This window comes from Medicago truncatula, chromosome 3 (assembly GCF_003473485.1).
Source record: "Medicago truncatula cultivar Jemalong A17 chromosome 3, MtrunA17r5.0-ANR, whole genome shotgun sequence".
In the NCBI taxonomy this organism is placed as follows: domain Eukaryota; kingdom Viridiplantae; phylum Streptophyta; class Magnoliopsida; order Fabales; family Fabaceae; genus Medicago; species Medicago truncatula.
In genome coordinates this window covers 23,846,575-23,990,753 of record NC_053044.1, presented here as the reverse complement: position 1 = coordinate 23,990,753, position 144,179 = coordinate 23,846,575, and the positions used below count along the sequence as shown (strand labels likewise).

The window sequence follows — 144,179 nt, the reverse complement described above, 5'->3', positions numbered from 1 at the left end:
ACAAGTCCTTTAAGTTTCAAAAGTCTCAAACAAGTCCTTTTAGTTTTTGAATCGTTTAAAACAAATCCTTTTAGAGGATAATGGTGATGATTTAGATGATAGCAACAAAGAGTATTATCCACCATTTGTCATGCCTAAAAAGATGACTAATTTTAAGTGGATGTTAGGAGTCAGATTTGGTACCAAAGATGAGTTCAAGGAAGCAATTACCAACTATGCTATCTACAATATGACTTGTTTGAAACGATTCAAAAACTAAAAGGATTTGTTTGAGACTTTTGAAACTTAAAGGACGACTTTGGGAAAAATGAAAAACTTCAAGGACCTTTATATACATATAACCTTCATTTTACATAACAAAATTAAAAGTTTTTTAGACACAAAGCTTTTTTTACACCTGCGACACTTGGATAATCACATATAAAATTATGGTTAATTCAATCATAATTAATCATATAGTTGAATTAATCATCTACTCAAATTAAATTAACCAATATTTTAAACGTGATTAACCAAATATCGCAGGTTCGGAGAAAAAGAAAAGTGTCTTATTAATGGAACATTTTTTAAAATCTTAATATCATTCAAACCCTTGATGTGACAATTTATATTTGTCCCACCACCGTTATATATAAGAAAACACAAAACACTATAAATCATAATGGATTATTGGCAATATCTGACTAGTCTCTTTGCTCCACTATCTCAAACTCACAAAGCTGCAATCAAATTTCTTGTTTCCACACATATCTTTTACACTTGTCCACATTTTTTCATCTATAAATATCTTACCAAGCCTTCTAAACCTCCACACACTTGCAAAGAAAAAATAAATTCTAAAATGGATTCCATAGTTATGATGAGGAATTCATTTCTATTTATCTCTTGCTTTATCTTCTTCAGCTTAGGGTTCTTAAAAGCTCAAAAGACTCCAGCTATTTATGTGTTTGGAGACTCACTTGTTGATGTTGGCAATAACAATTACTTGACTCTTTCCCTTGTAAAAGCAACTCTTCCTCACTATGGCATTGATTTTCCAACTAAGAAACCAACTGGGAGGTTTAGCAATGGCAAAAATGCTGCTGATTTGATTGGTAAGTTATTCAAAAGAGGAATTAGTCGTTTTAGTCCCTGAATGAGAAAGGAGTAGTCATTTTAGTCCTTGAATGCAGAGAAATTGCAAAATAGTCCTTGAATGTAGACTTTGTTAGTCAATTTCAGGGACTAAAGTGACTAACATAGTCTATTCTCAGGGACTAAATTGACTAATAGAGTCTATATTCAGAGACTATTTTACAATTTATCTGTATTCAAGGACTAAAGTGACGACTTATTTCATATTCAGAGATTAAAGTGATTAATCTCCCCTGTTCAAAATGAACATCACACACACAACTGCGTATTAATTGCTCATTATTTGCAATCTTCTTTTGCTATAATACAATTATTAGCTTCTCTGAGTACCTATTTAAATATAGAAACTAAATTAAAGATTTTCAATGAGTAGCTTTCTTAACAAGTAAGTTAATAATCATATTTATGAATCATTAATAAAAGAAACACAATTTCTTTTTCTACATGAGCATTTTGCTAATTTTTATACATTTTTTCTTAAAATATGGTAAACATTAATTATTATTTTTCTGTTGAGGGAAACATTTAATTATTATTATTATTATTAGTAGTTATTATAATGTTTTTAAATAACTCATTTATCTATTGATTCAAAGACCAACTATACTATAACATGTGGATTTTCCACATGTACCTTAGAAGCCACTAACTTTGAGAATGGCAATTTTCTTTTTCAAACACAGACTAGAATTTAAGTAGTTTGGAATTGAGCTTAGAAACCACCAATTTGGAATTTAAAATGATTTGTTATGCTATGGTAAAAAAAAAAAACTGAAATGCATTATATTTTTGGAATTAACTCAAAGAGAACATTGGATATAAAAAAGTGGGAAAGAAAATATTGACACAATATTGTTTCATTTATTTATTGGGGCATGCATATTGATAATTGGTAGAAATAATACAGAATTTGTTTTGCTAAATTATATTAAATAGTTTTTATTAAATGATAACTCATTTTTTTATTGGGCCATTCATATTGATAATTGACACAATATTGTTTCATTTCTTTTGCAGCTGAAAAATTAGGCCTTGCTACGTCACCTCCTTACCTCTCACTAGTATCTAAGATCAATTTCAACAAGAAGAATGTATCATTCTTGGATGGTGTTAACTTTGCATCTGGGGGTGCTGGTATATTCAATGGCACAGATGAAAATTTTGTAAGTGTAATTCTAATTCTTTCTTTTCCTTCACCATTTCTGTTTTTACATTTTGCACAATAAGTTTGTTGTCCAAAAATGAATTTTGTACTACGATTAAAGACGAACTAAAGTGAAGATTTGGATTATATATAGTCAAGAAATTGGCACTGTTAGATCAAAGATCAGATGACTTACGTCAATTGTTCCAATCTTGATCCATCAATGTCAATCTCTTGACTAAATGATTTTAGGTTTCATTTTTTTTAGGCTAAAATATGATTTTAATCCCTGTAAATATGCATCGTTTTGGTTTTAGTCTCTGTAAAAAAAAATTTGGTCGCTGCAAAATTTTTTGTTTTTGAAAATAGTACTATTTTCAAAAACAAAAAATTTTGCAGGGACTATTTTCAAAAACAAAAAATTTTGCAGGAACCTTTTTTAAAAACAAAATATTTTGCAGGGACCAAAAACTACAAAATTGGTTCAGTTATAATGTGCCACGTATGCAAATAATCACAAAAGTGGGGTCAGGGACTATTTTCAAAAACAAAAAATTTTGCAGGGACCAAAAACAATTTTTTTTTTATAGGGACTAAAACCAAAACGAGGCATATTTGCAGGGACTAAAATCATATTTTAATTTTTTTTTATTGGAGAAACTTTTTTCATCTCAACATGATTTGAAATTTACACATCTGAAAGAATATGTGCTTGACCAAGAATGTGTTAAATAAAAATGACTAAGTAATGGGAAAAAAATATTACATTTCTTGCAGAGACAATCAATACCTTTGACAAAGCAAGTGGACTATTATTCACAAATGCATGAAAAATTGACACAACAAACAGAAGCATCTATACTTCAGAATCATCTCTCAAAATCCATATTTGCTGTTGTGATTGGAAGCAATGATATATTTGGTTACTTTAATTCAAAGGATCTTCAAAAGAAAAACACTCCACAACAATATGTGGATTCCATGGCTTCCTCACTAAAAGTGCAACTACAGGTAAACACAATGGTTTCAAATTGTAATTAAGTTACTGCATATTATTTGCATGCATTAAGAAAAATTAGTAGTGTAATTTTTGTCAAAACAAGTAGTAGTGTAATTAATGAGTATAATTTGTGTATAAATGTATTCAATATATTTTTTTTTAATAATGAATGTATTCAAAAAAAATTGTGTATAATTTGATATTGACTTACCATCTTCTAAGATAAATTAGTAGTATTAATAAGAGATAGATTTATAAAAAAACTGAATAAATAATGGAACTAGTAATTTAAAAGGAAGCTTATAAATACTTAGACCACCATATTGCGAAAGAGTTAAAATTTATGTTATTTGCATGCATTTTAATTGTTTTTTTGGGTACCTTTTTGGCAGAGATTATACAACAATGGTGCAAGGAAATTTGAAATTATTGGTGTTAGTACAATTGGATGTTGTCCTTCATTGAGGCTCAAGAACAAAACTGAATGTTTTTCAGAAGCCAATTTAATGTCAATGAAATATAATGAAGTCCTTCAATCCATGTTGAAGGAATTGAAATTGGTGAACAAGGACTTAAGTTACTCATACTTTGATACTTATGCTGCCCTCCAAGACCTAATTCAAAACCCAAAGTCTTATGGTATGATTCATAACACATAATCCTATGTCTCTTTGCATTATATATACCAAAAAATATATATATTAAAGTTGTCAAAATCGGGACTCGTAAAATCGCAATCAAAATTGAAAGATTTTACTCAAGGATTTTTGTAGAATCGATATAGGAAATTGTAAAATCGCAATCAAAATCGATGGATTTTACCCAAAAGAAATAATACTAAATATATGTTATAAATGACTTAGTTTATAAGAAATCGTAAAATTGCAATCAAAATCGATTGATTTTGCCTATTTTAAGATTCTACTATGGATTTGAGTCATTGAAGGTGAAGAAAATCGCAAAATCCTGAATTTTATAATTTAAGTCGGGATTTTGACAACAATATTTAAATGGTCAAAACAACTTCTCATTTGAAACAAATTCTATATTTTTTTTCTTAGAATTCTCATTTTGGTAAAATAATTCTTGGATTGTTGTAAGGAGGGTAAAATTTGTAAATGACATTTATATCTTTTTTTCTTTCTTTCAGGATTTGCAGATGTGAAAGATGCTTGTTGTGGACTTGGTGAATTGAATTCTCAATTTCTGTGTACACCAATTTCAATCATTTGTTCTAATAGACAAGACCATATATTTTGGGATCAATTTCATCCTACTGAGGCAGCCACACGCACTTTTGTGGATAAACTTTATAATGGACCTTCAAAATACACATCTCCTATTAATATGGAACAACTACTAGCTCTTTGAATTGTTAAATAGTATTAAACTAGTCCCTTCAATTCCTTCAATTAAGAAATATTCTTGAAGAAATTAGTCTATGTAGTTGTTTGAGGATACTCTAAAAAATATTGCTAGAAGGAGAAATGTGCAATGGTATTATGTCAATTAATTTATTAGCAATTTTATTCTTCTCTTAGTATATTTTTTTTGTTGGTGATTCTTCTCTTAGTATTTCTTTTCCTAGTTATACATTTGTGTATGTCATTACTTCTTTTATTTTTGACAAACTTGTGTTTGAGTAGTTAGGAACAAACTTGTTTTTAACAACCTTCAATTATAGAGATGGTAACATAAGTGAAGTGAATCTAAGATAAGGATCTTTTTCTATGATTCAATTTAATTTTTCCAAACAATTTTTCAAGATCTAACCCTAAAAGGAGATTCGAAAAGCCCCTTGATAAAGGTTCACATGGTTCAACCAACCAAGAACCCTAGGAGGGATGTTCTCTACCTCACAAACAAGTCTCAAACTTGTAAATTCTATTATCATCAGAAACTCCTAATTAGAAACAAACCCTAGGAGGGATTGTACCATTATCACGATAGAGATTCTTTCAATATTCCATGGAGTTAAGTTGGCTTTGGATAAAGGTTATAATCAGATTATTATTGAATCTATTTCAAAGGAGATTGTTGAGTATCCTCAACGTGGAGCTTTAATCTTGAGCTCTTTTATTACTCTCCCTGTCATATATTTTCAGATTATTGCCATATAAGACTTTTTGTAATAGAAATAGATGAAAATGATGTTGTTTGAAGTTTAATAATTTAATGAATAACTTAATATAAAAAACAACGAGTATGTCGACACACAAAAAGTTAAATAGAAGACTATTGGCGGAATTTTATCCTTCTTTCCAATAATATGTATAAATTATTTTGAGGCATATAATATATATGTCTTTTTTTTTTTATTGCATACCTCCAAGTTTTATTGGAAATTTTCTTAATAATAATTATGAGTTTGGTCCGAAAGTAAATAAAGAATGTCTAAAGATTGTTTCATGTAAGATTTGAGTTCGAGTTTCCCGAACAATTTGTCATGAAGTTCATTTATAATATGGTTTTTTCTAAATTACCTTTGAAGAATGGTGGGTAATTTACCCACCAACCAATGAAAATGAGCAATTTGTTGGTAGAGTCAAGATAGTTCATGGATATCACTTAAAAATATGTTTATGTGGCTAATGTGTATTGGTTGGGATAAATTACCCACCATTATTCCATGAGTACCCTAGTTGTCACCTTATAATATACAGTAGCTTGACATTGACTATATATATATTTTTTGTAAATTTAATATTTCCACTCATGACTAGAGTAATTGATCTCTTATATTAAATAAGACCATATAGAAGGCAAATTCTTCCTCAAAAGTTTTAGTACCTTTACATTTTCACAACTATTATTCAAACTTAAAACCAATTATTATGTTGAAAGAGTATAGTGATTTTATTTAAACGGTTAGTTTCATGGCATCACATAGACATCGTAATTTTTATTGAAGATACAAATAATGACTTTTGCCAAAATCACAATGAGTCACCGTGATTCGATCCTTCTCAGCGTCAATTCAAATATTCACCAAAATCACCATTCAAATTCTTGATGTGACAAGATATATTTGTCCCACCACCGTTATACAAGAAAACAGTTTACACAACAAATCATAATGGATTGGTGGCAATATCTGAAGAGTCTCTTTGCACCACTATCTCATACTAGCCACCAATCAAAGTTCTTCTTTCCACACATATCTTTTACAATTGTCCAATTTTTTCATATATAAATATCTTATCAAAGCCTTCATAACATCCACACACAAAGAAAAAACAAATTCCAAAATGGATATTTCCATAGTTATGATAAGGAATTCATTTCTACTTATCTCTTGCTTTGTCTTCTTCAGCTTAGGATTCTTAGAAGCTCAAAAGACTCCAGCTATTTATGTGTTTGGAGATTCACTTGTTGATGTTGGCAACAATAATCACTTGACTCTTTCTCTTGTAAAGGCAATTCTTCCTTACTATGGCATTGATTTTCCAACTAAGAAACCAACTGGGAGGTTTAGCAATGGCAAAAATGCTGCTGATTTGATTGGTAAGTTATTCAAAGTTCACTCTCTTGGGTTTTCACACATTTGTTTGTTGTTAGTATTATTGGAAGATGACATATTAACACTCTTTTTTTGAACATTGCACAACCATATACATATTGGTCCTTTGCAATCTTCTTTTGCTTTAATATTATTAGCTTCTTTGTTTGTCTATTACAAATTGAACTTTCAGAAGGCTTTGTCTTACATGCACAAGTAAAATGGTCTTCCACCGTGTACAAATGTCTTTTCCACCATTGGTTCAAAAAGTCACATTATATTTCATTTCATTTAACGATGAGATTTATTGATCCGATGATGGAAACTAGCTTATGCATCAATATTGGACTTAATCATCAAATTTATACATTTAAAAAAAAAGCATCAAATTTATAAAAGTTCATATAGTTAAAACATTTATGCATGTATATGGTTAAAAAGAAACCTTTGTAAAAAGAAAGATAAAAAAACTTAAAAGCATGTTGGCTAGCAAAGGGTATGTTGGGGCATGCATATTGATTATTGGTAATAGTAATATAAAAATTTTGTTTTGCTAATATTTGCATAAAATCAACAAATTTTGTTTGACTTGCCATGGTATATTTGGTTGCAGCTGAAAAAATAGGTCTTGCCACGTCACCACCTTACCTCTCCTTAGTATCTAAAATCAATTTCAACAAGAAGAATGTATCATTCTTGCATGGTGTTAACTTTGCATCTGGAGGTGCTGGAATATTTAATGGCACAGATCCAACTATTGTAAGTGCAGTTCTTATTTTTCTTTTGATGATTTGGATTAAATTATATATTTGATAACATTTTCAAAATATCAAAATGTTAAATAAAATGATGACTAACATTACATTTCTTGCAGAGACAGTCAATATCTTTGACAAAGCAAGTGGACTATTATTCACAAGTGCATGAAAAATTGACACAACAAACAGAAGCATCTACACTTCAGAAACACCTCTCAAAATCCATATTTGCTATAGTGATTGGAAGCAATGATATATTTGGTTACTATAACTCAATGGATCTTCAAAAGAAAAATACTCCACAACAATATGTGGATTCCATGACTTCCTCACTAAAAATACAATTACAGGTAAAGTTTTTAAATTGTTATTAAGTTACTTCTTCCTATAATTCTACATAGTGAAAATGCATACTAGGGTTAAAATTTATGTTATTTTGGATGCATTTTAATAAGTTACCTTATCCCATTTTGTCAAAATAATAATTTTGGATTTGTACCTTTTTTGGCAGAGACTATATAACAATGGTGCTAGGAAATTTGAGATTGTTGGAGTTGGTCCAATTGGATGCTGCCCAATAAGCAGGCTCAAGAACAAAACAGAATGTTTTTCACAAACCAATTTATTGTCAATTAAATATAATAAAGGGCTTCAATCCATGTTGAAGGAATGGAAATTGGAGAACAAGGACTTAATAAGTTACTCATATTTTGATAGTTTTGCTGCCCTACAAGACATCATTCAGAATTCAATTTCTTACGGTATGATTCATCATCACATAATCCTATATCTCATTGCTTTACATATATCTCTTGGAAGAAAATAGAAATGAGAAAAAATATTGTATCAAATGGAAAATTTATCTCTTTATCATCTTCTGTTATTTGAAAATAAAATATTAAAATACTTAAAAATAAATACATTTTTTCTCTTAAATACTGTCTAGGAGAGTATGCACATTTTTATTTTTATTTACTTCTGTTCAAGCAAAATATTTATTTTTATTTACTTATGTTCAAGCAAAATATAATGGGGTCGTCTAATATGGACCCGATCTAAAGGTGGATCTCCCCATTTTTAGTAAATTTTACTAAATTTTTTGCTTTATGCTTTATTAATATAATTTTTTTTTCCTAAAAATGATAAAGAGAATAGATAATTAATTAGTTTATTAGTTAGTTTATCACTTATTTTATTTTTCTTTTGGGTAGATGTAGATGAGTTTATCACTTATTTATCGTTTCTTGTCAAGTAGAGCTTTTATTTTCTTTCTATATCATCTCATTTCCTTTTTGGAATTTAAACAGACCATTAAAGAATATATGAAGTAAAATGTTTATTGGATTGTTGTGATGAGAATGACATTTTTATGACTTTAATTTTATACCCTCTTTTCAGGATTTAAAGACGTGAAAGATGCTTGTTGTGGACTTGGTGAGCTGAATGCTCAATTTTTTTGTACACCAGTTTCAAGCCTTTGTGCCAATAGACAAGACCATATTTTTTGGGATCCAGTCCATCCTACTGAGGCAGCCATGCGTATCTTTGTTGATAGACTTTACAATGGACCTTCAAAATACACATTTCCTATTAATATGGAACAACTAGTAGCTATTTGAATGGTCAAATATTAAACTAGTCTCTTCAATTTTTACTTTTTTGCTGTTATTTGTTAACAATTGAAAATAATTTGGAAAAAATTAGTTTATGCAGTTGTTTTAGGATACTCTAAGAAGAAGAAAAAACCGAAAATTGAAATAGAAAAACAAAACACAATTGTAGTGCAACCCAGTAGAAGGAGAATGTATCTTTTAAGAGTATGAAATTATGCATCTGTTTTATGTAAACTAATTAGTATGATACTCGTGTAAATTAATTCATACTCATAAAAATTTTATATAAAAAAATTATTTTAAATTGAATTGAAAGTTAATTTACTCGACCATTGTTATTGATGTAACCACGACTTTGTGGTGGTGTGATAAACTCTTAAGGTTGTGTCGCCATGAAACCAACATGGGGTCACTCAACGCCAACATCATCATTTCTTGCCATGGTAGCTCCCAAAATGCTTTTGTGTTTGTTTGATGATCAACCCTTTGTTTTTGTCTAAGCATAAACCATGTTAGTGTTCTTCAATTTGTTCATGGTGTGGTGTATATCTCATCTGGGTTCTTTGTTGCATTTCTAGATGTGCTATTTCTCACATCTGGGTTCATTATTGTTTATCCACTTAAGGGTTACTCGCCACGCTAATGCTCGTTCATCTGAGTTAATGCTCGTTCATCTGATTTGATCTACCTCTTTTTTGGTCTGACTTTTGTTTGTTGTGTGAAATTTGGTTTTGGTCGGTTCAAATTGCTTCATAACCCATTAGGGGTTTAAAGTGAAACATCTTCATCTCTGCAGCCCATGCCACCATCTTCATCGAGCTTTGTTTCTAGGGATTGTAAGCTTCCAGATCTAGGTGATTTATGACATGTTGTTTTTGTTGTTTAGTTCGTTGGTGTAATTGTTTGGTTCCTTCCTTCAAATTGACTTTAGACTCTTAGGCTCAAAAGGACTTTGGCTTCACTCTTTGTATGCTTTCTTGTGCTTTAACCCATGTAACAGTCGTTGATGCTAATTTTTTTATCTTTCTTTTTTGAAGCTGTCAATAAAGGTACAGAAGAAGATTCTGAGAATTCAAAGAGATTTTCTTCGAGGAGGCACAAAGGTGGAGAGTATAATTAATTATATGAAGTGGAATTTGGTTTGACAACCGTGAAACAAGGTTGTTTTGTGAATAAGGGATGTTAGGGTGGTAAATTTGTAGTCTTTTGACTAAATGGTGTTGGAGGTTGATACAAGGGGAAAACTACCTTTAGAGAGATGTTATTTGGATTAAATATGGTGATCAGGTGTGTCGATTGTTGGAAGATAATGGGGAATCTTGGCCTTGGTTTTCCTTCTCGTGGTGGAAGGAAATTGCTTCTTTGGAAGAGTCGGTGAGATTAAAAAAAAATTAATGGGGAGGCCTCTAAAAGGATTAGTAATGGTTTGAATACAAATTTTTGGCATTGTTGTTTTCTAGTTTTGAATAATAGGAGGAATATGAAAGAATAGAACGTAACAGAGAGAATATGGCTGCGAAACTATGTTTATTTTAATGAGAAACTGATGTTATATATTACAAATCAAAAGAAATAACTGAATGAATAAAATGCTCCTTAATTATAGCACCACTATTTACTAAGTGAAACTAACTTGTCCACAAAAACAAAATAATAGATATTTTGCTTTGACTTATTCAAACTTAAAACAAATCGAAAATATGTTAGCAACATCCAAAGACACGTTTTCAATACTCCTCCTTGCCGTGGAGGCTGCAAACTCCTAGCTTCTTCTTTAAAAATTATCCTTGGGTTGGAATTGTTCCTCTTCAAGTCACTTTTCTAAGGTTCTTCTCTCTTTCAACTCAAAAAGAGGTGAAGGTGAGGGAGTTACGGGAGTTGATTGATGGTGTTCGAGATTGGTCCCTTGGATGGGTTAGAAATCTATTTGTATGGGGATTTGACATTTTAGATCGTCTTTTGGGAGTTTTGGATGGGAAGGCACCAATGGAGGGGGAGCATATGTGGTGGTGGAATGTGGAGGATAATGGTGGATTTTTGGTGAAATCGTCTTATAACTTGGTGTATGACTTGTTGTTCCGAATGTGGCTTTGAGTAGTTCGGAAAAGCTGGTGTTTGGGTCAATTTTGAAAAGTCCGGCTTCGTCAAAGGTTGTGGCTTTCTCTTGAAAACTTCTTCTAGATCGTATTTCTACCAAGATCAACTTAGAAAGGAGAAATGTTTTACCATCGAGTGCTTCCTTAAATTGTACTCTTTGTGGGGGTGGTGATGAAATCTCCGCTCATATTTTCTTTCATTGTGATGTGGTGCTTAGAGTGTGGGATAAAGGTCTCCTAGTGGCTCACCTTTAACTTCTTAATTGAACATAATTTGTTTGTGCATTTTGAATGTTGGAGTGTGGAGGTGCAAAATAATAAGTTGAGTAAGGGTTTTTGGTTAATTTGACATGCGTCTATATGGGTAATATGGAATACTAGAAATGACAGAATCTTCATGAATAGTATTAAGGGGGTCGATGATATAGTTGATGATATCAAGGTATTGTCTTGGCAATAGAGCTTGAATAAATTGAAGAATCCATCTTGTTTGTTTTATGTGTGGTGTTGGAATCCAAGGGATTGTCTGTTGAAACAATTTTTGCTTGAAATTATACCCTGGAGCTCACCCTAAAACAGGCAGGGTGCCTGCTCTGATGCCAATTGAAATTCTAGCGCACTTGTTTTAATATGTTTTGTATGATGTTTTAACGTTTGCGATGTTACGTTCAATGTTCCAACATCACGCGATAAACAGAAATAAAAACAAGAAAATAAATGACAAGAAAGTAAAGAACATAATGAGTTTGTTAACCCAGTTCGGTGCAACATCACCTACTTTGGGGCTACCAAGCCAGGAAGGAAATCCACTAGTGTAGTCCTTATTGAAAAGCTCTCAACAAACTCATCGTTTACACTTTATGACCTAGGACCTACCAATCTAGACTTCAACCTAGAAACTCCTAGATCTGAGATCTCAACTCACTATCCTATGGTCAGTCACAACCCCTGTGATCTATCAGACCTAAACACAAACACAAAAATTGAAGTTACCTTCAAACAAACAACTAGCACATTGTTTCACAACTTCGGTGTAGTACAAAATCTACCTAGCTCCTTGCTTCACAGCTTCGGAGTAGTGAACATGAGTTTACAACTCAATAAACAGACATAGACTTGCATCACAAACGATACAAGAGAAGAACACACATGGAAGACGACTCAAAACCCTAAAAACTATTCTTTTAACAATCTATGGTTTTGATACAATACAACTCAACTAAAAGTCCAACTCAATGCATCAAGGTGATACAAAGAGAGGCTCACAATAAAGCACAAGTCGAAACCCTAAAGACTCAATTCAATAACATTGAATTCGTGAATAAAACTAGGGTACAAGTCTTCCTTATATAGTCATTCAAAGCATGGCATTTTCGTCATAGGCTAAACATATATTTGTATCAAATTCTTTTCATAAATATATTGAAACAAATATTCTTTAGAGTTATATTTCCAAGATTCCTTCTAGAAATATATTTACATATATTTGTATCAAATATTCTTTTCAGAAATATATTGAAACAAATATTCTTTAGAAATATATTTTTCAAAATTCCTTCTAGAAATATATTTACATATATTTGTATCAATATTTGTTTTAGAAATAATGAAGCCAATGAGCAAATACTCAACACAGCGGAAATACAGATCACAAAAATGAGAGAGAGAGAGAGAGAGAAAGAGAGAGACAATTTTTTATTGGTTCCTCCCATAACACAAAAGTAGTCCAGTCCCCTTGCACTTTCAAGGGATTTCACTATAACCTAAACATTACAAATGCTCAAGGACTCTTCTAAGAGACTTCTCAATGCTCAAGCACACTTACAAGAGATTTCTTTATTCAAGGTCACTACCAAGAGACTTCTAATGCTCAAGGACAACTCCAAAAGACTTCCTTTGCTCAAGCATGTAGGCAAGAGACTTCTTCTGCTCCCTAAGAGACTTCTATGCTTAATCAAAATTGATTAAGACTTCAGGTGCTCAATCACAAGGAATTACAAAGGACATATATTTTTCTCTGATACATAAAAAAGGTATGGAACAAGTATTTTTTTATTTTTTATGAAGTTTTTATCACGGATAAATATATACAAAAAAAAAACGGGACAAATATTTGTTAATAACAAACAAATGACATATATTTGGCATGATACATATAAAAAAAATAAAAATAAGACAAAAATTTATCTTCGATGCATAAAAAATTTATGGGTCAAATATTTGTCAATGATAAATATAAAAAACACTATATAAATATTAGTCATAGATATGTGAAAAAATATGGAAGAAATATATGTCATTGATAAATATAAAAAATAACAAGTGACAAATACTTGTGATTGATGAATAAAAAATATGGACAAATATCTTTCAGAAAAAGTAGTAGTTTGTCGCTCATGCATGTTACGGGTTAACACACTAGTAAGATAATATGTTTGTGAATTTGCACAACATTAAATGTATCTGTTAATAAGAGTCATATTCGTTCTTATATATAAACAAAAATGAGTCAAAGAAAGTTGATGTATCCAAATGTTAAACCAAGTATACCAATTTTCTTTGTCCAACTTTTTCTTAAAAATAAGAACCGAGAAAGTACATAAATTAAATTTTTTTGGTGGTGTGTGTATAAATTATATAAATTAATTAGACTATGAACTTTTTTAATATGTGTAATTATAAATAGGGATATATAATAATAGCTTTAATATTCAAATTTCCAACCCAATTTTATGTCCCTTGCCACCTCATATAGAAAAAACAGCCATGTCCAAACCTCTTTCAAACAAAACAGTCCAAGTTGACCAAAGTGAATATCACATTGGATTTGGATTCTTTATGATAATGGCGAATAAACTTGACCGCCAACACGGTAACAATTTTACATGCCAACAATTCATTATGACAAACAACAAATACAAGGCCATTTTGAGCCATTCAGTCCCAATTCAAGTGGATAAACACCACCCCAAATTCTCCGGCACAATGTTCACATCACCGGAAGCTTTGAACCCTACGGATTTCAACAAATCCGGATAGAAACAGGAAGACAAAGATAATTGGTAGTGACAAGCAGAGAAATTGAGGCACACGAACACAATTCAAACCCGGAATGATCCGAATTTGACTTCCAACTTCAAACCCAGCTCAGGCATGAAGCAGAACCGACCTCCCGTAATGAATCACAAACAACCCATAGAAGAGCCAACAACCACCGTGAGAAAGGCGGCACCAGACTTCCCAGGTTCAAAAACATCGTTCAGACACAAGTGTTGAGGCAAAATCCCTAATTAATTTTAAAGATAATAAACTTTAATGATTAAGGATTAAATGGACTTTCATTAATTCCTTGGTATTTAACTTGTGATCTTGAGTGTTTTCACTAAGACAGGAACAAGGTTTGAATCATACCAAGATGCATAAAATCAAAGGACATTGAATCCATGAACTAATTCTGAAGTTCAGAAAGTTAGTTCAGAATGTTGATCAGAACGTTCTGATGATAGTTCAGAAGATTGTTCATAAGCAACCCAGAGTTCATCAAGAACATGAAGAGCATGCAAGTACACTTGACATGAATAAAAGGTCCAGAAAAGTTCATCTGCATGGATCTATCAACAAATAAAGGCATGGACAAGGAACTATGTCAAAAGGATCTTTAATGTTCATCCAAGACTATGAACATTAAAGTACTAGGAATATTCCAAAGAGAATATTGTCCTAGATGATGCATTCACTGCACTTCAGTTGTATCTTACTATTAGGTTTGATTACATTAAAAGTTAAGTCTTACAAATCAACCTAAAGTAAGAACAAATGGAACATTCTGAGATCAGAATGTTCACTTCTGCACATGCTTCCAGCCATGAACAGTATAGTTGGTGGAAAGATGGAAAAGCTAGCAAAGGAGATCTTGCATCAGAGATAACGTGTACTCTGAGATGAATCAAGCAAATCTCCTTGAAGCATGGGCCTGAAGATTGCAGATCCACTATCCTCTCTCTCCTGCACCAAATCCAAGACAGATTTGATTCAACTTTATCCTAGTTTTTCAAGCAACTTTTGATGCATATGGAGAAGTAACTTTTGAAGGATAAAACTTGAACAAATCTCATGTCACGTATTGGATGGTCCCAGAAACTCATCAGACATTCATCCTTGATGAACCCAGATGAAGAACATCATGAATATCAAACATTCTGATGAAGAACACAGCAAAATTCTGATGTTCATCCTGGAAATTCAACAACATTCTGATGTTCAGAATGTTCACCCAGATTTTCAAGTAAAAGCTTGTGGGGTCCAGGACACATGGCATAACACCATTGGACACCCTACAACGGCTATATGAGCCCAAAGACTCTATAAATAGAGATCAAGGCCTTAGAAAAACTTGCACCATTGCAAAGCATACAAGAAAACAACAAAGATTGTTTGAAGCTCTTGCAAACTGAATTTGATCAATCTCTAAGGCTTTCGTTTACTTAGTGCAAATCAATACTCTTTGTTATCTCTTTCAAAGATAACTTCTTCTTCCTCCTCTGTTTGTTTATCAAACATTCAAACTCCACACAAATTGCAAAGCATACAAGAAAACAACAGAGATTGTTTGAAGCTTTTGCAAATTGAAATTGATCAATCTCTAAGGCTCTTGTTTCCTTAGTGCACATCAATACTCTTTGTTATCTCTTTAAAGATAACACTTCCTTCCTTTCTTCTCTTGTCTGATTTCAATCATTCAAGCTTCAAACATCTTGTAAAGTCTCATCTAGCTTTAGGGGTACTAAAGTGTTAGTTTGAGCTAAAGGTGCAAAAGTCTAAGTGGGTAAATTAGCAAGAAGAAAAGAAAGTCTCATCTAGCTTTAGGGGTACTAAAGTGTTAGTTTGAGCAGAAGGAGAAAAAGTCTAAGTGGGTAACTTAGCAAGAAGAAAAACAAATCTCATCTAGCTTTAGGGGTACTAAAGTGTTAGTTTGAGCTGAGTTTGTAAAAGTCTAAGTGGTTAACTTAGCAACAAGGTGCAAGACTGCTGAGGCTTAGAAAATACAGAGTTGTAAGTGTTCAGGTGAACACATATTGTAAGGTGCAGGATTTGAGAGGTTATCTCAAGCATCATAGTGAAAACTCTCACAAGATTGTGAGGAGTGGACTAACCCACATTGGGGGAACCACTATAAATTGTCTGTGTGTTGATTTTCTCTTCCCTATACTCTTTACTTACTGCATACACAACACACACAAACACATTTACTTTATTAAACTGTTTTTGCAATCAGACATCAGAACTTTCTGAAGTCTGCTTTTAACTTAACCATATTCCAAGTTTCAACTTAAGAATCAAGTTTAAGCTACAGGTTTAATTTTTAAAGGGTCACAATTCAAACCCCCCCTTCCTTGTGACTATTTTATCTACTTCAACAAGCACGAGCTGCAACACCGTCGATATGAACGGCGGCAGTGGCTAAAGATCCAACGACCGAAGCAACACAACCCTTACCTCACGCAAGGAGCCAACCATCTTTTCGGCGAACGACGACGGAATCGACGAGCATGATAGACGAAAGGAGCGCCAGAGGAAGAAGGGTGTGACGGTGGCGCGAAGAAACATTCTTCCTCACACCACCATCTCCTAGATCTACATCATGGTGTCTGAGATTGGAAAAGGAAAGAGCGACAGCTAAGGTTCAGGGGCTGCAGCTTGTTTTTTCTTTGATTTTCTTTTTTATTCTTTTTCGTGCATTTTATTTCATTTTTGCATTTTTATTTTTATTATCATATGCATTTTTTAATTTTGTCATTTATTTATTTGCATAGATTTAGAATGTATTTAGAGCAATGTAAATACAAAAAAAAAATAAAAAATCATGCATGTGTCTTTTATTTTTATTTATTTATTCCACTTTTATGTATTAAAAAAATGCAAAAAAAAATTAGGTTTGTTTTAATCCAAGGGAAAGGGGTTTAATTTTAATGCAACGTCATTATGAAAATCCGTCGCACTTTTATTTTATTGTCACGCTTTAATTTTTTTAGGCTTTATATAAATCAAAAAAATCAAAAAACATTCAAATAATAAAAAAAATAAAAAAAGATTTACTTTTTAAAATACCTTGATTTTCAATCAAGTGATTTTCCTCTTATTTTCTTAACAAAACTTTAATCCATTTTAATTATATTTGAGTCTTTTCATTTAAAAATAAAAAATACAAACCAATTTTATTTTTGCCACTTTTGTTTTTCATTTTTAAACCTTTTAAAAAATTAATAAAAAATACAAACAAGTCACTCGGCTTTTTACCCCGAACTACGTGATTTTGATCCCGCTCGGGTACGTAGGCAAAAGACTTTGTCTTTCCAAATCAACAAAATACAAAAAACATTTTCTTTCTTTCTTTATTTACATTAATATTTTCACAAGCAAATCACATTTAATTTTAGCACAAAAATAAATAAAAGCAAGAGGTTCCTATAGAGTACTATAGACGTCTAGGTTGCTAATATCTTCCTTTTACGTAATTAAACCCCGAACTTTTAATCTCTAAAAATATAGGGTTTATTCGATCTTTTCCCCTTTTCTTTGAAAAAATTAAAAGCTCGGTGGTGAATTAAAAATTACGAGTCAACGCTAACCAATAGCTTGATATCCGAAAATCATCGCGACACCAAACAAATATTTGGCAATGATAATTATTAAAATACACACCCTGTAAAAAAAATAAAAAATACAAAGGAAAAAATATGGAAGAAATATATGTCATTGATAAATCTAAAAAATAACAGGTGACAAATACTTGTGATTGATGAATAAAAAATACGGACAAATATCTTTCAAAAAAAGTAGTAGTTTGTCGCTCATTCATGTTACGGGTTAACACACTAGTAAGATAATATGCTCGTGAATTTGCACAACATTGAATGTATCTGTTAATAAGAGTTATATTCGTTCTTATATATAAACAAATATGAGTCAAAGAAAGTTGATGTATCCAAATGTTAAACCAAGTACACCAATTTTCTTTGACCAATTTTTTTGTTAAAAATAAGAATCGACGAAGTACATAAATTAATTAGACTATGAAGTTTTTTAATATGTATAATTATAAATAGGGATATATAATAATAGCTTTAATATTCAAATTTCCAACCCAATTTTATGTCGCTTGCCACCTCATATAGAAAAAACAGCTTGTACTATCGTGTGAACAAAGAAATGCATGCAAGGTATTTTATTCATATTTACATGCATAAAATAAGATACATTGCAATATAGCTGCACTCTTTGATGATGAATTTTCTATTCTTGTACACTCTGTTCTCTTTTCATTCCAAAACAAGTTTCGTTGTAGTAGCAAAAAATAATGAACACAAAAAACTGAGTTGTTATGAGTAAGAAATATAACAGACAACTACTACAAGGTTAAAAACATGTTGTACAATTTACCATCATTGACTATGAGTACTACTCGGAAGCGTTTATAACATTGCAACATAATTCAGTTTTTTTCATAACAAATTCTAGATTTTATTGCCACCTCCCAAACTCATATCACCACCACCCTTTATCAATTTCATTTTTTTACCACCCTTCACGGTCACCACCGGCACCATAATAACTTCCTAATTCCTACTCTCTTCTTTTCTCTTTAGAAGAAGTTTAAAATATAAACTTCTTTGATTTTTAGCGAAATATTGGAGGGTTATTGAGAAAAAAGAGAATAATAAAATACATAGAAGATTGAAAACTTCATATATGTAATACAAACAAGGGAGAGTATATAAACTAGCTAGCCCTCTCAAAAAAATATTGGACTAGCTAGTGTGTCACATTTTGGCAAGATGGAACACATGACAAATATTGTTGACGCAGTAAATGATGAAAATGTGTTCTTTGGTATGATAGAAAGAGGCGGTGGCGGAGAGAGTGGTAGTAGTGGTGGTGGTGATGAGGCGAATTTGAAAAAGGGTCCTTGGACAACAGGAGAGGATACAATTTTGATAGATTATGTGACAAAACATGGTGAAGGGAATTGGAATGCAGTTCAAAAAAATATAGGTTTAAATCGTTGTGGGAAAAGTTGTAGGCTTAGATGGGCTAATCATTTAAGACCCAACTTGAAGAAAGGTGCATTTTCTCATGAAGAAGAGAAAATCATTGTTGAACTCCATGCTCAATTTGGTAACAAATGGGCTCGAATGGCTGCTTTGGTATGTATGCATTTTTCTTCTTCATTTTTTTGTCTTTCCTTTAGTCCTAACCTAAACTAAAATGTTGTTATAATGCATACAAGCTATAAAACTTTAATTAAATATTAGACAATTGAGATTTCAATTTTTTATTTATTAGAGTCATGATGTAATCGATCTTTAAAAATTTATTTAGGATGATGGCAGTTAAGAAATATTCATCATACTAAACTTAGGGACCCAAGATTGCATGCAGTCACAATTGGACAAAACAAGACTATCTATTTAAGATTATACGAATCACATTGTAAATTCAATAATTTGATCTAAACAATCCAATTTCTATCAATAATCATTCATACAATCAACTTTTGTTTCTACAAAATCCAAAAATGTGCATCTTGATCACATTTGTCACATAGACTAATGCATCTTTATTAATGAAACTAATTTGATTATTAAACAATCAAATATTAATTGTTGTGTATTGTGGCAGTTACCTGGAAGAACAGACAATGAAATAAAGAACTACTGGAACACAAGAATCAAACGTCGTCAAAGACAAGGTCTTCCTCTCTATTCAGACGAACATGATCGTCCCAACACACCAACAACACCTTCACAATGTGTCACACCAACAGGAACAAACCCTAACAACATTACACCAAAGTTTGAGTTTTTCAATCAAAACCACCATCAATATCAACAACAACAACAACAACATCAACACCTTCACCCTTTATCCCCAACACCAACTCATCATCAGTCTCCTCTCTCTTCACCACTCCAACATAGACAACAACGACAACATTCTTATTCTCCTCACACATTCATAGAGACTTCACCTACACCATTGTCATCTTCACCTTCACCTCTCTCTTTCACTTTCCAAAGACCTGCACCACTCTTATCTACACCTTTTCGCTTCAAACGTTATCGTTCCAGTCCCAACTTTAGTCTTCAAGTCCCTTCTGTAACACAAAATTGTGCTTCACTCCATGATCCTTCTTTAACCTCTCATCAAGATAGTTTTAGGTTTCCAATTCAATACAACTCAAGTTTTTCTCAATACTTCCATAGTCCCATGTTCGAATCCGACCAAGGAGTTTCTTCATCGTCTTTACCTTTCTCCACAAAGTTGGAGCTACCTTCAAACCAATATTCAAGACTATCATCAGAGCAAGATGTTAATGTTAACAATATTGAATTCAATGATCCTAATTCTTTTCAGACCAATAATAGTGGCTTAATGGGAGACCTTTTAATGGAAGCACAAACACTAGCATCTGGTCAAAATTCAAAGAAAAGAAATTACTTAAGCTTAAATGAAGGAAATGATATGTTTAATGGTTTCCAAAGCCTAGATGATTTCCCACTTAGCTCTCTTTATTGGTCTTCTAATTCAGGTTAATAATGTTAAAATTTCTTATAATAATGATTTTTTTATAGAAAATTTATTTTGTATATTTTGTTTGCATTTGTATTTTGTCATTGAATTTTCATCTTAATTTATTTATTACATTAAATCTAGTTATTTTTGTTTGGCATAAAAAATTGAACTTACTTGATATGAATTGACATTTTAAGGATGGCTTGTGACTTGTGACTTGTGTGAATGTTATATTAAGTCATATTCTTTTGACATGCTTTGAATTCAATTTAGTAATGAAACAACTTGCACTAATCAACAACTTATTTGCCCTTATATCAAATATAGAATATGATTGCACTAGATTTGTCTTATTTCTATTTTTTTAATCAACAATGCTAATCGACTATCTTTTATGTGTTGTGTGATTCCATAAATTGATTTTTCATTTGGTCTGTAAATTGTAAAGGTTATTCTTAGACAAGGTCAAATTATATTTAATTACAATTAAGTTGCTTGTAATTAGCAATATTTTTTATTTGTTGTACATGCTGAAAATAGTGTGTATAGTCTTGAATATATTAAAATAAAAACACATTAATTTTTAAGGAAAAAAATAATTTACTATTTTTAAGTCATTGTAGTTACTACGTGGCCTACATAACACTAACACTTGAAATTAAAGACATGTTCGATGTCCAACACCAGCACGATACTGACACGTATATTATCTATATCTAGCTAGGATTATTGATTAGATTTGATTGATTTATATGCAGGACAAAAACCAAAGGAAGAAGCACCAGACCTAAGCAAATTTATGAATGATGACATCTCAACAATGCTAACTATGATGCCTTCTTCAACAATGCAAATTCAGGATTGGAATAATAATAACAATAACAATGCATCAGAAGTAACCAACGTTCAGTCTTCTAGTGGTGTGGTGATGGCAGATGAAAATTTTGGACTTGATATCAAGCCTATAGCTTCATTGTTTCCTCTCACAAACACAACAAATAATAGTAATGATGATAATAATAGTGAAAACAACAGTTTCTACACTTGGGGCAATTTACCTGAACTCTGTTGATTAAGGTTCATGTGTCCACATTGTAATGGTTTGAAATTTGTGTAACAATATAACTTTAGAAGGTATTGATATTTTTTAATAAAGTTTGGTGTTTGAGAGTAATTAAATTGCAATTGATATCTATTGATGTTTGAAACCGTGTGACAAGCCATCAATTATGCCTATTTTGTATAGCATATCAAAACAATTTAATGTGTAATTATAAATAAGGATTTATAATAGTGTTGACGTTTCAATTTCCAACCCAATTATATGCCACTTCATAGAAAAAAAAAATTGCTAGTACTATAATATGAACAAAGAAGTCAAAAAACATGTAACATATTTCATTCACAACAAAGATCATATATACCACAACATTATTAGGTGATGAATTTTCTTTTTTCAGCTTATTTACAAGACATGCGTCTATATGGGTGATATGGAAGACTAGAAATGACAGGATCTTCGTGAATAGTATTAAGGGGGTCGATGATATAGTTGATGATATCAAGGTATTGTCTTGGAAATAGAGCTTGAATAAATTGAAGAATCCATCTTGTTTGTTTTAGGGTTAATGGTGTTTTACCCTCCTGTAATATATACGATGCATCATGTTGTTCTCTCCTTTTTATCTTAGTGGTCCTTTTTGTATGGTGTAGCTTTTAACAATATGATAATTAAAAAAAACAAAATCTAGTCATAAAAGAATAATCTTGTAACAGTTTCCACAAGTTTGTAGACAAATGAAGCAATTTGGGCAATATATGGTTTTGCATTGCAATAGTAGCAATTTGGGCAATATAAAATTGGTTTTTGTTTGGCCTATTAGGGGGTAAATCAAAACAAAAAATAATTACAGGGGGGTAAATCAAAAAAAATATTTTACAGAGAGAAAAATCGGAAATGACCTATATTATAGGGGGTAAAAACCTATTAACCCTTCAAAAAGAATTCTAAAATACATTTTCAATGTTCAACAATTCAAAGAAAACTAAATTCCAATTTCGAATTCAGAAAGCATACACCAACAATGAGTAGAAGGCATGTTCTTTTGAATTAATTTGAACCAACCTTAAAATAATTAATAGAGGTTTGTGACATGAAAGAAAATTAGTTTTATCGTGTTTCTAATTAAAATTGGTGGCCTAACTCATCCTTAAAAACCGGTTCATAAGGTTGGGATTGTTTCCTCTATATAAACTTTTATCTCTCCGATGTGGGACATGCCCAATACACCCCCATCACGCCCAACACTCTTTGGGCTTGGTGCGTGAATCGGTAGGTGGCCCTTGAAATCGACAGGCTCTGATACCATGTTGAAATTTGGGGCCTAAATCATGCTTACTAAACCGGCTTGTAGCTTCTGACTTATGGGGAACTAAGTCTTAAGTTGAAATCCAAAAAACTACCGAGGAAGTTAAAAGGAATGCTCACATTGAGATACAGTTTCTGCAAGAAAGATTGCAAAAGGAAATGGAAGTGAAATTAAAAGGTCGGTTAGAAGCTTTTAAAGGAGAGTTATTACGCAGTTTAAACATTTTTGAAGGTGAGTAAAATACAAAAAGGGGTTGAATTGTGTTGACTTTTTCTAGTTTTCCTCTTGTAAGTGTTACGACCGTTCAGAATCTGATGGGTGCAGATTCTGATAGAGTCTGAGTGCAGCGGAAATACAGATCACAAAAATGAGAGAGAGAGAGAGAGAGAGAGAGAGAGAGAGAGAGAGAGAGAGCAGACACAAATTAAACAATTTTATATTGGCTCCTCCCATAACACATGAGTAGTCCAGTCCCCTTGCACTTTCAAGGGATTTCACTATAACCTCAAACATTACAAATGCTCAAGTTTCAAACAAAACAATCCAAGTTGACCAAACTGAATATCACATTGGATTTGGATTCTTTATGATAATGGCGAAAAAACATGACCGCCAACACGGTAACAATTTTACATGCCAACAATTCATTATGACAAACAACAAATACAAGGCCATTTTGAGCCATTCAGTCCCAATTCAAGCGGATAAACACCACCCCAAATTCTCTGGCACAATGTTCACATCACTGGAAGCTTTGAACCCTGCGGATTTCAACAAATCCGAATAAAAACAGGAAGACAAAGATAATCGGTAGTGACAAGCAGAGAGATTGAGGCACACGAACACAACTCAAACCCAGAATGATCCGAAATTTGACTTCCAACTTCAAACCTAGATCAGGAATGAAGCAGAATCGACCTCCCGTAATGATCACAAACAACCCATAGAAGAGCCAACAACCACCGTGAGAAAGGCAGCGCCGGACTTCCTAGGTTCAAAAACATCGTTCAGACACAAGCACGAGATGCAACACTTTCATTATGAACGGCAGCAGTGGCTAAAGACCCAACGACCGAAGGAACACAACCCTCACCTCTGGCAAGGAGCCAACCATCTTTTCTGTGAACGACGACAGAATCGACGAGCATGACAGACGAAAGGAGCGCCAGATGAAGAAGGGTGTGACGGTGGCGCGAAGAAACATTCTTTCTCGCACCAACATCTCCTAGATCTACATCATGGTGGTTGAGATTGGAAAAGGAAAGAGCGACATCTAAGGTTCAGGGGCAGCGGCTTGTTTTTTCTTTGATTTTCTTTTATATTCTTTTTCATGCATTTTATTTCTTTTTTGCAATTTTATTTTTATTATCATATGCATTCTTTTATTTTGTCATTTATTTATTTGCATAGATTTAAAATGTATTTAGAGCAATGTAAATATAAAAAAAAAAAATCATGCATGTGTCTTTTATTTTTATTTATATATTCTTCTTTTATGTATTAAAAAAATGCAACAAAAATTAGGTTAGTTTTAATCCAAGGGAAAGGGGTTTAATTTTGATGCAACGTCGTTATGAAAATCCCTCACGCTTTTATTTTATTGTCACGCTTTAATTTTTTTAGGCTTTATATAAATCAAAAAAATCAAAAAACATTCAAATAATAAAAAAAAACAAAAAAAAGGTTTACTTTCTAAAATACCTTGATTTTCAATCTAGTGATTTTCCTTTTATTTTCTTTACAAAACTTTAATCCATTTTAATCATATTTGAGTCTTTTCATTTAAAAGTAAAAAATACAAACCAATTTTATTTTTGCCACTTTTGTTTTTCATTTTTAAACCTTTTAAAAAAGTAATAAAAAATACAAAACAAATCAATCGGCTTTTTATCCCAAACTACGTGATTTTGATCCCACTCGGGTACGTAGGCAAAAGACTTTGTCTTTCCAAATCAACAAAATACAAAAAAACATTTTCTTTCTTTCTTTATTTACATTAATATTTTCACAAGCAAATCACATTTAATTTTAGCACAAAAATAAATAAAAGCTAGAGGTTCCTATAGAGTACTATAGACGTCTAGGTTGCTGATACCTTCCTTTTACGTAACTAAGCCCCAAACCTTTAATCTTCAAAAATATAGGGTTTATTCGATCTTTTCCCCTTTTCTTTGGAAAAAATAAAAGTTCGGTGGTGAATTAAAAATTGCGAGTCAACGCTAACCAATATCTTGATATCCGAAAATCACCGCGACACCAAACAAATATTTGGCAATGATAATTATTAAAATACACACCCTATCAAAAAAAATTAAAATACAAAGGACATATATTTTTCTCTGATACATAAAAAAGGCATGGAACAAGTATTTTATGAAGGCATGGATAAATATATACAAAAAAAACGGGACAAATATTTGTTAATAACAAACAAATGACATATATTTGTCATGATACATATAAAAAAAATAAAAATAAGACAAAAATTTATCTTCGATGCATAAAAAAATTTATGTGTCAAATATTTGTCAATGATAAATATAAAAAACACCATATAAATATTAGTCATTTTTTTAAACAATAAATATTAGTCATTGATATGTGAAAAAAATATGGAAGAAATATATGTCATTGATAAATCTAACAAATAACAAGTGACAAATACTTGTGATTGATGAATAAAAAATACGGACAAATATCTTCCAAAAAAAGTAGTAGTTTGTCGCTCATGCATGTTACGGGTTAACACACTAGTAATATAATATGCTCGTGAATTTACACAACATTGAATGTATCTGTTAATAAGAGCCATATTCGTTCTTATATATAAACAAAAATGAATCAAAGAAAGTTGATGTATCCAAATGTTAAACCAAGTACACCAATTTTCTTTGACCAATTTTTTCTTAAAAATAAGAACCGAGGAAGTACATAAATTATATTTTTTTGATGGTGTGTGTATAAATTATATAAATTAATTAGACTATTAACTTTTTTAATATGTGTAATTATAAATAGGGATATATAATAATAGCTTTAATATTCAAATTTCCAATCCAATTTTATGTCGCTTGCCACCTCATATAGAAAAAACAGCTTGTACTATCGTGTGAACAAAGAAATGCATGCCAGATATTTTATTCATATTTACATGCATAAAAATAATATACATTGCAATATAGCTGCACTCTTTGATGATAAATTTTCTATTTTCAGCTTATCCACAAGATAATTCTTGTACACTCTGTTCTCTTTTCATTCCAAATTAAGTCTCGTTGTAATAGCAAAAAATAGTGAACACAAAAACTGAGTTGTTATGAGTAAGAAATATAACAGACAACTACTACAAGGTTAAAAACATGTTGTACAATTTACCACCATTGGCTATGAGTACTACTCGGAAGCGTTTATAACATTGCAACATAATTCAATTTTTTTCATAACAAATTCTAGATTTTATTGCCACCTCCCAAACTCATATCACCACCACCCTTCACGGTCACCACCGGCACCATAATAACTTCCTAATTCCTACTCTCTTCTTTTCTCTTTAGAAGAAGTTTAAAATATAAACTTCTTTGATTTTTAGCGAAATATTGGAGGGTTATTGAGAAAAAAGAGAATAATAAAATACATAGAAGATTGAAAACTTCATATATATAATACAAATAAGGGAGAGTATTTAAACTAGCTAGCCCTCTTAAAAAAAAATTGGACTAGCTAGTGTGTCACATTTTGGCAAGATGGAACACATGACAAATATTGTTGATGCGGTAAATGATGAAAATGTATTCTTTGGTATGATGGAAAGAGGCGGTGGCGGAGAGGGTGGTGGTTGTAGTGGCGATGGTGATGAGGCGAATTTGAAAAAGGGTCCTTGGACAACAGGAGAGGATACAATTTTGATAGATTATGTAACAAAACATGGTGAAGGGAATTGGAATGCAGTTCAAAAAAATACAGGTTTGAATCGTTGTGGGAAAAGTTGTAGGCTTAGATGGGCTAATCATTTAAGACCCAATTTGAAGAAAGGTGCATTTTCTCATGAAGAAGAGAAACTCATTGTTGAACTCCATGCACAATTTGGTAACAAATGGGCTCGAATGGCTGCTTTGGTATGTATGCATTTTTCTTCTTCATTTTTTTGTCTTTCCTTTAGTCTAACATTTAGGATGATTGCATTTAAGAAATATTCATCATACTAAACTGAGGGACCAAGATTGCATGCAGTCACAATTGTACAAAACAAAACTATCTATTCAAGATTATATGAATCACATTGTAAATTCAATAATTTGATCTAAACCATCCAATTTCTATCAATAATCATTCATACAATCAACTTTTGTTTCTACAAAATCCAAAAATGTGCATCTTGATCACATTTGTCACATAGACTAATGCATCTTTATTAATGAAACTAATTTGATTATTAAACAATCAAATATTAATTGTTGTGTATTGTGGCATAGTTACCTGGAAGAACAGACAATGAAATAAAGAACTACTGGAACACAAGAATCAAACGTCGGCAAAGACAAGGTCTTCCTCTCTATTCAGACGAACATGATCTTCCCAACACACCAACCACACCAACAACACCTTCACAATGTGTCACACCAACAGGAACAAGCCCTAACAACATTACACCAAAGTTTGAGTTTTTAAATCAAAACAACCACCAATATCAACAACAACATCAACATCAACACCTTCACCCTTTATCCCCAACACCAACTCATCATCATTCTCCTCTCTCTTCACCACTCCAACATAGACAACAACGACAACATTCTTATTCTCCTCACACATTCATAGAGACTTCACCTACACCATTTTCATCTTCACCTTCACCTCTCTCTTTCACTTTCCAAAGACCTGCACCACTCTTATCTGCACCTTTTCGCTTCAAACGTTATCGTTCCAGTCCCAACTTTAGTCTTCAAGTCCCTTCTGTAATACAAAATTGTGCTTCACTCCATGATCCTTCTTTAACCTCTCATCAAGATAGTTTTAGGTTTCCAATTCAATACAACTCAAGTTTTTCTCAATACTTTCATACTCCCATGTTCGAATCCGATCGAGGAGTTTCTTCATCGTCTTTACCTTTCTCCACAAAGTTGGAGCTACCTTCAAACCAATATTCAAGACTATCATCAGAGCAAGATGTTAATGTTAACAATATTGAATTCAATGATCCTAATCCTTTTCAAACCAATAATAGTGGCTTAATGGGAGATCTTTTAATGGAAGCACAAACACTAGCATCTGGTCAAAATTCAAAGAAAAGAAGTTACTTGAGCTTAAATGAAGGAAATGATATGTTTAATGGTTGCCAAAGCCTAGATGATTTCCCACTTAGCTCTGTTTATTGGTCTTCTAATTCAGGTTAATAATGTTAAAATTGCTTATAATAATTATTTCTTTATAGAAAAATTATTTTGAATATTTTGTTTGCATTTGTATTTGGTCATTGAATTTTCATCTTAATTTATTTATTACATTAAATCTAGTTATTTTGTTTGGCATAAAAAATTGAACTTACTTGATATGAATTGACATTTTAAGGATGGCTTGTGACTTGTGACTTGTGTGAATGTTATATTAAGTCATATTCTTTTAACATGCTTTAAATTCAATTAAGTAATGAAACAACTTGCACTAATCAACAACTTATTTGCCCTGATATCAAATATAGAATATGATTGCACTAAATTTGTCTTATTTCTATTTTTCTAATCAACGATGCTAATCGACTATCTTTTATGTGTTGTGTGATTCCATAAATTGATTTTTCATTTGGTCTGTAAATTGTAAAGGTTATTCTTAGACAAGGTCAAATTATATTTAATTACAATTAAGTTGCTTGTAATTAACAATATTTTTTTAGTTGTTGTACATGTTGAAAATAGTGTATAGTCTTGAATATGTTAAAATAAAACACATTAATTTATAAGGAAAAAAATAATTTACTATTTTTAAGTCATTGTAGTTACTACATAGCCTACATAACACTAACACTTGAAATTAAAGACATGTTCGATGTCCAACACCAGCACGATACTGACACATATATTATCTATATCTAGCTAGTAATATTGATTGGATTTGATTGATTTATATGCAGGACAAAAACTAAAGGAAGAAGCACCAGACCTAAGCAAATTTATGAATGATGACATCTCAACAATGTTAACTGTGATGCCTTCTTCCACAATGCAAATTCAGGATTGGAATAATAATAACAATAACAATGCATCAGAAGTAACCAACGTTCATTCTTCTAGTGGTGTGGTGATGGCAGATGAAAATTTTGGACTTGATTTCAAGCCTATAGCTTCATTGTTTCCTCTCACAAACGCAACAAATAATAGTAATGATGATAATAATAATAATAATAATAATAATGAAAACAACGGTAGCTATACTTGGGGAAATTTACCTGAACTCTGTTGATTAAGGTTGATGTGTCCACATTGTAATGGTTTGAAATTTGTGTAACAATATAACTTTAGAAGGTATTGATATTTTTTAATAAAGTTTGGTGTTTGAGAGTAATTAAATTGCAATTGATATCTATTGATGTTTGAAACCATGTGACAAGCCATCAATTATGCCTATTTTGTATAGCCTATCAAAACAGTTTAATGTGTAATTATAAATAAGGATTTATAATAGTGTTACGTTTCAATTTCCAACCCAATTATATGGCATTTCATAGAAGAAGAAAAAATTGCTAGTACTATAATATGAACAAAGAAGTCAAAAAACATGTAACATATTTCATTCACAACAAAGATCATATATACCACAACATTATTAGGTGATGAATTTTCTTTTTTCAGCTTATTTACAAGACAATTCTTGTACACTTTAAGTTCTCTTCTCATTTCAAAATAAGTCTCAATATAGTAGCAAAAAATAGTGAACACAAAAACTGAGTTGTTTTAGTAAGAAATATCAAACACTAGCGTTCAATGAACCTAATTATTTTCAGAACAATTACAGTGGCTTTATGGGAGATCTTTTAATGGAAACTCAAACACTAGCGTCTAGTCAAAATTCAAAGAAAAGCAGATACTTGAGCATAAATGAAGGATACGATATGTTTAATGAGTATCAAAGCATGATTTTTCACATAGCTGTTTATTGGTCTTGTAATTCTGGTTAGTAATTATGTTATATTTTATATTGGTTTGTTCATGGATAATTTATTTTGCACATTTTGGTTAAATTTTGTTTGGTTTTTTAATTTTCATTTAGTCGATATATATTTATACTTGTTTTTAAAGTTTTAATTTGTGGTCGGAAATTAAGCTAATATTTTATCTTTACATCTCAATTTTATCATGTTGCATTAAACCTAGCTCTCTTTGTTTAGTATATAGATGTTATGTTTCACTATTATTATTATTATTATGGTTGTTGTTGTTGTTTATTTTTAATTTAATGAAATAATGAGACAACTTACACTAATAAACAACTCAGGGGCGATATCAAACATAAAATATAGTTGCACTAATTTTTGCTTCTTATATTTCAAGAAATAATGCTTATCTATCTACCTTTATATGTTGTGTGATCCCATAAATTGATTTTTGATTTGATCTGTATAAAAGTTAATTTTAAACACAAAGTCAAATTATATTTATTTATTGATGACAGTCAGTCATTCGCTATTTTTAGAGTTTTTTTTATGATATTTTTTAGTTCACAAGCAAGCTTAAGCAGCAAGAAAAATCGAAGAAACTGAAGAAAGTGAATCATGTCACGATAACTGAAAAACGTGTCACGATTACTTCAAGAAACTTGCATTCGACATTGGTGAAAACGTGTCACGATGGCAAAAACGTGACACGATTTACTTAAATCATGCCATGATTTTAGGAGCAGTTCTTGCCTATTTAAGCTGAAGACTATTCTGAAAACAAGGGTTACGAATTGGAGAGAGCAAAGTGCGATTTTGAGACCTAAAGACGGCTAGGAGGGCGATTTTTTCAACCTTCTATCAGTTCATGTATGTTTTGATTCCATTATTGATTATGCTATTTGTAAACTCAATTATGAGTAGCTAAATCTCTTAGAGATTAGGTCTGAGATGATTCTTTGTAACCCTAATTGAACCACGTTGCTGTGAAACTCTATTTATTGTGAATGACAATCTAGTTTTTATTCAATTCAATTGTTCTTAATGCTTTTTATATCCTTATCAAATATAAACATGATTTAGTGAGAATGAATGACTACTGACCATAGCTTTCTACTTAGACAGAATTGAATTGTTCTAATAAACAGGGTTAGTCTAGGAATGGATAATCTTTTGTTAGTGATATTAGGTTAATGTGCTTAAACCTTCAAAGATTATTAGACCACCTAAGGAATTAGAGGCTGTAGTTTGAGAAGAGGGTCCTAAGTCAAGGGATTGATTAGGGCTATTTTGTTAAATATCATCGAACTAGAAAATCATTCATAAGAATATGTGCAGTATACCAATTAGGGGAACATAGATGATTCGAAAGACCTGATCTCATCTCTCTTCATATTTTCTAATCAAATCTATATTTTCTAACCGAATCTTTATTTTATGTTATTTAATTTTATGCAATCAAATCAAATCTACAAACAAAATAATTTATACATCCTAAATATTCACTTTATTGCTAAATTGAGATTAACACAGTCCTCATGGATACGAACTTATTTTATTACTTCGATTCATTTTTAGTACACTTGTTAAAATATCTATCATTTATAATTAAGCTAGTTGTTATACAAGCTAAAAATAGATTGTTCAGTCTTAATATGTTGAAATAAAAAAATAAAAAAACAATTTTTTATAAAGGGAAGAAAGAATTTACTAATTTTTTTATTGCAATGACTACATGTGTTAGACTGTGTAAAACTGACACTTTGCATTAAAAGCATGTTTGTGTCTAACGCCTACACATATAATTACAATCAATCACTTTTATTTTTTTAATTATTATATACATATAACTGATTTCATTTGATTGATCTATGTAGGACAAAAAGCAAAGGAGGAAGCACTAGACCTGAGCAAATTTATGAATGACGACATGTCAACAATGTAATTGTGAGGCCTTCTTCCACGATGCAAAGTCAAGATTGGAACAACTACAACAATAATAATAATGCATCAGAAGTCACCAATGTTCAATCTTCTAACATTGCGATGGTTGGACTTGTTATCAAGCAATGACGGATTCAGGAATTTTGAATAGTAGGAGCATCTTATATATAAATTTGTAGCACATGTGAACATATCTTAGTTGGTAGGAACATTGTGACATGGATTTTTCATCACTAGGCTACTTGACCAGAAAGAGAAATATAAATTATAATTGTCCTTTATAATATGTTGATATTCTCAAAAACATTAAATGATTTGTGATAATTTTATTTCATAATAATAAATTATTGTTTTTTATTTTTAGAAATATGAAGGTTGTGTTGTTACTTGTTGTGTCAAGTGTGATTGTATGTGTGGGTCAAGAGAGAAAAAGATTTGTAACATGTGTAGGATATATAGTCAAAATATCAATTTTTACTATGTAAAGAAAGATACACGTGAGATAGTTATGTGTTTTTTATTATTGGGGATTGAAATATGCTTAGGCAATTTTTAGTAGATTTAATTACTATTCATCAACCTAACCCTTTGCCTTAGATAATCACTATCCTCCATCATCCAACCACCATGACAATTGAATCTTCCACCTCCAAAAAAATCATCATTCCATGACCCTTCCTATTTTCTGATTCCGATCCACCCCCCAAACCAACATCCACCCAAAATTCCAACCCTAACCATGTATATAACCAAAAAAAAACTAAAGAATTTTGCTCAGGATCTTAGTAATGTTTGTGACATACCATATAGCCAGCTCCCTCAACCCTGTTTGAAAGGGGATCGATTAGCAATCCAGATACCTGAGGTACGGTCTCGATGAATGCAAGCATAATATTGGAGGAAAAACATTATTTTTGCAATAGCAAGCAGTGTAGGCACCCCTATTTGTAAGGATTCAATCACTAGTAAACCTAGAATTGAAAGGTCATTTGGTCATTATGTGAGAGTATTGGTAGATATGAATTTGACTCAATAGATTAGAAACCGTGTTTTGGTTGAAAGGCGAGGTTATGCTTTCTTCGTTGATTTTGAATACGAAAGTCTCCCTGATTATTGTACGCATTGCAAATGTACTAGATACTATGTGGAAATTTGTAAAAGGATCAAAGAACAAAACAAAGATATGCCACAAAAAGAGCAGGTTCATCCTAAGGTCAATGTTGTTGTTCCATGGCAAGATTGGAAAGCAAAAAAACTTGTGGTGCGCAATCCGGAGGCTACTGCTCCTAAGTTGAATAATGTAAAGGATTCAACAGCTAAGAATACTCCTCAAAGAAGTAAAGAGGATTTGGCATTGGAAGAAGAAATCAATGCAGCAATTGGTGCTCATAGTGCCGCAGTTATGCAGAAAACCTTAGAGAAATGAAGTGGAATAGCTAACTCCCCACCAAGTTAGCCCTTAAGAAACTCTTAGTTTCTAGTAAACCAGATGTGTTTTTTATCTCTGAACCTTGGACTGACATTGCTAAATTTTCCTTTAATTGGCTCAATAGAATTGGTTTCAAACTTGTTTGTGTTAATAATAGAGGGAATTTACTTCCTAATGTTTGGATACAAATGATTAGCAAATTTTTGTTCAGGTGGATTTGAATGGGAAAGCATTTTGTATACAGTTGTCTATGCTTCTAATTGTCACATCAGAAGGAGGTTTATGTGGGATTCTCTGATAAGTATTCAACATTCTTCTACTTTGCCTTGGTGTTGTTTAGGAGATTTCAATGCTATCCTTCGTGTTCATGAGCAAAGAAGCAACTTTCAACCTATTAAATCTCATATGCATGATTTTCAAGCTTGGACTGATAATAACAACCTTATTCATATCCCTACCAAGGTTGCTAATTACACTTGGTCTAATGGTCGAAGAGGAAGGTTTCGCATACAAAGAAGACTTGATAGAGCCATCTGCAATCATGAATAATAGTTCACCGCTTGTAATTTGGTTAATTGATCTACCCTTACCAAACTTAGATCATACCACTTCCCCATTCTTCTTGAATTTAAAAATGATCTTGTTCTATTTGCTTCCCGATTAAAGTTCATGAAAATGTAGATTTCCTATCCTGGTTGTGTCAACATTGTCAAAAGTAGCTGGAACACTCCCTTCATAGGCTGCCCCATGTTTGTTTTTAATCAAAAGCTTAAACACTTGAAATTGACCCTTAAAATATGGAACAAAACCACTTTTGGTAACATTCATGATCGAGTGAAGATAGCCACTGAGAAAGTTCAAAATATTCAAAGGGAATTAGATAGTATTGGGGTCAATGATGTTCTTTTAAACCAAGAAAAGCTTGCCCAAATTGATCTAGAAAAAGCCTTAGACTGAGAAGAAATTTTCTGGCAACAAAAATCCAAAGTCAAATGGCACCTTGACGGTGATAAGTGTTGGAACAAAATGTGTTTAACATTACCCTTTAGAGTTTTGATGATAACAAGGTATTAAAAATTATCAATTGAATATGCTAATATTTGTTCAAGTGTGCAGGACCATAGACAAAAATTTAGTGTCTCCTTAAAGCTTAGGTTATGTAAGAACAAATGAGAGCAATGAAATCAACAAGAAGGAAGCTTGAAGCATCTGAAGAAAAGAGGTTCTAAAGTCAAGTGCTTCTGATGCTCTTGAAGTGATGATGTCATCAGAAGCAAGTTCATCATAAGCACCTCATCAAAAGAAACATCACCAGAAGCTGAAGATCATCATAAGCTGAGAGAATTAAAGCTTCAAAGGCTGTTCAAAAGATCTAATCACGTCTAGCATTGCAGAAGACCAGAAGAGTGAAGCAACGACTAATTCAAAAGGATTTGAAGACATTGGATGCTTGTTTCTTGAAGAGCGTTGAAAAAGGACAATTGTACGAAGTGTACAATAACTATCTCCACTACTCTGTTTTGTCTCTACTACAGGACAAGAATAACAATTATGCTTGCAACGATGTTCCTTCAGACTTGGAATGGATTTGAAATTGATCCTTCATAGGACAATAACCAAATCAGGCAAAAGATCATTGGTGATTTGATTAAGATTCTAACGACTCTTTTTGATGTGTTGGCAATTCAACAACGTCTCTTTCACACCTTTATATAAAGGAGTGAAGACTTAGAGAATGGCAAGACTCATACAACAATTTTCAAGTGCCAAGACTCTGTCAAAATTGTTCTGCATCAAAAGTTCACTTAGAATTTCTTATCAAAGTTTATATCTTAGAAATTCTAGAGTATTAAGAGTCTGTATCTGATTTGTATTATGAACACCACTGATTATATATCAGGCGTTCAACCTCAAACATATTTCTTTGTAATTCTGTTTGAATAGAAGTATCTTGCTTGTGTGCTTGAGCATAGGAAGTCTCTTGATTTAGTTATTTAGCATAGGAAATCTCTTGCAATTGTGCTTGAGTAGTTTGAAGTCTCTTGCTAATTTTAGCAGTGAGCAGTTGTAATCAGATATTACATTTTTAGTAAACTCTCCTTGGAAGTGCAAGGGGGACAGGACTACTTCCGGTTTGTGGAAGGAACCTATATAATTGTTTTGTGTCTTTCTTCTCTCTCTCTCTCTCTCTCTCTCTCTCTCTCTCTCTCTCTCTCTCTCTCTCTCTCTCTCTCTCTGTTTTTATCTGCTGCATTTAGATTCTGAACATCACTTCAGAAGCTGAAATCTATCTGCTTCTGATCAGTGACTTCAGTAAAACGAGAAAAAGCTAACACAATTCAATCCCCCCCTGTAACGCCCACTTTCGTTTAATTGTTTAATTAATTGAGTTTAGGCGATTATATTATATTTATATAATATATGCATGATTTTGGTATGTTTTGATGATTTGCGATGATTTAGATGATTTGATTGATAATGTGATAAGTTATGAGTTGAAGGTTTTGATAAGGATATGAGACTTTGTTAAATAAAATAAAGATTTGAAAATAATATAAAATATTTAGTTAAGGGTTGTTTTGAGATTTTAGAGAGTTTTGGGGGAGAAAGTGAGATAAGATAAGATATTAGGAAGAGATATAAATAGAGGAAGACCTAATTGTTAGAAAAACTATTGTACGTGAAAACTTTTGGAAAAGGGAGAAAAAGCTTAGAAGAGAGAGCTGCGATTTCTTCATAACCAGGTAAGGGTGAGACTAATAACTCAGTAATGTTAATTGATTGTAATTCTGATGATTAGTTAGCAAGCTTTAGGATTGAATTGGAGAAAACGAAAACTAGGTCAAATCCCTAGAATTGATGATCAAACGGTAGGAATTGGTTAAATTGATGTAGAAAGTGCTCATAGACCTTAGATAATGTTTAGGACGAACTTTGGAATCATTGATAGGCTTAGAACCATGTGAATCGTTGAATTTTTGCGAAAATAGCAAGTCTGGCCGTAGCGACATTCATCGCTCGCCACAGCGAGCTATGAGTCTCGCCTCGCGAGTGATAAACATTCACCGCTCGCCTCGCGAGTTGCACAATGCAGCTCGCCACAACGAGCAACCTTACTCGCCATAGCGAGCTAGGGCAGAGAGCATGTAAGATTTTGCAATTTCGACTTTTTAGTTGGACCTTGAGTGCCATTGAGTGCTTGAACATACCTAGTAATGATTAGGAATGAATGTAGGACAAGATTGAACCTAGAACAACATTAGTTGGGAAGCTGGCTTGTACTCGCCATGGCGAGTAGATGCTCTCGCCTCGCGAGCACTTCCAGATTGGAGTGCATTGAGTGTTTGTGCGATCTGTGTCGCATGTTTTGATCAAGAGTGAACCCCTAATTGGTAATGAAACCTAATGATGACGTTTAATGCAATCTGTAAGGCCGTTTAAGATATGTTGTTATTAATTGAGTATGAGTTAATGTATTATGCATTATGTAAGATATGAATGAATAATTATGATGCTATTGAATTGCAATTGATATATTGATATCATCTGTTATTGTGACCTGACTATGCTGCTGTTGTTATTTAAATAAGTGCATAATGTCTATATATGATGAATAAGATGACGTTTAGCTCCAAATTATTGGATGCATATTGATATGATGATTACGATGTTTTGTTGATAGAGTCCATGCATTAGCATTCATTGAGCTTAGTCCTCACCATGATAGGAGCTTTGTCCTCCGCACGATTATTAGGAGCTTTGTCCTCCACACATTTAAAGTATATTAATACTTATGATGACGATTGGTACCACATGCATATAAGGAGTCTAAGAGCATTGTCGTGTCTAAGATGTTATGTTGTTGATGATGATTGAATATGTGATTACGTGATAATTGTTTATCAAATATGCAAAGTTGTTTAAGATTGATATGATGTTAATTATGATTCAAATTACTTTGATTAATATTATTTTGTTATGAAATCTCACCCCTTCTGCTTGAAAATGTTGCCCTTCGTATGGGTAACTTGCAGGTGATCGTGCTTAGTGTGCAGTTGCCGTCGTGAGTGGCCTTGCCTTCACTGTGTCGTCTAGGTCGCTCTGATACGTAACGGGATGGGGCTATATGTTATGCATGCTTCGTTCTATTACGTGAATAATATGCTATTTGTGATATTGAACTAACTCTTTTGAGATTATATTGATGGGGCTTGCGTGCCAAAACGTTTTATGGATTATAATATCCCGTTGTTTATGATGTTTACTCTGATAAATGTGTTGGAACAAAATGTGTTTCACAATGAACCTTATTAAGTTTTGATGATAACAAGGTATTAAAAATTGTCAATTGGTTATTACTAATAATTGTTCAAGTGTACAGGACCAAAGGCTACTCAAGTTATTTCAATAGGTCTTGGAAGAACAATGGAAAGAAAAAGAAATTCTGAGCATCTGAAGAAAACTGCTCCTGAAGCTAAACTGCTCCTGAAGAGATGACGTCATCAGAAGCAGAAAGTCATCAGAAGCAAAAGTTTTCATCAGAAGCAATATCTTCACCAGAAGCTACTTTTGATCCTTTAATCAAACTGAAGATTCAAAGTTGCTGATTCTCAATTCAGTCTTATCAAAGAAGAACGAAGAATTGAAAGGGAGGTATCAACGGATATATGGATAGCACTGAGCTCTTGTCTCTCGTTAATAGAGTTGACAAAGTACAAGTGTACAACCACTACCTCCACTACTCTGTTTTCTGTCTACGCTACAAGACAAAACAACAGCCATGCCTGCAGAATTTGTACACTCAAGATGGGAATGAATTTGAAGTTTATTCTTCAAAGGACTACACCCAAATCAGGCAAAGGATCACTGGTGGATAATCAAAGGATTTCAAACGACTCTTTAGACGTGCTGATTATCTCAACGTCTCTTTCACACCTCTATATAAAGGAGTGAAGACTTGAAGATTTAAGATAGAGATACACAAGTTTAAAAGCGCCAAAACTCTGTCAAATTGATTCTACAAAGCACACTGAATTTCTGCACTGATTTGATACATCTTAGAAATTCAAAGTCTAGAGTCTTTTCTGTATTGTATTGTGAACACCACTGATTGTATATCAAGTGTTCAATTCAAACTCAATTCTCTGTATTTTTGTTTGATTAGAAGTCTCTTGCCTGCGTGCTTGAGCATTAGAAGTCTCTTGCTTAGTGCTTGAGCATTGGAAGACTCTTGCTTGTGTGCTTGAGCATTGTTTTGTGAAGTCTCATACTTTGAAAGTATTGAGCAGTTGTAATCTTTGTGATTATAGTGAAATCTCCTTGGAAGTGCAAGGGGGACTGGACTACTTCCGTGTTGTGGAAGGAACCAGGATAACTGCTTGTGTCTTTGTCTTTCTTTTCTCTGCTCTGTTCTTTTCCGCTGCAATCTGACTCTGATCATTTCATCAGAAGCAATCAAACTGCTTCTGAAGTTTTATCAGAAGAAGTATTTTTTTTTAAGAGAAAAAGAAAACACAATTCAACCCCCCCTTCTTGTGTTTTTCACCTTCAATTGGTATCAGAGCTTGCTCTGTTATCACAGCACTTAACCGTGTTACAGTTCAAGATCTTTTAGAAAAACATGTCTGGAGATGAGGAATCAGTTACTCCAAAATACACAAGTGTCAAGCATGACTATGATACTGCTGACAAGAAAACAGACTCTGGAAAAGCTCCAAAGTTTAATGGAGATCCAGAAGAGTTTTCATGGTGGAAAACTAATATGTACAGCTTTATCATGGGATTGGATGAAGAGCTATGGGATATACTGGAAGATGGAGTTGATGATCTGGATTTGGATGAAGAAGGAGCTGCTATAGACAGAAGAATACATACTCCTGCTCAAAAGAAGCTTTATAAGAAACATCACAAGATAAGAGGAATCATTGTGGCTTCTATACCTCGCACCGAATACATGAAAATGAGTGACAAATCTACTGCGAAGGCTATGTTTGCTTCTCTATGTGCAAACTTTGAAGGCAGCAAGAAAGTAAAAGAGGCTAAAGCTTTGATGCTAGTTCATCAGTATGAACTTTTCAGAATGAAGGATGATGAGAGTATAGAAGAAATGTACTCAAGATTTCAAACTTTAGTTTCTGGATTGCAAATACTGAAGAAAAGCTATGTTGCCTCTGATCATGTTAGTAAGATTTTGAGAAGCTTACCTTCAAGATGGAGACCCAAAGTAACTGCTATTGAGGAAGCTAAGGATCTAAATACTTTAAGTGTTGAAGATCTTGTTAGCTCACTCAAAGTGCATGAAATGAGTTTAAATGAGCATGAAACCTCTAAGAAGAGTAAATCCATTGCTTTACCATCTAAAGGAAAGACCTCAAAGTCTTCCAAAGCCTACAAAGCCAGTGAATCTGAAGAAGAATCACCTGATGGAGATTCTGATGAAGATCAATCTGTAAAGATGGCTATGCTGTCCAACAAACTTGAGTATCTGGCAAGGAAGCAGAAGAAATTTTTGAGCAAGAGAGGTAGCTACAAGAACTTCAAGAAAGAAAATCAGAAGGGATGCTTCAATTGTAAGAAGCCTGGTCATTTCATTGCTGATTGCCCTGATCTTCAGAAGGAGAAGTTTAAAGGCAAATCCAAGAAATCAAGCTTCAACTCCAGTAAATTCAGAAAGCAAATCAAAAAGAGCTTGATGGCGACCTGGGAAGATTTGGATAGTGAATCTGGTTCTGATAAAGAAGAAGCTGATGATGATGCTAAGGCAGCCGTTGGGTTAGTGGCAACAGTATCATCAGAAGCAGTATCAGAAGCTGAATCAGATTCAGAAGATGAAAATGAGGTATATTCCAAAATCCCTAGACAAGAACTTGTTGATTCTCTAAAAGAACTTTTATCACTGTTTGAACACAGAACCAATGAGTTGACAGATTTAAAAGAAAAATATGTTGATTTGATGAAACAACAAAAGTCAACTCTATTGGAACTGAAAGCTTCTGAAGAAGAACTCAAAGGGTTTAACCTCATATCAACAACATATGAAGATAGACTCAAGAGTCTTTGTCAGAAGCTACAAGAAAAATGTGATAAAGGTTCAGGCAATAAACATGAGATTGCCTTGGATGATTTTATTATGGCTGGAATAGACAGAAGCAAAGTTGCTTCTATGATCTACAGCACATACAAGAACAAAGGCAAAGGGATTGGATATTCTGAGGAGAAATCCAAAGAATACAGTCTCAAGAGCTACTGTGATTGTATCAAGGATGGATTGAAATTCACCTTTGTGCCTGAAGGTACAAATGCTATAACTGCTGTTCAGTCAAAACCTGAAGCTTCAGGTTCACAGGCTAAGATCACATCAAAGCCAGAGAATCTTAAGATCAAGGTAATGACAAAATCTGATCCTAAGAGTCAAAAGATTAAAATTCTGAAAAGATCAGAACCTGTTCATCAGAATCTGATTAAACCAGAATCTAAAATTCCAAAACAAAAGGATCAGAAGAACAAAGCAGCTACTGCTTCTGAGAAAACAATACCAAAAGGTGTCAAACCTAAAGTATTGAATGATCAGAAGCCACTCAGCATTCACCCTAAGGTACAAGGGAGGAAAAGTAAAACCTCCAAAACTAACCCAAAAGGACCCATGAAGATATGGGTACCTAAATCTGAATTGGCCAAAAATGCAGGTGTGCTTAAGGGCAAGAGAGAAACAAAGGTCATGGTACCTAGACAGCGGATGTTCAAGGCACATGACTGGAGAGAAAGCTTTGTTCCTTACCCTTACAATGAAAGATGGAGGAGAAGTGAAGTTTGGTGGCAACCAAACTGGAAAGATCATTGGTACAGGTACTATTGGTAATTCCTCCATCTCAATTAATAATGTGTGGCTAGTAGATGGTCTGAAGCATAACCTATTGAGCATTAGTCAATTTTGTGACAATGGGTATGATGTAACGTTCAGTAAGACCAACTGCACACTAGTCAACAAGGATGACAAATCCATTACATTCAAGGGAAAGAGAGTTGAGAATGTCTATAAAATAAATTTCTCTGATCTGGCTGATCAGAAGGTAGTTTGCCTTCTGTCAATGAATGATAAAAAAATGGGTATGGCATAAAAGGTTGGGACATGCTAATTGGAGATTAATTTCTAAAATTAGCAAGTTACAACTGGTCAAAGGATTGCCTAACATTGATTATCATTCAGATGCACTTTGTGGTGCATGTCAGAAAGGGAAAATTGTGAAAAGTTCGTTCAAATCTAAAGACATTGTATCAACCTCCAGACCCTTAGAATTACTCCATATTGATCTTTTTGGTCCAGTTAATACTGCATCCTTATATGGAAGTAAATATGGATTAGTCATTGTTGATGATTACAGCAGATGGACTTGGGTAAAATTCATTAAAAGTAAAGACTATGCATGTGAAGTGTTTAGCAGCTTCTGCACTCAAATACAATCTGAAAAAGAATTGAAAATTTTGAAAGTCAGAAGTGATCATGGTGGAGAATTTGAAAATGAGCCATTCGAACTTTTTTGTGAAAAACATGGGATTCTCCATGAGTTTTCTTCTCCTAGAACTCCACAACAAAATGGGGTTGTAGAGAGAAAGAACAGAACCTTACAAGAAATAGCCAGAACCATGATCCATGAAAACAACTTAGCTAAACATTTTTGGGCAGAAGCAGTCAATACTTCATGTTATATTCAAAATAGGATCTATATCAGACCTATGTTGGAGAAAACAGCATATGAACTCTTTAAAGGAAGAAGACCCAATATCTCTTACTTTCATCAGTTTGGATGTACTTGTTACATCTTAAACACTAAAGACTATCTGAAGAAATTTGATGCCAAGGCTCAAAGAGGAATCTTTTTAGGTTACTCTGAAAGGTCAAAGGCATACAGAGTGTATAATTCAGAAACACAATGTGTTGAAGAATCTATGCATGTAAAATTTGATGATAGAGAGCCTGGAAGTAAAACTTCAGAGCAAAGTGAAAGTAATGCAGGTACAACTGATTCTGAAGATGCATCAGAATCTGATCAACCTTCTGATTCTGAAAAGTATACAGAAGTTGAATCTTGTCCAAAAGCTGAAATCACTCCAGAAGCTGAGTCTAATTCAGAAGCAGAACCTAGCCCAAAAGTACAGAATGAAAGTGCTTCTGAGGACTTTCAAGATAACACTCAGCAGGTTATTCAACCTAAATTCAAGCACAAATCTTCACATCCTGAGGAGTTAATCATTGGAAGCAAAGATAGTCCTAGAAGAACAAGATCACATTTTAGACAAGAAGAGTCTTTAATAGGACTGCTTTCAATAATTGAGCCTAAAACTGTTGAAGAAGCTCTCTCAGATGATGGATGGATATTAGCTATGCAAGAAGAGCTAAATCAATTCCAAAGGAATGATGTGTGGGATCTGGTACCCAAACCTTCTCAGAAGAACATTATTGGAACAAAATGGGTATTCAGAAACAAGCTGAATGAACAAGGAGAAGTAACCAGAAACAAAGCCAGACTTGTTGCTCAAGGCTACAGTCAACAAGAAGGCATTGATTACACTGAAACATTTGCTCCAGTTGCAAGATTGGAAGCAATCAGGTTACTTCTATCCTACGCAATTAATCATGGCATAATATTATATCAAATGGATGTCAAAAGTGTTTTTCTTAATGGTGTCATTGAAGAAGAAGTGTATGTTAAACAACCTCCTGGGTTTGAGGATCTTAAGCATCCTGACCATGTTTATAAACTTAAGAAATCACTATATGGCTTGAAACAAGCTCCCAGAGCTTGGTATGATAGACTAAGTAATTTCTTAATTAAAAATGATTTTGAAAGAGGACAAGTTGACACAACACTCTTCAGAAGGACTCTTAAGAAAGATATTTTGATTGTGCAAATATATGTTGATGATATAATATTTGGTTCTACTAATGCATCTCTTTGCAAAGTATTTTCTAAGTTAATGCAGGATGAATTTGAAATGAGTATGATGGGAGAATTGAAATTCTTTCTGGGAATTCAAATCAACCAAAGTAAAGAAGGAGTATATGTTCATCAAACAAAATATACAAAAGAGCTTCTGAAGAAGTTCAAGCTAGAAGATTGTAAAGTGATGAACACTCCAATGCATCCAACCTGCACCTTAAGCAAAGAAGATACTGGAACAGTAGTAGACCAGAAGCTATACAGAGGTATGATTGGTTCTCTGTTATACCTCACTGCATCTAGACCTGATATTTTATTCAGTGTATGCTTGTGTGCAAGATTTCAATCAGATCCTAGAGAATCTCATTTAACTGCAGTTAAGAGAATCTTCAGGTATCTGAAAGGAACAACTAATCTTGGACTCCTGTATAGGAAATCCCTAGATTATAAGTTGATTGGATTCTGTGATGCTGATTATGCTGGTGATAGGATTGAAAGAAAATCAACCAGTGGAAATTGTCAATTCCTGGGAGAGAATCTGATATCCTGGGCAAGCAAAAGACAAGCAACTATTGCTATGTCTACAGCAGAAGCAGAGTACATTTCAGCTGCAAGTTGTTGCACACAACTACTTTGGATGAAACATCAGTTGGAAGACTATCAGATCAATGCTAACAGTATTCCCATTTATTGTGATAATACTGCTGCTATTTGTTTGTCAAAGAATCCAATTCTACATTCAAGAGCCAAGCATATTGAAATCAAACACCATTTTATCAGAGACTATGTTCAAAAAGGAATTTTAGATATACAATTCATTGATACTGAACATCAATGGGCTGATATATTTACAAAACCTTTGTCTGTTGAAAGATTTGATTTTATTAAGAAAAATTTGAACATGCATTTTGTGTCTGATTGAAAAATTGCTTGCCTCTGAATAAGAAGTTTGGTTCTGAAGTTTATTCAGGAGCATTTTGGTTCATCAGAAGCTCTTAACTTAGGTTCTGAGGAAAATGTGCTTCTGAAGATGACGTCAGCACTAAAACTTCAGAAGTGTTATTCTTTGCTTCTGAATAGTTTGGTTAGTGGGAACGTTGGCAGTTACTTTATGTAACAGCTGTCCCATTACCCAAAAAGTAGTTTTCTGAAGAGTCTCTGACGTGGTCTATTTGTATTGGAGTATAACAAAAAGGGCAATGATGTTTTTATTCGCTTTTTAACATACTTACACGCGCCCCCAATTTGTCATTAATGCTGTGTTTGTTTGTCCCTTCTGAATTACAAACGTTTTAATAAAAACACTAAGTCATTTCACACACTACTCACTTCACAACAAACACTTTCTATTTTTCGTCTTAACCCTCTGCGAAAGTAAACGCATTCTCTCATCCTCTCAAAAACTCTTTAGAACCCTAAAACCACTTCATATCAATGGCATCTTCAAGTTCTGCCGGTGGTTCTTCATCGAATATGGATATAGATACTCCTGCTTATGAAATCAAAGGAAGAACTATGTCAATTGAGGAATGGGATCTAATCATTCAAGCGGAAAATCCAGTGGATTTCACTTCTCTAACTCATCATGGATGCGACTTGGTAAGATTCTACAAGAAGCAGAAGCTGATGAGTTACTTCAGTCTTCTCAACGGTCCTACTTATGAAGTGCTTGTCAGACAATTCTGGGTAAGAGCTTCAGTGTTTGACAAAGTTGCTGCTAAACAGGAAGAAGCTCAGATGATTCTGGTTGATCCTACTTTGGAGGGAAAAACCAGAGAAGAAATGGGTCTACTCGCCTTCACTGGGACTGAGATTAGATCAAACGTCATGGGGATTCCTGTAACAATCAATGAGCATGTGATTGCTCAAGCCATGAGAAGGGATGCTTCTGGGACATACGATGGAGAAGAGATTCCTAACCCCAGAACAAGCCCATGGAAGGAGATAGTAAACAACACTATCTACGGATCAAAGGATGCTAAGCCTTACAGCACCTTAAGCATGGAAAAGAAAATGCTGCTGAAGATCCAAAATGAAAACATTTTTCCCAAAGGTGGAGGAAATGATCAACCTTCACTTGGTCACAAAGTCTTTCTGCATCACACCATCTCTCAGGAAACAACAATGAATGTTCCCAAGTATATGTTTAAATACATGATCAAGGAACTCAAGAAGAGCCAGATGGAGAACAGGAAGTTTGTTCCCTATGGAAGGCTGCTCTCCATAATCTTTCAAGAAGGAGGACTCCTAAGTGCCCTGAAAGACGTGGGTATTTATGATAATCAGAAGCTGGGAGCAGTCACAGGAAAAATAATCAATGGGGCAACTCTAGTCAAGATGAGGCTGATTTCAACTTGCAAGAAACTAGATACAGATATGCATGAATCTGATGTCATATCTGATCTAGTCACTCATCACATCCCTATCTGCAAGAAAGATCCCCTGGATGTGCAGAGGGCCTACATCTTGGACTACTACAAGAGCTACAACAAGAAAATCAGCCTGAAAGATATCCCAGAAGAAATGTATGGTGGTGATCTGCCTGTGGCCAAAGGCAGAAAATCTAAAAAGAAGCAGATCACCAAGGAAGAATACCTTGCTGAAGATGCTACTGAGGTGGGTGCTCAGAAGCATAAGAAAGCTAAGAAGGAAAAATCTGCTATGTCCACCATTCTTGAGGAAGTGGAGGATTTGGATGATGTCCCTCTTATCAGAAAAAGGACAAGAAGTACTCAAGAAACAGCAGAACAGCCTGCTTCTGAACAAGCTGGTTCTGAACAAGCTGCTTCTGATCAAGCTGCTTCTGAAAAGCCTTCAAGTCCCAAAAATAAAAGAGAAGCTGCTCTTCAGACCATCAAAAGGAAGAGGTCTAATTTTACAAGAAATCTGAAGACAGCTGAAGGAAGAAGGGAAGAAATGTTGAAAGAACTGGAAGAGAACTGGGATGAAGACTCAAGCCTCAAGAAGGCAAAAAGGTCTGCAACTTCTGAGCCCATAGTCATGCCCAGTTTTGAAATGACTGAAGAAATGAGGCAGTACGCTAGAGAGGTTTCTGCATCCAAGATAGCAGAAAAGAAAAGGTTGAAGGAAGTGTTTGAGAAAGAAAGGGATGAGCGTCTCAAGGCTGCAGGGTATGTGCCTACTCCTGACATTGCTGCTTTAGCTTCTGAGTTAGAGCAAGAAACAGTTCAGTATGGAGCAACTCTGTTTTCTCAAGCCTTGAAGAATAAGCAAGCTTCAGGAGCAACTTCATCAGATCCAGTTTCAACAGCTCCAGAAGCAATTCATCCAGAAGCTCAGTCCTCAGGTAATCCATCTAAAGCTCCAACTAATACTCAGTCTCTATCTCTACCCTCTTCACCCTCTTCATCATCCACAGAATCAGATGACCAACCCCTTAGCCAACATATAGACAAGCTTCTAAAAACCAAACCTACCAAACTAACAGAATTTGGAACACTTGACTATGAGAGTACTCAAATAGAATTTTCAAAAAATAGGATAAAACTTTGTGAGAAATTCAATTTGCCTACTACTCATCCACTATATCCAGATATTCCAGAGCCTGTTAGTATACAACAACCTGAACCCAACCAAGAACCTAACCAAACTCCACAAAAAGCCTCTGAAGTAGTTTCAGATGCAACTACTTCAGAAACCCCCCAACACCAAGAATCCTCAACCCTTCACAACTTAGAAAAACATCTAGGTGGTGAAATGCAACCAACACCCACTAAGGCCTCTAAGACAGTTTCTGAAAAGACTGTTTTGGAAACCCAAACAGAAACCCAAACCATCCCTGAGCAAACTGTTCAGGAGCAAACTGCTTCTGAACAAGTTGCTCCTGACCAAACAACTTCTGACCAAACAACAGAACAACAACAACAACCAGACTCACCCACTATAATAGACTTAACCTCTGACCAACCTTCCACATCACATACAACTCAAACTGAACCTTCACCCATCCCTGACCATATCCTGGAGTCTGAGTATATAGAGGAACAGCTGATTAGACTTAGTGATGAGATTCAGACACTGATTCTTCGCAGAACAGTTCCTGCACCTCCTATTCACTATTATGATCAGTGGATGGATCTACAGAAGAGCTTTGATGAGCTGCTGGATCAGCTTAGAACTAAATGTGTGTCATCTCACTCTGCTATGCTGAAAAAGCTTTTGAATGATATGCATGAAGCAGCTAAGGAGAAAGAGCTGAATTTTGTGCCTCTGCTGGACATCACTCCTTTCTATCCAGAAGAAGAGTACATCACTAGGGCTGCTAGAATTCAGGCTGGATTTAAACGAAGAATGAGGGAAAAGGATGAGCTACTTCAGAAGAAGGATGATCAGATCAAGTATCTCTTGGAACAGTTGTATAAGCAAGCCCAACCTTAGTTGCACACCCAACTCTAGCTTGTTTTTTACTTTTGTTCTTAGTTTCTGGATCTTGTGCTTTTTCACCTTCAATATGTGTTACAAGCTTTAACTCTGATGATATTTACTGTTTTCAATGCTGCTTGCTCTGAAAGATTATATGTTTATTCTTTTGTTTTGTTTTGGCTCTGATACTCTTTCTTTTGTTTCTATTCTTTTTGTTGATGACAAAAGGGGGAGTAAATGTATAGTATTTGTTAAGGCACTGAGCCCTACTATAACCACTTCTAAATTTCTTTTAAATACTTCTGATTTGATTTTATAAGTATTTTATTGAAATTTAATTAATAAGAATAGAACTTAGGGGGAGCTTACAAACCTCACCTTAAAGATCTATTAGACTCAGGGGGAGCTTACAAACCTCTGTCCCAGTAGTCAACTTATTAATTAGATCAACAACAATTGAACATTTTAAATACTATTGTTTGTCATCATCAAAAAGGGGGAGATTGTTGGAACAAAATGTGTTTCACAATGAACCTTATTAAGTTTTGATGATAACAAGGTATTAAAAATTGTCAATTGGTTATTACTAATAATTGTTCAAGTGTACAGGACCAAAGGCTACTCAAGTTATTTCAATAGGTCTTGGAAGAACAATGGAAAGAAAAAGAAATTCTGAGCATCTGAAGAAAACTGCTCCTGAAGCTAAACTGCTCCTGAAGAGATGACGTCATCAGAAGCAGAAAGTCATCAGAAGCAAAAGTTTTCATCAGAAGCAATATCTTCACCAGAAGCTACTTTTGATCCTTTAATCAAACTGAAGATTCAAAGTTGCTGATTCTCAATTCAGTCTTATCAAAGAAGAACGAAGAATTGAAAGGGAGGTATCAACGGATATATGGATAGCACTGAGCTCTTGTCTCTCGTTAATAGAGTTGACAAAGTACAAGTGTACAACCACTACCTCCACTACTCTGTTTTCTGTCTACGCTACAAGACAAAACAACAGCCATGCCTGCAGAATTTGTACACTCAAGATGGGAATGAATTTGAAGTTTATTCTTCAAAGGACTACACCCAAATCAGGCAAAGGATCACTGGTGGATAATCAAAGGATTTCAAACGACTCTTTAGACGTGCTGATTATCTCAACGTCTCTTTCACACCTCTATATAAAGGAGTGAAGACTTGAAGATTTAAGATAGAGATACACAAGTTTAAAAGCGCCAAAACTCTGTCAAATTGATTCTACAAAGCACACTGAATTTCTGCACTGATTTGATACATCTTAGAAATTCAAAGTCTAGAGTCTTTTCTATATTGTATTGTGAACACCACTGATTGTATATCAAGTGTTCAATTCAAACTCAATTCTCTGTATTTTTGTTTGATTAGAAGTCTCTTGCCTGCGTGCTTGAGCATTAGAAGTCTCTTGCTTAGTGCTTGAGCATTGGAAGACTCTTGCTTGTGTGCTTGAGCATTGTTTTGTGAAGTCTCATACTTTGAAAGTATTGAGCAGTTGTAATCTTTGTGATTATAGTGAAATCTCCTTGGAAGTGCAAGGGGGACTGGACTACTTCCGTGTTGTGGAAGGAACCAGGATAACTGCTTGTGTCTTTGTCTTTCTTTTCTCTGCTCTGTTCTTTTCCGTTGCAATCTGACTCTGATCATTTCATCAGAAGCAATCAAACTGCTTCTGAAGTTTTATCAGAAGAAGTATTTTTTTTTAAGAGAAAAAGAAAACACAATTCAACCCCCCCCCCCTTCTTGTGTTTTTCACCTTCAAAATGTTTAGAAATTTTTATGTTGGGAAAACGAGGTGTTACACCCCCCCCCCCCTATAACCTCCATGACCAATGGTGGGTGATGTTACTTTAACTGGTTCTTCTGATATCTCTAAGCATTTTGTCAATCACTTCAAAAATCTTTTCAATAACAACTCTCATATTCAGAACAATGGTATGGTGGAAGAAGTTATTCCATCTAATTACAGACCCATAGCTATTGCCAACTTTAAATTCAAAATTATTTCAAAGATTTTGGCGGACAGACTTTCAAAGTTCATGCCAGCAATTACCTCAACTCAACAGAGAGGATCCATAAAAGGTAGATGCATAAAGGAATGAATTTTCTTAACATATGAGGCTATCAATGTTCTAAACAAGAAGACTTTCAAAGGTAATGTGGCTATGGAGATTGATATGGCAAAGGCTTTTGACACTATTGACTGAAATTTTCTTCTCAAAGTTCTTAAAAGCTTTGGTTTTTATGAGGTCTTCTATAAATGGACCCATTCCATTCTCCATTCTGCAAAGCTAACTATTTCAATTAATGGAAAGATTTATGGTTATTTTAGTTGTCATAGAGGGGTGAGGCATGGGATCCTTTGTCACCCCTTCTTTTCTGCCTTGTTGAGGAAGTTATCCGTAGAAGTCTATCTAAGTTGATTAGAGATGGTAAGTTGAAGTTGATGCATGGTACTAGGGACATCAATATTCCTTCACATATCTTGTATGTTGATGATATGATGATTTTTTTCAGAGGCACAAACTCTATCATCAATGCTCTTAAGAATGTCTTCATCAGATATGTTGCAGTGTCTGATCAACTAGTGAACCCCCACAAGTCCTCAATTTTTGCAGGATCTATGTCTCCTCATAGAGTTTCTCAAATTTCTAACATGATTGTTTTTAACATTGGTACCCTCCCTTTCAGTTATTTAGGTGTACCAATTTTTAAAGGCAAACCAAAATGTGCATATTCAACCTATTACTGATAAAGTCAAAGTCAAACTCCCAACCTCGAAAGCCTCTCTCTTTTCAATTGTTGATAGAGTGAAGTTAATCAAGAGTGTCATCCACAGTATGGTTCTTCACTGTCTTAATAGATGGAGTGTGCCTCAGGAAATTTTATCATCTTATCCTCCTCTTCAAAAAAATGCTTAGAAGGACAACTATTCCTAACACTTTTAAAGAGGATAAGCTAATTTGGAAGAGATCCCATAATTGTAATCTTTCTTTCAAAGATGCTTATATTTTTCATACTTCAAAGATGCTTATATTTTTCAGCAATCAACATGATTATATCAGGTGCTTTAATTTTTGGCAACAACACTAGGCTTGCTGCAAACTCTTTTATCACCGACTTTGTGATTCTTAAGCACTTTGAAGTGATAATTAGGCCTCCTAAAGCTTCTATCATCAAAGAGGTCCTTTGGAACCCTCCTATCTTTAACTAGGTCAAATGCAACACTGATGGCGCTTCTTTGGGCAATCATGATCCTGGACAGTCTGCTTGTAGGGGATTATTCAGAAATTCATATTCAAATGTCCTTGGAGCATTTGTTATAAATCTTGGAATTAATTTAGCTTTCAATTCTGAACTCATTGGTGCTATGGTAGCAATTGAAATTGCTCACTGTTTAAATTGGCACAACTTATGGCTTGAGACTGATTATATGCTTGTTTTTTTGTCTTTCAAATCTCCTAAGATAGTTCCCTGACATCTCAAAAACAGATGGGACAACTGCTTGCATTTATTGTCCTATTTTAATTTCAATGCCACCCATATTTACAGAGAAGGAAACACTTGTGTGATCGTGCTTAGTGTGCAGTTGCCGTCGTGAGTGGCCTTGCCTTCACTGTGTCGTCTAGGTCGCTCGGATACGTAATGGGATGGGGCTATATGTTATGCATGCTTCGTTCTATTACGTGAATAATATGCTATTTGTGATATTGAACTAACTCTTTTGAGATTATATTGATGGGGCTTGCGTGCCAAAACGTTTTATGGATTATAATATCCCGTTGTTTATGATGTTTACTCTGATAAATGTTTAGAAATTTTTATGTTGGGAAAACGGGGTGTTACACCCCCCCCCCCCCCTATAACCTCCATGACCAATGGTGGGTGATGTTACTTTAACTGGTTCTTCTGATATCTCTAAGCATTTTGTCAATCACTTCAAAAATCTTTTCAATAACAACTCTCATATTCAGAACAATGGTATGGTGGAAGAAGTTATTCCATCTAATTACAGACCCATAGCTATTGCCAACTTTAAATTCAAAATTATTTCAAAGATTTTGGCGGACAGACTTTCAAAGTTCATGCCAGCAATTACCTCAACTCAACAGAGAGGATCCATAAAAGGTAGATGCATAAAGGAATGAATTTTCTTAACATATGAGGCTATCAATGTTCTAAACAAGAAGACTTTCAAAGGTAATGTGGCTATGGAGATTGATATGGCAAAGGCTTTTGACACTATTGACTGAAATTTTCTTCTCAAAGTTCTTAAAAGCTTTGGTTTTTGTGAGGTCTTCTATAAATGGATCCATTCCATTCTCCATTCTGCAAAGCTAACTATTTCAATTAATGGAAAGATTTATGGTTATTTTAGTTGTCATAGAGGGGTGAGGCATGGGATCCTTTGTCACCCCTTCTTTTCTGCCTTGTTGAGGAAGTTATCCGTAGAAGTCTATCTAAGTTGATTAGAGATGGTAAGTTGAAGTTGATGCATGGTACTAGGGACATCAATATTCCTTCACATATCTTGTATGTTGATGATATGATGATTTTTTTCAGAGGCACAAACTCTATCATCAATGCTCTTAAGAATGTCTTCATCAGATATGTTGCAGTGTCTGATCAACTAGTGAACCCCCACAAGTCCTCAATTTTTGCAGGATCTATGTCTCCTCATAGAGTTTCTCAAATTTCTAACATGATTGTTTTTAACATTGGTACCCTCCCTTTCAGTTATTTAGGTGTACCAATTTTTAAAGGCAAACCAAAATGTGCATATTCAACCTATTACTGATAAAGTCAAAGTCAAACTCCCAACCTCGAAAGCCTCTCTCTTTTCAATTGTTGATAGAGTGAAGTTAATCAAGAGTGTCATCCACAGTATGGTTCTTCACTGTCTTAATAGATGGAGTGTGCCTCAGGAAATTTTATCATCTTATCCTCCTCTTCAAAAAAATGCTTAGAAGGACAACTATTCCTAACACTTTTAAAGAGGATAAGCTAATTTGGAAGAGATCCCATAATTGTAATCTTTCTTTCAAAGATGCTTATATTTTTCATACTTCAAAGATGCTTATATTTTTCAGCAATCAACATGATTATATCAGGTGCTTTAATTTTTGGCAACAACACTAGGCTTGCTGCAAACTCTTTTATCACCGACTTTGTGATTCTTAAGCACTTTGAAGTGATAATTAGGCCTCCTAAAGCTTCTATCATCAAAGAGGTCCTTTGGAACCCTCCTATCTTTAACTAGGTCAAATGCAACACTGATGGCGCTTCTTTGGGCAATCATGATCCTGGACAGTCTGCTTGTAGGGGATTATTCAGAAATTCATATTCAAATGTCCTTGGAGCATTTGTTATAAATCTTGGAATTAATTTAGCTTTCAATTCTGAACTCATTGGTGCTATGGTAGCAATTGAAATTGCTCACTGTTTAAATTGGCACAACTTATGGCTTGAGACTGATTATATGCTTGTTTTTTTGTCTTTCAAATCTCCTAAGATAGTTCCCTGACATCTCAAAAACAGATGGGACAACTGCTTGCATTTATTGTCCTATTTTAATTTCAATGCCACCCATATTTACAGAGAAGGAAACACTTGTGTGATCGTGCTTAGTGTGCAGTTGCCGTCGTGAGTGGCCTTGCCTTCACTGTGTCGTCTAGGTCGCTCGGATACGTAATGGGATGGGGCTATATGTTATGCATGCTTCGTTCTATTACGTGAATAATATGCTATTTGTGATATTGAACTAACTCTTTTGAGATTATATTGATGGGGCTTGCGTGCCAAAACGTTTTATGGATTATAATATCCCGTTGTTTATGATGTTTACTCTGATAAATGTTTAGAAATTTTTATGTTGGGAAAACGGGGTGTTACACCCCCCCCCCCCCTATAACCTCCATGACCAATGGTGGGTGATGTTACTTTAACTGGTTCTTCTGATATCTCTAAGCATTTTGTCAATCACTTCAAAAATCTTTTCAATAACAACTCTCATATTCAGAACAATGGTATGGTGGAAGAAGTTATTCCATCTAATTACAGACCCATAGCTATTGCCAACTTTAAATTCAATTTCTCATCCTCGTTGGGTATGGGTAGGATAACGGGTAAGTATATGGAAGTAAAGGATGGGGATGGGGAAGGCGAAACCCGTCCCCACCCCACCTCATTGCCATGCCTACAAACACAACAGACCATACCAATAATAATGATGACAACAATGGTTGCTACACTTGGAACAATTTACCTGAATTGTGCTAATTAATGTTGATGTATTTATATTTATTTAAATTGTTTGAAATATGTGTAACAAGATAATTTTAGAAGGTATTGATAATGTTTGAAGAAAGTTTGGTGTTTCAGAGAAATTGCTAACGATATTGTATTAGTGTGGAACTTTTTTTTTTTTTTTTTGAAAAAATGTTATATGTTCACAAGTGGGAAGAATGTGAATGGGTGTACTCACTCATGTGATGTCTTTTGCTGGATTTTTGTGAAAAGTACAACACTTTGTGGAGAGATCATACTCTTGTTGCTATGTTGATTGCCTTGAGTAGGAGACATGTAAACTTTAATTTTTTATTTTAAAAGTCTATCTTTTTAATAATATAGTCTTCTCTGTTTTAGTAAAATATAGTTTATGAGGAAAGAATATTGCTTTAATTTCAAAATTATACATCTCATAATCCTTAAGCTTAATAAAAAGCTACAATTTCTTTGTTGAAATAAAAAATTACTAACACTTACAAATTTAGAGAAAAAATATTTTCTAACATAAAAAATTGAAACATGAAAAGAAGAAAATGCCTCTTCTATCAAACATCTAGTGGCATTGAGAATAATACTATCAAAAAGCTTGACATTATAACATATCAAAAGTGAGGATCCTAACTTCACTTCATTTATTTATATAGTAGTCCACATCTCTTATCTATAAGTACCTTTGTATTTAACAATTATTGGGACACTTAAGCATGGAGCACTAAAATTGAACTTTGAAAAAGGTTAAAAATGTTAATATGGAATAGGTAAGAGATTAAAACAATTAAACAAAAAGTTTCAAGAAAGCCAATTCTATACGCAGCTTCTATGAAAATGATATTTCTCTTTATATGGAGAAATCAACATCTAGAATTGATAGAGACTGGTCCCTCTTTTCTCCCCTCTCATCACATATCATTAGATATTAACATTGTTACTTTCAATAATAATTAATTAATTAAATAAAGATGTTGAGTTGGTGCCAAGTCTTTGTCAATTCATTGCACTATGATTCAATAATTGTACTAGTGTAATTAATACAATAGTCACTTTGCTTATTTATTTATTACACATAAATAAATGTTTATGTAAATTGGATTTACATCAAGTAACATTAACTTATAAAACCACAAAGAATTTTATTCAAATCTACATTAAAATTCATCTTAACCCATCCATAAATTTGTTTTGTGAGCTAGTTAGTACTGTACTTTTTACATCAATTATTTGAGTCATAAAGAAGCAGGTTGTACAGAAATTATTTCAGTACTATTGATTTCCAGTTCTGTTGAGTCACAAATTATTCAATTCATATGAAGACATTTTCCTTTTGTATTAGTATTAATCCAGCTATCATGCCACTATATGGATTATATTCAACTATGGTTTCTAGAACAACAACAAAATTGAGACAAGAAAGCTGGAAAAGATACTATCCTCAAGTAACTTGTCTTACATTTAATTAAATCATAAGTAACTAAAATTTATAAATAACCCTTTTATTTATTTACTATATATAGATAAACTCACAAACTATTGAGTATTGAAGGAGTTTTCTTTTGAACAATGATATTTGTACATCCATTCCATGATAATTTTAGTGACAACCTTATTTTTCTATCTTCTTATTGGTCAAAAACAATGGAGAGAGAAAAAGGAAGAGAGAGGATAAGACCATCATGTGAGTATGAGAGAGAAAGTTGTACAGAAGTTGTCACAAATTGGTTGTACAAATATCATTTCTCTTTTCTTTTAAGAGGAAAGATATTCAAAGAATATATAAACAGAATGGTCAAAGAGAATTTTGGTCTGCAATGAACCACCATTATATCGCTTCATAAATTATAAAATAATAATTCATAATTATTTTATAATATATCAACGATTATTAAATCTGGTACATTGTGGACCAAAATTCATTGAAACATACTATATTCAAACCAGGGAAGACTTTAAGACATTTATTTTTGGAAGGACCTTAAGACACTTATTATTGTGTTGATCTCTAACATTCACATAGAAAACAGAGGATATAAAGTTAGAGGAAAGCATGCTTGGGAGAAAGATTTTGACTTGTTCATTAAAAGCCAAAGTTCAATTTTTGTATTTCTAAATGTTTAATTTTTTTATGATTCAATTTAATTAATACTTAACTTGACACATCCATCAATATTTTTCTATGGATGCTCTAAATAACATACCGAAAATCCCATTGAATTTCACATATTTTGATATTAAAATCATTTTTATTAAGGAATTCATTGATTATTTTCATGGTAAAAGCAAAATTGATAGAATCATTAATTTCATACCCCTAAAAAACACAACATGCAAACAATCTCAATAACTAAACTATCACTGACTATGGTTTTAAATTACGGTCGGCAGCCCTAATTGCGATCGCAACATAAAAGATTTTCGGGTAGTACAACCGCAATTTTGACCGTATTAAAAGTTTGCAGCATAACCGCATTCGCAATTTAAAACCATGTGCATAATCCCTATACATTACAAATTAAATTCATGAAAAACCCTTGATCACAATGATTCAAGGAAACCAGTTTTTATGAGGACAGAATTCCTCATTTTGCTAAGGTCCCTACCTTTAAGTGTCCTCCCAACACCTTCAAAAACAGAAAATGAAGATATTTGACTCCTTGCAAGCCTTCTTGAAATAATTTCATGTGGTGGAACCCTAGTACTATACTCATCATCATCATCATCATCTTCTTCTCCATCCTCACCACCATGATAAACAACTTCATCATCACCTTCATAGTAACCATATTCATTATACCTAGAAACCTTCTTAGTACTCTTGTTTTGTTTATTATTATTATTACCATAAATCTTTGACCAATCAGGAATGTTAACTGGTGCTGATTGCTGAAAAGCCATGGTTTCATGAGATAAATTAGCACTACTACTTCCACTACTAGTCCTTGGAATTGGAATCATTCTTGCAGCTGTTGGAATTGGAAGAGAAGATAGTTCCTTCTTCTCCTTTGGCTTATGAACTTCAGATATGTAATTTGGTCTTTCTTTCACTACATCCCAAATTTCTTCTTCTTCAAAATCTTCATCTCTCAATGTCCTCCATAGCTCACTATGCTTCCTAATTAGACTATATTTATCCTCCATTCTTTCACTTTTAGAACAAAATTTTCACAAGAAAATTAATTAGAATTTCAGTTCGAGGATTTAATTCGTATACAATTTCAATCATTCATAATTGTCAGATCATTAAAAATGTTTAGCTTTAATCATAAGTAGTTATAGCATAAAAAAAAAAAATAACTGATCATTGTGATTTGTTGACGATGTAAAAAGTAAACTTTTATTATAATAGTATTGAAGAAACTAGAAGATGGAGGAGGAGGAGGGATTAGAGAAATATTCAAAGATGCATACATAAAAAAAAAAAAAAAAAAAAATTCACAATAGAAAGTTATGAAAATGGATTTTGGATAATATACCTTTCTTGGAATCAAAAGCTTCAAATACAAAACTTTAAGTTGAATCTAGTCTCACCTGAAATATGGCATAAAAAAAAGTTGAAATTAGAGAAGAGTCACATTTGATAATGATACCATAATTTGAGAAGTTTTTCTTACCTCTAAATGTTGAAGGGAGGGTCTAGTTTATGATGTATTTTTATGGAGAGAACAAAGACACCCCACAAGAGATGATGAACAAGCAGCAAGGTCCAAAGAGGCAAGAATAAGACAGAACTGACTTCTGCCTCTAGAGGTCATCTAAATGATGGACCCTTCATCTATTTAACTCTTCATACATTAGACTAACTTTTTACAATGAAAGGTAAGTGGATTTGGATTCCACTCAAGAAATATGTCACGTATTTATTGATCAATCCAAATAAATGATAAAGATTATTTAATGATAATTTAGAGAATATGTAATGTGAGACCGGTCTCGAATTAACGGTTGAGATTGATTAAATATGTTTTCATCTGGGTGGATTTAGGTCCAATAGAATGGGTAAGAAACTCATTTTATGATAATTGTAGTTGATATGAATAGTTAGACATTTTCTTCTTGTGTAAACGGGGTATCCTTCACGCGAGCAGCTGTGGAGACTTTTTTTAAGCTTTGTGGAACTCAAATGAGCAGCAAACTCTCACTACAAATTTTAACGCTACTGTATGCCCAAGGCTTGTTTCAAATTCAGGACCTTGGTTAAGCTACAAGAGACCCGTGTTATTTCATCTGAACGCTCTTGGATAAATAGTTAGACGATTTGTTCGTGCAAAATGTGACTTGGATTTTAGTATGTAATTTTTAATTTAAATTATACTTAAATTTTGTTGTAAATGTTCATTGAGGGGTTGATAGCTTTTTCTAATCATCCATTGGATATGCCTCCACTAATTAATCTAAACTTTTTTTTCAAAAATAATAAATAAATAAACTCTTTTTACTGACTTTATCGGACAAAGTATATCTATTGGAATCTTTAATGCAAAATGGAAAAAAGGAACAACAGATGTTGATTTTCATGTGACCTAAGTGGTGAATATATAGTGGATGCTTTTTAGTTGGTTTTTTTTTTTTACTTTTTAATTTTAATTAATTATAAAGTTATGTATCATTTCTTTCTTTGTGGGGCTAAGGCTAAGGTTTCCTTTTTTTCATTTATAGTTTTCATCACAAGGCCACCTGTCATGATCACATTCATATTGCACTTTTTCCCACTTCAAAATTTACCTTTGGTAATTTTTATAGACTATAGGTAAATTGGCTTTTTCCTTCAAAAAAAAAAAAGGTAAATTGGCTTTTAATAGAGTATCAAGGGTAAAAACTTTGAGTTAATTATGGCTTTGTAATAAAAAAATTCTAAGGGTAATGCAAAACAGAGAGGTAAATGAGGGGATATAAATGATGTAAAGGTACAGTCATTCCATTGTGAATGGATGGCTAATGGATAAAGACTAGTTATTATCAAGGAACCCTACAAAGTGCCAAAATAGTTTTCAATGGAAGAAGACAAATATTGTGAATTTGTATTAATTAAGAAATGTGCAACCAATCATCTTTTGTTTTTAAAATTACACATCCGTGTCAAAGCTTAAGATTGAATCATGTTGATGTCTCGATGACTAAATGTGTACATATTATAGATTAACTTATTTTAATGTATGTAATATATAGAGGTTGTGAGTTGAGGGGTGCCTTATTAGTTTAAGTTGGAAGTCTGGTGGGCCGATCACTTTTGATTCGAGATCGGGAGCTAGTTTTCTTGAAGTAAGTTCTTTTAGGCTTTTTTGATGGCTCCTCTAACATATCTAAGTTGAGTGGTGGGTGTATCAAATCGTTTGAAAGCAATATATCATTGTTGGCTGCTTTTTTTTATCTCTGTTGGTGGTGATGGAAAATTGATGTTTGTTGATTTTTCCTTGGGTGTTTTGGTGTATTTTTATTTTCTTTTAGTGTAATACTTGGGATCTAATCCCCTATTTATCATAAAGAGAGAGAGAGAGGTTGTGGTATCAAACTCCATACACCCCATTTATTTATCATAAAGGAGATCCTAGCCACCAGACTATTTGATAAAAAAAACGCATGACGTTATTATTTTAGGGTTTTTTGTTTACATATAACTTTTAATACTCCATTATGTAACTAATTTTAGGTTTTTTTTTTTGTTTATATGACTTTTCTTTCTCCATTAAAACGTAGTATCAAGCATTGTTATAATTTCGCACAAAAACTTCAAATCATCTTCTATTGTTCCATAATTGATAGTATACGAATGCATATCTAAAAAACATATGATAGTAGGAATCAAAATTATTCGTAAACGATACCACAATCACAAATGGTAGGTACAAATTTATATATTTATTTTTTACCAAAAGGTACATATATGTATTTTATTTCTCAAATGACAGAAGTACAATAGGTTTTAATATATAAAAGAGGAGTTGGCTAGCACAAACTTGTCTCTAGTAAGATGTATAATAATTTTCTCTTTGTTTCCATCAAGTGAAGACAAACGTAATATTTTTAAAACATAATGCTAATAAAAAAAAATCAAAAAAGTTCTTACAGAGAAAAAGAAAGTAAATTGATTCACGCAAGATATAAAACATAAAGCCAAAGAAAAACCTTAATTGTAATTGAGTTCTTCATGTGTACGATAGCTAACATTCAACGTACTTGGATACCTATTGCTAAAGTTTGAAAATAAAATAAATTGTATATATAAAAAAGGTTGGAAAATAATACAATAGGTGTATGTAATAAAAAAAATAACTATTTAAATAAATTACTTTAAAGATTAAAGTTAGAATCACGTTGACTAAAGAATCATGTTTCTAATTTGAAATTTATGCACCGTGCATTAAAATTGCGGCTATAAATTAAAGTGAATAATATTGTAGGAGTTGGAGTTGGTTAAAATATTGAAACACTTTGAAACATTCTCACATTGTCTAATAATTTGTGGTTTTTGTTTGTGTCCGTGTGTTCGTACCGTTGTTTGTTTTCATATTGTTTTTGTGTGTGTTTGTAACCAAAAAATATTGTTTTTGTGTTTCGTTTCTTGATTAGAGATTGGAGGGTAATAAACATGGCCATTTTTGCGGTGGTTTGGTTTCGTAAACCCGAATGGGATTGGTTCTATTGACTCGTAAGGATTTGACTGGTTACTAACGTATTGAACCCATCCTTTGATTAGAGTTTTTATGCGTCTGCTTGAAACTGTTGTGTTTTGTGGTACCTCTTCGATTCTTTAGTATTCCAAGTCTGTTGAGATTTGCAGGCTTCTAGGTGTCATGTCTACCTGTTATGCTCGAAAGAGCTTCTATACTTACTGATGTTTTCAGGAAGTTGTTGGCACTTGAATTTTGTAATGTGTTGGTTGTTGATCAATTCGTCATTTTAAACTCTAAAGTGTTTTTTGCAAACATTCACTCTTCATATTTTTTGTAACTTGATTTCGTGCCCGTACGCGGGTTCGCTAGGTTGCGCCTATGATAAATGAATTTTTACTAGAATAGTTTAGGGTTGATTCCCTTGATACGATTTAGCACAATGTATTTCCATTTCGGTTATATTTAGGTCAAGTCTAATGAATGACCATCATTCTCTCTATCTCTATATTTGTATTTAATATATTTTCCCTTTCATCTAAAAAAAATTGCGTTTTTTAATTTCTCTTTGGTACTTGTTTTAAAAGTGGGCCAGAAAATTAGTGTCACCATAGTTGTCTAACGTTAAATATAGTATAATGAAAGCACAATTGAATACTCATGTAAAGCACAACATCTTTTATTTTATTTTTCTCAAGAAAAAATATATAATCATGTTAATGTTGATTTCATTTGGTGTTGGTGGGAATAAACAATGAAACTTTTTCCTTTCTTTTATGATCTTCAACTTTAAAATAAAGAAAAGATAATTAACATTGACCCCATGTAGTTAGCAATTTCCCTTTTGCTGCAAGTTGGTGTTAAACTAATAAAATTCATAGGAGAGCATTTGTGACTATAATACGTCAAGTTATTGTTGCACAATGTGTGCATTATAGAATATGATAGAGACATCCCAGCTTGATTTTGGATCCACCACTTTTAACTAATTATACGGTTTTTTAATTAAGGGGAAAGTATACCCATTTTCTTTCTACTACAATATTAATATTACAAGAAATCTTTAGAGTTTGTATATATTAAGCCTAATTCAGTCTTTATAAAAAACCAGCTTCTAGCTTTTGGAGTGTGAATCGAGCAGTTTGATTATAAGTGATATGATAGTTTTAGATATACTCTCATATCATTTTTAGAATTTAGATTTGGCTTAACGTAGCTCTTACAAAACTGATGTATAATGTGAAGATTGTTCTAATTTATAAACTTATTTTTAGGTTTATCTCATTCAATATGTAAAACTCTTTTAACATGACTAGAGTGAACCTCAAAATGACGGATTTGGATTGTGTGCTGTAAAAAAAAGCATACAGTTTCGCACAATCTTAGATCACAACCATTGATTTTATATCAAACAGTTCAAATTATGTATTATAAAAAACAACTATAAATGATCTCAAACGTCGGTTTTAGATCGGACGGTTAGTGTGAATCTGTGTGCTTTTTTTAAAGCACACAATCCAAATCCCAAAATGACTCCACAATGTGGAGATGGTGTTATATATACAATAGAAGAAAAGTCATGCTTTCAAAGTGGGACCACTAAAGGATAGAAAAAAGAGACACTTGTTATAGTTGATACAATACCCCTAAAAAAAATAGTTGATTCAATAATTCAAGTTTTGTTACGTACAATTTGAAGGATTTTACCATTGTATTTTTACAACTAACATTGAAATAAATAATGTCTTGTGCATGCGACAGCATTAAAATTCTTACAGAAAGTTTGTCGTCTATTTAATTCTCATAAGATTTGAAGGATTAGTCTCTACAATTATACGTGTGAAAGATACCTGATTTACAATGGAAAAAATTCTTTAATTATCCAATAAGATAAATCTTCTATTTATCTAGTTAAGCTTTGGTGCACTCAACATTATAAAAAAATAAAAATAAAAAATTTCTTAATAGTATAAGTCGTGAAGAGATACCAAAAGTTGAATTTCTTCTGCTCTTTATTTTTACTTTTTTATCAAGTGGCTAAAGCTCACACAATTTAATCGTGGAGAAGTGGAGTGTCCGGGTTCGAACACCAAACCCTGTATATAATATACAATATCTATACCAACTGAGCTAAACTCACAAAGATTTCTTTTTTATTTTTCATTGAAGATTGATAGCTTTTATTTTAAATTTTTATGTGTAATTTTAATTGTGTTTTGTCAAAAAAAAAAAAAAAAAGTATAATTTTAATTGTTGCATACTCATGAAACCAGCCTCCATGTTGATCCAACAATTTACTCATGAGTACCATCTTGGGGTGGTCCCTAATAGAAGCTTCCATGTATAATTTAATTTGATACTTACGCATGCTTTTATATTTGAAAAGTCTAAAATCTTAGTTTGGACAAAAATTAATTTCTAGTAGCTTCTGTCCAAATGTGATTTACTAAATCCAAATATGAAACGAAAACATACTCATGAAACCATCCCCCTGTTCATCCAAAAATGTTAATATCTCAGATAAGGAAATTAATGGGTCCAAACCACATTAATCGATGAAGATAGATTTGTTTCAATATGTAAAATTGTCAATTTTGGATACGGCTATTAATATCATAATCTTTCACCCTTTCATGTGGTCATCAATGGTGGGTACTTATATGTGTAAAAGAGTGGGAGAGAGACAAAGCATGAATAAAGTCAAAATTGTTCTAAAATCTAAGTACCAACATAAGGGTATTTTGACATGTAAATTTCACATCAAAATTCAACAACAATTTTGATGATTACCATAGTATAATATACTTCTTTTTTGACACAATAGTATCAATATACTTGGTATAAAAAAAAAAAAAAAACATAGTATAATATGATTAACTATGTTTTGTGGATGGTGAAGGAATATAACAAAATGTTGTAAGTTATAAAATGTTTACTCAGCACAATTTTAAATGTCATTAACCATAAATTTTAAGGGTATATTTTGAACACAAGTTGTAATTAATGAATATCATGTGTATCTTAACACCTAAAAATCATGTATATTTAAACACGATTTCTATGGTTAAGAATATATGTGTATATTTCAGTGAACGACTAATGAGTTGCCGCACCTTTTTATATTGATTAATTATACTGAACATAGTTAATGATTAAATATCCAATTTTCCCCCTAAAATTGCATGGGTCGGGCATTTTACTCCTTAACATATGAGAATAAGCAAAAATAGAAATTGAATGACATCAAGCAATTTAGTCATTTCGTTAACTTGTGCCATTAAAATATATGAATTGACATGTTAACTGCATATGTGACACTCTACGTGGATGACACATAACAGGTAGCACAAACGCAAATCACCCCTCTCTAAGCAATCATCTCATGATGAGAGTCCACCTGATGTATGTTGCACTATCAGCACACACGCAAATCACCTCCTCTATAAGCAATCACCTCATGATGAATATCAAATGGTGATTCGTCGATCAAACTAGGAATCTCTCAACGAATTCATCGAGATTTTAAACTTCATCCAAAATTTCTACTATAAAAGAACATACTACATACATCATAGAAAGATACATATTATTTTGAATACCTCTTGCTCACTTCAATCATAAACTGACTTGAGCGTATGAGTGTTTACAAGTAAAACACCCCAAAGGTGTTTCATTGTCGTCCTCTATCATGCTTCCATCACTTCGATCATGTTTGAAATACCCTCAAATCTCTCCACTTACAAACCTAACTTGTTTTAAGAAAAAATTCAAATAGCTAAACTAAATCTCTCTCAAGAGTGTAATTTTCTCTGTCTTTTACTCTTTCATGGGAGATCATAACACCTGATAGTGTGGTCCACCAACTTCAATTTCATGGTAAAGGGAGTAATTTCTTTTTTAAGCCCTTCTGCTACAAGTACTTCCACCATGCACACGTGACCTTTAACCTATCTCTAAATCTAAAAAATGTACCTCCAATAATATTAAAGTATAGAGTACTAGAAGAGTTACCTCTAAAATCATAATGTGTGGACCAAGTATCGTTTGATATCACATCACGCGTGAGGATCCTGTCATCTCAAGGGGAACTATGTTTTGATTCATCAATTATAGGTCCTTTGCTTCATTGAAAGTTTTAGCTTTTTCCAATCAATGGTGTACTTATATCATGCGAAGACTAATTTCATTGATATGTTTTATCAATGAACCAATAATTCAAACAGAAAAGCAACGTTATCTTATTTATTTCTGAATTATTTTGTCATTTCAAATTGGAGTTAGACCGTTTTTTTTCCCTATCTTATGAACTTCTCGCATGTCCTATGCAGTTTAGATTATAGAATCCAAACGGTATCAACATCTCATAAAAACCTCCAAAAATATGTTAAAACATTTCAAATTTTAAAATCTGAATAGAATGCGCGAAAAACTTATAGGGTGAAAAAGTAACACCCTTGGTGTTAATGCATGGCAACCAACATAGGCAAATGAGGGCCCAAAATTTTGCTTGCAGTTCCTGGAAACCAGGGCCGGTTGAACCGCAAGGTTAGACAAGCCATATTTACTCCTATATGTCGTATGATAAGGAGCATTTGAAACTATTTCACATAAATTTTAAATAGGCTTTTATATGTGTTTAGCCCCTGCAAATAGGGATTATTTAAAAAATGGTTCATGTATTTCTTAATCCTGGTATTTTGCTCTGCCAAAATTTAATCACTTAAAATTTCGTCCCTCTTCCCACTTAATCACAGTCACGTCACTAATTACAGGGGTATTTTTGTAATTTCATGTTTGTAATTACAGTGACATGGTAGTGATTAAGTGGGGAGAGGGACGGAATTTTAAGTGATTAAATTTTGGCAGGGCAAAATGTCAAGATTAAGGAATATAGGAACCATTTTTTAAATGACTCTTATTTGCAGGGACTAAACACATATAAAAGCCTTTTAAATAATAATAATAACAATAATAATAAATAAACTAGTGTAACAATTTAATATAATTTTTTGTTTGTTCAAAAAAAAAATTAATATAATTATTGCGATAAACTATAGGATATAGCATAGTATTTTTGGTTCGAACTCCGACCCATAAGCTCACGCGAACAAATCAAAAAGATTTTTAAATCCTCTTTTCGAACAAATTTTAATACCAATAAAAAGAGTTTGGATCTCTGTATGTAGTTTGTTCAACCCACTCACACTCTCATAGAAGAGAACTTCAAAAGTTCCCACAATTATGAATTAGACCTCCAAAACTTGCTCTTCTTGGATTAGTCAATACACTGCTAACGAAAATCCCTACTTGTGAATGGGAGGAAGGAGAAATAGAACCAATATCAAACACTTGTTTTGTTACCAGAAGTTGACCCAAGATAACTGAGATAATATAGCTAATCAATTTACGATGCATCTTCAAAAGTTAGTTTATTTCTAGTGCACCAATTATTTTAGGATAGAGAAGTATCAAGCACATGAATACTCAATGAATATTAGTGATGATAATCTCCTAATAGAACAATTGTTCTAGATTTTTCATTTGTAAAAGACATCTAGTTAGGTTGAGGCTTTCAATGAGTAGTGTAGGAATCGTTTATAAACTACCTTTAGTCTTGATTCTCAAATAATGTGATACTTTTTAGTTATGGGAATTGCAACCACTTAGTTGAGGCTAAGGGGCTAAAGGGTATGTAATCTCTCAAGTGTTACATAGATTCGCATTTTCAAGTATTATGAGGGCCTTGTGTGAGCCTTCACAATTTTTTCTTTTATAAAAGACGTCTCGTTGGATTGAAGAGTCTGAGTGTTGTTTCTAAACTACAATTAATCAGTATTCTCAAGTAACGTGAGATTCTTTATGTAGTAGAACAATGTTTAATATCCGTTAACCTTTAGCATAATACGCCCAAAAGCATCAGCCATTCATCTTATGATTAGCAGCATTGATCAAAATTTCCTTTAGCAACAATTTGATGTACCTTCTCCATTACAAAAGAATGAGAGGATTGTGGTTGTGTGGTTTCCGTGGTTTTCGAGGAATAAGATAATTTTTTACTATTGTCATTAAAAAAAATTGTGTTGCTTTGGCTGCAAAGATCAAAATGGTGTCTTTGGGATGATTTATGGTTAGAACATTTTGCTTTAGTCTGTCTTGATTTGTAATATTAGTATGTCTTTGCTTTAGTGTGTCTTGATTTATAGTATTAGTCTGAGTACCCTTTGTATTCAATTAATATAATAATACATCTTTTGATTATAAAAAAATAAAATCAAAATAAAAAAACGATGAGTGGTTGGATACTCAAAGTTGTCTTTATGGAGCTTGTTATTACGCCAATACAACCAAAAACATTCTAAATTGATATTATAACGGCATTCGAAAAGGGTGGGAGGAAGATAAATTGAGTGAGGTGGAGTTTAGTGTGTAAACCAAAAGAGGAAGGTGGTTTAGGGGTGAGGGACGTTAGGGTGGTCAATTTGAGTTTACTAGCGAAGTGGAGATGGAGATTGATTTATGATGGAAATGCCCTTTGGAAGGAGGTGTTGATAGCAAAATATGGTAGTGCAATTGTTGGGGTGGTGGTGGGGGAGGAATATGTTTGATCGGCTCATGTTTCACGGTGGTGGAGGGATATTGTTAGGTTGGATGAATCAAATTGGTTTAATGCCGAAATATCTAGAAGAGTGAGGAATGGAACCGATACGAACTTTTAGGAGGTGGCTTGGAGGGGGGATGTTGCTTTCCGGTATAAATACCCTAGACTTTTCTCTTTATCAAATCAAAAGGAAGAAAATGTTGGTGACTTGGGTGTGTTTAATATTCCGGGAAGTCATTGGTTGTTCACTTGGAGGCGTCCTTTGTTTGTGTGAGAGGAGAAGTTGTTACGGGAGTTGTTGGAGGATTTGGAAGGATATACTCGGACTCAAGAAGATGATGTTTAGTGGTGGGGGTTGGAAGATAATGGTAGATTCTCAGTTGTATTACGAATGGTATTGGAATCTGAAAGAGTGTCTCATTCGGTTGTGAGGTTGTTTTTGCGTGTAGGTGGTTGAGGCTGGGGTATGCCAAGTTTGCCGCTGTTTGTTTTATGGTGTGCTGCCAGTTTGGTATATGGCAACCTCAATTCCTTGTTTATAGGTCTTGGGTGGGTTGGTTTTTTGCGCCCTGATTGTAGTTTATGGGCTGCTGTCATTTGACAGTGGGGTTCTCTGCACTACCCGTGAGTTTTGTTGCGTTCCTTGCACGCACTCGTTGTGAATAAATTTTGCTGATTCTAAAATAAATAAAAATGGCATTCGAAAGCTTAAGGCTCTCCTTATATATTTTGGAACAGATGTAATGGAATAGAATGAAAAATAATATATTCACAATTAGCTTGCCTCCTAATACAACTTACGCTGAGTTGCTAAATTGATAAAGAATGAGTTTACAATTATAATGATAAAACCCAACTCATTTTGATTCTGCTAGTACTTTTAATCGCTTCCAAAACTTGCCTACAGTCCACCTCTTTTAGAACATTTTGGTAGTTTTTATCCTTCAGCCTGAGAAGAGTGCATAGCAGGCCATAGGCTTCGGCCTTTACCGGTGAGTTGGCTGCCTTCAAAATGTGCAGAACTTGCATGAACAAAGCAGCCTTCGGTGTCTCGAATACACATTTCATACACAAAGCAGTTACTTTCTGAGAACAGTGCAGCGTCTACATTACATTTCATTGTTTCGATTACTAGTTTATTCCATTTGTCATTATGTTCCTTAACTACATGTTTCTGCTGCAGAGCGCGTCTGTTTTCATCGAGCGTTGTAACAGCACGCCTAGTGACTTCCATTGAGCTACGGACTGTATTCTCCCAAGCTATCTTGGTCCGTCTCCCCCAAATACTCCAAATTGTCATGGCTATCAATTGTTATTGTCGTGAGGTTTGGTTTGACAGCACATCAAAAACTGCTTTGTTGAACGCATCGACTTTGTCAAAATGAGGTTGTATAATATGCAACAATCCCAGCTCCTACCAAACTTCTTTCGCTGTTGTACATTCCAAAAAAGTATGTCATTCGGTCTCACGGTGAACACCTTTCTGTTTTTTTTTTTAAATCAGCAAAATATTATTAACCAACGAGCCCGTACAAGAAGCACTAATAAGCTCGGGTGAAGAAAAAAATACAAACAAGGGGAAATCGATTGCCACACAACTACGGCTCGAACAAAAACCCCTTAAAAAACCACCCAAAAACAAAAGAGTAATGATGCAGACATATACATATGACGGACCACACGCATACCCCTGCGTCAACACCTAAAGCTACCGGACCAGCACAAACAAAACTACCCTCACTGTTGAGCGCAGGTAGCTGAGCAGAAAAACCCAGTCCAGCAAACGCCCCACACACAACACTCCACCAAGCCCCAAAGGCGGTTCAAACCATCCAACTACAAAACAGTAGCATCCCACACCTCTAAAACAAAAGTTGAAGCAGCCCAAAGCCCCTAACACAGCACTGCTACAGCGCACAGAAACACACCAAAGAGCAGCAGCAACTAAAACCTACAACAGCTGCACCAATCCTGCCGAAACAAAACACTTCAGCAGCAACCACCAACACCTCTAACGCTCTAGACAAAGTCTTGGATTCCAACTCCATTCATAGAAGAAACAAGACGGAGTGCTAGATCTCTCCAACATCCATCTCTAAGACAACACCTTAATCTCTTCTATCACATCCTCCGCCACACAATTTAGCCCCTTGAAAATCAAATCATTTCTCTTAGCCCACAAAACCCAAATAGTAGTATGCCACACCAACCAATGGCCTTTTGTTACCCTATTTGCACTCCCACCTTCACTCCAACATTCCCAATGAACAAATAAATTTGGAGGAATTAAAAAATTAACATCAAACCATTTCATCACTCTAAACCAAACCAAACTTGCAACATCACAATGTAAGAAAATATGAGTGGTCGTTTCTACCTTCAAATTGCAAAGCACGCATGTTGAAGATACCTCTGGTGGTAACGCATTCCTCAAAGCGAGATTAACTCTAGTTTGGATGGAGTCGGACTCCCCCACATATTCTCGAACACCCGTTTCTCCTCAACACCCCATAAATCTTCTTTTAATACCACTTCCTCTGCAACACCCCATTTTCCCAACTTAAAAATTTCAAACAGATAATCAGAGTAAATCATCACTTAAACGGGATATCACACTTCTTAAATCATAAAACAGATAATTAACTAATTATCCTCATCAACATAATAGCAGCGGAATTAAATTCAACATCATAAAAGTCTTGGCACGCAGGCCTCATCAAAATATCTTATAAATTCAGTTAAACAACTTAGGCCCTGTTTGGATAAACAGCTTATATAGATGCTTATAGCATTAGAGCTTATAACATTAGAGCTGACATCATAAGCTCTTATACTTGATAAGCTATTTATGTTTGGATATGTACACTAAAAAGTACTTACATAAATTGAAGTGTTTGGATGTGACATTATATAAGCAATTATCGAAATTTTAAATATTTTTAATTTAACAAAAAAATCAAAGAATTGAACCACAATTATCAAGATTTTTTTTTTTTATGAAATTAATCAAGGCGTAAAAAAACATTATTATAATATATTAATTACAATTATATATATATATATATATATATATATATATAGTATAATCAATATTTATCCTTAAAAAAAATATCAATATTCATATAAGACAAAATTAACTTATCATATATATATATATATATATATATATATATATATATATATTAGTGTACAGTTTGTTATAAAAAAAAAAAAAAAAAAAAACATAAGTTAAGTTTGTTTTTTTTATTCAGTTTCATTTTGTTACGTAACAAAAAAAAAAATCTTAGTTAGGTGTGTTACTTTAGTAAGATAAGTATATAGCAATTTTGTTACTCATGTACCGCAAAAGATAACTAAAATTATAATTAAAATATTCCTTCAAAAAAAATTATAATTAAAATATATGTTTTGAAAAAGTGGATCGAGAGAGAATCGAAGGAGGTTACAAAAATTCCTAAGCTCCTTGTTAAGCCGGAAGGTAAGCTGAAAATTTAGGCTTATTAAAATATGGCATAAGCAGCTTATGAAACTATGATAAGCTGTTTTTGTTTATTTACCCAAACACCTTCAAAAAGGCTTATGCGAGTAGATAAGCCCACATAAGCTCAAAATAAGCCAATCCAAACGGGGCATTCATAAATCAAATACGTAAAGGAACAAGAAATAGCCACAAAAGATCTCATCCCGTTACGTATCAGAGCACCTAAAGGACACATTGAGGGATAACCCCACTCACGACAGCAACTCCAACTACTTAAACTTGATCACCTGCAAGTTACTCATACGAAGAGCAACGTTTCCAAACAGAAGGGGTGAGATTTCACAAAACAATAATATTAAGCATATAATTCAACAATTATATTTAACAACATAAAACATCTCATTATTCATCATTGATAATAATATATCATTCATCACTTCATTCATAATCATCACAACTTATCAATTTATCATCATCGACTCAACAAATGCAACTATGCAACTTAGACCTCTTATATGCATGTGGTATCAATACAGGGCATCAAGCCCCCATCGCTATTTGAGTATTAATATACTTGCATAGCATCAAGCCCCCATCGCTAATTTGAGTTAAAGCTCCAACGTGGTGAGTACAAAGCTCCAGGGAATCAAGCCCCCAACAATGAAATGCTAATGCATGGACTCGACTTCTTAAACATCTTAATTCGACAACCTCTTATATTAATCCAATAATTTGGAACATCATCATCTTCATCAACTTAGACCGACTCATGCAGCTTAGTTAAATAACAACAGCAACATAGGCAGTATACAAAAACAGCATGACGTAATAATATCAATTGCAATTCATCAACATCTTATATATTCAAATATTCTTCAAGTAATGCATAAACATTATATCACATCATAATCAACTTCAACACATCTTGAACAGCTTCACAGATTATAATTAACATCATCATTAAGTCTTAATTCTATCCAAAGGTTCAACTCTCGACAACTCGTGCCACAAAGGTCGCAAAATCTAACAAGTCACTCTGTTTCTGGGTCACTCGCGAGGCGAGAGCCTCTGCTCGCCGTGGCGAGTTCAGGTCAGAATCCCACAAGTTTCATTCCAGGTTCAATCTCATCCTACATTCTTTCCTAATCATTATTAGACATGTTCAGACACTCAAAAGCATCTAAGGTTCAACTCAAAAGTCAAAATTACAAAATCTTGCATGCTCTCTGGTCAAGCTCGCTAGACGAGTTCATCTGCTCGCTATGGCGAGCTGCGACGTGCAACTCGCGAGGCGGGAAAAGTTACTCGCGTGGCGAGCGATGAAGTTCATCACTCGCCGTGGCGAGGATCATAGCTCGGGAGGCGAGCGATGAATGTCGCTACGGGCAGAAGTGTAGTTTTACCTAAACATCATCAACTTTCATGGTTTTAAGCCTAATCTCGATTCCAGAATTCATTATAATCATTATCTAAGGTCTAGGGACAATTTCTACATCATTCTAACAAGTTTTCACCGTTTAATCATCAATTCTACCAATTTGACCTAATTTTCGATTCCTCTTAAACTCATCCTAATTCATGTTAAATGTAACCGTTGATTCACAGACTTAATAGAATTGCAAAGTTAGTCTCACCCTTACCTTAGAATGTGAAAATCGCAGCTTTCCTAGGTCTTCTCCCTTCTCTTGGTTTTTTCTCCCTTTTCTTCAAAAACTGATCGTACGTACAATGTTTTTTCTAAACTAGGTTTCCCTATTTATATCTCCTCCAATTATCTTATCTTATTTCTCTTTCTCCCCCAAAACTCTCTAAAATCTCAAAATAGCCCCTAAACTCAATATTTATTTTATTTTCAAATCTTATTTTATTAAACAATAAAATAAGTCACAACTCCTCATAAAATCATATAAGACCACCTCAAATATATAATCCTCTTAAATCACACATATATTATATAAATATAATATAAACTCATCTAAATAACTTCTAGACTCAATTAAATAATTAAATAATTCAAAGAGGGCGTTACATCCTCCAACTTTAAATACGCCGATTTAACGGAGTAAATTCCATTGTCTTCTAACTTCCATATCCACTCATCCTCCTTATCTAACCATCTTGTTCCCTCCAAATCTTCCAAAAGGCTAATAAGCAACTCCTCCTCCCATACAAATAGTCTTCGCCTCCAAATAAAATTCCAATCCCAACTCCCCTCCGAAATCACCCCAAAGTCCCCCACCATAGCCTCCGTTTGAGATGAGATTGAGTAAAGTCTCGGATACTTAAGCACAAAACTCCTACCTCCGCACCAATTATCATGCCAAAAACTCGTTTTCAAACCATTTCCCACTTTACGCTCAATTTCTCTACGGAGCCAACCTTGGCTACCAAAATCGTCTAACTTCACCACATTCTTCCACCACACCGACGTAAACCTAGGTCAAGAAGAATGGTCACTCTCAAGCAACATCTCCTTACAAGGGCCATATTTTTCCTCAAGAACCTCCTTCCACAACCCCGTTTCCCCCTCTAAGAGTCTCCATTTCTATTTTGCCAACAAACACACATTCATTAGCCAAATGTATTTTATCCCGATACCTCCATTTTTCTTTTGTTGACACACTGACTTCCATTTCACCCAACTAATTTTCTTCCCCCCGACCTATTCCTTCCCAAAGGAACTCCCTTTGAACTCTTACTATCCTCCTTCATAAAATTCAAATAAAAAATCGGAATAGAATTAAGTACCGAATTAAGAAGTATTATCCTACCTCCAAAACTCACATATTTGTGCCCCCAAGAGTTCAACCTTCCACTCAAAGTTTCCAACATCGGTTCCCAAGTTGACATACTCTTCGGATTGGCCCCCACTGGTAATCCCAAATACTTGAACGGGATACTCCCTTGACTACAATTCAAAAAATTGCACGCCATTTACATAAAATCCTCCGGAATATTAACTCCTATAAGAGAGCTTTTGGAAAAATTAATCTTCAACCCGGAAGCCATTTCAAAACCTCTCAAAAGAGCCTTCATCGTCCAAAGATTCTCCACGGAAGTTTTCCCAATACAAAGAGTGTCATCGGCATATTGCAAATGAGACACCACCAAACCATTTCCTCCCATCTCAAAACCTTTGAATAAATTCAAATCCACCGCATTCCTCATCAAACTACTAAACCCTTCCGCAACCAACAAAAATAAGAACGGGGCTAAAGGATCACCTTGTTTAAGGCCTCTTTGAATACAAATCTCCTCCGTTGGGCTTCCATTAACAAGAATAGACATACTCCCTCCAAACACACAAGTCTTCATCCAAGCCACCCACTTCTCACACAAACCTACCCTTCTCATCATGTATTCCAAAAAACTCCACTCTACGGAATCATATGCCTTCTCAAAATCAACCTTGAAAATGAAACAATCTTTTTTTAGCTTTTTTTCGCATAATCCACTAACTCATTCACCACCAAAACCCCATCCACCAAATTCGTACCTTTAAGAAATGCCGATTGAGTTGTTGAAATAACCGAACTCAAAACACCCGCCAATCTTCTTGCCAACACCTTTGCTAGTAACTTATAAAGACTACCAAGCAAAGAAATGGTCCTATAATCCTTTAATTCCAACGGGGACGACACCTTTGGGATAAGAGCCACAAAATATGCCAACATACTCTTCGGAAGCAACTCATTTGCATGGATTTGATCGAACATTATCCTCACCTCATTCTTCATCAAGTACCAAAATTCCTTCACGAAAGCAAAATTATACTCATCCGCACCCGGACTTTTGTTCCCATCACTTTCACGCACTACCACTTCAATTTCTTCCATATGAAAAGGCGCCACCAATAAATCATTATCCACTTCAGACAACCTATTAAAATTTACCCCATCCAAAGTCGGCCTCTCCATGGTGTAATAGTAAGCCGATTTCACCGTGTACACACCATCTCGGCTATGCAGCCACGCTATTTGATCTCTGTTTTGAATATGCCAAAGAGAAATTTTCAGAATTTCCTCTATATCTCAGTTGCTGGAACATTGTTGATAACGCATCTTCACGCCATTGAGCTCTTGCATGATCAATAAGTTCGGCCGCTCTCATATCTTCATTACCCGTGGGAGGTTGGGAAACCACATATGCACCATTAGTATCTCATATCTTCATTAGTGATTACACAACTTAATTAGTAGTTTTAACAATTGTACCCAAAAAAAAAAATAGTTTTAACAAATTAAATAATAGTGATTAATGCATGTTCTGTTATGGATTTAATTCATACTCACTGTGTAAGGGAAGATGATGGATATAATTCATATGAATTTAAACAAGAGGAAGATGATGGAATCATGTCCCACTTCATTCCACTCATTTTCTTAAAATTCCAACACTGGAAAATTACTTCATACAACTTCATTTCATCCTATTCCATCAATCCAAACAAAGTATACTTTTTTTAATAAGGGAAATTGAACAAAAACATCCTGAAATCAGATGACAGACCAAGATTTTGCTAACCTCCTGAAAGTTTTCTTCAAACCAAAGTTAAACTCTACCAACTAGCATTTATTTCAATTACAAAACCAAGCATGATGCAACTAACAAATGCACAGCCATTGATGATAAGATACAACAAAGCAAAGCAATTCCCAATTCATCCTATTCCATCAATCTATAAACAGTTTTTTCTTTGCAAGGGCAGCTGAACAACAAAAACAAGCTGAAAGTTTTCTTCAAACCGAAGTTTAACTCCAACAACAACAACACTTATTTCAATTACAAAAGCAAACATGATTTAACAACAAATGCACAAATCATTGATAACAAGATAAATTTAAGCAAAGTAACTCTCTTTCCTTGAATCACAACAACTATATGAATTAGGGGTCAAAATCCCCCACCTACATTCTGTATTTCTTCATCAAATTTTCATACATAACCTATAAGTGAAGTTAGGAAACTATATAATCCCATATGTTGTGCATATTAACAACAAAAACAATCAAAATTTCAGCATTTCTCAACAATGCAATGCTGAAAAATCAAATGAATCAATCAATTGGTCTTAATGCTTCAGCTCCGGCAACAATCTCCAAAATCTCACCAGTAATTTTAGCTTGTCTTTCCCTATTATAAGCAACTGAAAGCTCCTTCGTCAACTCAACAGCATTATCCGTAGCATTCGACATAGCACCCATTCTTGCAGCAAGTTCACTAGCCAATGATTCTTGCAATGCCTTCAAAACTTGACTATTCAAATAAAGTGGCATCATTGCATCAAGAATCTGAGCAGGATCTTGCTCGAATTCCATAACCGGAACAAACCCATCTTTCATTTTCTTCTTTTTCACATCTCTCTTCAAAGCCAATTTTCCATCTTTTGAAGTTAACCTAAAAAACTCATCTTCCAAAACATCAACACTATTCCCATTCACATCAAAAACTTCGCCTTTTTTCGATAAAGGCAACAACGTTTGAATCACTGGATTAAACCTAACTAAAGAAACAAACTTTGTATAAACAAGTTCAACTTTATCAACTTCCTCAGTGACAAACAGCGAAAAAACATCATCAGCAATAATTTGTGCATCTTTTGTCGTAGGAAAACCGACATTGTCTATAAACCTATCAACCTCAACAAAACCACTACGGTTAAAATAAGAACTACCCTTTTTTCCAACACTAATAACAACACAATTGATACCAAGATTCTTCAATTCCATGACACGGGCTTCGGCTTTTTTAGCGACGGAGTTGTTGAATCCGCCACATAAGCCACGGTCACCGGTGATGACGATGAGTGCGACGGTTTTAACGGGGCGGACGGCGGTTAAAGGGACGACAACGTCGTCGTTTTGGAGGGATTGGTTGATCGAATGGAGAGTTTCGGCGAAGGCTTCGGAGAAGGGGCGGGAGTTGATAACGGCTTCTTGTGCGCGACGGACTCTGGCGGCGGCGACGAGTTTCATAGCTTCGGTGATTTTTTGAGTTGTTTTGACGCTGTTGATTCGGTCGCGGATTTCGCGTATTCCGCAACGGATTTGGAAGTGTTGTGGAAAGTGGGGTTTTGAGGGGATTCTTCCATTTGTGATAGTGGTGGAAAACATTGGGGTTGTTCTGAGATGGGGTTTGAAGAAAGTTTTGGGTTTGGGTTTCAGAGTTGGTGATGGACGGTTGATATTGCAAGAGGAAACTGTTTGGAAGAAGAAGAAGGAAGTGCTGGGCTTTTCAGATTGGGCTTTCTAATTGCTCTTAGGCACTCCGAAATTATCTATTTAATTTCAACGGCAGTTAACTACCGTTCACTTCTCTACAGTTGACTTTGGTTCGTTAATTGTATTTGTCGTAGCATTATGTCTTATACCAAAATAGAAATAACAACCTTCATTCATCAAACAAAGTCTTTGTAAGTTGTGCTTTTCTGAGTCCCTTATTTACTCTTGTAAAAAATATTCTTCGAAAGTTATCTCCTGAAGGTATTACAACAAAAATAAAAATGTTATTTGATAACTATAAATCTAACGTTTTAGCATTCTTCTCCTATTCGCTTGAATGAATTTCACCTTGTTTAATGAGTTTCTCTTAATCACACTTTTCCTTACTTGTCACAAAGCAAACATTATCCAAGCCTTTTTCTATACCCTTGATTGTACTCTACGCATCTAGAAACCCTTGACAAAACACACATACACCAATCAAAGCATAAGAAGAAACGAGTGATATACTGCACACAATTATAGATACTAATATTTCAAGTCAGATGAGACTATATGGGCAACAAAATTCCTTTTTCAGAGACTTTCACGTTGAATTTGATCTCATAACCTCTAGACAGGTTATCCAAAAGTATTCGCTCAACTTTTAACTTTATATGACTTTCTTGTGTGGGTGATTTGAATCGAAATAAACGCTTGGGTATTTAACCAAAAGAATGTCACTCTTGATCAATTACTCGACAAAATTAACCTTCAATCTTACTGGTGGCTGAAAACGAATCGTCCTAACCTTGTTTTCTCTTATCATTTTTGGTGGTCAAATCCATTACCTTGTTTAGGCATCTATATGTAATAGGGGTCTTGGCACTTGGCCACTTTTTGTTTTGTAACTCTGATTATTTTGATGTAATTTAATACTCTTTCAGTTGATTTTCTGACACTTTTTATGCTGATTTTTCAGGCTTATATTTAGACACAGATGTCAACTATAACTTTTTTTAAAATGAATTGATTGATTAACTAAATAATTTTATTTTTTTTGAAGGATAACTAAATAAAAAATTGAAAAGCAATAATATCAATTTCAATTTGAAATAATATTTTTTTAGAGTAAAAAACTAATTTATTTACTTCTTTTAACTAATTAACCATGAGAGAAAAACCAACATAACAAAGAAACAAAACTCAGATTTTGTGTTTTCCCTGTTTCTCTCTCACACACATAGATGCTCCAGAATCAACGTTATATTCCAAAGTTGTTGTGTGTTCTAATCTCTAACGTTGTATTGTTTGTTACAACCATGATGCTGTCACTGTATCAAAATTGAATTTCTTTACCCCAATAAATAAATAAAAATGCGGAGGGTACTTGGGAAGATTACTGGGTTGTTCACCAATCGAACTATGGCTGGTGTGGATAAAACTGGGAATAAATATTTCACCAGAAATGAACAAATTGATGGCATAAGTAAGTTGTTTTTCATCTTTTCTATACCCTTTAATATGTTCGTGTTCATTGGATTTATGGGTTTTATTGTGGTTTATGATTTGTATGAATTTTTTGTGTATGCCAAAACCAAAAGGGTGTTTTTCCATTGCTATCATCAGCTCATTGTAATTGTAAATACTTTACATACTAAGCAACCAATTAGACACCTACGAAGCACAAATACTCCTCGGGTTTGGCGTGTGTCTGACACCGACACATATGATTACACTGAATTATGTCATTTTCTCAAATTATTATCAGTTTCTACGTGTCAGTGTTGTGTCCGGTGTCCATGTATGAATATGTGCTTCATTTGGTATGCCTGATGTTCCTAATTTGTTTTACAAATGCTGAGCTTGGAGACTGGTGGGAAAGGCAAGGTTTTTTGTGGTTGATGGTTCTTATATTCTACAGTCATACTTTGAAAAAGGGGTTGGTAGTGAAATTCTTATGGTAAGGTCATAGTAAGTAGTAACCGTTGCAGTCACATCAGGACTGCTGATATTTTGGAGAATCAAGGTTAAATGCAGCCTCAACCGCGACCACATTGTGGTTTCACATGATGAAAAACTGTTATGTCGTGACTCATATTGCGGTCAGGACCTTTATTTAAACCTGGGTTTCCTAGTCCAATCTTTAGTGATCAAAGAGAAGTTGCATAGAAATTTTATTCACCTCACTCGAAGGAGATAGTGGGGGTTTGTACTTGTGATTTGTAAGATGTAGATGTCATGCTCCATTTGGCCAACCCTGTGGAGTTTAACCTTTTAAGAAGGGTGAGATTAACCTAAATTTAGAAAAAACGAGAAAAATATTTTTTTGGCAGCTATTTGCTGCTGCTAGATTGATTCACTCATGATATCATTTGGTGCATTTTAGTATGAATGTAAACATTTTAAAACCATGGTTCTTACTTATTTTGCTGTTTATTTATTTTTGTAGCATTGTAGCTCACTTTACAAAGAATCTGTCTGATTGTGCTTGCTTGTTTTTGGTTTACTAGTGAAAGAAAAGAGATGGGTGGTGTTTAAGGGAGAGCATGATCCTACATCCATTCCAGGTATGTATTTTATGGCAGCTATCGTTCAACTGCTAAAGTTATTGGTTTTTTGTCCACATCTATTAATACATGTGATTCTGGGATGATCCAATTAAGATATAGGTTGAATTTATTCAAAAAATAGTCAATGATTATTTATCCTATTTCGTATTATTGATGGATTGTTGGTGTTCAATTATTTTAGTTGAATGGATATGTTGGTTGAATGGGCAGCGTAAAAGGGCTCCAACTCCAGAGGTAAATTGAAATGCATTTATATATGCATATTCATTTTCTAGTTCTGCGAAGTTATCTAAAGTTGTTGATGTTTCTTAATATTTTCGTCATAGCCAGTGTTGTTAAATAGTGGTTATAACGACGTTATATTGCCATAAGATAGGAGACTTTGAACAAATCGCTATTGTTCGGCGATACACTATTTAGAGCAAAATGTTATCAAATAGTGGTTATAGCATAGCATAGGGACAACATTTTTCACTATTTAACGATTTATTCAATAAGGACAAAATTTTGGCTAAGATAGGGACAACTGTGTTGCGGAGTTTGTTCAGAAAACAGTGGTTTGTTCAAACTCTGCTAAACAGAAAATAGTTAGTTCAGATATATCACTAGTCACTACTGAGTAGCGGAGTTTGAACAAACCGCTATTTTCTGAAATCTGCGATTGATAACACTGGTCATAGCAAGACTGGATGACGTTATATGCAATTTTTTTTATTAAAGTGTTGTGCGTGTATGAATTCGTGTTTCTCTTAATATTACTTAGAGGGCAATGGTCGACTCATAACATATTCTTGCAGACTAAGGAAACAAGGAATGCAGTAGGTTATCGTAATTCTTTTGCAAATAAGACTGTGCAACACTCTTAACCATTCTGTTCTTGTAATATCCTCATATTCGGTGCAATGCAATCTCTTCAAAGAAATATATATATTATTTTTTGTCTCAACACTCTGGTTCCTAAGGGAAAGGGACCACCCTAGTAATCCGGAATTCGGCTAAAAATATAGGGAAGTTGATTGCAATTATGGTCATTGCTTATCAAATTGTTTCTAAGATAATATATTTGGATAGAACCAATTACCGTTCATTCTGAAATTAACTTCACCTTAATTTATCTTTAACAAATTATACATTTCGCCATAAAGAGTTCTAAAGATTTCTTTAGAAGTAGATTATTGCGAGCATTAATAAATATTCCACCCCAGCAAATCCTTTTACAACAGTTCTAACATTAAAACCTATTAGAGCCTAGAGGTATCAAATATCCGTGGCACTATGTCAGTCTGACTAGATTTTCCTTTTCTCAGGGGATCTCAAGCACTCTCTATTCTCTTTGCCTTGATAACTTTCCTCGGTCCATACGAGGTGAATTATGACTAATGCTTGGGAATGTCTTTGTCTCCCCTCTGTCTCTTTGTATAGAATCCCAAATGTCCTCTTTGTATCAACTATTTAATAATGTTTTTCAAGTTGACGAATTCGCCCATGGATTGACTATGACCTCATAAAAGTTGCACCGCCAGCTTTAATTTATCTTTCAGCTCCTTCTTGCTTAACAAAGGGGGGCAATGGGAAAGAAGCTTTAAAATGCAATGCTTTGGGGATGTTTGGAATTTCAAGCTATATTCTTTCAGATATGAAAACAATAAGATTAGTAGGGAGACTTGAAAGAATCTGTATGCTAGTATTGATTTACTGTCGAGTGAGTTGCAATTTCATCACTCCATATATCACTTCAGTCTTGGTGACGGTCGTCAGTTGATAAAAAAAAATAGTGTTCCTGTTTGATGATACAATTAGGTGGGAATTGATGTCGCTATAAATGCACACGTGTTGGACTTTGAAGGCGTGGATGTGATTTTAAGGGTAGCATGGTTGGAGACATTAGGTAGGTGTTTAGTGAATTGGAAGAAAATTTCATGGCCTTTAATCATAGGAATCGATATTATGTGATGAACTTTGTCACGTTAGTTGTTAATTTGGTATCCCTTTAAAAGGATGATTACTAAAAAAAAAGGACTAGTCTTAAGCTTTTGTGATGCAAAACTTATTCATGAATTGGTTGCTCGATTTTGTAATGGGGTAGTAAACTGTTAAACTAAGCTTTAGAATATGAATGTTTCCAGCTAATTGAAATTATTATAGTCTTGCTTGAATTGCTTTTTTATTCGTTTCAGGAACAAATGGAATTGGACGCAAGACGTGAGCAAGTCAAGCAAAATGTTGCTCGTATGTGTCACTTATACTTTCACCTTATCTATCAATTTTTTTGAATACTTCACTCTGATTTAGTTAGATTCTTCGTGTATATTTTTTGTCACCGTTGCATGAGATGGTTCTCATTATCATAAATAAAATTATTTTTGGCCAAGTTTAATTCTATACAGAGATCTTAACACAAACTGTTTTTTCTTTCACAAAGTTCTCAAGAAAGAAGAAGAGGAAAGGAAAGCCAAAGAAGGAAGTAGAGTCAGACGTGTCGTCAACAAAGGTAAGATGCTTAAGTTTTGATTGTTATTATTGCAATATTTTTCTTTACTAATACTTACTCTTAGCAGTTATAACTAATTTATATTTCCATGCAGGAAACGTTGGTGGTCCAGACTTGAAAAGTTTTATGCAGCAGTTTCCGGTTTCTTCCGAAGGTAGTCATCTTATTGTTGTTAACTTTTTGACAGAAATAACGAGTTCTTTCTTTATTTTTGTTTCCTTTTTTTAAAGTTAAATTATTTAGATAAACCTGAATAAAACATATACTGGAGATTTATTTTGATTTTTAGTTGTTTTAAATTTGAATATAGTGTTTGACACATTTACTTTTTCTAATATAGGTAACGAGGTTGAAGAATCACCTGGCACAAGGGATGACTTGAGGTTGGTCTTTTGAAATTGATAGTTTGATGCATGTTCTTATGGACACCCCCACTCCTAACACAGACACGCACACAAAAGCTCTTAGTGGCACTTACTTTGTAGTTTGTGGCTAACATAACTTTTATTCCTTTCTTATGTCTTCTTTTCCTTAATTTAATGGATTTTCATTTATTTATTTTTTTCTTCCAATCCTTTTGTTTAAATATTTTCATGAATTTGTTAGGCAATCTTCTGTGTTCCTGTGACAATATTTTGCTTTAAATCCCTAAGTAGAATCATTACTAAGAATAAATCCAGTGACTATATTGATTTTAATACTTGTGATTGTGTGCTGTGGAAATGACATTCTTTCTTTTGTTGAAGGACTGTAATCCTCAGTGTTGTTGTTTTGAAATCCATATATGTTTCTTCGCTCTATTTTAGACAATCTTTGAACTTTAGTTGTTGTTGGTGTCTTTTATTTTCTGTGGAATCATGTTTTTTCATTCCCTTATAAAATACTTCAGGAGTAACAATTCAACGTATGGTAACCATTTCATCTTTCTGCAGGAAATCTCAAGACAGCAAAGATAATGCAGAAGATGAGCTTGAGTATGTCCAAGTGTTTATATTTTGCCAGTTTGTTACATACTACTAAAAAAATGATTTTGGTATTCAATAATTTTTGTGATAATCTAGGGAGGGATTTTTAAGAAACTTCTCATTGAAACAGTTCAGTTTTTTTATTTCTATCAGATTCACATTTTTATTAAAATATGTAACAAACAGATGAATACTCTTAAAAGTTATAATTATTTTTTATAAAAAATTAATAATTTAAAAAAAACTGTACACCGATTGAACAGAATATACGCTCGTTCATAAACCTGGAGGAAAAATACAAGCATTTCGAAAATATTAAATGACTTTATCAGAGATATTTCTCAAGTTCTAACTCTCATATAGTTCATATCATTACTTTATTAATTGTAATCTGTTGGTAAAATTTTGCTTTCAGGACTTCAGAGCCAACTGGATCAGGTGCATCTTTTAAACCTGGAACCTGGCAGCCTCCAACTTGAACTTTCATCAATCATCACAGTTACGTGAGGACCTTACTGACACAACATTCCTGATTTTGCCTCATTCTGATTCGAAAAGCCGTGCATGATGTTTTATTTATTCCTCAAGAATTTTGATATAATTTATGTGTGTGATCAAGTTTCTCAAAATTGTAATTCATTGATTTACATTTGTTCGACGAATATGACCACAAAAACAGCTTGACGCGTTATGCATTTGCAGTGCTTATTGCCCTGCTGAGTAACCTAGTTCTTTCCAAATAATATCTTAGTTTTGATGCATTTTGATGTTACAAATCTAAACATCAACAAAGGTAGGATGTGAATGTACAAGTACTTTTGGGTGACCTTGCAAGCAAGGACCCTTGCCTGAGTCTCAACTGTAAACCTGAAATGACACATAATTGTTATCAAAATTACTGGCTTAGTTATTTGTTAGTGAAAATGTGGATGTAATTAGCTATGAGCTGTTGTAACTTATAATTCACATTATAAATAACAGGATTCAGTCATCCTTTCTATTGTACTATCTCTTGTATATCTCAGGTGCAGCTACAATTAATTTTGAATGAAGACATTATTCCTCTATCACTTTCTATATGGTATCAATGAACCTGTAAGCCTGTTTGGATTGACTTATTTTTTAGCTTATGAAAAATTGCTTATCCAAATAAATAAGTTTTTATGATAATTCACAAGTTCTCACTAATGAAAATTGTATCTTCATAAGTTGTTTTTTGATAAACTACATTTAAAGCTTGTGGACAATACATAAAAAAAAAAAAAAAAAAAACTTATTTATTTGCGTAAGCTGTTTTGCATAAGCTCAAAAATAAGCCAATACAAGTGGCCTTAAGTTTGTTTGGCTTGACTTATTTGAGTTTATCTATTGGCATAAGCACTTGTTACTTGGGAGAATTTATGAAAATAATTTATGGTATGTTCATAATTTATTTATTTTTAAGGAAAGAAGCTTATATCATTTCGATATTTAAAATGTGTTCAATACAATCTGGTATTTCTATCAAAATTTGGAAACTAGCTGAAGATGTGGTCTCCTTAGCTAATCTATGGGCTGTCTCATTTGCTTGTCTCCTCACAAACTCAACACTAGAGTTGACATAATAATAATATTGTTCAAAGATAGTTTTGCAATTATGGATAATCATCCCAAATTTTGTAACTTCCTGACGCGCAAATGAAAAACTATCCACCACTGTTTTGGCAACAAGCTCAAAATTGATTGGTCCCAAGTGTAATTGATGAATCCATTCCAAAGTTGATAACAATCCAAGAGCTTGACCAACATGTACCTCACATACTGGAGTAAACGATTCAGTTTTTGCCGAAACAAAAGTGAATGTAACATCCCTTATACAAACTGCTATTCCCACTCTATTAGAAAGTTGTAAGAAAGAAACATCAATATTGCACTTAAATCTTCCTTCAGCTGGTTTGATCCATTTCACATTTCCTTCTTGTTGCGACTGTGCACAAAATGTATTACGAAACCTACGTGCATCTTGCCAATCATGAAGCATAGTTTTTGCTCTCTCCACAACATAAACTTGAATATCAATTACCTCATTCCACACTTTATTGTTTCTTTATTTCCATATACTCCATAACACACAGCAAAATAAAGTCGCATCTTCCTTAGATAAATCTTGTAATGCTTTGAAAATAATATTCTTGTTATCCATATCTTGTTGTAGCAAAATAGAAATAGAAGAAAAGAAAGGAAGCATACTCCAAACATTTAAGCTACTTGGACATTGAAAAAATAAATGAAGTGTATCCTCATTGCCCACTGTACACAGTGTACAATCCATAGGACATGTAAATCCTTTATCTTTTAGATGTACACGAGTTGGTAAGCAATTTCTACAGATTCGCCACATAATTTTTTTTACCTTTGGGGGAATCTTGAGCTTCCAAATTAGATTCCAAGAGCCTTGTACCTTGAAATGGGATGTATCTGAAGGTGAAAAACACAAGAAGGGGGGGTTGAATTGTGTTTTCTTTTTCTCTTAAAAAATACTTCTTCTGATAAAACTTCAGAAGCAGTTTGATTGCTTCTGATGAAATGATCAGAGTCAGATTGCAGCGGAAAAGAACAGAGCAGAGAAAAGAAAGACAAAGACACAAGCAGTTATCCTGGTTCCTTCCACAACACGGAAGTAGTCCAGTCCCCCTTGCACTTCCAAGGAGATTTCACTATAATCACAAGATTACAACTGCTCAATACTTTCTAAGTATGAGACTTCACAAAAATGCTCAAGCACACACGCAAGAGTCTTCCAATGCTCAAGCACTAAGCAAGAGACTTCTAATGCTCAAGCACGCAGGCAAGAGACTTCTAATCAAACAAAAATACAGAGAATTGAGTTTGAATTGAACACTTGATATACAATCAGTGGTGTTCACAATACAATGCAGAAAAGACTCTAGACTTTGAATTTCTAAGATGTATCAAATCAGTGCAGAAATTCAGTGTGCTTTGTAGAATCAAATTGACAGAGTTTTGGCGCTTTTGAACTTATGTATATCTCTATAATCTTCAAGTCTTCACTTCTTTATATAGAGGCGTGAAAGGGACGTTGAGATAATCAGCACGTCTAAAGAGTCGTTTGAAATCCTTTGATTATCCACCAGTGATCCTTTGCCTGATTTGGGTGTAGTCCTTTGAAGAATAAGCTTCAAATTCATTCCCATCTTGAGTGTACAAATTCTGCAGGCATGGCTGTTGTTTTGTCTTGTAGCGTAGACAGAAAACAGAGTAGTGGAGGTAGTGGTTGTACACTTGTACTTTGTCAACTCTATTAATGAGAGACAAGTGCTCAGTGCTATCCATATATCCGTTGATACCTCCCTTTCAATTCTTCGTTCTTCTTTGATAAGACTGAATTGAGAATCAGCTACTTTGAATCTTCAGTTTGATTAAAGGATCAAACGTAGCTTCTGGTGAAGATATTGCTTCTGATGAAAACTTTTGCTTCTGATGACCTTCTGCTTCTGATGACGTCATCTCTTCAGGAGCACTTCAGCTTCAGGAGCAGTTTTCTTCAGATGCTCAGAATTTCTTTTTCTTTCCATTGTTCTTCCAAGACCTATTGAAATAACTTGAGTAGCCTTTGGTCCTGTACACTTGAACAATTATTAGTAATAACCAATTGACAATTTTTAATACCTTGTTATCATCAAAACTTAATAAGGTTCATTGTGAAACACATTTTGTTCCAACAATCTCCCCCTTTTTGATGATGACAAACAATAGTATTTAAAATGTTCAATTGTTGTTGATCTAATTAATAAGTTGACCACTGGGATAGAGGTTTGTAAGCTCCCCCTGAGTCTAATAGATCTTTAAGGTGAGGTTTGTAAGCTCCCCCTAAGTTCTATTCTTATTAATTAAATTTCAATAAAATACTCATAAAAATTAAATCAGAAGTATTTAAAAGAAATTTAGAAGTGGTTGTAGTGGGGCTCAGTGCCTTAAAAATACTATACATTTACTCCCCCTTTTGTCATCAACAAAAAGAATAGAAACAAAAGAAAGAGTATCAGAGCAAAACAAAACAAAAGAATAAACATATAACCTTTTAAAAAATAGTATTTCAGAGCAAGCAGCATTAAAAACAGTAAATATCATCAGAGTTAAAGCTTGTAAAACATATTGAAGGTGAAAAAGCACAAGATCCAGAAACAATGATAATATATATATATATAGAAAAGTTGAGATACAAATGCAGTGCAACTAAAGTACTTAGAACAAAAATTAAAACAAGCAAAAAAAAATGTGCAACTAAGGTTGGGTTTGCTTGTACATCTGTTCCAATAGATACTTGATTTGCTCATCCTTCTTCTTGAGTAGCTCATCCTTTTCCCTCATTCTTCTTTTATACCCAGCATGAATTCTTGATGCCCTTGTGATGTACTCTTCTTCTGTATAGAAAGGAGTGATGTCCAGCAGAGGCACGTAATTCAGCTCTTTCACTCTAGCTGCTTCATGCATATCATCCAACATCTTTTGCAGCATGGCAGAGTGAGATGAGACACACTTAGAACTTAGCTTATCCAGCAGGTCATCAAAACTCTTTTTCAGATCCATCCATTGATCAAGATAGTGAATAGGAGGTACATGAACTGTTCTGCGAAGAATCAGTGTCTGAATCTCATCACTAAGCTTGATTAACTGTTCATCAATATACTCAGATTCAAGGATATAGTCAGGGATGGTTGAAGGTTCAGATTGAGTTGTATGAGATGTGGAAGGTTGGTCAGAGGCTAAATCTATTATTGGTGGTTCTGGTTGTTGTTCTGGTTCTGTTGTTTGGTCAGAAGTTGTTTGTAGGTCAGGAGCAACTTGTTCAGAAGCATCTTGTTCAGGAACAGTTTGCTCAGGAACAGTTTGTTGGTTTTCTAACACAGTCTTTCCAGGGACTGTCTTAGAGGCCTTTGTAGGTGTAGGTTGCATTTCCCCACCTAAGTGTTTTTCTAAATTGTGAATGGTTGAGGATTCTTGTTGTTGGGGGATTTCTGAAGTAGTTGCTTCTGAAACTACTTCAGAGGCTCTTTGTGGAGTTTGGTTAGGTTCTTGGTTGGGTTCAGGTTGTTGTACACTAACAGGTTCTGGAATATCTGGATATAGTGGATGAGTAGTAGGCAAATTGAATTTCTCACACAGTTTAATCCTATTTTTGGAAAATTCTATTTGAGTGCTCTCATAGTCAAGTGTTCCATATTCTGTTAGTTTGGTAGGTTTGGTTTTTAGAAGTTTGTCTATGTGTTGGCTACGGGGTTGGTCATCTGATTCTGTGGATGATGAAGAGGGTGAAGAGGGTAGAGATGGAATCTGAGTATAGATGTCAGGTTTGGATGAATTACCTGAAGATTGAGCTTCTGGATGAACTGCTTCTGGAGCTTTTGAGACTGGTTCTGATGAAGTTGCTCCTGAAGCTTGCTTATTCTTCAAGGCTTGAGAAAGCAGAGTTGCTCCATACTGAACAGTTTCTAACTCAGACGCTAAAGCAGCAATGTCAGGAGTAGGCACATACCCTGCAGCCTTGAGACGCTCATCCCTTTCTTTCTCGAACACTTCCTTCAACCTTTTCTTCTCTGCTATCTTGGATGCAGAGTACTCCTTAGCATACTGCTTTAATTCTTCAGTCATTTCAAAATTGGGCATGACTATAGGCTCTGAAGTTATAGTCCTCTTTGCCTTCTTGGGGCTTGAGTCTTCATCCCAGTTTTCTTCCAGTTCTTCCAACATTTCTGCCCTTCGTCCTTCAACTGTCTTCAGATTCCTTGAAGATCTCTTCCTTTTGATGGTCTTAAGAGCAGCTTCTCTTTTCTTCTTGGGACTTAGAGGCTCTTCAGAAGCAGCTTGCTCAGAGCCTGTTTGTTCAGAAGCAGGCTGTTCTGCTGTTTCTTGAGCATTCCTTGTCCTTTTTGAGATAAGAGGGACATCATCCAAATCCTCCACTTCCTCAAGAATGGTGGACATAGCAGATTTTTCCTTCTTGGCTTTCTTATGCTTCTGAGCACCCTCCTCAGTAGCATCTTCAGCAAGGTATTCTTCCTTGGTGATCTGCTTCTTCTTAGATTTTCTGCCTTTGGCCACAGGCAGATCACCACCATACATTTCCTCAGGGACATCTTTCAAGCTGATCTTCTTGTTGTAGGTTTTGTAGAAGTCCAAGATGTAGGCTCTCTGCACATCCAGGGGATCCTTCTTGCAGATGGGGATGTGATGAGTGACTAGATCAGATATTGCATCTGATTCACGCATATCAAAATCTAGTTTCTTGTGAGCATTTGCTGGAATGAGTTTCATCTTTACAAGAGTTGATGCATTGATTATCTTCCCAGTTACTGCTCCCAGCTTCTGGTTATCATAGATGCCCACATCCTTCAAGGCACTTAGAAGTCCTCCTTCTTGAAAGATTACAGAGAGTAGTCTTCCATAAGGAACAAACTTTCTGTTTTCCATTTGACTCTTCTTTAGTTCCTTGATCATGTATTTGAACATGTACTTTGGAACATTCATCGTTGTTTCCTGAGTGATGGTGTGATGCAGAAAGACTTTGTGACCAAGAGAGGGTTGATCACTTCCTCCACCTTTGGGAAAGATGTTTTCATTCTGTATCTTCAGCAGCATTTTCTTCTCAATGCTCAAAGTGCTGTAAGGTTGAGCAACCTTAGACCCATAGATGGTCTCATTCACAATTTCCTTCCAAGAGCTGGTTCTTGGATTAGGAATTTCTTCTCCAAAGTATTTGCCAGAAGTATCCCTTCCCATGGCTTGAGCAATAATCTGCTCATTTATGGTTACAGGAATACCCATGACATTTGATCTAATCTCTGTGCCGGTGAAGGAGAGTAGACCCATTTCTTCTCTGGTTTTTCCCTTTAGAGTAGGATCAACCAGAATCAGTTGAGCTTCTTCCTGTCTAGCAGCTTCAATGTCAAAGACTGAAGCCCTTACCCAGAATTGTCTGACCAGAACTTCATAAGTTGGACCATTGAGAAGACTGAAGTAACCCATCATCTTCTGCTTCTTGTAGAATCTTACCAAGTCGCACCCATGGTGAGTTAGAGAAGCGAAATCCACTGGATTTTCCGCTTGAATGATTAACTCCCATTCCTCAATAGACATAGTTCTTCCTTTGATTTCATATGCTGGAGTATTTATATCCATATTTGATGAAGAACCACCAGCAGAACTTGAAGATGCCATTGATTTGAAGTAGTTTTAGGGTTCTAAGGTGTTTTGAGAGGATGAGTGAATGCGCTTACTTTCGCAGAGGGTTGAGAAGAAAATAGAAAGTGTTTGTTGTGAAGTGAGTAGTGTGTGAATTGACTTAGTGTTTTTAATAAAACGTTTGCAATTCAGAAGGGACAAACAAACACAGCATTAATGACAAATTGGGGGCGCGTGTAAGTATGTTAAAAAGCGAATAAAACATCATTGCCCTTTTTGTTATACTCCAATACAAATAGACCACGTCAGAGACTCTTCAGAAAACTACCTTTTGGGTAATGGGACAGCTGTTACATAAAGTAACTACCAACGTTCCCACTAACCAAGCTATTCAGAAGCAAAGAATAACACTTCTGAAGTTTTAGTGCTGACGTCATCTTCAGAAGCACATTTTCCTCAGAACCTCAGTTAAGAGCTTCTGATGAACCAAAATGCTTAAGAATAAACTTCAGAACCAAACTTCTTATTCAGAGGCAAGCAATTTTTCAATCAGACACAAAATGCATGTTCAAATTTTTCTTAATAAAATCAAATCTTTCAACAGATAAAGGTTTTGTAAATATATCAGCCCATTGATGTTCAGTATCAATGAATTGTATATCTAAAATCCCTTTTTGAACATAGTCTCTGATAAAATGGTGTTTGATTTCAATATGCTTGGCTCTTGAATGTAGAATTGGATTCTTTGACAAACAAATAGCAGCAGTATTATCACAGTAAATGGGAATACTGTTAGCATTAATCTGATAGTCTTCCAACTGATGTTTCATCCAAAGTAGTTGTGTGCAACAATTTGCAGCTGAAATGTATTCTGCTTCTGCTGTAGACATAGCAATAGTTGCTTGTTTTTTGCTTGCCCAGGATATCAGATTCTCTCCCAGGAATTGACAATTTCCACTGGTTGATTTTCTTTCAATCCTATCACCAGCATAATCAGCATCACAGAATCCAATCAGCTTATAATCTAGGGATTTCCTATACAGGAGTCCAAGATTAGTTGTTCCTTTCAGATACCTGAAGATTCTCTTAACTGCAGTTAAATGAGATTCTCTAGGATCTGATTGAAATCTTGCACACAAGCATACACTGAATAAAATATCAGGTCTAGATGCAGTGAGGTATAACAGAGAACCAATCATACCTCTGTATAGCTTCTGGTCTACTACTGTTCCAGTATCTTCTTTGCTTAAGGTGCAGGTTGGATGCATTGGAGTGTTCATCACTTTACAATCTTCTAGCTTAAACTTCTTCAGAAGCTCCTTTGTATATTTTGTTTGATGAACATATACTCCTTCTTTACTTTGGTTGATTTGAATTCCAAGAAAGAATTTCAGTTCTCCCATCATACTCATTTCAAATTCATCCTGCATTAACTTAGAAAATTCTTTGCAAAGAGATGCATTAGTAGAACCAAATATTATATCATCAACATATATTTGCACAATCAAAATATCTTTCTTAAGAGTCCTTCTGAAGAGTGTTGTGTCAACTTGTCCTCTTTCAAAATCATTTTTAATTAAGAAATTACTTAGTCTATCATACCAAGCTCTGGGAGCTTGTTTCAAGCCATATAGTGATTTCTTAAGTTTATAAACATGGTTAGGATGTTTAAGATCCTCAAACCCAGGAGGTTGTTTAACATACACTTCTTCTTCAATGACACCATTAAGAAAGGCACTTTTGACATCCATTTGATATAATATTATGCCATGATTAATTGCGTAGGATAGAAGTAACCTGATTGCTTCCAATCTTGCAACTGGAGCAAATGTTTCAGTGTAATCAATGCCTTCTTGTTGACTGTAGCCTTGAGCAACAAGTCTGGCTTTGTTTCTGGTTACTTCTCCTTGTTCATTCAGCTTGTTTCTGAATACCCATTTTGTTCCAATAATGTTCTTCTGAAAAGGTTTGGGTACCAGATCCCACACATCATTCCTTTGGAATTGATTTAGCTCTTCTTGCATAGCTAATATCCATCCATCATCTGAGAGAGCTTCTTCAACAGTTTTAGGCTCAATTATTGAAAGCAGTCCTATTAATGACTCTTCTTGTCTAAAATGTGATCTTGTTCTTCTAGGACTATCTTTGCTTCCAATGATTAGCTCCTCATGATGTGAAGATTTGTGCTTGAATTTAGGTTGAATAACCTGCTGAGTGTTATCTTGAAAGTCCTCAGAAGCACTTTCATTCTGTACTTTTGGGCTAGGTTCTGCTTCTGAATTAGACTCAGCTTCTGGAGTGATTTCAGCTTCTGGACTAGATTCAACTTCTGTATACTTTTCAGAATCAGAAGGTTGATCAGATTCTGATGCATCTTCAGAATCAGTTGTACCTGCATTACTTTCACTTTGCTCTGAAGTTTTACTTTCAGGCTCTCTATCATCAAATTTTACATGCATAGATTCTTCAACACATTGTGTTTCTGAATTATACACTCTGTATGCCTTTGACCTTTCAGAGTAACCTAAAAAGATTCCTCTTTGAGCCTTGGCATCAAATTTCTTCAGATAGTCTTTAGTGTTTAAGATGTAACAAGTACATCCAAACTGATGAAAGTAAGAGATATTGGGTCTTCTTCCTTTAAAGAGTTCATATGCTGTTTTCTCCAACATAGGTCTGATATAGATCCTATTTTGAATATAACATGAAGTATTGACTGCTTCTGCCCAAAAATGTTTAGCTAAGTTGTTTTCATGGATCATGGTTCTGGCCATTTCTTGTAAGGTTCTGTTCTTTCTTTCTACAACCCCATTTTGTTGTGGAGTTCTAGGAGAAGAAAACTCATGGAGAATTCCATGTTTTTCACAAAAAAGTTCAAATGGCTCATTTTCAAATTCTCCACCATGATCACTTCTGACTTTCAAAATTTTCAATTCTTTTTCAGATTGTATTTGAGTGCAGAAGCTGCTAAACACTTCACATGCATAGTCTTTACTTTTAATGAATTTTACCCAAGTCCATCTGCTGTAATCATCAACAATGACTAATCCATATTTACTTCCATATAAAGATGCAGTGTTAACTGGACCAAAAAGATCAATATGGAGTAATTCTAAGGGTCTGGAGGTTGATACAATGTCTTTAGATTTGAAAGAACTTTTCACAATTTTCCCTTTCTGACATGCACCACAAAGTGCATCTGAATGATAATCAATGTTAGGCAATCCTTTGACCAGTTGTAACTTGCTAATTTTAGAAATTAATCTCCAATTAGCATGTCCCAACCTTTTATGCCATACCCATTTTTTATCATTCATTGACAGAAGGCAAACTACCTTCTGATCAGCCAGATCAGAGAAATTTATTTTATAGACATTCTCAACTCTCTTTCCCTTGAATGTAATGGATTTGTCATCCTTGTTGACTAGTGTGCAGTTGGTCTTACTGAACGTTACATCATACCCATTGTCACAAAATTGACTAATGCTCAATAGGTTATGCTTCAGACCATCTACTAGCCACACATTATTAATTGAGATGGAGGAATTACCAATAGTACCTGTACCAATGATCTTTCCAGTTTGGTTGCCACCAAACTTCACTTCTCCTCCATCTTTCATTGTAAGGGTAAGGAACAAAGCTTTCTCTCCAGTCATGTGCCTTGAACATCCGCTGTCTAGGTACCATGACCTTTGTTTCTCTCTTGCCCTTAAGCACACCTGCATTTTTGGACAATTCAGATTTAGGTACCCATATCTTCATGGGTCCTTTTGGGTTAGTTTTGGAGGTTTTACTTTTCCTCCCTTGTACCTTAGGGTGAATGCTGAGTGTCTTCTGATCATTCAATACTTTAGGTTTGACACCTTTTGGTATTGTTTTCTCAGAAGCAGTAGCTGCTTTGTTCTTCTGATCCTTTTGTTTTGGGATTTTAGATTCTGGTTTAATCAGATTCTGATGAACAGTTTCTGATCTTTTCAGAATTGTAATCTTTTGACTCTTAGGATCAGATTTTGTCATTACCTTGATCTTAAGGTTTTCTGGCTTTGATGTGATCTTAGCCTGTGAACCAGAAGCTTCAGATTTTGACTGATCAGCAGTTACAGCATTTGTACCTTCAGGCACAAAGGTGGATTTCAATCCATCCTTGATACAATCACAGTAGCTCTTGAGACTGTATTCTTTGGATTTCTCCTCAGAATATCCAATCCCTTTGCCTTTGTTCTTGTATGTGCTGTAGATCATAGAAGCAACTTTGCTTCTGTCTATTCCAGCCATAATAAAATCATCCAAGGCAATCTCATGTTTATTGCCTGAACCTTTATCACATTTTTCTTGTAGCTTCTGACAAAGACTCTTGAGTCTATCTTCATATGTTGTTGATATGAGGTTAAACCCTTTGAGTTCTTCTTTAGAAGCTTTCAGTTCCAATAGAGTTGACTTTTGTTGTTTCATCAAATCAACATATTTTTCTTTTAAATCTGTCAACTCATTGGTTCTGTGTTCAAACAGTGATAAAAGTTCTTTTAGAGAATCAACAAGTTCTTGTCTAGGGATTTTGGAATATACCTCATTTTCATCTTCTGAATCTGATTCAGCTTCTGATACTGCTTCTGATGATACTGTTGCCACTAACCCCACGGCTGCCTTAGCATCATCATCAGCTTCTTCTTTATCAGAACCAGATTCACTATCCAAATCTTCCCAGGTCGCCATCAAGCTCTTTTTGATTTGCTTTCTGAATTTACTGGAGTTGAAGCTTGATTTCATGGATTTGCCTTTAAACTTCTCCTTCTGAAGATCAGGGCAATCAACAATGAAATGACCAGGCTTCTTACAATTGAAGCATCCCTTCTGATCTTCTTTCTTGGAGTTCTTGTAGCTACCTCTCTTGCTCAAAAATTTCTTCTGCTTCCTTGCCAGATACTCAAGCTTGTTGGACAGCATAGCCATCTTTACAGATTGATCTTCATCAGAATCTCCATCAGGTGATTCTTCTTCAGATTCACTGGCTTTGTAGGCTTTGGAAGATTTTGAGGTCTTTCCTTTAGATGGTAAAGCAATGGATTTACTCTTCTTAGAGGTTTCATGCTCATTTAAACTCATTTCATGCACTTTGAGTGAACTAACAAGATCTTCAACACTTAAAGTATTTAGATCCTTAGCTTCCTCAATAGCAGTTACTTTGGGTCTCCATCTTGAAGGTAAGCTTCTCAAAATCTTACTAACATGATCAGAAGCAACATAGCTTTTCTTCAGTATTTGCAATCCAGAAACTAAAGTTTGAAATCTTGAGTACATTTCTTCTATACTCTCATCATCCTTCATTCTGAAAAGTTCATACTGATGAACTAGCATCAAAGCTTTAGCCTCTTTTACTTTCTTGCTGCCTTCAAAGTTTGCACATAGAGAAGCAAACATAGCCTTCGCAGTAGATTTGTCACTCATTTTCATGTATTCGGTGCGAGGTATAGAAGCCACAATGATTCCTCTTATCTTGTGGTGTTTCTTATAAAGCTTCTTCTGAGCAGGAGTATGTATTCTTCTGTCTATAGCAGCTCCTTCTTCATCCAAATCCAGATCATCAACTCCATCTTCCAGTATATCCCATAGCTCTTCATCCAATCCCATGATAAAGCTGTACATATTAGTTTTCCACCATGAAAACTCTTCTGGATCTCCATTAAACTTTGGAGCTTTTCCAGAGTCTGTTTTCTTGTCAGCAGTATCATAGTCATGTTTGACACTTGTGTATTTTGTAGTAACTGATTCCTCATCTCCAGACATGTTTTTCTAATAGATCTTGAACTGTAACACGGTTAAGTGCTGTGATAACAGAGCAGGCTCTGATACCAATTGAAGGTGAAAAACACAAGAAGGGGGGGGGGGGTTGAATTGTGTTTTCTTTTTCTCTTAAAAAATACTTCTTCTGATAAAACTTCAGAAGCAGTTTGATTGCTTCTGATGAAATGATCAGAGTCAGATTGCAGCGGAAAAGAACAGAGCAGAGAAAAGAAAGACAAAGACACAAGCAGTTATCCTGGTTCCTTCCACAACACGGAAGTAGTCCAGTCCCCCTTGCACTTCCAAGGAGATTTCACTATAATCACAAGATTACAACTGCTCAATACTTTCTAAGTATGAGACTTCACAAAAAATGCTCAAGCACACACGCAAGAGTCTTCCAATGCTCAAGCACTAAGTAAGAGACTTCTAATGCTCAAGCACGCAGGCAAGAGACTTCTAATCAAACAAAAATACAGAGAATTGAGTTTGAATTGAACACTTGATATACAATCAGTGGTGTTCACAATACAATGCAGAAAAGACTCTAGACTTTGAATTTCTAAGATGTATCAACTCAGTGCAGAAATTCAGTGTGCTTTGTAGAATCAAATTGACAGAGTTTTGGCGCTTTTGAACTTATGTATATCTCTATAATCTTCAAGTCTTCACTCCTTTATATAGAGGCGTGAAAGAGACGTTGAGATAATCAGCACGTCTAAAGAGTCGTTTGAAATCCTTTGATTATCCACCAGTGATCCTTTGCTTGATTTGGGTGTAGTCCTTTGAAGAATAAGCTTCAAATTCATTCCCATCTTGAGTGTACAAATTCTGCAGGCATGGCTGTTGTTTTGTCTTGTAGCGTAGACAGAAAACAGAGTAGTGGAGGTAGTGGTTGTACACTTGTACTTTGTCAACTCTATTAATGAGAGACAAGTGCTCAGTGCTATCCATATATCCGTTGATACCTCCCTTTCAATTCTTCGTTCTTCTTTGATAAGACTGAATTGAGAATCAGCTACTTTGAATCTTCAGTTTGATTAAAGGATCAAACGTAGCTTCTGGTGAAGATATTGCTTCTGATGAAAACTTTTGCTTCTGATGACCTTCTGCTTCTGATGACGTCATCTCTTCAGGAGCACTTCAGCTTCAGGAGCAGTTTTCTTCAGATGCTCAGAATTTCTTTTTCTTTCCATTGTTCTTCCAAGACCTATTGAAATAACTTGAGTAGCCTTTGGTCCTGTACACTTGAACAATTATTAGTAATAACCAATTGACAATTTTTAATACCTTGTTATCATCAAAACTTAATAAGGTTCATTGTGAAACACATTTTGTTCCAACAGTATCAAGTAATTCTTGCACACAAAAACGGTATGCACTACAAATAGAGTATTCACCATGATTTTCTTTTTTACAGATGAGTCGATCTTCCATCACTAATGGCTAGAGCGGTGTGTTCACTATATGTTACGTGGTGATCGAAAATTGACTGTAGGAAAGGTAGATTCCATTCCTTGCGGTTATGTAGCATGCAATCTAAGATTCTTAGATCAACTAGAGGAAAATCTCCATTAGCATGCGGGATAAGTGTAACATCATTTCCGATCCACTTGTTATACCAAACTGAGATATCCTCACCATCAACTATCCTCCATCTGCTTCTAGCTTTGAGAATAAATTTAGAACTAAATATGCTTCGCCAAACAAAGTTAAATTTATGTCCCAAAGTCGACTCAAAGAAATTACACCTAGCATAGTATCTTGACTTATATAAAGTCGAGCTACCAACAAACCAAGATTTATCATAAGTCTCCAACACTGTTTTCCTAACATAGCTAGATTAAAGGTAGGTAGATTTTTAAAACTCATACCACCATCATTCTTGTGCATCGATTTATTTCTCTTAAGTTCTCATATGAAAACATATTATAGTTTATATAAAAATAATTTAGCTTTGTTAATAAAAAAACATGTTTTTTCATAAGTTCTCGTATATAAATAGATTATAGTTAAGACTAACACTTATTAGACTTTTAACTCTACCAATTATGGGACTCCCTTCCTAGTGTCCGAGAAAAGAGCGTCACATATTTTTAAACCCAATTATTAGTATCTGAAAGATACTCTATTTTTATTTTTTTATTCTATAAACTAAATAGTAACTTCTTTTCCAAAATAATAATAATAGGCCTCATGAGCTTAGCTCAGATGGTAAGGACAATGCATAATACATGCACGGTCCGGGGTTCGAACCCTGCACACCACAAAAAAAATAGATTTAATTGCATGTTTGATCACTTACGTTTATTTCAGACTTTAAGTTGGTCTCAAATGATTAAAAAGTTTTAAGTTGGTTCCTTATGACCCGTATGCTTCTCGAGATTATGTCATTTTTCTATGACCTATGACCTGTATGCTTCTCGATTGCGCATTTTTTGTCAAAGCTATGACCCGCATGCTTCTCGATTATGTCATCTTTTTGTGGTCAGGTTCGAACCCCGAATTTTGCATATATTACACATTATCCCTACTAACTGATCTACTGTCACGATTACACTTCTCGATTATGTCTAAATTAGGTTAAATAATAATGTCAAGAAAATGGTAAAATTATGTTTAACTAGACTTTCCACCCGTGCTGCCACACGAGTCATATACATTGTAGATGTAGTAGACAAAAACAAATCTCAATGCATATCAAAGAGAATGAAATATGTGGTCCCAAATATATGCAGATGTTGGAATTCGAACCTCAGACACCACACTTATTCACCTTAAAAATATTAATTTTTATCAATCGTGTGTTACTTCATTCTTTTGTTAAAATTATATGTCAATGTTATATTATTGGTATGTTACTTCATCTTTTTTTTTTTTTTTTGACAAAATGTTACTTCATTCTTTTGTAAAAATTATATGTTAATGTTATATTATGTACCTAAAAATAGCTCATTCTTAACCTCAACATGTAAAATGTTTTATTTAAATAATTTTCCTTTTATCGAATATTTGGTCTTTACCGTAAATGATACCCTTTAACTGTTTGTTGAAATGTTTCTTCCACCTGTTTATATAGATTGCAAAATTCAGGTGCATTTTGTGGTAGATATTTAACAAAGAAAGTTCAGTTCTAATTTGGATGAAAAGTGTAATATTAACAAAAAAAATGTTGCTATAATCTTTCAAAACCCTTTTATTCCAATAGGGCGATTTGTTTTGTTGAAGAAATATGGCGATTTGTTTTGAAGAAATAGGGGAAATAAAGCTATGCTGATTTGCTTTGTTCATGAAAATAGGAGATTAGGTGTGAGCATTAGGGTTGTTCATGAAAATAAGAGATTAAGTGTGAGCATTAGGGTTAAAACAGTTAAATTATGCAATAAGATTTAGGTTAAAATTAGGGCTTACGGGTTAACTTTAACATATAAAAAGATAAGAAGATTAGGTGAGAGCATTAGGATTGTTCATGAAAATAGGAGATTAGATGTGAACATTAGGGTTAAAACAGTAAAATTATGCAACATGGTTTAGGTTAAAATTAGGGCTTACGTATTAACTTTAACAAATTTTGAGAGATTATGTTTTTTGTTTTACTCAAATCTTATTTTTATAGATTAAAATCCGTGTTCTTTATATACAGAAGAATATAGATAGATATCCCTTTATTCCAAATCGTTTTCGTTCAAAATTGTTTGATTAACCCTAAAACCCTACACAGACTCATTCACTCTCTCGCAAACAATGTCTACGCTAGAAATCGAAGCTCGAGAGTGAGTTTTCTTCTCTATTCAATTCAATTCTACCATCATTATCTTACTTTTATCCATTCTTCCTAACTCTTTTCAATTTTGATTTTTTCTTTTTTTGTTGCGATTTTTCAGTGTGATTAAAACCGTGCTTCAATTCTGCAAAGAAAACTCTTTGCATCAAACGTTTCAAACACTGCAGAATGAGTGTCAAGTTTCTCTGAATACTGTTGATAGCATTGAAACTTTTGTTGCTGATATTAATGGTGGAAGATGGGATGCTATTTTGCCTCAAGTTTCTCAACTTAAGCTTCCTAGGAATACGTTGGAGGATTTGTATGAGCAGGTATTTTGCTTTTGAGTTGTTGGGCCGGTTTGGATTGACTTATTTTAACTTATCTGCTTGCGTAAACACTTGTTAGACTGTTTTTCTTTTTTGTGTTGACCCTTTAGTTCCCTAGGGAAGGAGACCCTGATAATCTAGAGTTCGGTCGTGAGTTAATTGCAATCTGATCAAGAATTGTGTTCGAGTTGTTGGGTCGGTTTGCATTGACTTATTTGAGTTCATTTACTTATTGGGCCGGTTTGGATCGACTTATCTGAGCTTATTTACTGACATAAACATATTTTAGACTGTTTGGAAGAACTTATGAAAATAGTTATGATATGTCCATAGGGTGTTTTCAGTTTATTTTCAGGAGCTCTCTAAGATAGTTTATGAAAACGAATTATAGCTTATATGAAAACAATTTAACTTGTATTTTTGTTATAGAAATAGCTTATACATAAGTGTTTATCATGATAATCGCGTTATGCTAGGCTGCAAATTAAGTTATTTGAGTTATTGGGTCGGTTTGGATTGACTTATTTGAGCTTATCTATAAGTGTAAGCAGTTGTTAGGTTGTTTGGAAGAAGTTACGGAAATAGCTTACGAGACCGTTTGCCATAACTTGTTTTGTAAAAAAAATAGTCACTTTTGGAAGTTTCCATCCATTTGTTATGGATTCTTAAGAAAATGGGAATCTGAAATTATCTAGAAGCTGTTTTTTGTAGCTTCCCTTGAAAATCATTTTCTATAAAAGTGGTTTTTTTCACTAAACGGGCCCTATGACATGTTCATAAGCTGTTTTCCGCTTATTTACATAAGCTCTCCAAGATAGCTTATGAAAACAGCTTATATGACAACATTTTGACTTTATTGTATATCTTGTTATAGAAATAGCTTATACATAAGTGCTTATCATGATAAATGCTTATACTAAGCTGCAAACTAAGCTTTGCAAGATAGCTTATGAAAACAACCTAGCTTAGCTTATACAAAAACAATTTAACTTCATTGTATCTTTTATAATCAAAGTAGCTTAAACATGATAAACGCTTATGCTTTAAGCTGAAAATTAAATCATTAATCCAAACAGGGTCCTTGTATGTAACTATGCCCAAATTGTGATTATCTATTGATAATACGATGGTTCTGGTTGCAGATTGTATTAGAAATGATTGAACTTAGAGAACTGGATACCGCACGTGCTATATTAAGGCAAACACAGGTGATGGGTGTCATGAAACAAGAGCAACCTGAAAGATATTTGCGGCTTGAGCATCTTCTAGTTAGAACGTATTTTGACCCAAATGAGGTCAGAATAACCCTTTTCTAATTCTTAATCTTTTTGCACTTTTTGTTTTTCCAAATCAAACAACCCTTTGCTTATTTCAGTTCTTGTTATTTTGTTTCTGCACTCACCTGAAATTTTGTTATCCTTTAGCTGTAATTCCTGATATAAAATTATTATTATGCGACAGGCCTATCAAGAATCAACAAAAGAGAAGCGACGTGCGCAAATAGCCCAAGGTTTTTGTCTTTCCTTTCTTTTCTTACTGCATCGTATTGTGATATGATACTAGTTTAATGATTATAATAAAATATGTCATCAAAATTTGACAACAATCTAGATGGTTAACACAGTTCATAAACATTGTTAATCACGCTTGGCAGATGGTTAATGAATATGACAAGGTGTCGCAACTCATTAACCATTTAATGATCACAATTAACCATGGTTTCGAACGTCGTACACCATGATTCTTAGTCATTTTGTATGATGGACGTAAGATACTTATATTGTTGGGCTTATATGATATGTTCTCCAATTCAAATTTTTTAACAATAGAATTTCTGTGTTTGTGTTTTCAGCTATTGCAGCAGAAGTGACTGTGGTGCCACCTTCCAGATTAATGGCTTTAATTGGTCAGGCTTTGAAGTGGCAGCAGCATCAAGGTGGACCTGGCAATGCTATTTAAGTTTTTTTTTCTTCTTTTGGCGCAAGTACCTAAGCAATGTGAACCATTGTTCATATCTGCAACTTACCAATTCCTAAGAATGATTTCAGTTTTTAAATTTTCAGTAATAGGAATGCATCATTCATTTCTCTAGTGATAATTAAGCAGAGAAGATATTTCTTTTTTATGTTTTGGCATCAATAAATTTACCATGCATGGAAATGATAGAATGCTTGGTTGTCACATATGAAGTTCTGATACATGGTTTTCCATCCTGTATCCATATTTGGTATGCATCTGATACGGATACACTTTGATATATTACATATCAGTGTGTGCCATTGATAGCTATACAATACTTTGTTGATACACATGCCGTGACTTTTAGCCTTATTTTGTAACTCTTCCCCCTTTTTTCTTTGAATATTGAAATTCCCAATTAATTGCAATGTAGTTCACTACTTCAGTCTTCACTTCACGTAGCCTGTCTTTGCATAGTCTCAGACTGATTGGCATAGTTTTACTTACCACCCACAGTTTTGTCTTTTACTTACCACCCACATCATTTCTTTATCAATCTAGCTTTTTCACGTGTCAGATATTAAAAATCATTGGTGTGCCTTCATTTAACCATTTACATTTATAGAATATTTGATTCTTAAGTAATGTGTATTCTTTAATATAAGAAATGGCATATCTCTATATCGTGTCAGTGCACCTTACGTTGCCACCAGGTTACTTATAAGATAATTTATATCTTGATGGGGATGATTTCCTTCGGGATCTTGCAGGTTTACTTCCTCCTGGAACACAGTTTGATTTGTTTCGTGGAACAGCTGCTATGAAACAAGATGTGGATGACATGTATCCAACCAATCTTTCTCACACTATAAAGGTATGCTTTTTGTATATCCTTCAAGGCAGTGTATCTGTTAAGTTTTAATAGATAATGACATGTGAACATTACTTAAGGAGACAACAGCAGAGCCAACTATAGTTTTGCATGGTCATTTTAATTGAAGAATAAACTTTCTGCCATCGAATTATTTATTGCTTTTATTATAGTTATATTTTTCCTTGTGATGTAGAATCTTACTTTAAAGTTGATTCTCTTTGTTTATGGTATTCTTCTTTGTGACACCTTGCTTCAATAGAACATGTTTTCTTCATTTATCTATTTCCCCTCTCCTTACCTTATTATTGGTTGTTGGCTTATGCAGAATGGCATATAGGGGTTTTGAGAGGGGTGTAATTAGGGATGTAGTTTTTGCTCCTGTTTATACTGTCACAAGGATATTATGCAAATTGGGACGTAGGTAGTCAATCCCGGATAGAAGCACAGAGTGGCCTACCCCAAAAGTGAGATAGCAGGATTACTGCTATTTGATAATCTCTTGGAAAAATTACATAAATAAAAATATAACCACATTTAATGTAAAATTAAACAAATATCTCGAAGCTCAAAATTATTCATAACTGGCAATAAAAAGTCAATAATGTTCATAAAATAAGCAATAAAAGGGCATAAAGCTTAATCAAAACTCACACTTTAATCACCACCAAAAAAATACAAAAAAAAAAAAAAAAAAAACCACACTTAAATAGCAACAAAAGTTAGGGATACAAAGAAGCCCAAGTCTTCAAGACTTGAAGTAACAAAACAGAGAAGTTGAAAATTTTTGAAAAAAAGGAAACAAAAACGAAACAGAGGTTGAAAAAAAAAGAGGAGCAAAAATAAAAGTAAAAACAAGAAGGAAATACAAAAGAAAAAGATGAGGAAAAATAAAATAAAGAACAGAAGAAAAGAAGGAACTGGAAACTAAGGAGAGGAGAAAACTAGAATCTGGCAGCGTGCGGAAGCTGGACGATGGTTTGTGGACTGTGGTGATCTGCTGAATTGCTGAAAATGGGACGCAGAGAAGGAAGCTCGCAGAAGAGAGAAGAGAAATTTTATCAGCGAGCGCAAAGAGGAGAATAAGACTGGGGTTCGAGTGAATACCCCCCCCCCCCAAAATACCCCTATAATGTTTTACATTATAAGGATAAATGGCAGTTTCCCTCTTGCCTTTAGTGTTGTGAAAGAGAACACCGCAAAAAAATTGACGTGCTCTGCTATATCCAAACACTATCTCTTCTGTTGCTGCTGCACCCTTAATCCGCATCTCCCCTGCCTTCGCCATTGCGGCCAGCTGCCGCTTCGCTCTGATCCGGCGCAATCACGGTGCTATCTGCCACTATTAACTACCTAGACTGGGACAAGGATTTGACTCGATTATGTGCACATTGAAAATCGATGGCTTGCAGTGATCACAGTTAGTACATTATCTCTGCAATCATCCTTTGATATGCAACCTGGTTCTTTGTTATTGACCTGGTATTTTTGTGATCTAGATTGCGTTTGCATTGATATGTGACAGTGATCTGGTATATTTATGGTCATATCATACTGGGTCATTAGTTATCAGTTAAACAATTAAGTTAATTTGACCTTCTATTTATGTTGCCTTCTAGATGTTTTCTTATATTTCTCTACTGTTCTTTTCTATAAAAAAAAATTAGCCATCACTGGTCACCCTTCTAAGTTGGAGAATACACAGCCTGACCCTTTTCTTGTGTCTGCTGATGTGCTTCTAGTTTGGGGCAAAAAGTCATGCGGAATGTGCTCGCTTTTCACCAGACGGGCAATATCTCGTTTCGTGCTCGATTGATGGGTTTATTGAGGTATGCCTAGTTGGATTTTTCGTGTTTGATTGATGGATTTATTGAGGTATCATAGTTGGATTTGAAACTTTCATTATCGGCTGCGTTTTTGCTGATTTGTGGACATATTTCTAGGTCTGGGATTACATAAGTGGAAAACTCAAGAAAGATCTACAGTACCAGGCAGAAGTGAGTTAGTTTTATTTGATCTGTTTTATGTTTCAAGAATTAATGTATTGCATGTGATGATGAACTTCCTGGGAAAATTCTCTTTGCTTATTGGTTTTCAAAACACAGTTTTTCCCAGCATCTATAGGTGCATTCAAATTCTAAACTATAGAAAAGAAACTTCATGCTATCAGACCTCTGTTGCCAATTTGGGACTAATTTAAACCTGATCATGAAATTTTGTGTTTTTTTTCTGCATCATTAATTATGATTTATTGTTCACATGTTATGTATAAGAAATATAAGCATAAGACTCTATAAAAGGAAGTTTCTTAAATTTACCCCAAGTCTTATCATATTTTCTGTCGACATTTTTTTATTGTGAGATTTTGCAGGAAACATTCATGATGCATGATGAGCCTGTGCTTTGTGTAGACTTTAGCAGAGATTCAGAGATGATTGCGTCTGGGTCAACAGATGGAAAGATTAAAGTGAGTATTCTACATCTTTTGATCTTTTCAAAGCTTGCACATATGATTGTTCAACGTTACTGTGAAATTGAACCTAGCTATAGAAAATCACTTGGTTAGTGAATTTGATTTTGTACACCAGTAAATCACGGCGGAGTTCTTAATAGTGGTAAATTGTGTCACTAGTATTTGTGTGGTGCGGAGTGGCCTATGGCTGCTATAAGTTCTCAGTCGCATATTGTGGCCGTTTGTGGATGAAACTTTGAGGCATTGGCAACACCGTACACGCCCTGTTTTATCCACAATTTTAGGGACTTTTTTGCTATTTACACTCATTGTTTTGGTAAATTTTTGAGTTAGAATCCCTTCACCAGGAAAAAAATTCTATAATTGGTTATAGTCGAGAACACTGCAGTGCAAATAGAAGTGAATTGGTATTTTTTTCATGGTGAATAGATCTTCACTCAAACACCCTCCTTAACAATGAACGTTAATTCAAAAGTCTCCCTAAAAATGAATACAAAATGACAAATGTGGACAAAGCAGGGATTTTGGCTGTGTCAGTGTTGTTTCTGCTTCAAATGTCATCCACAAAAGGCAATCTCGATTCTCTGGTTTTTTCTGTGTCCTTCGCTTCACATTGCATAGATTCCCAGCTTTCACGTAGCTATGCATTTTTTCCATTCCGATTAGTGACAATGAGCTTAGGCAGTCAATTGCAGCCAGTTGTGCCGAGAGACTGTTATGGCGATGGCAGGAGTGTTGTGGCCGCCACACATGTGTTCGTGGAGAAAACCACAGCAAACATCATGGCCATCGTGTCCACAACAGTGAAGGTGTATGAGAAACCCATTTGACCCTTGAAAATTGAAAGGGTTGAGGCTAATATGTGTATTTTGTGTGCAACCCGTATTTACTTCTCTGCAAACGTGTTCTCGTCTTCTCCCTTTGCCCCAAGCCTTCTTCCATCCTCTTCCCTTTCATTTTCTGCTATTCAACCGCAGACACCACCGTGGAAAAACCGCATGCCACTGTCGACCAGCCCCACGCTGCTGTTGAACTATCACACACAAGTAGTTTGTTGTCTGCTTTGTTTTGTTTATTTTTCTTGTTTTCCTCCTTTTTTCCTCCTCCGTTCCTCTTATTTTTCTCGGTTTTCCATAATGTTGCCTGATTTTTATTGTATTTAACTTATTAATTATGCATTAGATTGATGGCAGTTTGTGTGTCTTGACTATATTTTTTAATGATGAGTATATCTTTAATTTTGGGAGATTTTTTTCATTTTTAAGCATTTTACAGATGCCACTTGTGTACATAACAATTCCAGTTTATAAAATCTTAAAAATAATTTGGAAACAAAGAACCAATGAGATGAAAATTCAGGTGTTTCACACATATATACAAATCTGATACCGATATTTACTTACTCACTCATTTCAAAACCTGTATTCCCGATTCAGCTTACTTAAAACTTGTTATCTATTCTTATGGGAAAAAACTTTAGTTTTCATTGCTTTTGTACTGAACTCATCTAAATTCTCAAGAGAACAAATATTTCTTTGCCAATACTATTATGGTATGGCATTTTTAGTTGTCATGAATGCAATGTAAAACTACAGAGAAACTGAAAGCATTCTCTAACTAACTTCTTTATCACAAATTCTGTTTTTCATTTATTCATTGAAACAGTTACAAAGGCTTTATATAAGAGCCTGAAGGGTTACCTGCTATAGCAGGTTAACCTGAATCTGAATGACACATGTCAGTGCAGATGCCAGCTGTAAACAGCTGGCTGTTACAAGATTAACACTAGATACAAGCTACTCAATGCTAATCTATCACATACACTTGTATGCAAAGCTTTTTCTTGAGTGGAAATGGTTTCCGCATGGTTGCTTCTTGCTTTGTAATTTAGTGATTTATGATACTTATAGCGTGCAGCATTTGCTAGAATTTTGTCTAACTGGATGGTTTTATTGAAAGCTAGCTATTAAATGCCCAATGCATGTATGTACAGAAATGTAATGTTCATGATTGTTTTATCTTTAAGTAATATTTATAATTTTGTCTGTTGATTGAGCGGCAGTTCTTATTAATGTTGCAGTTGTAAAGTGATTCTGTTTTCACCTGAAGCTATTAATGTTAAACTTTAAATTGTATAATTCACATTTCAATTTAGGTGTGGCGTATAAGGACTGCTCAATGCTTGCGGCGTCTTGAGCATGCACATTCCCAAGGTGTCACAAGTGTTTCCTTCTCTCGTGATGGAAGCCAATTATTAAGTACTTCATTTGACAGCACTGCAAGGTTTTGTTATATTAATTTGACTGAAAATGTTATGTAACATGTTATACTGCATTAATAAGCAAGTGAGTGGAAGCTAGTGTTGCTAATTATAGTTGGTAGTAAGACAAAAATCAAACTTGTGATGTTTTTGTTAATTATTGGTGGTAAGACCGCATCACACCTTATAAAAAGTTTTACTCTTAGGCCCATTCCGTTTGATTTGCAAAAGAATAACTACTAGACAAAACAGTACAAGACAAAACTTTAAGCGACTGGGCAACTTTTTATCTTGTACAGTATTTTTTGGTGCGCAATGGACAGCACAAAATATTTTAATTTACTTTATTACCCTTATGATACATACTCTATAATTAAACAAAGAGAGGACAGAGTGGGAGAGAGGGGATAGGGTAGAGAGATAGGAGAGAGATTATATAGTTGAGAGAGAGAGAGAGAGAGTTGATTGAGTGCTATGATCAATGCGTAGTGCTGTATCTTTTAATCCCTTTAAGAGCATTTGAAGCCAAAAAGGTTTTGAGCTATTATTTTATTTTTTTAAAAAACGTGACTTTTAAATTATGCGATTCGAGTTAATGAGATGAACCTAACGAGCCGAACCGAGTTGTTCGTGAACTTTAAACGAGCTGAACTCGAACCTTAAAAAAGGTTTGTATCAAACTCAAGTCGAGTTTCGAGCTGAATCAATTTTTATCGAGTCAGAGTCGAGCTCAGATGAGTTTGAATCGACTGGACTCATTTCCAGCCCTCCCCTGATTAGTTTTTAAATCTAACACGGTACAGGTAGAGTTGTGTTATCAAGTCACTTGCTTTTTTGCAAATCAATCGGGCCCTTAGACTAACTCTTAGCTTAGTTACTCTTAAAAACTCTAGAGGGGTTGTAAGTGAAATTACGGATTTCTGTGCAATTTTAATTGCAACATTTTTGAGCGGCTTTAAATTTATGTTTTAACCTTACAAATCAAATGTTTAGCAATTGCTGAGTGGAATGGTTCTTTATGTAATATAGAATCCATGGCCTCAAATCTGGAAAGATGTTGAAAGAGTTTCGTGGCCATACATCTTATGTGAACGATGCAACTTTCACCAACGATGGGACTCGTGTTATTACTGCATCCAGTGATTGTACAGTCAAGGTCAGTTACTTGACAACATGTGACAGGTGTCTTGTTTTCTCTTATGTCCGTGTTCGTGAGGCGTATTTTTTTTTTCCTCTTTACTGCAGGTCTGGGATTTGAAGACTACAGATTGCTTACAAACATTTAAGCCACCTCCTCCTTTAAGGGTATGTCTTTAAAATAAGTCCATTTTTTTTTCCATTTACTTTTGTGATATCATTTCCCCTAAATTTGTTTTGCCTAACTTCTGGTTTCCTTTTTTTAACTGCTAGGGAGGAGATGCTTCTGTTAATTCTGTTTTCATTTTCCCCAAGAATACTGAACACATTGTTGTTTGTAACAAAACCTCATCAATATACATCATGACACTTCAAGGACAGGTAAACTTTAAAGAGTTGATCTCTGGACGTCATTTTATTTTTACGTAGTTTTACCATGTCTCAATTATTAGTGTTAAGGCTGTCTGCATTGTTTTCCTTAATGAAAAATGACTGTTCTGATATCCGACCAGCATAAGTTTTTTTTTTTGTTCAAGACCAGGATAAGTATATCTAATTCTTCATATTCATACTGGTTAAAATTTAAATGTGATTGAGTTTGTTGCTCTAAATGACCGTTTGGTTTGATATGCTTAAACCTAGTTTGATATTCACAAGGAGCAACCACTTATCTTCTTCAAAAAGGAGCAACCACTTATCCAACATATGTCTGACACACTTTACAATTAGATGACATCATAAATTTACCCTGTTCCGGCCCTATTTTTGTACAAATAAATAAACTTTTCTTTGAAATTTACATGTAAAGTAAATGCAGAAGTGCTGCATCTGGTGAAAATTGTAATTTAAAATTTTTGAGGTTTATTGAAGTTACTTTTAAATTAATGCTAATTTGAAGATGATCAATCTCAATAATTTTAAAATTTGTTTGAAAATCACCATTGTAATTACGACTAATAGTCAAGAGGTTTGAGCACATAGTGTTGTTTTATTGTAAGAGGGACCAAACTTTGTTTTTAAATGTTTCTTTACTATATATTAACAGTATAGCGTGTCTCTACATTACAAACCAAAATGCAAACAGACATTGAGATTAGTGCTGCAGATTTTGCCATTCTCATTAAAATTGTACAGTCTTGTATCTACCGTCTTGATTGTGGGTCTAGTTTTCGATTTTTTTTTTTTAAATCAATATTGGATACATACTCTGTTCTTTCTTTTAGCAGTATGTGCTAATATTCAGATGGAAAAGGATAGGGACCATTCTTATGAAGTTTCAATAAGACTGTTAAGTAGTGGTTTTTAGATAAGTATCCGTGTAAGGTATAATTGGAATTATTGTCACTATTTGAGCCTGCTTTTCTCTTCCAATTGGTGTAGGTTGTGAAGAGTTTCTCATCCGGTAAAAGAGAGGGCGGAGACTTCGTTGCAGCCTGCATTTCACCTAAAGGGGAATGGATTTACTGTGTTGGTGAAGACAGGTACCCTATCCTAATTTTAATGGATAACTTGAAACTGCTCCTTCGTGCAATATGGTTGTCAAAGATGTTGAGTACATTATAAAATTGCCTAGTCACAGACCATACAACAATAACTAGACTTTTCCCACTAGTTGGGTTTGGTTATGTGGATCAAATGATACCACAATATTCTATCATCATTATTATTCATGTCTTATATTTGATGATTTAAATATGAATCCTTAATAGTTTAGTACAACTTGTTTGATCTTCGCATCCACCTTGCTTAAATCCAATGGTTGAGATATCTAATATTCTCTATGGACCCAAAATCCCAAATTCTTGAACTTTGGCAGAACTTGTGATATGATTTGTTCTCCAATTTTCACCTTTAGTTTAAGTTAAAATTAGCGTGCCTTGTTAAATGCAAATTTGCATTGACCATCAGAGTTTAGCTTAATTATACAGCACTTTACATAGAGGTTTTCCCAATCAACCTCTTATATTTATTTTTAAATAATCATTCTAATCCTCCCAGATTAGAATTTGAATTTGTCATATTCTTTGTTCATAATGCTATCAATCTAATCCTCTATGAATTAAATGCAGGAATATGTACTGCTTCAGCTATCAATCTGGCAAACTGGAGCATTTAATGACGGTATGTTTGTTGATTTAGCGCGAGATTAGATCTATAAATATCTCTGAATCTGGTTTTATTTTCTAGTACTTTTTTTTTATATGCAATTATGTTATTTGATCTAAATTAGCATATTTTTTTAGACACTTGGATATGGCAACCCTATCTCTGAACTGTAGTTTAAAAAAAAAGGGGATTTGTGTAAAATTTGTAAACACTAAAATATAATTGAAATAGGAAAACCCCTCAATGTGTCATTTTATGCAGTCACATTTCAAGCTTGTCTTCCCTCAGAAAAAAAAAAAAAAAAAAAAAAAACTTGTCTAGGCCTTGTTTGAATAAACACCTTAATTGTTTTTTCAGTTAGCTATTTTATAGATATTAATGAAACACTTATTCACAAAATATTATGGAAACTTTATTGACATAAGCTGAAAATAGTGTATGGACATGTCAAAATTTATGTAATTGTATTCACACACCAATACAAGTGTTTTATGTCCTAAGATAAGGCTAAACAAACTCTTATGGTAATGGTCTTCAATTGATGTTATGCATTTAATTTTGTATACCGTGGTTAAATGGCCTGGTAGCTCCATTTAATTTTAGATTTTATTTTCATGTATTGAGGATGTTTAATTTTTTTAGGATTTAATAAATATATGATTAATGGCAGGTTCATGATAAGGAAATTATCGGTGTCACTCATCATCCCCATAGGAATCTTGTTGCAACTTTTAGTGACGACCACACAATGAAGTTGTGGAAGCCTTGATTTTTTTTCCTGTATTTCTTTGTTATGAACATCTCTGTAGTTTGAGTAATGTATATTCTGGAACTTAATTTAATGGATTGCTAGGAATTGTTGTATACTATTTGAACTGTAGGACATTTACAACTCAACACATGCAAGTTTCAGAGAAACAACACCCAAGATTGTTCTTCACAAGAACTTTGTGTGACTACTCAATTTAAGTGATTAAGTAGTTAATCTTAATATTGTCAAAAAATAAAGTAATTGATCTTAAATTTTAACTATATTTTGGCGTAATCAATTATATAAAATAATATACTCCATTGTGTCACATCACATTTACACAGAAAACAATATTTTTACTCCAATGGTGCATATTTAAGCAATTCATAATTACAATAGTTTAATTAACTCATTTGTTGGTTGATTGCAAGGATAATTAATTATAAATTTGTATGGAGTGATAGTTTAAATAATGGTACTCTTGTGGAACTTTTGCGCCATGTCTCAAGGAAAGCTTATCCTCCATAAGAATGAGCCCATCCACCATTGTAAACTATCTTAGATTCATCAAATTGCATATTACTGCTTTAAATGGCTTAGGTATGGTATTTCGGAAGTTCATTGTTTGAATGTGTGTGCGTCACTCTTGATTTAGAAAGCTATCGCTATATATTGGAAATAACTAATACAATGATTTACTCGTAGTTTTTACACATGTATCCAATCATTACTCGTGGTTTTTACACATGTATCCAATCAAAGTATATAATGCCACATTTTCGGTTAATTCTTAAAATAACTCTAAAAATATCTGTTTGTCATGATTTGATTGGAGTTTTTTTTTTTTTTACATCATGATTGCATGAAAATTAAACATTTTTACACATGCATTCCGTCAAAATATATCATAATGTCATTTTATATAAGTTCCTAAAATAACTCAAAATAAAAATAAAAATAAAAAGAGTTTTTCTACTTGCACCCTAGTTAATCATGGTTGCACTCCAAAATGACAAGATTACCCTTTCATAAAATTTAATCAAAAACTTAGTTGAAGTAGGTCATATAAACTGAATTTAAGTGTATATACTTAATCTCAGTTTAAGTAGGTTCATGTAAACTGAGTTTAAGTAGGTCATGTAAACTGAGTTCATGTAAACTAAATTTAAGTAAGTGTATCAACTTAAACTCAGTTTAAGTAGGTTCATGTAAACTAAGTTTAAGTAGGTCATGTAAACTTAGTTTAAGTAGATCATGCAAACTTAGTTTAAGTGTACATCTAAAAGTTCAATCTTATTCAATGATTATACGTCATCTCAGTTTAAGTATGCACATGTAAACTCAGTTTAAGTAGGCTCATGTAAACTTAATTTTAGTAGGTTCATGTAAACTCAGTTTAAGTAGGTTCATGTAAACTCAATTTAAGTATGTTCATGTAAACTCAGTTTAAGTAGGTTCATGTTAACTCAGTTTAAGTAGGTTCATGTAAACTCAGTTTAAGTAGGTTCATGTAAACTCAGTTTAAGTAGGTTCATGTAAACTTAAAACTAAGTTTACATGAACCTACTTAAACTGAATTTAAGTTAACCTTGTCAATGTAAATTAAAACCGTAATCGTACAGTGCATCAGTGCAGTTGAAGGAAAAAAATTGAAACTAGCAAATAGAAGAAGAAATTCACTTACTTATATCCAACTGAGTATGGATGAAAAATATTTTGATTTACTCTTTAATTTTCATGGAGATTGATATTGAACATCAAATTGTTTGATCGATTTCTTTGAGGGGTGAAAGAGGGTGAAACTCACTGACAATGAATAAAAGTAGGGTTTTAAGAAAATTTATATAAAAGGACAATTTTGATATTATAAAAAACTTTTAAGAAAATTTGGGTGTAACCAGAAAAACATGGGGTGTAAATAGAAAAACTCAAATAAAAATTGGATGCACATAAAGAAACAATTATACATCAATGCATATAAATTAATTTCAAGATTTAATAATTTATAAACGTCGATAATGTAAAATGTTTTTACACTTTCATCCAATCAAAACATATCATAATACAATTTTTTTAATTTCAATGCTAAAATAATTGAATTTACTCCCTCCGTTCCTAATTATAAGATTCTTTTGAGAATTTTTTTTGTCTCTTTTTATAAGACCCCTTTGTTATTTCCAACTACATTAATTATTTCTTTACATACATGCCCCAATTTATTATACATCTTTTTCTTCAATCAACGATAAATAACATGTTGAAAACATAAACTAACCTTCTTTCTTAAAGGATAAAATTGTAAAAGCAATAGTTATTACAAACAACTTTAATACAAATATCCACTATCTTAATTCCCGTGATTTTGACAAAAGGGTCTTATATATAGGGACGGAGGGAGTATTTATCACCGACCGAATTTCAAATTACTAGACCTCCTTCCTAAAAATGGAAGGGTGAACACTTAATCAACATAAAAAAAACAACAAGTTTCTGTTATCAAATCCGAAATTGAAAAATAAAAAGCAAGGGAGAAGAGAAAAAACAAAGTCTCAGTATTCACGACAATTCATTCCTAATATTCTTCTCTTCTTCGATACATACCATGCCCTCAGCTCAAGATCCTTTCTACGTTGTCAAATCCGAAATTCAAGAATCTGTGAGTTTTTTTCTCCTTCTTTTTTTGATTTTTTTCTCAAAATACGTAGGATTTATTTTATCTCTTATTCGAATACGCAATTTCAATTTCCCCTCATGATACTTCCTATGCAATTCTTGAAAATGCTGTGAATTCGAGTGAATAATTGCCATCAAGTGTTTTTTTATTCAATTTTATTTGATGGTTTTTTTAGTATTTGGGAATTCGTTTCCAAATTTCTTTGGTTATTAATCTAATTACGGTTTTTGGTGCATAAATTTTGGACTTTGAGCAGAACCCAATTGAAATATGTGAATTTGAAGTGTTGCACACAGAATTATTTGTTATTCAAGTATATGAGTATGATGAATTACTGAAAACAAATGCAATGTGAAAATTTAGGGTTTAGAGTTAAAATTGAATTGGAAGTTGAAACCGATTACGCATTGGTGCATAAATTTGGGATTTTGAGAAGAACTCAATTGAGATTTCCCCCCTAATTTTTTAGGTTATTTATCTGATTATGCTTTTTGGTGCATAAATTTGGGATTTTGAGCCGAACCCAATTGAGATCTGTGAATTTGAAGTGTGTACACTGTATGATTTTTATTATAGAAGTATACGAGTATGAATCACTGAAAAGAAATACAGTATGAAAATTTAGGGTTTTGAGTTAAAATTGAATTGGGCTTTGAAACCAATTTTGCTTTCCGGTGCATAAATTTTGGATTTTGCGAAGAAATCTGTGAATTTGAAGTGTTGCATCATGCATGATTTGTCATACTAGTATGAGTATGATGAATCCATAAAAAAAATGCAATGTGAAAATTTAGGGTTTTGAGTTAAAATTGAATTGGGATTTGAAACTGATTATGCTTTTTGGTGCATATTTTAGGATTTTGAGAAGAACTCAATTGAGATTTTCCTCCCAATTTTTTAGGTTATTTATCTAATTATGCTTATTGGTGCATAAATTTGGGATTTTGAGCAGAACCCAATTGAGATCTGTGAACCTGAAGTGTGTACACTGCATGATTTTTTGTTATAGAAGTATACGAGTATGAATCACTGAAAAGAAATACAGTATGAAAATTTAGAGTTTTGAGTTAAAATTGATTTGGGTTTTGAAACCCTTCTTGGTCATAAATTTGAGATTTTGAGCAGAACCCAATTGTGATTTATGAGTTTGAAGTGTGTACACTGCTTGTATGAATCATTGAAAAGAAATACAATATGAAAATTTAGGGGTTTGAGTTGAAATTGAATGTAAAATGTTGCTAAAAGAAATGTTCAATGTTGAATTGATAAGATTGGTTCTTGGTGGGATGAGTTCATTATTGGTTTTGTAGGATATGTGTTTGATTGTTTGATTATTTGATGATTTCAGATTGATAATCTGCATTCTACTTTTGAGCAATGGAAACATACTTCTGATTCTGCTGAGAAAGTACGTGTTACGAAGGAGGTTCTTTCTGGATGTGAAAGCATAGAGTGGCAGGTAGATTCATTGCTTGCATATGTAGAGTGGTTGAAAAAATGGCTTCTTTAAATGAGCTTTTCCGTTATTATTTCACAATGTTCTCGCCCTCATTTGCATGAGCACTGACTTTTGGATGGTTTCTGTTAGGAAGAAATTTGAATGATTTGTATTTAACCCTTTGAAGTTATTTTAAAGCTTACTTTTCTAAGTTCATCTAATTTTGTTTAATATTTCAAAAGAGAAAAAATAAGTGCATTTCAAAATGTTTCCGAGTTTATTATTCTTAATACCACTGTGGGGATATTATTTGAACTTTAACATGACTGATTATTAATAAATTTGTAAAAATATATTATGCTTAATTCATTATTTTCATTTAACTCTCTTTTTTTCCCCTTCCCCTTGACTGTTCAACACATCTAAGTATAGTTCAAGGATAGGAAAATCATTGTCTATCCTCTTACCCTTTGCTTTCCCATTCAAATCCTGGAGATTCCCCGGGTATGCTTGCCGGGAAAGCTGTAAAACATGAAACGAAGTCAATATTTAATATTAAGATATTGATTTTCATTCACATTTGTTTGGTAAAGCGCAAAGAGTTGAGAATGGATACAATATCACTTTCAGCTCATTTTCATGCTACACAAGAGTCCCAAAAATGTAGGTGGAGTGAGAATGAATCACACTTCACTTTTAATCATAAAATAATTCCGTAGTATTAAGCTTGTTTAATGTAATTTTGAATTCAAATTTTCTACATGTTTCATTTCAGTTCAACAAAATTAAACCTACTCTGTTTTCCACCTTAGGTTACTTTCATTGCACATAATACAGAGCTAATCTTTGCATTGATTCCATTCTTCGTCCTACTCGGTCTTTAATTTTGTGGCCTAATCTATAAACAAATGCTGAAGTATTTTGTTTTGATAGAAAGGTGGATGAATTGGAAAAAGCAATTGCTGTTGCTGCTAGAGAACCTTCTTGGTATGGCATTGATGACGCTGAGATTGAAAATCGGAGGAGATGGACAAGCAGTGCTCGTACTCAGGTATTCATAATGTATGCCCAATTTTAGTTGGGAAGATGCAACCATTTTTTTTCCAACTCATTGTGTAGTAGTTGTATATTTATTTTTATATTTTGTACTTGTATAATGCATAAAGATTAATGATTCCTTTCTTGCTTAATAGGTTGGCACAATGAAGAAAACAGTGGATGCTGGAAAGAGCTCAAGTACAACAAGTATTAATGGGATGCACCGAGAACTAATGAGGCTACCGGATTCCTATCAACCTTATGCATCCAACCAGAATGCTGCCAATGATAATGATGATTTCATTCAATCAGAATCAGATAGACAGACGCTTCTTATAAAGTACTTCTCTCTCTAAATCTTATGTAACTGGATTTTGCATCTGTCTTTTCTTTACTTTGGTATAACATTCCTCATTTAAAGTGACTTTTGCACATCTTAATGAGATTACACCGTGTCTGTATGTGTGACTATAATTTTTTTTTTACTGTAATAATTTCATTAGTTTGACATTTTATATGTACATAAAAAAAAATCTCATTAGCATTATTTGCTAATATTTAGTTCATGTTTGGATCTATCCTCGTTATTCATTAAAACTCATAACTGTGATGGTTGATTTCCTCTTTTCTTTCGTTATGGAATCAGAAAAAAAAATATAAAACCACCTTATGTAATCATAATGTAAAAAACATGAAAATACAATGCTCAATAGTTTAGAAATTTGTCTGGACATGCTTATGATTTCTGGAACTACACCTTTTTGGTTGATATTTTAGTTTTGATTTATTTTTATCTATTTGGGCCGACAGGCAACAGGACGAGGAGTTAGATGAACTTAGTTTAAGCGTACAAAGAATTGGAGGCGTTGGACTCACAATACATGAAGAACTCCTTTCCCAGGTTTGAATTTGAGAGCTTTTACATTCTATGATTCTTAATATTTTGCTTCTAATCATAGAAGACTAGATAAAACTTGTGTTCTCTTTTAACTTTCTTAGATAAAAGTAGTATTCCTATGCCTTTGTAATTTTGTCTTCGTCAGAGTTTCTCATTCTAAAACTTTCAAAATCTTATTGCTTCAGGAAAAGATTATAGACGAACTCGGTAATGAGATGGACAGCACATCAAATCGTCTAGATTTTGTCCAAGTGAGTTTCTTCACCTAATTTTCATTTTCTCTTTGAAATGGAATTGCTGTTATTTTTATTTGACTTCTAGAAGCAAGAAATTTTGAAGACAATTTTCATTCTTAAGATTACTGTTGCGAAATAATGGTAATTAAATTGAAAAATTATGATGTTTATTATGATACTACTCAGATAATCTTGTAAAAGGTAAAATGTTGCTCTTTTTTTATTATGCTTGCAGAAAAAAGTGGCAATGGTTATGAAGAAAGCTAGTGCAAAGGGCCAGATCATGATGATATTGGCCTTGTTGGCCTTGTTCATTTTCCTATTTTTCTTAGTCTTCCTTACCTAGTCAGTGTTAATGTGCTGTTTGTATATGGAAAGGGATCACATTTTTTGTTTGGAAATACACGTTTATTAATTAGTTGGAAGCCTTGTTGTCCATGGGTTCTGATAGACAGTAGAAAATTCTTCTTGTAATGGAAAGGGGGCACTGTACTTCATGATTGATAATAGTTTTTTTACCTATTTTGATAAAATTTTGATTCTGGACAACTTGGATTGCATAAATGATGTTAGGGGATTCCTTGTTTAGATCTAACCAACAGATTAGCAACACAGGATAATGAATGAATGATATGATATATACAAAAATGAAGAAGTGCAAAATTTGCTTAAAACGATAAAATAGGCGCAATGTCTATGATATCTAAACGCCAATCTTCGGCAACGGCGCCATTTTGATGTAGTATTTTTTCATCAAATAAAAGTAAGTATTTATATATCGTCTCCTTAGGGACTAGTGTGATATCATGGACTGTTCGACACCAAATATCATTTTAAGTTAAAAGATTGGTTGTTTGTTTGTTTAAACTATGTGAACTAATTTGCAAGAATAAAAGTTGAGATTAATAAGGCGTGAAACTCGTTAGGATTAGAGTTCCTTGATCAAGCATCACACGTAATTTAATGATCATATACGGATTCTACCTTTTCTTTGATATTATCACGTATCCCTTGACAATATCATTCGTGTTTAAATAATATTGTGAGATCAATTGTATCATTCAATCGTCGATGTCTCAAACTATTGAATGATCCAAGAGTCGGTTTTATCATTTAATCGATGATTTCTCAATCTATTGAATGATAAGAAGGCGTTAAGTTTGGATACAAAAGGTGATTATCAAAACATTAATTCCATGTCTAGAATTCATGTTGTGATAGAGGATTATTCTAAACCTAGATTCAAGAGTATTTTTCAATCACAACTAAATCAAACATAAACAATAAAGTTCAAGAATAATCTCAATATCAAATCAAATGCTAGAATCATATATTTATAGATCAAAAGATTACATGTTTAGCTAAGATCAAGTACCTCTAATCCTAACAAAGGAGATTTAGCTACTTGTTGTCATGGAAGCTTTGCAAGAATGAAGTGAAAGAGAAGAATTCATTACAACTTTGTGATCTCTCCACAAATGAGGAAGAATCCACCTTCAAACACTCTCACTCTATGAAGAACAAGCCCTCTCTCTCTCTCTCTCTCTCTCTATATATATATATATATATATATATATATATATATATATATATATATATATATATATATATATATATATATATATATGAAATTCTAAGATAAGATAAATGAAATGATCAAGTGGGCTTTTATAGAAATTTTGTTCTGCATCAACTCGCCTCGCGAGTAGCTTCATTCGCCATGCCGAGTTGAGGTTACTTCACTAGTGGGTTTGTGACACGTCACCTCTGAGGAGATTTAGCCGCCCTAACTCGCCTCGCGAGTGGCTCGCCTTTGATTCACCTTTGCGAGTTGAGGGCGTGTGAAAACTGGTGCTCTCTGGAACTTGCTCGCCTTTCACTCGCCATTGTGAGTTCACTCGCTTTCTGCTCGCCTTTGCGTGTTGAGTGCGAGTGATTTCTTGTGCTCTCGGACTCTTGCTCGCCTTTGAGGCTCTTTTACTCGCCATTACGAGTTCACTCGCCTCCTGTTTGCCATTGCGTGTTGAGGGCAGATGATTTCTTGTACTCTATGCCTATTGCTCGCCTCTGGCTCGCCTTTGATCACCTTCTACTCGCCATGGCGAGTAAACTTTTGCACTTCTTCTTTGTTTTTCTTCTTTGCTTAGTGTCTTGAGTTCAATTCTTGCACAAATGGGTAAAGTAAGATAGATAAAGCGTAAAAGGGCAATAATCACTTATCTCTCAGCTTTTCCCTCAATAACTTGTAAAACAAGTAACAAAAGTGCCTTGAATATTCACTTGAATTACTACTTTCTAGCACTTATCAGTGTAACAGTCCCCTCTTATCTTCTCAAAGATAATCTTATTCTTCTTTTTCTTGTCCTCATTCTTCCAAACTTCCAAATCATTTATAAGAGAAAAATGTTAGTTGAGTAAAAAAGTGTAAAGTCATGCGTGACTTAGCAAAGAAAGTTGTGAGCCCGCCGAGGTTTAGAGAATATAAGTTGTAATCGTTCCAATGGAACATAAGTGTAAGGTGCATGAGTTGAGAAGGTTGTCTCAAACATCATAGTGGAAACTCTCACAATTGTAAGGAGTGCACTAACCCACGTTAGATAAACCACTATAACTCTCGTGTGTTAAATTTTCGGATCTTGCTCTTTATCTTCAACATTAATGTTTGAAATCACTTTACACACCATTATCACTTTGTTCATTATTTATTACACTAACACTTCTGAACATACTTCAGAATGTTCTGAACTTGACCAAGTTTTTTTTCTTCTATTTACCACAAGTGCATGATAAATTTGAAAAGGGTCATAGTTCAAATCCCCTTTCTTGTGACTATTATTTCCATTTCATAGATAAGTATATTATACATATTTTAATAGTTGAATCAAAATCAAATTTTATGATACTGTCATCTATAAGGATATTTCAATGTTTTGACATTACATCTATGTATAGTTTATAGAATAATATTAACTATGAGACAGTTTTTTAATTTGGAATAATTAAAATTTGTTGAACCAAAATGAGTTTCGTACAATACCTTTGAAGTTTTGATGATAACAAAAGTATAAATAGAACAATTGAATATGCTAATATGTGTTTAAGTATGCAGGATCATAGAATTAAATCCCTATTCTTAAGTCAAATTATGATCCTGAATTATGAAGACTCTGAACGCATAAGGTAGAATCTGAAGCAAGTGAGAAGCTGAAGATCAGAAGCATCTAAAGATCAGAAGCATCTGAAGGACCAAGCATCTGAAGACCACGTCAACAGCTGAAGACTCTGATTAGTTTGTCGTCTTCTGAAGAAAGGTCATTATCAGACTCAGAGTAGTATAATTTGTATTCTTCTGACCACGTACAAATACAAACAAAGAAATTCAAATATCAAGAGAATGTAACAAATCATTCTATTTAAAGCAAAGAAATTTCGAATGACTACTCAACGACATTGACCATTTGAGACCACATTTCAACATCTCTGATGAAGCTTCTCAAGAACTCATTTGAGACCACATTTAAATCGTACTACAATTTTTTTTTTTTTTTTACAAGAGTTATCCTCCAACAATGATTGCTTCTTTATATTTGTGTTGTCAAACCATTTTGGAATCAATACCAATCACATTTAGCAACAAGTGTTGGTTCCAGTGACGGGGTACTTAGACACTTTAAACAAGTGATAAGAGCTTGATCATCATATTTCATTTATGGTAGAAACTCAAATGAAACGAGTGAACCTACCTTACGTGTTTAACAAGTTTTCTTCCATATATTAATCAGTAGTAATGGCAGTAGAAAGTCTCAACGAATATTTTTCTTTCTTGAGTGATACTGAGGAGATAAAGGAGGAGTAAGTTACTTATGAATTCAATAGTCTATTAAAAAGGGTTTTGAGTTAAATTAGCAGACTTAGAGCTAGAAGCAGGTTATGATCATGAACAACGTGATCTCCATTTTGAAACAATAATTGTTCCTTATTTTAAAAAATAATTATAACTGTGGTCTATTTTTCTTTCTTTTATAGAAGGATGCTTATATCATTTTATTAATAAGCAAATGAGTTAAACATGTTGCTATATCAATGAAAATAATGGAGTTAGTTAAAAATGTGGCTATCTTGCTAGCGGATAAGAGACCTCATTCACTTGTCTTCGATTAAACTAAATACTTGAGTTTATAAACTGAGAAGCAAAACTACGCTCACATTCTTGGTTTCAATCATTGTTTTACTGGGGAGTAGGGTTGGAAATAGGTCAGGCCAGGCCAGGCTTTGATAGGCCTGAGCCTGGCCTACGAAAATTTTTGCAGGTCTGAGCCTGGCCTATGGCCTTTCATAGGCCTATTTTTTTGGCCTGGCCTGACCTATTTAAAAGTCTGGCCTGGCCTGAAAGTCTATTTACAGGCCTACTTACTATTAAAGTCATTAAACATTCCATTTTATCTACTTTTAAATAGGCTTAATAGGCCTCAAAACCTATTTCAGTGTAAGACTTGTCTATCACTACTATAAGGCCTTAAAAGCCTATTTCACTATAAAACTTTAAAGTCTATTTAAAAAGTCCACTATGAAGCCTAACATACACAAACAGGCCGGCCTATCAGGCTTCATAGGCTTTTTTGATAGCCTAAGTCTGACCTATTTACTTAAATAGGCCTTTTAAAAAGCCTAAGCCTAACCTTTTTAATAAACAGGCCAGGCCAGGCCAGACTTAAACAGGCCAGGCCATAGGCCGGCCTGGCCTATTCCCAACCCTACTAGGGAGGAGATTTAGCTCTTTTATGACGTTTGTCTTTTAAGTCAAAACCAATGGCAGATCTCTTTAAAGACCCATTGGTGCAACAATACCCTCCAATTTTTTATTTTATTTTTTATAATATATAGAAAACTATTAAAATATCCTTGATATAATTTTATTTAACACACTCTATCTGGTACCCCTCCATTCACACATACAACCATTTTAGTAGGTTGATTTGACTCTCTAAGACTATGATAAGCTATCTAATTGGTAGACAGTATATTTGGAGCTTTAGTTTTGTGGTGGAGTTGTTGCGGTGATAATATTTTTTAATAAAATTACATATGACTTTTATGAATTTCAATTATAATATTTTTCGTTAATATCTGACGCTCCGCCCTAATATTTTTAACAAGATCCGCCACTGGTCAAAACTTGTTTGTTTTGAAATGATAGATTTTATATTTTGGTAAATTTTCAAAATGATAGATTATTTGTATAAAATTTGTATCAATGTAAATATTTTATGAGAAAATGATATGCACAATGAATTTTGATTCAGTGATTTTGTGGTGGAAAAGTTTGTATTCTTTGATGTATTTTATGAGAGAGAAAAATAAAAGAGATATGTAAATAAGATAAGAGATAGAATAATATTAGAAAGATAGATTTAAAGTCACGATAATTTTCCATATCTTAAAGATAACAAATCTAGATCCACTCGATTTGTATAAATCAGTTTAACATTGACCTTTACCGACGGTGTTGGAACAAAATGTGTTTAACATTACCCTTTGAGAGTTTTCATGATAACAAGGTATTAAAAATTGTCAATTGGATATGCTAATATTTTTTCAAGTGTACAGGACCATAGACAAAATTTGATATCATTATTAGGTTCTAGAAGAACAAAAGAGAGCAAAGGAATCAACAAAATGGAAGCTTAAAGCGTTTGAAGAGAAGTGCTCCTGAAGTCAAAGTGTTCATGAAGTGATGACGTCATCAGAAGCAAGTTCATCAGAAGCATCTCATCAGAAGCTGAAGATCACCAGAAGTTGTAGTTCATCAGGAGATGCAAGACTTAAAGCTTTAAAAGGCTGTTCAATGTATTTCATCTCGTCCAAGCATTGTAGAAGACCAGAAGAGTGAAGCAACGTCTATTTTGAAAGGATTTGAAAGCATTGGATGCTTGTTCTTTGAAGAGCGTTGACATAGTACAATTGTACGAAGTGTACAACCACTACCTCCACTACTCAGTTTGTGTCTCTGCTACAAGACAAGAATAACAGTTCTGCCTGCAACAATGTTCCTACATACTGGGAATGGATTTGAATTTGATCCTTCATAGGACAATAACCATATCAGGCAAAAGATCATTGGTGATTGATCAAAGCTTCAAATGACTCTTATTTTGATGTGCTGACAATTCACAACGTCTCTTTCACACCTCTATATAAAGGAGTGAAGACTTAGAGAATGGCAAGACTCTACAACAATTTGAAAGCGCCAAAACTCTGCTGAAATTGTTCTGCATCAAAAGTTCACTTAGAATTTCTTATTAAAGTTCATATCTTAGAAATTCTAGAGTTTTAAGAGTCTGTATCTGATTTGTATTATGAACACCACTAATTGTATATCAAGTGTTCAACCTCAAATAATTTTCTTTGTAATTCTGTTTGAATTTAGAAGTCTCTTGCAGTTGTGCTTGAGCATTAGAAGTCTCTTGATTGTGTTCAGGAGCATAGGAAGTCTCTTGCAGTTGTGCTTGAGCATTTGAAGTCTCTTGCTAGTTTTAGCAGTGAGCAGTTGTAATCAGATATTAAATTTTGGTGAACTCTCCTTGGAAGTGCAAGGGGGACATGACTACTTCCGGTTTGTGGAAGAAACATGTATAATTGCTTTGTGTCTTTCTTCTTTCTCTCTCTCTGTTTTATCCGCTGCTATTTAGTTCTGAACATCACTTCAGAAGCAAAATTCTATTTGCTTTTGATCAGTGTTTTCAACTTAGAAGAAAACGAAGAAAAAGCTAACACAATTCAACACCTCCTTCTTGTATTTTTTCTCACTTTCAAACGGTTCAATATTTGTCAATTATTTTAAAAATTCAATTACAAGATTGACTTATATTATGATTTGATGAATTCCATTTAATGAAAAAACTACTTTACACTGTGACAATATGCACCTTAATTATTATACTCATAATTTTTATTTTACTGAAAATAAAAAACATTTATTAAATCCACCGTCTCAATTTCTTTTTATTAAATATGCTTACATAAAAATATATAAATCCATTAAAAGTAAAAGAATAAATTTGCTAACAAACACACGACGTCAATGTTAATAGCGTAAAAAAAAAAAAACACATAAACTAAAAAATATGATTATATTCAAGTGTTCAAAATATCTATGTTTTCAAATCTATACTATTGATTATACAAAAATTATTGATTGAATCTATACTAAATCAAAACAGATACGAACAACCATCAAAACTACATCCCTTCAAAAAACACCATAAGAACTAGACAAAAAAGAAAGGCTAAAATATGGTTTTGGTCCCTGTAAATATACCCCGTTTTGATTTTAGTCCCTGTAAAATTTTTGTGTTGTTTTTGATCCCTGCAAAATATTTTACTTCTGAAAATAGTCCCTGTCCCTCCAGGGACTATTTTCAGAAGTAAAATATTTTGCAGGGACGTTTTTACAAATCAAAAGATTTTGCAGGGACTATTTTTCTAATAAATGGGTTCACTCATCATGTGCCACATGTGCAAATCATCACAAAAGTGGGGCCAGGGACCAAAACCAAAACGAGACATATTTGCAGGGATCAAAAACAAAATAAATAAATTACAGGGACTAAAATCAAAATGAGACATATTTGCAGGGACCAAAACTATATTTTAGCCAAAAAAAAAACATCATGCAAAGACGACGAAAAAATAAACATCGCACAAAATCATAAGAAAATATGCTTTTTGGTATTAACGTCCTAATTATAAAAAAGTGGCGGAGTTCGGCTGAAAACCTAACCAAATTTTTTTCCATCCAAATCGAACTTAGCTTCTCTTAAAAAATTCGTCTTGGTGGAGCTTATTAATTTTTGAACCAAATTACTTCAACTAGTTTTTATTTTTTGAGGGAAAATTACTTAAATTAGTTGCTTATCAAATCATCAAATCCACTAAATAATAAATATTTTTTTGGGCATATTTACTTGAAAGAAGGGCACTAAAAAGAGAGGGAATTCTCCATTACTACCAAACAAATGATTCTTACATTTTTCAATTTTTGTTTATGATTGAGAATTATAAGAATCCTCAAATCAAAACTTCAACTTCAATTATCTTCATCTTCTTCTTCAACTTGAATCCACCAAAACGACACCGTTTGGATCAATGGTTAAGGGTTTACACAGTCAAAACCTCCCTACCGATGTATCCCAACTCATCGATCAGCTTGAACGCCACTGCTTGGCTCCTGATGGATCTCTCATCTCAAAACCTCTCTACAACGATCTTCAACTCGTATGATTCTTTTTTATCTGTTTCTTCAATTTCCTTACTTAATTCAAACTTTTTATGACCCATTTTGTTGAATTTCTGAAAAATTGAGTAAAATTGTAAAATGGGTGTTTCGTTTTTTCATTAAACATTCAATTTTTTACTGACCCATTTTGTTGAATGTTTGAAAAATTAAATAAAATTGGAAAATGGGTGTTTCGTTTTATGATTAAAAATTCAATTTTTTACTGACCCATTTTGTTAAATTTTGGGAAAATGGAATAGAATTTAGTTGGGTGATGAAATTTTGGTGTTTGATTTGCAGGCTAGAGAGGAAATGTGTAGGGAAAGACTTCGTTATTTGGAAGCCACGGTATGTATGTATATGTATGTTTGTGCACTATGATGATGTTATGTTGTGTTTGGATTGTGGATTGGATTTAAATGATATGCATTATCACTGTAATCTAGTTTTACAGTCCTGTTAAGTGTTAGAAGAAAGATCTGTTAATCAAGTCATAGGGCTCAAGTGGTTAATGAGCTCGACTTAAGGATTCTTGTTTGGGATTAATAGGGCACCCTTCCCCTAGAAACCATAGAGTTAACACAAAATTAATAAATTGAAGATCTGTTTTGCCACAATACCCTACTTCTGTAACTGTATTTTAGAAACGACAACGACAATATGGAAACATAAAATGAAGGGCACACATTGAATGTCAGTGTAAAACTAATTTATAGCGTTATGTATGCTAATTGAGCTCTGATGATATGTTTGGATGGAGGGGAGGACTTTGGAGGATTAAATCTATATCTTGGTATATATTTGAGTTTTCAAAAAATTGAAAGAATAACATGATAGATGATGATCATATACTATTTTAATCACGCATTATGATTAGAAATTTTCTATAGCTTAATCTAGAAAAGAAAAATAAACCCAACCTTCCTCTACAAAATTATTTATCTAAACATTTGGTTTTTCGTATTGGTCGCAGTGTTGTCAAATATCAGCCACGGTGGATTGCGGTGGCGGATTTTTTGACAACCTTCATGGCCAATTTGGGAAGGATTCTGACACCATTTTTAGCTTTCCGCCATCCTCCATCGATAACACTATTTGGTTGTATTAATTAGTTAAGTGTAGTGTGAATGCCATTCTTATTTTAGTGATTTATATTTTTGATGCTGTCGATTTGGTTGCAGGCTATTTATTCTGAGGCTATTGCAATGGTAGAAGAGTATCATCAAGCCATTTCTGGCTCTAGCATTGGTGGAATTAGAGATACTGGCGGTCTTTATCCGCAGTTTGGACTAAGGAACTCTCCTCAGGTTTTGAAATATTATTTCTGGAAAGTTAGTTTGATTTTGAAACAAATATGACACCTGTGAGAGAATGTTGTTGGTTTTTTTGGTACTTAATTTGAGTCATGAACATGGAGAGAACAGTTACTCTCTTTACCAAATGCTATATGTGGGAATGGTGTATTATATGGATCATCTTTCTTCATTTGATACATTAAATCATAGGTTACACGGAGGGACGTGATATTTCTATTTGAACAGGGTAATAATGAAGATATTGATTTTTGAGCGGCAGAATAGCTTGTGTGAGAATCATGTTGATTGTTCTAACTAAGAAAATTGAGTCGTGTACACGGAGAGAACAATTATAGTCTTTACCAAATGCTCTTTGTGGGAATAATGCCGAGATTATTCATTCAGTTTTTTTAACATTTTGTGAATAGAGCAGTGGCTCTGTTGAAAAACATTTAAACGCTTGGAGGAGTGTTTTCTCTCCCATTCTTTCCTATTTTCTTAATAAAAGTTTTCTTTCTATTGAATACAAATTCTTGGTTCCTAACAGCGTATTATATGCACTATTATATCTTAAAGGCATACTTACATCATAGGTTACATGTAGGGAAGTGATACTTGAGTTGCATAATAACGAATATAGTGGGTGGATTTTAATTTAGATGTTACAGAATTGCGAAGCAGAAAGATTAATGTAATGGGCGCTTCCTGAAATTAAATTGGCCCGAATCAAGATACTTCCATTTATAATGAGAAACATGTCCTATAGACTAGAGTATATACTCCAATTTTCTTAGCAGAAGTTGGGGAATTCCATTTCCAGAAAAAATGGTACCTATTGATCCTGTTCAGTGTACTATAGGTGGATAGAATTTTCAGAGATTACCTAACTGAGTGCTCTATTGGTCTTAAAAGTTAGGTGTTGGTGTAAACATATTACCTCTACCCAGTTTCGTCTTGACAATTGTGCACTGACTTGGTTTGTTTCAAATATGGAGTCTAATGTGTTGACCTGGTCGTATTCCCTACACTGGAAGGAGTTGGTCCATCCTTGTGCTTACAGAAACTATTCATTGTTATTAGGAGAGGGCTTAACTAAAATAAGGAAAATTTCATGCAGGTCTACATCACTCAGCATTTCAAAAGATCCGTTTCTTAGGTAGTTTCCTTAGAGAGAGGACTGTGGATGTATTTCATATAGAATTACATATATCATATTGCTCTATATTTGGTTAGAATATGTTCTGTTATCTCTTTTTTATCTTCTTGATTCTCGACATTTCATGTTTTTCATATTTATGCATTGTGCATTATGTGATTAAACACATTTTTGGGTACCGATTGACATTGATTTAAATTAAATGTCTATATCTTGTCAGGTTTATCAGACATTAGAACATCAAATGATTGTTGCTGAAGCGGCTCAACGATTGAGACTGCCTATGATATCCAAAGATGGAGAAGTTCACGATGATGAAATTGAAAAGCTAAGTGTAGTGTCTCGAAGCTCCCTCGACAGTGCTAGCACCAGTGGCGTGGTCAACTCAAGCATAAACTCCTTTAATTATACCACTCCAAGCAGTTCTGTTAGTGGGGTTAATTCTCTGGCTTCTATGGATCCAGTGGAACCTGGAGTTGGTGGTGTTCCCAATCGTTTTCTTGGAATTACACCGGCTTATTTATGGCAAACTCAGCGTCAGCAAACACCGTTATCTGTGGTATAATTATAATATGTAATTCAGTATATATGAAAGTCAGCTTAGCATATTTTTTCTTATGATAGTTTTTTAATTTTCAAGTGATTAGCTTGGTTATGTTTTTCATTATTGACACAACAATATTGTTAGGATATGACAGAATATCGTATGTCTCTCGCACGTGAGGTAGATGGTCGCTTGAAATTGAAATGTGATAAGTTATCAGATGCCTTTGTATTGGATGACAACGGTAGGTGTGAATTGCATATTTCTGATATAATATGGGGACATAATGGCCAATTGGCGATTTCCTTTGATTTATAATTTGGTTCTACTAGCTGATACCTTGTTTCTTGATTCAGATTCATTTTCATCTGGAAGTCAAAGTTCATCTTCACGGCTTCCAGAAAGGTTTGAGCTTATTCAAGTAGCCTAATTCTTTTTATTTTTTTGAATTTCTCTTTTTTTTCCTGGATAGAATGTTTAGGAAATTCTTATTCATTTGTAATTTGTAACTTAAAGAGATCACTTTTTGTTTTTTCATTGGATGGAAGAGTAAGTATGCAACCTAGGGCTTCTACATAACAATTGCATATATTTAAGGATTAACAGGCTACTGCCTGGTTTTGATCTTTTGTCTTGAAGAGTTGAGACATGTTATTCTCTGTATAGATATCCAACTCAATTTAATGACTGACAAAATGATGTCTATATTTTTTGATGATGTCATATTTTTAGTCATACAATTTTTTATTATTAGTGTGTATTGATGAAAATGACCAATCCAACTGATGTCACTAATATATTCAACACTTTAATTTTCGTGTTTAAGTTATATGGATCAAGATTTATTCATTTTTTGTATGTCCACAACTGATGTCACTAATGTGTAAAGTGCATGCTTCGGTAATTGTATGTCACACTAGAAATATATCTGCTACTAATGTTTCTTCTCTTATTTCTATTAACTTACCAGGGTGAAGTTGTTAATTGAGGATATCGAAAGAGAAGAAGCAGCGCTGAGAGATGACCTTTATTCTGCTGATAGAAAATTTGCTGAATATTATAATGTAAGTGCATAAGAATTTGGTGAAGCAAACATTTCCTAAAACTCAAACACTGAATCTCTATATGTGCGCGTGCGCGTGTGTGAGAGAGAGAGAGAGAGAGAGAGAGAGAATTCGTGGTTTCTTATGACATACATCATATTTCTTTTTCGGTCTCTACGTTATATGGTGGTATAATGTAGATAGTAAATGTCAATACTCTTAATCAGGTATTGGAGCAAATACTTGGGGTGCTCATTAAACTTGTCAAAGATTTGAAGTTGGATCACCAACATAAATATGTGAGCATTTATTTATTATTCACTAAACTCATGTTGATAGCAAAGACACATCTTGACTTGACTTCCCAATGTATTTGTAGGATGAGTTGCAGAAAACATGGCTCTGTAAAAGATGTGATACCATGAGTTTAAAACTGAGGTTTGTTTGTCACCTTATATTTTTCACTGTTCTTCTATATTAAAATATCGTCATCTTTTCAAACTTCAAAATTGTGAGGGCTGATAACACAACCCAGAAGGGTAGATAGACAATTTTACTTTTAATTTTTCATAGGGTGTTTAAATTTCCAAAGTGGACACACTTTCTACTTAAATGATTAATATATCAGAAAGCAAAAGGGGATTTTGGTTCTAAAATTTATATTGTATGTTATTTTGGGATTTTATCCATCCTCGGTGTCTTGTCTATGTACCTCCCACTTTGATGCTAAGTAGAAAGCATAATTTGTGTAACTATGGCGAAAATGGTAGTCAGATCATTAGTCCGAATATTTTCTGGTTTATTTCTTACATAATTACATAACTTATGTACATCAATTATAGTATCGTCAATTTCCCAATTTGTTAGTTTTGCCAATGCCAGGTACTGTTATCTAATAATTTTGATATCTTGCATGTCAGGGCTTTAGAATATCAGCTCCTCCACGGAACTTACACTAACGAGTCTATACCTGCGCTTCATAAGATCAGGTATGAAAGATGAAATGTCTGCAACTCTGTATACAGTTCCTGATTTAATTTTAATCACCCATTTCCTTTTAATTTTAGGAGGTATCTCGTCGAGGCTACTGAAGAGGCTTCAATTGCATATAATAAAGCGGTATGTTTCCATGTTTCCACATGCATGTTTTTGCATTTGGATGACATTAGCCATGAATTAGGCTCTTCACAGGATGAAAATGTGACTGTAGTGAGACATGAGCTGTTGCATTCACTCAGAACTTGTCATCCCTGTAGATAGCATATTGTCATTCATTATCTATTGAATATAATGGATTGATGTCTTTTTAGCACGGTCCTTTTCTTTTATAGATTTTCCACCTTGATAAATATGAATTATGGATTGATTCTCATCTGTGTTCAATCTCCAGTCCTGACATTTCTGTTTTAATCTAATAATTAAATGTTATTTATTTATTTATTTATTTATTTCTGATATGATGGAGTTGAGAGTATTTTGAAGGATATTGCAACAACAGAAGAGATTTGGAAATCAAAATGGGTGAATCATCAACTTAGTCATTGAAAATTTAAAATTATAGATCACTGTCAATTAAGTACCTAAAATCATTAATATTTCAAAATATTCCCTAGATTGAATTTCTTCGATCATATTAGTTCTTTTGGATTAGTAAATTTAGTCCTTGATTGAGAATTTTCAAATTCATAGATCATTTTGAAATTTTGTTAACTTCAAGGACCAAGTTAACTATGGCCACTATTTCAGGGACTAAATTAGTGATTCACTAATAATATATAAAAGATTGGGGAAACTTTATAAGATGTGAAGTAACACTACCTGCATCTTATAAATGTGAATTGTTTGGTGCAAAAGATTATGAATATTCTAGTGCGTGTTGTTAATATTTTATTTTGAATTGTGGAGTCTGTGCCAACTGCCAAAGGTCGGCCGTTGATATCCAATACCTGAGACATAATCTCATTTTTTGCTCTAGAATTGAAATAATTTTTAGAATATGGTTTTTTTAGTAGTTACATACCAACAGTGTAGCACTAATTTATTTTTTGATATAATTACAACTGTATCTTACTCCATTATGTTGAAAATTCATCATGTGTATGTACCAGGCTACTCGTTTGCGTGAGTATCAGGGTGTCGATCCTCACTTTGACGACATTGCAAGACAGTACCACGACGTTGTAAAGGTGACAATAATTTATCAAATATGCACTTCATTCGCACCAAATGTTATAGATAATGTCAATCAACTTTGTCTTGAAACTTTATTTGAGATGACATAATCGATGAAATAAGAAAATTAAGGATATAGTAATGGACCAACTTAGTCATTTCAATATCCTATAGAAATCATCATTTTGTTTAATGAAATTCTCACATAGATGAAATTGTGCAGAAATTGGAGAACATGCAATGGACAATCAACCAAGTTGAAGACGATTTAAAACGTATGTGAGATAGGCTTCAACGTAGAAGTTTTATTGTGTTTATTTAACCTGGTTTGGTTCTCTATATGTGAATGGTGTGAAAGGCATGACCCCCCTCCCATAACCCTGTATTTGTCTTGTTACTTATGATAGATGTATGAAACATCATTCCCTCGCGGTGCATTTGAAGAGTTTTATTGAATTTTCCTAAAACTGTTCTTATTCCTTGATCTCTTACTGATCCATTCTTGTGTAACCAAGGTGGAGAAGAAAATTCTTCTATGATTTCCTTTTTTCCAATTCCCGTATACTCCTTCAACACAAAACACTGACAAATTCACTCAAGTGTTTTGTATTGAATTAGTGATTACGGCGGTCTTCCAGTGATTATGTTTCATGCATGCTATCAATTTTTGGCAAGTTCAAACAAGCCACAATGAACTTGTAAAAGTGCGATTCTGCTTTCGGATGAAAAATGAGAGGAATAGAGTATTTTTATAGTTTTATTGAGTGAAAAAGAAGAAATATTCATCGAGAAAATCAATGCTAAATTTGAAGGACATATAAAACCCTTTTGAAAAAGATAAATCCTTGAACAAGATTCTTGAGGATTTGAAGGATCGGAAAATTCTTCAAAGAAATTCAAATTTTTGTAGGTCTATGTACCTCCCACTTCAACCCTTAGAGGTGAAAGACAAAAAAAAATTCTTCCATGAAATACACAATTAGAATCCGTAGTTTGCAACTTAAAAACACCCAAATAACATACAAAGAAATTGAGCTAATCAATGCATCCCTCAACAAAGTTTCTTAGCTCATGAAGAAATTTAACAGTTTTTTTAAGAAGATTGAGAGAAGAAATTTTCGAGAGAAGTGAATGTTTCATGTTTTGAGAAATGGGAGTTTCACTAATATAGCAAAGAGATGAATAAAGTCTATAAAAAAGTGAATGTTTCATGTTTTGAGAAATTAATTTTTATTTCGCGAACATAACTCAGTTGGTAAAGACATTGCTATATGCAACGGTAACAACGGTTTCCTATTTATTCACCTTAAGAAGTGAATTCATGTGTAATTTGAATTGAAAAAACTTACTTGCATTTCCTTGTGTGCTTTCAATATGGTTTTAACAAAACAAAAAAAAAAAAAAAACACTTTTGGTGGCTATAACAAACTTTTTGAAAATTATGAAATTGCGGAAATGTTGTTTAGTTATGAACCATACAAAAACATGGAATTGCACCTAAATTTTTTCAATTCAAATTACATAAGACAATGGCATCTGTAAAACTTAGATAAAAGCAGGAATAATTCAGATTACTTAGAAATGCAGTTTGAATTACATTCTCAGGTGACCAATTCTGAAATAAGCCCTTACATTATGTAATTCAAATTACTATTTACTATAATCTGGAATGCAGATGTTCTCCTTTCAAAGTCCTAGTTTGTTTGAAGACTGATGCATGATAAAGTTTCCATAGATGAAAATCTTATGTTAAGAGGTTGTAATATTCCTTCAATGTTACTATTCATTAACCTAGAGCTCCTAATATAGCGAAGAGATTATTTGGAGTCCTCGATCAAATGTAATATTGATGGAGCGTCCATTGGTAACCCTGGAAATTCTGCTTTTTTAAAAGCAGAATTTCTTAAGTATGTTCTTACTTAAGAACATTCTTAAGAAATTCTACTTAAGAAATCCTCTTTTTTAAAAGCACATCGACTTCGATTCTTTAATAATCAATATGCGGTAAGGTCATGTAATTATGATTTTCTTAAATATGTTCTTACTGAAATTGATGATTCAGAAGGGAAGAACCATGAGTATCTCAAATTAAAGTGATGATGTATTTGTTTCATAATCGATATTGGATTCATACTAAATATTTTGAGAAAGATTTTTCTGGGAAATATTTACGATCCGAAAAGAGAAAAAAACACAGTCCTTGTTTAACAAAAGATTCTGAGAAATATTTACGATCCGAAAAGAGAAAAAAATACGGTGGAGGGATATTCCAGAATCATGAAGACAATGTCTTATGTTGCTTTGTTGAACCTCTAGGTTATTCTATCTCTTATCAAGTTGAGATTTGTGAAGCTTTAAGAGCTATAGAGTTGGCCTATTAGAATGAATTGTACAATCTTTGGTTGGAGATAAACTCATCTTTGGTGGCCTTGCTTTTAAAAAAGAAGGTCACATTCCTTGGACCATAAGAAACAGATGGCATAATATGAAGATTAAGCTTAGACAGATGAATTGTATTATCACTCATATATACAGAGAAGGAAAGACACTTGCAGATTCTTTGGCTAATCATGGTCTTTACTTGTAAGTTTTACCAGTTTGGAATGATGTTCCCAGCTTCATTAGATTTAATTATGTAAAAAACAAACAAGGAATGCCTTCTTTTAGGTTTATCTCTTTTTAATGGAGTTTTGGTTTAGCCCCCTCCATTTTGTACTTTTCATTTCTTTCAATATATATTTTGATAGGTCAGCACCTTAGTTGCCTCCTTTTTGGTTAAAATAAATAAATAAATTCAAACTACATGGTTTAGGAAACAACCAAAACCATTTTTACTAATGTAATTTAAATTACATAATTGGGTTTGAGTTTGAAGATCTTTGAATTTATGCTATCTTGTCACATATAACTAAAAGTGTATTTGGATAAGGTAATTGAAAATTTTAGAGAAATAAGAATTCTAAGTGATTAACATGATTCAATTGAATTGTCATTATTTTTAAATATTTTTGTTTGGATTGAGTAATAAATAATTTCATTGTCATTATTTTTGGGTTACTCTTGTAAATTATGGATGTTTTGGCCAACTTTGAAAATTGAAAATTTGGGGTCAATTTGAAAAATTCGAAAATGGTGAGGACCAAATTGTAATTTTGGAAAATTTTGAGGGATCAATTTGTAAATTTTTAAAAAATCAAGGGTCAATTTGCAACTTTTTGATAGGGTCAAATCGAAAATTTTGAGGATCAAAATACGAAATTTGAAAAATATAGAAGAAATTTGAAATTCGTATATACTAGGTGTCATTTGAAATTCTCTAAATTTAACTTGTACAAAATAATTCATAGATTTCAATCATTTTAAAATTTCTTAAAGTTATCATCAAAACATTATAATTGTTGTTGAAATATGGCTTAACTCATCTTTACAAAATCGGTTTGTAAGGTGAAGAGTGAATTATCTTTATAAACTCTTATCAAGAGTCGTATCTATCCAATATGAAACTTGAGGTTTTTCTAATATATTTGAATTCCCTCAAAACAATCCCAAATTGGCCATGATTTTGCTTGATAACAACCACATAATGGACAAATCACTTTCATAAACTCTTTAAACTTTTCCTGGTCTAGGATTTAAAACCTTGACCACAAACTAGAGAATTCACAATTGCATCAGCTTATCATATGCTGTCAAATTTTGACAATGATGCACAAGATGAGATTTGGTTAAAGTTGTGGAATATTAGAGCACCTGAACGTATAAAACATTTTATGTCGATGCTCTACCATGGAAGATTGTCAACAAATTTGAGGAAGCATAAGATGGGGATTGGTAATCCTATGTGTAGGTTCTGTCATGATGAGATTGAGTCTGAAATTCATGTTTTGAGGGACTGTCCAAAAGCCACGGCACTTTGGTTGTGTGTAGTGGACAATGCTGCAAGAACAAGTTTCTTTGAAGGTGATTTATCTAGTTGGATTAAATTTAATTTGTTTACTAATGTCTATTGGAATAATAATGTGGAGTGGAGAGACTTTTGGGCCACTGCTTGTCACACTATATGGAATTGGAGAAACAAGGAAACTCATAATGATAACTACCAAAGACCTTTACATGCTAAAAATATTATTATGATTTATGTTAATGATTATCACAATGCTATAGCAAAATTTGTTATTGTGACATCTCAGCCGAGACATTTGGAGGAAGTGGGATGGAAGGAACCAGCGATTAGGTGGGTCAAGATCAATACTGACGGAGCTTGTAAGGATGGTAGTATCGCGGGGTGTGGAGGACTTATCAGAGGTTCGGAAGGCGAGTGGTTAGCGGGGTTCTCCAAATTTTTAGGGAAGTGTGATGCTTTTATTGCAGAGCTATGGGGAGTTTTGGAAGGTCTCCGGTGTGCGAAACGTATGGGGTTCACTGCAGTAGAATTAAATGTGGATTCTTTGGTGGTTGTGAATATTATTACGAGTGAGAGGGAAAGCAATGCGAGTGGTAGGAGTCTTGTTCAAAAAATTAGAAAACTTCTTCAAATGGAATGGAAAGTGAAGGTTAAACACTCGTATCGTGAAGCAAATAGGTGCGCTGATGCGTTAGCTAATATTGGATGTATCATGGGGAATGAGATGATGTTTTATGAGTCGTGACCGACTCAAATTAACCATTTGTTAGCTGCTGATCAAGCGGGGGTTACTTTTCCGCGCTTGATTAAGATGTAATTTCTTTTTCCGGGCTTCGGCCCTCCCTTTCATAAAAAAAAAAAAAAAAGAATCAAAGAGGTTCCCATCTTCATTAGATAATTATAAAACTATAAAGAGGAACTTATTAGAATCAATCATGATTAATGTACATTGATGTAATATTCATTAGACATTATTAGTTGACTTGTCAAATATGTAATTACATTCATCAAGTTTTATTAGTTTCCATGTAGAAATAAATTGTATATTAATCAGAAAATCATTCAATGATAATCAAGGTTTTATGGGTTCTTTTTTTTTTTTTTTGGTACAAGGTTTTATGGGTTCTTTAATATATTAAAGATGTTTATTCCTATCATAACCATGATAGCATGGTGAAGTAATTTAAATAGTATGTCATCAGTTTCCAATCACAATAAAGTATTCCATAATACATTATTCTTGTAATAATCATCTGCCCTAAAATTTGCAAAACATATTCCATCCGAGAGATACAAAAGCCCTTGACCAAAGTGAAATTGTACTTATTATGTAGACTCAATTTCAAGTCATTAACAACTGTTAGGTTAATGGAAAATTAAGTACCTAAAGTTATTGTAATAAATTTTGCTCGATATTTCTCAATAACCAATTGTGACAATTGTTGTGAATTCAGATCAAAATCACCGCAATACTTTGATGTATGGAGCAAAATTAGCAGCAACCAAAACCAAACTTGTTAAACAAGCACAACCAATAGAATAAGATAAAAGGATAAGGAGAAAAAGAACTCAACAATATTTGTTTACATGATATTCGGTCAAAATTAACCTACTCTAGGGGAGACCTTTCCGTTTCACTAATCAAGATAGTAACGTTACACAAGAAATACAAAGAGTTACATGAAATTAACCTTCAACTAGATCGCTAAGAGAAAAGTCAAATTTTTACAATTTCCATGAATCTTTTCGCATGGTTGAGAGACTCAGATTTATCACACCTAAGGTATTTAAATGATGTTTCCAAACCCTAGAATTTACCCCAAAAATCCCTCAACCATTAGCCCATTCATTTCCTAAAGGTTCCCTCTTTTGATCTCTCTAGGTTTTCCTTTTCCCACACACTAAAACCCTAAATTTGAGCTATTTTTTTTATAAGATTCATCCAACAATTAAAAGTTGGCTACTAGAAAACATAAAATCGCGCATCTTTGTCGGTGGTCCACCATCCGTATCACGAGCTAAGTAATAGCATGCCTTCCTGCATTCCTTTAAGCATCTGCATCGCGAGCCATTTCCTTGCATCACAAGATAGGCAGAACACAAACTTATGATTTTAAGGATATAAAATATTTCTCCACCTTTCCTTTAAACCAGTGGTGATGCCCATTTATCCATCCCCCGCCTAGCTTTTCACCTTGTATCCAACTACACAATTTATTCCGATAAAACTTTACCTTTCCATATTCAAATCCTCAATATGACTTCCACCCTCTTAAAATCCATGTACCCAACTATACTAGGTTTATAGGTAATATCACAAGTTATGCCATAAAATCTTCAATTACCATAGAGAATTGTGGAACCCTATAAACCTAGTATAGTTGGGTACATGTGATATCAAATTACCACCGACCTTTTAAGGTAATTGGAAAATCAATGTGCAATCTTACGATGACCTTAAAAGATGGCTTAACTTGTGATATTACCTTAAAAGGTCGGTGGTAATTGTGAGATCACCAGAGGATCCACATCCTCATAGTTCTCTAGGCAGTGGAAAATTGCACAGTATCCTCATTGCTCTATACCCGATACGATCCTTCTTGAAAAGATTGGTCTTGTGAAACTTAAAACACTTATACTTAGACTTGTTACAACCCTTTGAGTTTCCATGATTTCCTCTACTCCCACATCTCCCTCTTGAGACACTCAAGCCTTCACCACTATCATCAACCTTCAAGTCTCTCAACTCGATTAACTCTTTAGTTCTCAATGCTGCATGGAATTCCTCTAAGGTGACAATTGTAACACCCCGTTTTCCCAACGTAAAAATTTCATTTCATTAATCAAAGTAATTCACATAAACGGAATGTCACACTTCTTTTCTTAAAATCATAAACGGAATAATTAACTAATTATCCTTCAAAATTCAATAACATAATATTTAATACTTCGCAGCAGAATTTATTCGAACATCTAAAATAATTTTGGCACGAAGGCCTCATCAAAGTATCTTATAAAAATCCAATTAACAACTTAATCATGTAAATTCATGAGCAATATGTAAGGAATAGAAATGCATGCAACAAAGTTCCCATCCCGTTACGTATCAGAGCACCTAAAGACACACATGAGAGATAATCCACTCACGACAGCAATCTAACAGCAACTTAAACTCGATCACCTGCGAGTTACCAACCAGGGCATCAAGCCCCCAACATATTGAGCGTAAATAGGCTCACAGAGCATCAAGCCCTCTCCCTTCACATATTATGTATAAATATACATTACAGAGCATCAAGCCCTCACCTAATGTAAATGAGTATGCAATGGACTCAACATCTTACCAACTTAGACATCTCTTATGACTCCAATAATTTGGATCAACATCTTACAACTTAAACAACTTAAACAAACATTAGCATCTTAATGATATTAATACATCACATCAGCAAGGCAACAACATCAAATAATTTACAGCAAGTCAACATCAACAATAATCATCTAATACAACCATTACAACTTCATATCAACATCTTTCACAATATATAAATATTCTCACATTAATCGTCAAAGTAAATCATATTCATTACAACAGCAAGACAACATCATTTAAACATATACAACATATACTAATTCATCAATCATAAACAACATCATACTCATAAACATATACATTCAGATAACACTTCATCAATCAATCATATTCAATTATTCACTGTGACCTACGTGCAGTAATTTGACCATAACTCAAGTTCTATAAATCCTTTTGAAGTCAAACCAACGGCATTAGAAAGCTAACATCCATACCTACAACTTTTGTGTTTACACCTAAGACCAATTCTGTACCAATCAATACAAGTTTTCATTTCAAATTCGGACAAAGTTGTGCTGAAATTCATAAAAATTCACTATGACCTACGTGCAGTAATTTGACCATAACTCAAGTTCTATAAATCGCTTTAATGTCAGACCAACGACATTAGAAAGCTAACATCCATACCTATAACTTTTGTGTTTACACCTAAGACCAATTCTGGACCTATCAATACCAGATTTCATTTCAAATTCGGGGCAGAGATGAAAAGAAAAATCAGAAAAAGCAACCTATATTATTCAACTTCACTTTCATTCAAAATCATCACAATCATCACTCATAACCCTAATTCTCAAATTCTCAAAAACTAAACCTACAATATGTTAAATACAATTTTCAGAATCATAGACTCAAGATTATTGAATGTTAGTCCCACCCTTACCTTAAGAAATCGATTGCAAGGTTCTCTTCTCGTTCCTCCTCTTTTCTAGGTTTTCTCTCTTTTTCTTCAAAAACTGGTTGTACGTGAAAAACTATTCCGACTTCTCACTTTTATCTTTTTATAACCTTAACCTACCTATTTTCTCTTAACTCCACTTATTCTCTTAAACTCTTCTAAATTCCCAAATCAGCCCCCAAAATCTCAATATTCTATTAGTGTGTATATATATATATATATATATATATAAAATACTTCTACACCAAATAACAAATATATTTCTATAACAAATATATTTCTACACCAAATAACATATATATTATACTAACAAATAACATAATATCTCTACACCAAATAATATATATTATAATATAATATGCTACTAAAACACCAACATATAACACAAAAATAAAACACATCATCATAAATCAAATAAATTATTCAAAAAGACTCTAAACTCAATAAAATAATCAAATAAAACAAATAATTCAAAGAGGGCGTTACAACAATGCATTCTTTACCATAGAGCATTGTATCGTTGAAGTACTCATCAGGTCTAGGTAAATCATACAACAAGAATAGATATTTGTCTTCATGCTCAATTCACTTCAATGTTCAACAAATCATCAATGATTTTGTTGAACTCCGTCAATTGCTCTATGATTGATTTAGATTTTACCACCCTGAATTAATAGAGTTTTTGTGTTAGTAATTGTCTATGAGCCAATGACTTGGTCATATACAAATAATCCAACCTTTCCCACATACATCGTCATTAAGGTTATGTCTTTCACGACTTCTCTCAACACTTGATAATTGAGGCACAAGATAATGACACTCATAGCCTTGCTGATCATCCCTTGAGACATGGTAGTGATGTAGTATCAAAAGTAAGTATTTTTGTTATCGTCTCCACAGGTACTGATGCGGTATTCTAAGCCATTCAACAATCGATATCGTTCTAAGCTATAGTTTGGATGGTTGTTTTTTTAAAACAATGGAAACTAAATTGCGAAGATAAAAACAGAGAGTAATGAGGCGTAAAAACGTTGGAATTAGAGTTTCTTGGTTAAGCGTCAAACATAACCTTGAATGTGAGAAAAACACAAGAAGGGGGGGCGGGGGTTGAATTGTGTTAGCTTTTTCTTCTTTTTCTCCTAAGCTGAAAACAGTGATCAGAAGCAGATAGAGTTCTACTTCTGAAGTGATGTTCAGAACTAGATGCAACGGATAAAATAGAGAGAGAGAGAGAGAGAGAGAGAGAGAGAGAGAGAGAGAGAAGAAAGACAAAAAACAATTTATACAGGTTCCTTCCACAAACCGGAAGTCAGCCCTGTCCCCCTTGCACTTCCAAGGAGAGTTCACTTTGTAATATCTGATTACAATTGCTCATTGCTAAAACTAGCAAGAGACTTCAAATTGCTCAAGCACAACTGCAAGAGACTTCCTATGCTCCTGAATACAATCAAGAGAATTCTAATGCTCAAGCACAACTGCAAGAGACTTCTTAATTCAAACAGAATTACAAGAAAAATGTTTGAGGTTGAACACTTGATATACAATTAGTGGTGTTCACAATACAAATCAGATACAGACTCTTAAGACTCTAGAATTTCTAAGATGTGAAAGTTGATAAGAAATTCTAAGTGAACTTTTGAATGCAGAACAATTTCAGTAGATTTTTGGCACTTGTAATTCTTGGTATTGTTCTGTACAAAACTCTAAGTCTTCACTCCTTTATATAGAGGTGTAAAAGAGACGTTGTGAATTGCCAGCACATTCAAAACAGAGTCGTTTGAAGATTTGATCAATCACCAATGATCTTTTGCCTGATATGGTTATTGTCCTATGAAGGATCAATTTCAAATGCATTCCCATTGTGAAGGAACATCGTTGCAGGCAGAGTTGTTTTTCTTATCTTGTAGCAGAGATAAAAACAAAGTAGTGGAGGTAGTGGTTGTACACTTCGTACAAACGTACTTTGTCAACGCTCTTTGATAAACAAGCATCCAATGCCTTCAAATCCATTCAAAATAGTTGTTGCTTCACTTTTCCAGTCTTCTGCAATCATTAGACGAGTTTGAATCCATTAAACATCTTTTGAAGCTTTAAGTTGCATCTCCTGATGAACTGCAACTTCTGGTGATTTTCAGCTTCTGATGACGTCACTACTTCAGAAGCAGTTTTGTTCAGACGCTTTAAGCTTCCTTTTTGTTGATTCCTTTGCTCTCTATTGTTCTTCCAAGACCTTTTTAAGATGTTAAATTTTGTATATGGTCCGGTACACTTGAACAAATATTGGCATATTCAATTGACAATTTTTAATACCTTGTTATCATCAAAACTCTCAAAGGGTAAAACACATTTTGTTCCTACAATCTCCCCCTTTTTGATGATGACAAACATTAGTATTTAAAATAAGATAAGGAAATATTGTTTCCTTAAACAATAAAGGGCGTACATACAAGTAGGCATGAACCCAGACACACTAAACCGTGCCAGGATGTTGGAACATTGTATCCAATATCTTACAGAGATGCCTAAACACATGTTGGAACATTGATTCCAACTTACACATACAAGGATATTTGTTTTAGCAATAACACATCCAATACAAATACCCAACATTTTTGATCCATTATCTTTACAAAAAGTTACGATTATGACTCCTTTTTTGGGACATGTGGCGTCTTCTTAACAATTTTGGAGCGAAAGGGGCCAAAATCGTAACATTTTGAAACTTAGGGGACGAAAAGTACAGTTTAGCCAAACTTATATCTCAAATTACTATATTTCAGTTTTCTTAAGAAGTGTGAATTTATTTATTTTCTTATAAATTGGGATGGAGGGAGTATCTATAAAAAATGTCAAATATATCAATTTTCATGTATTAATTATACAAATTTTCATAAAAATAATACTATTTAAAGGTCTTAAAGACTACTCCGCATGTACTCATTAAAATTTCCATTAAAAAAATATGTTAAAAAGATGCTGTGTTCCATTTGAGTTTCTGTCCACAAATTGATTTTGGATCATTGAATCCATTCATACGTAATTGTCACAATGGGGTATAAGCCAAATTGAATGAGCGAGGTTCAGGTGCTTAGATTTTACTTTTTTTTTTTGTTGAATATTCATATGATTAGTTTGTACTACTTTTTTTAGTAAAGTAAAGATTGGATTAATTTTAGGTGTATGAGAATTTTTTAATTAAAATAGGTTAATATTTTTTCTTCTCAAAAAAATATTATTTAGAAATACAAAGTGTTTATCTTAAATTTAAATGGAAACAAAATAGTTAGAACACAATTTAATATATCTATATAAATCTAGTTGAAAAAAATAATTAAGGATAATTTACGTAAATAGAAACTATCTGAATTTAGGGAAAA

At 33.6% G+C, this 144,179-nt stretch overlaps 10 protein-coding genes across 12 annotated transcripts; 8 read left to right on the top strand and 2 right to left on the bottom strand.

The window, feature by feature from the left end:
* The first annotated feature begins 818 nt into the window (after window positions 1–818).
* Window positions 819–4,783, top strand: LOC11425252 (GDSL esterase/lipase At5g55050). Its single transcript, XM_003600081.3, has 5 exons — window positions 819–1,094; window positions 2,152–2,297; window positions 3,056–3,289; window positions 3,671–3,917; window positions 4,429–4,783. Exons 1-5 carry the CDS (start codon window positions 842–844, stop codon window positions 4,647–4,649), a joined length of 1,101 nt encoding a protein of 366 aa, XP_003600129.1. The 5' UTR covers window positions 819–841; the 3' UTR covers window positions 4,650–4,783.
* A 1,720-nt stretch (window positions 4,784–6,503) lies between these two features.
* On the top strand, window positions 6,504–9,457 carry LOC11421726 (GDSL esterase/lipase At5g55050). The gene is made up of 5 exons (XM_003600080.3): window positions 6,504–6,782; window positions 7,391–7,536; window positions 7,652–7,885; window positions 8,047–8,296; window positions 8,934–9,457. Exons 1-5 carry the CDS (start codon window positions 6,527–6,529, stop codon window positions 9,152–9,154), a joined length of 1,107 nt encoding a protein of 368 aa, XP_003600128.1. The 5' UTR covers window positions 6,504–6,526; the 3' UTR covers window positions 9,155–9,457.
* A 9,622-nt stretch (window positions 9,458–19,079) lies between these two features.
* Window positions 19,080–21,889, top strand: LOC11444815 (transcription factor MYB97). The gene is made up of 3 exons (XM_003600077.1): window positions 19,080–19,448; window positions 19,924–20,833; window positions 21,576–21,889. Exons 1-3 carry the CDS (start codon window positions 19,080–19,082, stop codon window positions 21,887–21,889), a joined length of 1,593 nt encoding a protein of 530 aa, XP_003600125.1.
* Window positions 21,890–26,929: 5,040 nt separating this feature from the next.
* Window positions 26,930–29,642, top strand: LOC11440503 (transcription factor MYB101). The gene is made up of 3 exons (XM_024778824.2): window positions 26,930–27,301; window positions 27,659–28,574; window positions 29,314–29,642. The coding sequence occupies exons 1-3, from the start codon at window positions 26,930–26,932 to the stop codon at window positions 29,640–29,642; spliced, it is 1,617 nt and encodes a 538-aa protein (XP_024634592.2).
* Window positions 29,643–56,595: 26,953 nt separating this feature from the next.
* LOC11421725 (uncharacterized) lies at window positions 56,596–58,137 on the bottom strand. Of its 3 annotated transcripts, none has more exons than XM_003600070.4 (3): window positions 57,942–58,137; window positions 57,804–57,858; window positions 56,596–57,475 (listed from the first exon to the last, which is right to left on the bottom strand). In XM_003600070.4, exon 3 carries the CDS (start codon window positions 57,466–57,468, stop codon window positions 56,866–56,868), a length of 603 nt encoding a protein of 200 aa, XP_003600118.1. In that variant the 5' UTR covers window positions 57,469–57,475; window positions 57,804–57,858; window positions 57,942–58,137; the 3' UTR covers window positions 56,596–56,865. The 3 variants fall into 3 exon arrangements, with proteins under 3 accessions (XP_003600118.1, XP_039688437.1, XP_039688438.1); XM_039832503.1 differs by having other exon boundaries at window positions 56,596–57,478; window positions 57,803–57,858; window positions 57,942–58,135; XM_039832504.1 differs by lacking the exon at window positions 57,804–57,858 and having other exon boundaries at window positions 56,596–57,478; window positions 57,941–58,137.
* A 17,732-nt stretch (window positions 58,138–75,869) lies between these two features.
* On the bottom strand, window positions 75,870–77,267 carry LOC11428261 (ATP synthase gamma chain 2, chloroplastic). Its single transcript, XM_003600066.4, has one exon. It carries the CDS (start codon window positions 77,128–77,130, stop codon window positions 76,075–76,077), a length of 1,056 nt encoding a protein of 351 aa, XP_003600114.1. The 5' UTR covers window positions 77,131–77,267; the 3' UTR covers window positions 75,870–76,074.
* Window positions 77,268–78,406: 1,139 nt separating this feature from the next.
* Window positions 78,407–84,254, top strand: LOC11430875 (NADH dehydrogenase [ubiquinone] 1 alpha subcomplex assembly factor 2). Its single transcript, XM_003600065.4, has 9 exons — window positions 78,407–78,706; window positions 79,731–79,787; window positions 79,972–80,024; window positions 81,968–82,019; window positions 82,213–82,281; window positions 82,376–82,435; window positions 82,622–82,664; window positions 83,214–83,255; window positions 83,662–84,254. Exons 1-9 carry the CDS (start codon window positions 78,595–78,597, stop codon window positions 83,723–83,725), a joined length of 552 nt encoding a protein of 183 aa, XP_003600113.1. The 5' UTR covers window positions 78,407–78,594; the 3' UTR covers window positions 83,726–84,254.
* A 15,564-nt stretch (window positions 84,255–99,818) lies between these two features.
* On the top strand, window positions 99,819–112,130 carry LOC11425250 (suppressor of mec-8 and unc-52 protein homolog 1). The gene is made up of 16 exons (XM_003600064.4): window positions 99,819–99,982; window positions 100,094–100,304; window positions 101,444–101,596; window positions 101,763–101,811; window positions 102,154–102,237; window positions 103,031–103,134; window positions 104,874–104,960; window positions 105,075–105,128; window positions 105,503–105,598; window positions 107,760–107,887; window positions 108,894–109,020; window positions 109,110–109,169; window positions 109,275–109,382; window positions 110,382–110,482; window positions 111,071–111,122; window positions 111,778–112,130. The coding sequence occupies exons 1-16, from the start codon at window positions 99,954–99,956 to the stop codon at window positions 111,874–111,876; spliced, it is 1,542 nt and encodes a 513-aa protein (XP_003600112.1). The 5' UTR covers window positions 99,819–99,953; the 3' UTR covers window positions 111,877–112,130.
* A 2,201-nt stretch (window positions 112,131–114,331) lies between these two features.
* Window positions 114,332–118,691, top strand: LOC11421724 (syntaxin-61). The gene is made up of 7 exons (XM_003600063.4): window positions 114,332–114,514; window positions 115,881–115,991; window positions 116,908–117,021; window positions 117,164–117,348; window positions 117,819–117,909; window positions 118,092–118,157; window positions 118,378–118,691. Exons 1-7 carry the CDS (start codon window positions 114,461–114,463, stop codon window positions 118,486–118,488), a joined length of 732 nt encoding a protein of 243 aa, XP_003600111.1. The 5' UTR covers window positions 114,332–114,460; the 3' UTR covers window positions 118,489–118,691.
* A 7,269-nt stretch (window positions 118,692–125,960) lies between these two features.
* Window positions 125,961–133,166, top strand: LOC11418539 (AUGMIN subunit 4). The gene is made up of 14 exons (XM_024780166.2): window positions 125,961–126,416; window positions 126,718–126,765; window positions 127,599–127,724; window positions 129,089–129,427; window positions 129,557–129,656; window positions 129,769–129,817; window positions 130,383–130,476; window positions 130,683–130,754; window positions 130,835–130,893; window positions 131,376–131,444; window positions 131,523–131,574; window positions 132,564–132,641; window positions 132,851–132,914; window positions 133,010–133,166. Exons 1-13 carry the CDS (start codon window positions 126,288–126,290, stop codon window positions 132,908–132,910), a joined length of 1,275 nt encoding a protein of 424 aa, XP_024635934.1. The 5' UTR covers window positions 125,961–126,287; the 3' UTR covers window positions 132,911–132,914; window positions 133,010–133,166.
* The last annotated feature ends 11,013 nt before the right edge of the window (window positions 133,167–144,179 follow it).

Bases quoted from the DNA above. Each gene is read 5' to 3' on its own strand.
- LOC11425252 (XM_003600081.3), top strand. From the start codon at position 842: ATGGATTCCATAGTTATGATGAGGAATTCATTTCTATTTATCTCTTGC. The intron at 3,290-3,670 runs GTAAACACAATG...CCTTTTTGGCAG, and splicing joins CACTAAAAGTGCAACTACAG to AGATTATACAACAATGGTGC. The intron at 3,918-4,428 runs GTATGATTCATA...TCTTTCTTTCAG, and splicing joins TCAAAACCCAAAGTCTTATG to GATTTGCAGATGTGAAAGAT.
- LOC11421726 (XM_003600080.3), top strand. From the start codon at position 6,527: ATGGATATTTCCATAGTTATGATAAGGAATTCATTTCTACTTATCTCT. The intron at 6,783-7,390 runs GTAAGTTATTCA...ATTTGGTTGCAG, and splicing joins AAATGCTGCTGATTTGATTG to CTGAAAAAATAGGTCTTGCC. The intron at 7,537-7,651 runs GTAAGTGCAGTT...CATTTCTTGCAG, and splicing joins ATGGCACAGATCCAACTATT to AGACAGTCAATATCTTTGAC.
- LOC11444815 (XM_003600077.1), top strand. From the start codon at position 19,080: ATGGAACACATGACAAATATTGTTGACGCAGTAAATGATGAAAATGTG. The intron at 19,449-19,923 runs GTATGTATGCAT...GTATTGTGGCAG, and splicing joins GGGCTCGAATGGCTGCTTTG to TTACCTGGAAGAACAGACAA. The intron at 20,834-21,575 runs GTTAATAATGTT...ATTTATATGCAG, and splicing joins TTATTGGTCTTCTAATTCAG to GACAAAAACCAAAGGAAGAA.
- LOC11440503 (XM_024778824.2), top strand. From the start codon at position 26,930: ATGGAACACATGACAAATATTGTTGATGCGGTAAATGATGAAAATGTA. The intron at 27,302-27,658 runs GTATGTATGCAT...ATTGTGGCATAG, and splicing joins GGGCTCGAATGGCTGCTTTG to TTACCTGGAAGAACAGACAA. The intron at 28,575-29,313 runs GTTAATAATGTT...ATTTATATGCAG, and splicing joins TTATTGGTCTTCTAATTCAG to GACAAAAACTAAAGGAAGAA.
- LOC11421725 (XM_039832504.1), bottom strand. From the start codon at position 57,468: ATGGAGGATAAATATAGTCTAATTAGGAAGCATAGTGAGCTATGGAGG.
- LOC11428261 (XM_003600066.4), bottom strand. From the start codon at position 77,130: ATGTTTTCCACCACTATCACAAATGGAAGAATCCCCTCAAAACCCCAC.
- LOC11430875 (XM_003600065.4), top strand. From the start codon at position 78,595: ATGCGGAGGGTACTTGGGAAGATTACTGGGTTGTTCACCAATCGAACT. The intron at 82,282-82,375 runs GTAAGATGCTTA...ATTTCCATGCAG, and splicing joins CAGACGTGTCGTCAACAAAG to GAAACGTTGGTGGTCCAGAC. The intron at 82,436-82,621 runs GTAGTCATCTTA...TTTCTAATATAG, and splicing joins GTTTCCGGTTTCTTCCGAAG to GTAACGAGGTTGAAGAATCA.
- LOC11425250 (XM_003600064.4), top strand. From the start codon at position 99,954: ATGTCTACGCTAGAAATCGAAGCTCGAGA. The intron at 100,305-101,443 runs GTATTTTGCTTT...TTCTGGTTGCAG, and splicing joins TGGAGGATTTGTATGAGCAG to ATTGTATTAGAAATGATTGA. The intron at 109,021-109,109 runs GTCAGTTACTTG...TCTTTACTGCAG, and splicing joins CCAGTGATTGTACAGTCAAG to GTCTGGGATTTGAAGACTAC.
- LOC11421724 (XM_003600063.4), top strand. From the start codon at position 114,461: ATGCCCTCAGCTCAAGATCCTTTCTACGTTGTCAAATCCGAAATTCAA. The intron at 114,515-115,880 runs GTGAGTTTTTTT...TGATGATTTCAG, and splicing joins AATCCGAAATTCAAGAATCT to ATTGATAATCTGCATTCTAC. The intron at 115,992-116,907 runs GTAGATTCATTG...TTTGATAGAAAG, and splicing joins GTGAAAGCATAGAGTGGCAG to GTGGATGAATTGGAAAAAGC.
- LOC11418539 (XM_024780166.2), top strand. From the start codon at position 126,288: ATGGTTAAGGGTTTACACAGTCAAAACCTCCCTACCGATGTATCCCAA. The intron at 126,766-127,598 runs GTATGTATGTAT...ATTTGGTTGCAG, and splicing joins TTCGTTATTTGGAAGCCACG to GCTATTTATTCTGAGGCTAT. The intron at 132,642-132,850 runs GTGACAATAATT...GAAATTGTGCAG, and splicing joins AGTACCACGACGTTGTAAAG to AAATTGGAGAACATGCAATG.